Genomic DNA, 132,876 nt, shown 5'->3' with positions numbered 1-132,876 from the left:
AAGAATGGCCAATTGATCCGGACATATATTTGTTAACAAAGATAAAGATCTGTATATTGGTTGCATTTAAGTTTGAAATTTTAACATAATGGGCCATTTTTGAAAATTTTCTTCATATTAGTAAATGGTATAGCTAGAGAAGGATGGCAAACAAGACAGATCTAGCCCCTTCCTTCATCAGAAAAAATAATTTCGCGCTCTCGTATCCGCCCCTGTATAGTGAATGTATAGTTAACAGTGAAGATTATACGAGGTAGGTGAAACCTGCAAGAGGACGAAATTCTTCATGTCACTACTTTCCCTTCTTATTACTTTTTCTGGACATCTTGATGGTCTTTTTTTGCAATTACTTGACGCTTCTTTACATTTCTTGTCGAAAATTACTGAGACTAGTATAACTAAGTGTTCATACATCGGACTTTCAGGCTAAAGACAGTAAGGCATATCTTGATGGCATGCAGGAAACGAAAAAATATCTTGATGTTTTTTTTTTTTGTCATTACTTTATGCTTCTTTACACTTCTTGTCGAAAATTATTGAGACTAGTATAACTAAGTGTTCATACATCGGACTTTCAGGCTAAAGACAGTAAGGCATATCCTGATGGCATGCCGGAAACGAAAAAAATATATGATTTTAAATAAATATTGAAGATCATATGATAAACGCTTTTTAGTGAAGAAGATGCAAAAATATCGACCTTTGTATGGGAAGCTCCAACAGGCCAAAAGTACTACTCGCTACACTAAAAATATAACCTCAGACGCAGAACAGAGAATTTCTTCTTGAAAAATTTGCCGAATTGTAGTCATACGCGAATCAAAGTAGTTCTATCCACCAGATGGCGCTAAAAATTTTAAAGGACACCACTAGAAATAAAGATCAACAACTCTTCCAAGAATTTTGGCGCAAAGCCAGGAGCTAAGAAAAAAAGTAATGGTTCAAAAATTCAACCAGTTTAACTCTAATTTTAGAATCGGATCGGTCAAATTCCGGACCAATGCAGGCTAAAAACCACTAATGTCACTTCCTATAGGCTTCAATGCTAATTTCACTATGTTCAATGAGTTATGGAGCTTCTACCCTAAGTTTAACCTGAAGAAGACTATACATCAAATAAAAGCTGCATGTGTACACTAATAGCCCTGAAAATATAATGTGGGGTTTAATAACTTGCAGTGCGACACCGGCTTCTAGAAAACAATGAGCTAAAAATAGAATGGAAATTACCCTGCACTTCACAAAAAGGGTTCTTTATGCAGAACTCATAAAAAAATATTTAAATTCAGTAAGTTACAATGACCATTTTATGTAGAAATAAAGGAAATATAATTTCCTGCCAAACACAAGGTCACTTGTGCCAATTTGATGTGCACTTTTTCCACAGCAACATGACACAACTGGACTAGTACATGTTTAGGACTACTTTTGCGTACGTTCTTAAAAGCTCATTGGTTGAATTAATGGTATGTCATCTCCATCCGTCTAGTGCCTCCGAGGTGTTTCTTTTGTGTAACTAGAAAGGCTGAGGTGCTCCAATTGTCCAAAAGACGCGTCTTCTCGGTCAGACTAATGCTTCCAAGCCAAGTCAAACTAACTTGACCGGGTTAACACTAAACATGAAATTTATTACCATCCTAATTACTTCATAATATGTCCATATGTTTTCTTTCAAACAAATGTTTGGTTTTGTTTACATTTACAGGCCGTTTTATAGCAAGTGAAAGGTAATCAAATAAATTTCAAACTTCATCCAGTTAATTATCTGTGGAACTTTCCATCAGCTTTGAATTACTTTGCTTTTGCCTGGTTATACAAAGTTCATGGCATTTTCATGCAGTTTTAAAATATAATTACCTGTAAGATATTTATTTTCTGTTTTACGAAATAATGAATTAATCGAGTCTTCAATGGTGAAAAGAAATAGCAATGACCCCTTGAAACGGAATATGTATTACATATCACTTATCACGTACATTTGAATACCTCTCGTGTGGTAAATGAAATATTGGTACAGTCCAGTTGCGGATCCCTGGGGTTGGGGTCAGCGGTTGGTTCCTTTTTAATTTTTTATATGCAAAATTAGGGTAAAAATGAGCATATTAAAGCTTGGAATCCCCTATATAATTTTCTTCATTTGAACCTCCCTTTAATATCTGCCCTTGCAGACAAGGAAAAACACTATTTTTTAGTAGTTTCATAATGGATTGCGTACATGTATTCGTTGATTCAGCATGCAAAGAAAGGAAACTGACTAAAATTAAAGAGACCTTAAATTCCAAACCTTAAGCTCTTAACCTGGTTAGATAGAGCCGCACGTTGCTTTTTTATTTAGACAGAGATTTTTCCACATATCGACCGCATAAACTTATCACACACTTCAGTCTTGCTCGCTGATGAGGACAATAAAAAAAAATGGTGAGAGTCCGGCAACAATTTCGATTGGGTAGCATTAGCATACGAGGTCGCCATTGAATTTTTATCTGCAATTATCACTGAAAGAAGAAGATTTTGCGCCTAATTTGGGATTGTTTTAACTGGCCTCTTGAGCGAAATAGTGTTCGGTATCATGAGAAGGTAATACCTTGATCGTGGGACATGGTATTTAAATCTTGGGTTAAAGAGGATCGTTATCAGTATGTACTCTGAAAGATTAAATCATGCCTACAGCTGCACAATGCTTCTCTGTTATCAATCATCCTTATATGGATCAAATTGATATTACATTATATGTGCATGTTACAGGAGATAAAATCTGTCATCACGATTGAGATTAATTTTGGCGACTGGTTACTTCCTAATGTTTCTCATTTTGGTGTCAAAGAATTCAGACAACAATCTTGACAGCAAGTAAAAACTACTTTCTGCACTATGCGTTTTACAGATAGCGCCCAGCATAACATATTACTCTGATCCGATAAAATATTTTTTTAATAATGATAAAATACTATTGTAAAGTTTATTACAAGCTTTTGAGGAAAGGTGTCAATATCATTGCATGATAATAAAGTTCGTACGTCCTTTTATTTTCACACATCCGGTCTTCAGTCAAAATTTGGAAATCTACATTTCTTTATCAATATACAATAATATTTGTAGAGAAAAAGATATGCACACGATTTCTGAATCCCTTTAAGCTCACATAATGAAAGGTAAGAGACTGGTCGTTTTTAATCATAAAAGGAAACAGAACAGACGGACATCACTGAAGATCTATATATATATATATATATACTCGTCGCTCGTCGAGCGAAAGTATTTTAAACACGAATACAAACATTATGATTCACTATTTTCTTTTAATATCTCGAATCGAAATTTGAATATTTTTTAAATAAAGACCTAAAACTGATTCCTAAACCATTCAATTGATTCTCACGTTGTAGAGAATGAGAATCAGGAAAAGGGAAATTATTAACTAATTCTACTTAGCGTCAATTTTTTAGTTAACAGCGCTTAAACATGTACAACATACAATAAATGAAAAAATAGGAAGTCGAAACCACCAAATAAGTGTCAAGGGTTATACTATTCACACAGTAAATAGTTTTTCATATAGTAGTGTTCGCACATATAGTATGACCACAAAAACAGTAAAAATATATGGTAAATTAACTTACCTGTTTCCTGCATAAATTCCTCAAGTTGTTCGGCAGATGCGTAGTTCCATTTCCCAGCGAGAGCCATTTTTCCCTTTTAGTGCTTTGCTGTGCTGCAATTCGAATGCACTACCGGAATTCAAGTGACTAATGGGAAGGACCACGTGACCAGAGGTAATCTTGCACAGCCTTTGAACGTCGGTTTGTTGACTGATGATATTAAATTATCGAATAATCGCTAATAACTGATAGTTAATCACTTAATGACCATTTTCTCACAACTTACACCCGGACATGTTTGTTTTTGTAACCTTGAGTGCAAGATGTGTATAATTTAGCTATTACCTCGCAACATGCGAATATTGCCCTTGCACACCAAACATCTCGTGTACAGGGCTGAACTTGTGTTGGACAACTTCCTTCAGATGCACTTTTTGTTAATCTTATTGTCTGATTTGCGTAACTGGAAGCAGGTAAAATACTGTACATGATTATTAACTTCGTGTTTTTATTTGCAAGAGTAAGCAAAACAGATTTAGATTGTTTGAAAAGGATGAAAAGGTGCCTTGTTAAAACTTTTATTTGACATTGCGAAATATCTAGTATCGTGGAATAATAGTATTTGTTTGATTGGTAACTTATAGGCATATCAAGCCAATAACACAAAGAGCAAATCCAGTGGTCCTTCATCTTGCCACACTGAAATTATGGATCCGCCCCTAGGACACAACTAATTAATGGTCAAAATATCTAAAAAATAACAATTACAATTATGAATTGCAAATGTTCAAAAAATGTTTATTTACTGGAGTAAGTATTTTTTTTCTTGTTGGAGGTCTCCATATGGACTTGACCACATGCAGGTAATGAACAATATTTCTATCCTTGTATGAATAAGCTTTGACAAATGTGACATGTACTGACATTTCCCTGAGGTCATTGTGACACGTACTGACATTTCCCTGAAGACATTGACCAAATATATAATGTTTGCAAGTTTGACGGTCTCGACAAGTTTCCTGTTCTAATACTGTCTTTTTGTCCAATTCAGATTATCAGGCATTCGCGTTTTTAATAAATGTTTAAAAACTACGCCGAAACCGGAAGAAGTCTGGTGGCAAAACGCCAGACTGTATCAAAAATGTGGAGTATTGTACTTGAAGGCCTGCATTTTTTAATCAACAAAGGCATCAGTTCATTGGGCAATATCATCTTGTAGAAATAAAGCACAGGAGTTATTCATAAACTTGTTTTTCATACAGCGTTTTTTAAAAATTTTTTTGCAAGATTATTTCATATCAGAATTAAAAAAATGCTTTGCAGAGCGCAGTTTAATACAACTATATAGATACAGCGTTTACGCTCCATACAAGAATAATTCATTTACAGACGATGACGTAACTCCATAAATAAGTCCAAACCTGACATTTTGTGGTTCGCATGCGCTTATACTTACATCATATCGTTAAATGTAATAAAATTTGCACACTTTTAGCACATTTAAGGTTCCTAATACAGTACGACCTGCCTTAACCACTTATATCAATCCGGACGTTCAATTTGTGGTCTTGAACCTTTATTGTAGTATACAGTATCATATAGATATTAGAACACTTTTTCTAATTTTAGTCAGATAAATGGCCCTTTTTGTACCTATTTCCTATGCAGGTAAGGTCATACCACTAAAAATTCAATCCAATTTTAACCTCTGTGGTACGTAGCACTACCGAACTACAGTTTATATAAAGCATTTTTATACCAACGCAAACAGAGTTTGAGGAATATATAGGAATTACCCCGTCTGTCTGTCTGCCCGTCAGTTCGTTCGCATGACCACATTTCTAGTCGGCGCATTTCCTGCTGAACCGCTTTAGAGATTTGAAATGATTTTATAGGAAGTTTGGGCGTCATATGTAGGTGGGCATGAAGGAATTTGGTTGCTGTCGAAGGAATCTAAAGGTAGATAATCCAACTTTAGGTTTGTGTATATTAAAACCCCGTCAGCACCACTCCTTGAAAACCATTCAAGGGATTTAGAAGAAATTTAATTGGAAGGATGGGCATCACATGTACATGTGTATGAATGGTTAGAGCATGGAAGTATAATGTCTAGAAAATAAATTTAGGTATCGGCATTGGAAAGAAAAATAAGAAGAGACATCCATAAGAAAGACCTAATTTCCCGATCCAGGTGGTGTGTCAGTAGAGGAAGCAGCACTGTCGGCATTCGTTCTTTAAATGAAAACAAAAACATGTTATATGTTTCAACATTTGGCAACAATATTAACAGACAATATTTGAGTCATGTGCCCCATAACTTTTGTGATATAATGAAGTTTCCTAATAGATACAAGAAGAGTCTGTACAATAATAAGTTCTCAAGTAAGTACAATCTACTTCATCTGGAAATTGCTGGAATTGATTTGATGTATTTCCAAAGTGTGAACTACAGACGACGGTGTACAATAATATGCGAAAGGTCATAGGGGACCTAAAATATGTATATCGTTATCTTGATATATTCATTTCGTTATCTTAATATATTAATTTCATTATCTCGATATAATTTTATCATATCGTTAGCTCGATATAATATTATATAATGAAAATCAATACATAATAAAAAATATTTCATGTTGAGTAGCAGACAAATGTTTTTGATGAATCAGCACCTGCCTGATTTTTAGACAGATCCACACTTAACCACTGATTAATTTCAAATATACATTTAATTCCGATAAATAGTCTGCAATTTCCGATTACACATTATTGTACCTTAATTTTATAGACACAAAATCGGGGAGCAAGAATTGATAGAAATATTTAAAGCTGCATTAGCTGTTTAATTTGTTCAGTTTTGATTCTACTGAATTTTGCTGATTTAATGAAATACATTTGTAGCATTGCAATTGGAGCAGTCAATGTCGATAATACCTACAGAACATTGTGAAAATAACGTTTTTTTAATCAGAGAAGTTCGATAGCTATGATCTTATTATTTTTCGCCATTAATTCCGAAGATTGCCGACAGGACATACACGTGGGTTTAACAATAACGCGCGTTTTGTTTTCATTTCATTTCATCTATTTCTTGATTAGTTTTCAAATGAATAATAACCATATTTGAGCCACTTAATATCACAATAAGTAAATTTCAAAAGGACCCTTGCGTTATATTCGAACTTTTTTCTTTTACGGCTTGAGTCCGTCGGTCTTCCTTGCCGTTGAATAACCAATTTCGCTTTGCATTCGTTATCTTAGAAGCGACCCTTACAGCACATGCGCGCGTTGAGGTCACCAGAAGTCACATGTATACGAACTTTTCTAGGTCGAATTTGTTGTCTTGCAAGACAATAAATATATACACACCTATTTCATGTATTTAATGCATTTTAATTGTGGATATCAAATGGCATTATACAGGAAAAGTACAAATTAGTAGAAATAATTCAATGTTACGGTATATTTCAACAGAAAAAAAATTTACGCGTTTGACAGCTAATGCAGCTTTAATATATCGCACGATGTGGAATGTTATTGACTGATTTTTTTCTGTCTGAACTAAATATTCTATAACAACGAAGATTTTGGCAATATGTGCTAAGGGTTAGAGAAAAGTTTGTGAGGGTAGCAAGCTACCACACCTGTGATTATTTCAAATGTCTCAATGGTTATAGGTCCTAGTTAAATGGAAAAAAAAATGGAGACTTTATCAGAATTGTCTTAGGTCAGCATCGGATTGGTTTGTCGGGGTCTCAAAGAAACGGTACAAAAACTCTAAATCAAAACACATTGGAAGACTTAAACAATATTTTGTTATGTTATCAAACTAAACCCATGTAAACCCATGTCATTTTGACCTATATATATATATATATATATATCCTACGAGGAGGAATGACCCGGCCAGCGGAAGCTATATATGTATATAGCCTAGCTGGCCGAGTGGTCTAGGGGCGCTGGACTTTGTGCAGGCGGTGTTGCCATAGATGTCACAGCGGTACGAGTTCGAGTCCCGCGGAGGGAACGACCAAAAATTTGCATCGCAAATTTGACAGTTCTAACATCGTTGGGAATCTTTCAGACCCTTCTATACGTTTACATATCTTCCCTGTATCAATTTTATCCGATGGAGCAGTGTAGCGAATAGAGTCGTCACATTCTGAGACGTTGTGTAAATGTCTAACTTTAACATCACCAAATGATTTACCACCATTTGCTGATGTTAAATATATTTAGACGTTTCTTTCATTTATTGTTACCTTCTGCATCCTTTCTAACGATCCATCACCCTTAAGAGTAAATGTTGACTGTTATTTAGACGATTTTGCATCGCAAATTTGACAATTCTAACATCGTTGGGAACCCTTATACATACATATGTAAGACTCGGAAGTGCGATGGGGACGCCGAAGTGCGATGGTCGCGCTGATGTTCGATGGTCAACGCTGAAGTACGTTGGATGTCTAACGCAGAAGTGCGTTGGTATTCCCCATTCAACGTCGCCTCGAAATTTTACGTGCATAAGCTCGTAATAGAGTTATTATAAAGAAAACTAACAAACTGAAAGGAGAGTAACAAAGGTAGCTACTATATTTGGCCTGTATAAACAATCGCAGCATGCATCATTACTAATTTGAGTGTTAACAGTACATGTATTTAATGCAGTATCAAAAGTTAAAAGATACATAACGATACTCAAGGTCATTCGAGAAACATAAACTGTAGCTATGGTTTACAAAAGATAGCAGATACTGTAAGTCGCATTTCATGCATCATGAAAACTATAAAAGATATCATTAAAAGATTTACCGGGACAACTTTGCTATCGTTGTATTAAAAATATGAAAAATGTTGCTTTTTTACAACTTTGATATCATGGATTTTTACCTATAGAAAAAGCAAGACATGCTTTCATAACGATCATGGAGCGTATTCTATGGTTGAAAGGCGAAGTAGATATTGCAATATACGAGTATAAAGAGTATTAGAATGTCGAAATTCCGGTGGACCAGACTAGCAAGTTTCTCTTCATATTACGTACAGTCCGTTATAGGTACTGTTGATCAGTTTTTTATGTAGTATATGTAGTTTATACGCTAATACAGAAGTCTTAAAGCTATACACAACCATTTCATAGCTAAGCTAGTCAAGAAATATTTTCGTTTTAAAGAGTACTCGTCCTTCTAAGAAGCTGCCAGTTTTATTAATTTTCAACTAGGTGTAGGAAAAAATGGAGAAAAATTATTAATTTTGTTAATATAATATCCTCGATAGTTGGAAGTGTGACCGAAATGCTATTGGTGGTCAACAATCATGTCTAACCATCGCAATTAAATGCACTTCCGCGCGACCATCGTACCTCCGCGTGCCATCGCGGTCCCGAGTCTTACATATGTATAGAAAGGTCTGAAAAATTCCCAACAATGTTAGAACTGTCAAATTTGCGATGCAAATTTTTGGTCGTTCCCTCCGCGGGACTCGAACTCGAACCGCTGTGACATCTATGGCAACACCGCCTGTACAAAGTCCAGCGCCCTAGACCACTCGGCCAACTAAGCTATAAAAAAAATATAGCTTTCGCTGGCCGGGTCATTCCTCCTCGTAGGATTAATCTAGGGCTGTGACTTAGTACACGATGTATGGTAGTACGGGACAGTTCATCTAGGTGTTATTATGTAGGATAGAGGATCAAATTAATGATGCATGTCACAACAAATCAATATTGGACAAACGTCTCAGAATGTGACGACTCTATTCGCATTTTAGTGTGTTTCTTCCTGATTTTTTTCTTTGCTGTCATAAACTTTATTGCTGTATTTACTGCAGAAATTTTGGGCAAGGATCAAATTTACAAGGGATTTTTTTTTCATTCTTTAAATTTATTTGGAAGTTGTGATTTGGTCCTATGAAAAAATGTCAAAATTTAGTACATTTGGCAGTGGTGACATTTCATGTCTACGGGGTTTCCGAAGCAAAGTTGCTAAAAATAAAAAAAATGATGGTGAATTTTTCTGGCACTTTTATAGAAATCTTTTATACATATTTCCAAATTGGTGAAGTTTTAATGAGTTTGAAGCAGTGGATTTTTTTATATGTCAAGATGGGTCTGTTGAAATGCACTACGAAATTAATTGTGTCCTCGTACCTGTACATGTGTTACACCAGCATTGTACATTCATTATTTTGCTTAATCAAGGCGCACTGTTTCGCACACCAAGTTACCCCCGTTCAAATTTTGTAAAACTTAAAATTAAAACTTGAAATTTGGTGGATATGTTGTTTAAATGTAGATATTAAGTATTTTTACATAGACAGATGTAATATATGTTATGATAAACAGGTGTAATTTAAATGAAGAATGGTATCCGGAATGTTTCAGTGCCCTGTCGTATTAGGTTCTCTCCTCAGCATTTGATGGATGATTTTCAAATTATACCTTATTTCGCACGAATTGTTGGAAATAAGTTGTGAGAGAATGAATCGGAAAGGATCTTATTATTGTTTCCCTTTTCCACCTACTCCATGTATGCTTTCATCCTGTGGTAGTGTCTAAGTGCCTGGTATTTTATAAAAGACAGTATTTGGCTGTTATTTTTGGAAAGATACCCCTGATTTGTACTAAAACTCAGTAATATTTTTTTTTCAGTATGTTACCGTGCTACTTGATTTTATAACAATAACCACTAACTTACTGATAATTGACTTTAACCTCCACACACCAAGGATTTAAAAAATATGCACTATTTTATGACAAAATATTAGAAATTTCTGTGCGGACTGCCTCAAAACAGCTTTATTTCAACAAAATGAGACCAAATTTTCAGAAATGACCTAACTGCATTGTACTACCTAAACGACATCCACCATTTTTCTGAGGTGCAAAACTGATATTGAAACGCGTAGAACATGTCGAAATAAACCTTCCCCTTTCTATGTGTAAACATCTGCGCCCGAAGAACGAACCCCTCCCTCTTTTTACGTGTAAACTGATATGAATGGTCAGGGGCGGATTCAGGCGTGGGCGTGGTTGGTGTGCACCCCTCCTAAAATTTGCAAAGCATTGGTTGTCATGGATAGATATAGGCAGTTTTCGGTTGAAACTTTAATTTCTCGCTAATTTTACCACAAAAGATATCTACATTGCACCCACTTTAGAAGAATATTTCAATAATTTAACCTTAAAAAATGAAGGGTGCGCCCCTAACCTTAAGTCCCATGCTGGTCAATCCTCTACCCATTGTTTTTTTTTGGTAAAATATTGAATTATTTAAAAAAAATATTTAAAATTTAAGAAATTATTATGCACATTTTAATGGGTGGAGCAGAACTTTCAGAGAATTAAAAGGCGTTCAACCCACCCACAACACCCCCCCCAAAAAAAAAAAACCCCCAAAAACCAAAAAAAAAAAAACAACAACAACAACAGCAACAAAGCGACCGGATCATCAAGCACAAACAAACAGGAAATGATATTTTTACACATTAATTTAGAATGACATTAAAATATGTAGTACCAATTTAAGTATGAAAAGCTTATAATGTACACGTAGTTGTCTTTCTTTTATTACATTGTGTGATAAAGAGTTTGCACAGTTCGGATAAAGTTTGAATGAAATCAAAACTTCTTATTATGCATAAAAATTCAGTTGAGTGTCCGCCTGTCTGTGCGCTCGTCTCCCGGCGTTTTCCATTTGATAAACAAAAATTTGTACAGTTGTTAAGCACAAAAGTATATGCAAGTTCGATTTTGAGACAAATAAAAAAAAATTCGAGTTGGCAAGCGACCACTTTGATAACCTACTTGAAAGCATTATTGGGCGTAATTCTTTGATAAAAACAGGAAATTCCGCAGAATAATAGGACAAAATGCCAGAAAGTCCCCTTTCGACTTTTCTCGCCAATTCAACTTAAAAAAAATCACAATCGAACAATGTTGATCACATACATATAAAAGGTTGGTTATGAAGTGAATGTGCGTCTGAAAAAAAAAACAAAAAAACAAAAAAAACAAAAAACAAAAAAAAAAAAAGTCACACGATACATTGGAAATAAACCACATTAAGGAATAGGTCTTTAAAGCCTCTTCTGCGTCTTGTTGTATAAGGGTCTTCTGACTTGAAAAAAAAAACAATGAGAAAAACGTTATAACACCCTCAAACCAGCCCAAGAAGGCCTCCTATAACGTACACATTAGTAGAATTCTTGATAAAACAAATCAAGGTTACTCTCTTGTTGCCCACTGGCCATGGAGTGAAAACTTTGGCGAAGCCTCAGGATAACCAGCTAATAGCAGCAGGGTTACAGGTAGAGACTGCTAATCTTGAATTAATCAATATTTGCAAAAATACGTCATTGACGCAGCGCATGTCTGGAGCAGCCACATTGTTTATTCCAGGTGTATTTCAATGGAGTTGTTATTTTTTTCAAAGGGCCGTATCAATTTTTAAAGTCTTCTCTTTGCGTTTGTCTGTGTCGTCATCGTCATCGTAAAACATCAGCTCCTCCCATACCCCTGGGTCTAATAAAACCTGGGACCAATAAAACAGGTTTTTAGTCCCAGATCAACCATTTTTTCCACAGGAAAGTGCATTGGCACGAGGATATGAAACTTAGCTTTGGGACGCACCATCTACCTTCTGGGGGGTGGTCTTTTTCTTAATTTTGGTTGTTAATAATAAATATCGATCCTTTCGATCGACTTTGGAGAAAAATAATTCGGTACGGAATTGTTAAAAAATAAGTAATGTGAATAAAACAATTAATAAAACATTATTCTGAGTTAAAAGAAAACCGAGTTAACTGTTAACATTTTAAACCATTAAAGCAACTTGAACAAAACTGTACACCATTGATGTACGGTAGATGATCGTAGATTCTTTTTAACGATTATTCATTTTGTTTGGATTCGTCAAATTAGTACTGTGTCCACACTTTGCCATATCGACCGCGATTTCACGGCAATCCTCTCGTAAGTAATATAAACGAGGGCAGTATACGCTTCCGTACCTATATATGGGCTTCCGTAGGCTTACGTAATAACACGTCCCAGTCTATTAAGATAAAATATAGAGAAATAAAAAACTATACATTGTAAACATGAAATATAAGATCATAAAACATGAAACATAAAACAAAGATGAGAAAACAGTGTTGCAACCACGATAACAAATCACAGCATACACATTAAGTTGCTCTTCATAAGAATTTGACCCAAAAGCTACACAGGCAAAATTATTTCACGTGATTTTCGCACGAATTTCACAAGATTTTCACCCGAACTGAGCAAATAAAATTTGTGACAGTGTTTACGAGAATTGAGCCTTCACGTGAAATTTACACAAGTTGTTCGCATGCAGTTCATGTTAAGTGAATTTCACGTGAAAATCACCTTAATTTGATGTAAAGGTCGATTAACATGAATTTCACGTAAAAATATCTGCCTGTGTAGGGTACGTTGTACGTTCAAAAATATCACATTCGGTAATCAGTTAATTCAAGATCACTGTATTCTTTAAATAACCAACAACATCTGTTGGATGACACCTCATTTCCTTTGCAATAAAAAAAAAAACTTACATATACTGTTAAATACTGGATGGTCAAATTGATCGGTCTGAAGATATGGCTTCGAGATTTAGATACGTTCGATGTGGCTATAGGAGAATCATTCATGTTCCTTCATCTGGTTACTAAAGCGTACACATCCTGTCTTATTTTTCAGACGTTGTCGTTTTTTATTATGAGCTTTTCTTTACCTGCATGTATTTTTAATGATTTCCCTACTCCTAGTGAGTGTAGCACGTAAAGTAAATATAAAAAAGCACTTATATCACTCCTTAAAAATCGGACCGACTTTGGAAATATAAACATTCATGATTTGCTGAAAAAAATAACGTATCGATAAAGGAATCGGGTGTAAAACACACCTTTTTATGTTGAAGATTTACTTACAAAGATATTATTTAGTGGATGATCCAGAGGGATGCAGGAGTTGGCAACCCACTTTTTATAGGAAAAAACTCATTTTCATTTGTTAATAAAATGTCATGTTGACAAAAAGGGCAAATAAAATCCTAGCAACCCCTTTTTTCTCAGAAACCCTCCCTTTCAAAGTGTCTGAATCCGCCCCTGGCATTCACTTTTTATTTTGTACATCCCTGTTATAAACTGTAAATTTGGAACGACATATGAAAAAGCTGATTTTACAAAATCAGGCGATATTGGTCAGGATTGGCTAAATCTAAACGATAAACGGATTTTAACTTACATAGTTTTCCTATATTTCAAATTCAAATTATAAAATGTACCAATTATTCCAAAGCGTTCTTATTTTAATTATGTGGTCATGCAGATAATCTCATTGATTGTTTTAATTCATTATAAACTACGAAACTGCCAGAGATTCATCCATTGTCTTAATCGGCAAACACCACGGTACTGCCAGAAATGCATTCATTTTCTTAATTAGATCAAGTAAACATCTTTTCATCGTTGTTTTTTTAGTTCTTGCATATAATTACTTTTACCACATTGAGGTAGATCAAGTGATATAAGTTCACGGCAAAACAATGCATTAACATATCAAACATCAAATACACTATATCTAATAATCTAATAATTCCTGATAGTCTCGTACATGTATTCTTGATAAACTGGGTAAACAGGAGCGGATCCAGAATTCCAGGATTTCAGGTTAGGTGGGGTGTTTATAAACATAAGTACCGAGCGAAGCAAGGTAAAACAATTTTTGTGACAAATCAAGATTTTTTTGCCAAAAAAAAAAAAAAAAAAAAAAAAAAAAAAAAAAAAAAAGAAAAGAAGAAGAAATTTCGAAGTTTATTGGGGTGTACGCCTGACACGCTCTTCCTTGGATCTGCGTTTGGTTTAAATTGGAACAAATCTTAGCTTGGACCAACCCACCTCTTATTCATTTCTAAATCGTAACCCTCCCCCTTTTTTATTTTTTATTTGATCCGCAAATGACACATGCGCTTTCTTTCCATGATAAACCTGTCACTTACATTTAAGTGCGTGCCACTATTTAAACAAGACAGTTTTTTGTTGTTTTAAATTCAAGGTTCATACTTAACGTGTGAACAGTTTTTGTTTTAATGACAGCAGATCCACATGACCAGATACCTTTCCCGCACGTCGGTTATATCATGCCATTTAACTGTTAAACAAACTGCGTAGTTGTGAACTGTCATTCAAACCAGAATAAAGGTAAATTAAAAGCATGTTTTATTGGTTTTCAATATTAAGAGTTTTACATTTTTTGGTAATATAAATGTCCAAAATATTTTCGACGCATTCTTTTAATGATGTTTTCTTTTTTTACTTACAGTAGCTTAATGAAACTATTTATAGATTAGGGGTTTTCCGTTGGGAACAACGTCAATTTACAGCACTTGTACACTTTAAAAATGTTTATCATATCACTCCCCGAAGGAGGGGGTAAACTGTTTTACCCTTCGTCCGTCCGTTATACTTTTTTACTAACAATTAAAAAATAGTTCATTTTTCTAGCTCTATAACTACTTGCAGTTGTAGTTACTTGATATTTTGACACAATATTTATGCTAAAGAATCGAGGGATGGGATAAGTTTTGATATATATATACGGTGATTTAAAGGGAAAAAAAATCATATACCAGATATTTAAAATTCTATCCCATTTGTAATTTTTCGTATATAAACCATAAGACAGATTATTAGAAATATTATAGTAATTTCCCCTGATATTCCAATTCAATATAACTAATACCAACAAAACAGTTTAAATTTAGCAAAAAAAGTCAATGTATGCATGTAGGTTACATGTGTACTATGACAGAAAGCCACTTGATATTATCTTTATTAGGTTAACCGCACATTGATATTGAAAATAATACTTTATTTGCAAATTACACTCAAATCCCCAAAATCTGACCAGGACCTTTTTACATAGACCAATTCCATTAGGACGTTCGTGTATACTAGTATGTGTCTATATAGGCAGTTACCTCCAGGGGTCTTTTTTATAGGGGTGCTCTGTTTTGAGATTTGATTTCAGGGATGGGTAACAAGTTCTTTCTGTATGGTTTACAACTCGGTATATATTTGAATCATATGTTCTCTGCAACTACTCTGCTATTCGTGTCAATCTTAAAGTTTTTTTTCCCTATTAAATGCCACTTTTTCAAATCTAATAGAAAGAGATAGTGAACGTACGTATTGAAGTATTATTCTATAATTGTCATTCTACTGTTTTCAATTTTAAGTAGGATCCATCTAAGTAGGATCGTTTAAATAAATTTACACAATTATGAAATTCATTCTTTTTTTTTTATTTCAGGTAATAACAATGGAATCCCGTACGCTGATGTTGATTACCAGTATTCTTCTGGAAGGAAATTGTTTAACTGACCAAGGTAAAAAGTACGCTGTATATAAATAAAATTGAGAGATTTTATGTTACAGAGTCAAATAACCAGTTAATTGCCTTTATTTTTTCAGACCTGGAATGTTTTATTCGTACAGATCCAAGTATTTATGGACAGAATTTTGAAATAGGGTGTATGTTTACTAATTATTCTCTTTGTATGCGCCCGGAATACGACTAATGGGCGATAAACATCTCCTTCTTAATGGATTTGCTTTTGAAGGAAATAGAAAGTATTCCGAAAACTTCAACTCCTGCAACGAAACAGTGTTAGTTGTATCTAATTTCACCGAAAAAGATATCAATAAGATATTTCGCTGCTCAGTAATGGAGTACGATTGCAGAATCCTGACAACACCCAAAGCAATTCATTTAGAATGTAAGTTAATAAATCAATCACTACATAGGCAAAATATTTTTTACTAATTTTTACCAGAATTGAGCTTGTATTTTGCGACGGAATTCATGTAAATCGATCCTTCAAATTCACGTGAACTTTTCACATGAAATTCATGCAAAGTATAAATTTCGTGTTATATTCATATGAATTTTATGTAATGTGGACTATGTTTGCCCTCGTATATCACAATCATTGGACATGGTGATTGGACTACAGAGAAGACAATACCTTTAGCCACAGATTAAATTATTTTTAACTTAAACAGTTTGGAGGTTGGAGCTGAATTTTATGAGAATCGAGTCTTTCTGTTGATTTCTTGTAATTAAAAGTTCACGTCAATTTCAAGTAAACTTTAAGTAAGAATTCAAATGAATTCTAAATGAATATTTTTTTCTTGCATACAAATTAAGTTTATGCTTATCTTCGTAGACCCTGTTGATCATATGGGAATCACAAAACAAAGTACTATGACAAAGTCCTCTGTGACAACATCAATTACTTTCTGTATGGTCCATCCGGGACCTAATTGCCTTACTTTCCGTATGGTCCATCCGGAACCTAACTGCCTTACTTTCCGTATGGTCCATCCGGAACCTAACTGCAGCTTCTTTATTCACGTACTTTAAATGTAGATTTTGAAAAATAACGACCTCGCACAGGGTGTATTTAATATTGAAAACTTTTAAATACGTATATGCATCTGAAATATATATTAAGAAAAACAAAAACAACAAACAAACAAACAAACAAAAACAAAACAAAAAGCAACAACAACGACAAAAACAATATACAAACACACAAAAAAGCCAAAACAAAAAAAAAACAAAAACAAAAACGAAAAAAAAAAAACAAAACAAAAAACAAACGAAAAAAAAATTCAAAATATACCGATTAAAATGATTAGAAGTATTAATTGTGTTTTGCTTTCCACATTTAATATGTAACATGTTTTAGATTTATAAGAAAGTGTTTCCTGGTCGTGTATCCTGTCAATGCACTTGAGTTGTTTTTGTCGATTGCTTGGTTGCCATTGTTTTGTTAATTTGTCTCATTTGCTTTTTTATAGGGGAATGATATTACCAAGCAAGCAAAAATCCACCAGGAAAATCATGGGCATTATTACAGTGTAGAGTATATCTTACATCACGACATAGCAGACGACACTATATGCCCAATAGAAGCATTTAGCAAATGCAAGATTGGTAGCAAATTGATGACGGTTTTAGAGATGTTTCAAAACTGCACGAGTATGCTTTAATAGTCTTGCAATATAATTATCACTGTGGTGCATTGGCGGATCGATCCAAGATTTTGGGGAATGATAGTCTGGTGTCGCTTTTTTTTCTAGAATTCTATTCAAAATCTCTGGATCTGCACTGAATTGGTGTTATGAAATCAGTATTATGATAATTTTCGGTATTTTGAAGATTTCGACCTCTTAAAAAACCTCATGGTCATTGCCTCCTATGTTATTACAGTTAAAGGCCATCATCCATACAGAGTCGCCATTTGAGTACACATAGCCCAGTCCCTCATAGAAAAAGAATCAGAAGTCATTAATTTCATGCCAGTTTCACAAAATCATCAAATCGTTAACGAAGAACAGTGGACATTGATACAATAAGTGACGGGGGAACGGACGGATATAATTCGTCTGTGTACTCGGTTCATAGACAAGAAAACAAGTGAAATATGTAATTTCCCATCCTTAATAACCAATTCAATACCATTGTTCCGGTCGTTACCTTGCTTTTTATCCTAGCGACCTTTAAAAATAGAAATACAAAATTAATAATGCACATTCATTTTTATACTGAAAACACTGTATTAGATCAACCGTGTCAATGATCTGTTAACAAATTGTACATGCTTGATTAGTCGTTCTTCTGAGTTTCCGCAAAATTACACAAAATATACCCCGGTCAAGATTGATTTTTTACAAGCTGGAGATTGAGAAATTTGGCAAATTTGAGTCTTTTCAGCATGGTATATAAGGCTAAATGGTTCAAAACATTTATATTACGAGCGAATCCAGAAATTATGTAAACGGGGTTTCAGGATTTCATTTGCTAATTTTAATTTGCATTTTGAATAACATTAACATTTTTTTGTCGGTGAAAGATGTATTAACCCTTGAGCCCCACCGTGTCATTCATATAGACAACTCTTTTACATCCGTAAATAGTTATCGTTTGTACCGGCAATATGAGGCCAATATTACGGGTTCGACAGAATGAAGGTATTGTTATGAGTAAGTCAGGGTGGGGTAAACTTGCATGTTCGGCGGGATGGTCGGCTTTATTTGTTAAGAGTAACGAGGTCATCGTTATTGGTTTGGCGGGATTAGGTCACTGTTATTGTCTGCGGGATGAGGTCATTGTTATTGATTAAGCGGGTTGAGGTCATCGTTATTGGTTTGGCTTGAAGAGGTCAATGTTATTGGTTAAGCGGGTTGTGGTCATAGTTATTGGTTTGGCGGGATTAGGGCATTGTTAATGTCTTGGCGGAATGAGGTCATTGTTAATGGTTTGGCGGGATGACATCATTGTTATTGGTTTGGCGGGATGGGGTCATTATTATTAGTTTGGCGGATTGTGGTCGTTGTTTTTCGTTTGGCGGGATGACGACTACGTTATTGGTTTGAGAGAATGAGGCTATGTTAGTGTAGTTTTACTGAGACGATAGTTTTATAGGATGTTATGCTCAAATGAGTTATCGTTTTAGATTGATAATATTTTTATTGTAGATCCAGATACAAGTACAGACGAGTTATCTAAATTGTGGTCATGGCTTCAGTTAGTAGTTATAGTCATCGTTATCGCCCTTGTTGTCCAAAGTGTTATCAGAAACCAACAAAGCATCTGTGATTTGCGTGAGTATTTTTTTTTTATCAAGAAGAAGAGTCTAATAAACATAAAATTTTGTTTCTGTAATATAATAAAAACTGAGATAGATATTGATGAAGAATGAATGACCTTACTTTGAGAAAATCAATTTTATACCATCAATTGTTAGTATTTTGAAGTTCACACAAAAAAGCAAACACTTGATTATCTTGTTTAATAGTTTTTAAGTACTTCTCTGTTTAAGAATCAGGCAACATTTGTAAATGATGTGGCACATGAAGAAAAAAAAACCGCAGCTATTTTATTGCATTATCCAGATATTTATACCTCATAACCTCCAGTAATCACCGTCACTGTATTTGTTAGTTTGCCTTTTTAAAATTTTGATAGGCCAAAATTTAATTGAAATGTACTATGGAAAAATGGCGGGAAAATTTTCCTATATAAGCAGTTAATATATCTAAGTAACATATGCTTCAGGATAAATCTAAATTTCTTTTCAATTGTTTTCCAGATGTTTTGAATATGTTTGAGGTAAAAAACCAAATTGAGAAAAATGATGTGCCACTCATTGCCTGATTCTTACTTAAAATGTGCCATATCCTGCCATTATTGTTTATTTTGTTTGTGACACGAGGGAATCTACCAACATATAATAGTAAAAAGTAAACTGTTTATAAGGAAAAAGCAAAAAAAAAATAAAAATAAAAAAATTAAGTCGTATTTGAATTTATTTATTCCGAAATAAGAATATTAAATGTCATTTATGTTATACATTTTATTCTTTGAATCTTTCGCTATTTTTACCAGGAATGAATGAAATTTGGCAGTAAAGAAGTAAAGAAAAGTTAAGAAAATTACCGAGAAACCAAAGCTTTAAAATTCGTAAATAGAACAAACAAAAAGGTGTTTCTACCGAACCCTGTTGTTTCGAAAATTCATGATCTTCACCTATGACTCGGTATTTGGTCTATTCTTTTACAGTACAATCAGTGCGCGAAAGAACGGCAGTTGATCTGAGAAGACCCGCCATTGCCCTCGTGTTGTTTATTGTTTGTTTAAGTAGTGTAGCTACTACCGCAGTCCCCTCGCTGAAAACTCTTTCGTCAGGTAAGATCAGGATAATTATGTTTTTTTTTTAATTTTATGTTTTAATTTCTGATTCAAAGTTTAAGAGGGTGTAAATAAAAGACCCAGGAGGTGAGTGGCACATGTCAATTTTTTTTCCCAAAATTATTGCATCCATTTGAGATAATAAACTCACTTTTTCTAGTAAAAAAATTGGTTTGTAATTTATCAGTATGGTAAGAATGAAATATTTTACATTGAAAGCACTAGAAAATTTAAAACAAACAACTCTTTGATCTTTCCATATTAGCAAGTTGATTTGTTAGATTATTTTAAATATATTCCTACTCATGGACTTTTGATTTAGAAAAATGATACATGTTCTCTGCTATCATATTTAAGTAAGAAGTGTGATCAAATTTACTCCCCGTATCATATGATCTGACTGTTTTATATATGGACTAACTCTTAAATTGCTCTTTTTCTAAAGAAAATGATACTTTAACTTTTTACCATTCCGTGCGTTGAATAACAAAACCAGATTAAAGATACAAGAAATCAGTTCAGCATTAGTGACGCTTATTTAAAGATTTTTTTGAGAGAAGATCTTCTGTTAAGTCAATACTATACCTCGGGGTTAAAGTCTCCGGGCAAGAAACTTACTACTCACTTTTAGCCTAATAGTGGACACAGTCTGTGCTCAACATCAATGTGTGTGTGCATGAAAATAACAGTCTTGAGATGGCCGCAATTGATAATTATCAGCCGAACCGGATACGGTTCGGTAGTCAGCATAAGGTAGCACTATACAGATAGGATTGAGGTGCACTGTTGCGTACACAGAACTGACCCAGTCTAATTTTGTAAAACATAAAAATAAAAGGTGAAACTTGATGGAAATATAGATTGTGGGTAGTAGAACATTCGTACATAAATATATGCAATACTTGTGAAGGTAAAGAGGTGTAAAATGCATGTTTTAAGCTATCCGGAAAGATTCTGGACCTCACCGGACTGGGTTATCTTCCCTGCACCAATTGGCTTTTTTTCAAAAATGAAAAATTTCGCACGAACTTTATGAATTAAAATCTTAAAAATGGATAGAAAAAGGTACACTTTTTATGTGTTTTTTTTTTTACAATAATACCTTGCCCGCTTACTTTTTCTGGCAGTTTTAAAGTGCCTGATACTTTAGAAACCTGTTTTTTGACAATTAATTTTGGGAAGGCAAACTGATATATATTTTCATGACAAAATAGAATATAAAATCTATCCTTTTTTCATGGATCTCATGAAATGTTTTGAAAAATATATACTTTTTACGGGAAACAATGTTGGATTTGCTTGTTTAAGTGTCTCAATATGGCTTTATTTCCACAAAGTGTCATAAAGTTATCTGCAGTGACCTATCTATATAAACGAACCTAAACAACCGTAACAGAGAAACATAAGAAATTATTAGAATTAGAAATTGAAAAGAGATTAGCGTTATTTTTTGTCATTGAAACTATTCACCATCTTAAATACATTCCTTTCATTTTTTCCCTGCTACATAATACACTCAGACAATTTTCATCCCGGTGTGTATTGTTGTCTCTTGGACATATTCACCATTTCCAGGTATACTTTATATTATGGACCAAATATTTCTTTGTTCGAATACGAATATACAAATACGTCCTCTTAATTATGTTTCATTTGCTTATTTTTAATCTTTTTTTAGTTTTAACACTGCATGCATTTATCAAAGTAAAATTAAGTTTTCATTTAAAATTAATACATGCTTACAGAAGATTCTCGACCAATTGACAGCATTGGATCATGTATAACGTCTGTGTTTATGACGCCAATACTTTTGTGCTTCATCAGCAATCCAACTACTGTCAGTATAAGAAATGGATTCTTAACTGCTTGTGAGTCTACTTCAATTTTTTTATTTCAGTACCTTGACACAACCAAATAGAGTTATTGCACTTGAAAAACCAAGAAAATAATGATTTTTACATTACATATTGGAAAGCAAATAGATAGAAAAAAGGTCCAAAATTATGATTATGCCTACAAAAATAAAACCTCTAGTTAAATGTGTTTCTGTGATAAAATAACTAGGTTCATTAAGACTATTTGTGGTTTGTTGATGGGAAACAAAATAAATTATAGAAAATCAAATGTCTGAAAACCAAAACATAATGATAAAACAAAGCGAACAGAGAAATGACTTGCTTTTTTAATGTTTTACTTTAATGAAACTTTTTTCTGTTCTACATTTTCAATAACCTAGATAAAAAGAATATAGGTTTCGAGGTACGTTTACATGATTGTATATTTAGATAATACTATATTGTAGTTGTCAACGGCCTAACAAGAATGAGAAAATGTTTAGGATGGTCTGCAGTACCCACGCAACCTTCTGAACTCGGTAGTACACTTAATTAGATCTCCGTGAGATAAAGTGGTCTTTTTACCATCGCGCTAATTATACTCTAAATATGCCCAAGGATGGCCTCTTTTAACTGTAACGTCCGTCCGTTCGTCTATCATCATATTGTCATGTACCTGCACTCTTTCATGTTTTGCTTGTTTTCTTTAAAACAGTGTAGGGATCCATACAAGTTCTTAGTTCATTGAGAGAGAACACTTCTTTTGGTGGGAGACTTCGGTAAAAATCCTGGCATAACCATTCTACTTGCAAAATATGGGCTATATTGTGAAAGAGTAGTCAGTTCTTCATTTCTTACTTTTATGTTGTAGAGAGATACTCATCTTTTTTTCCATTACTTCTCCTACACAACTTCATATGATATGAATGGAATTTAATGAAATATTAACAAATTAGTTATAATATATTATCATCATGCACCTCCTATTTCAAGTCTTGTTACAAATCAATTTGGTGGCTTGACATTGCACAACATAGTCTTAGTCATTTCCATTGTATGTGAAAAACTTTGGTAAAGTTTGATGCCAACTTTATGTAACATATTTTGTTATTGTACTTTAACAAAACTGTAACGTATATTATATATATATATATGTCCGTTTACTTTACATTGACAACTATACCTATTCAACACAAACGCATATTTTTGACTTCTTTTTATTAGTGCACTTTGTTGATAATGATATATATCTTTTTGACTTGATGATTTTATTATAAGTGCAATTTGTTGATAATGCTTTGTTTTGTCGTATCTCCTTTTGTAGTTGTTATGTGTTATCACTTACGTATAACATTGAAACGATTAATGTCTGATAATAAATGGTTAGCTTTTTTTTGCCCGGTTAGTACAAAAAAAAAAGAATTATTTTTGTTAATTCAAAGATTTATCATTAATATGTTGAAATTCATGAACCCTGTATTTCTTAGACACATGTATATATATTACGTACCAGTCCATATAGACACTGCCAATGGTAGAGGTGATTCATGGTGTAGAAAGACCGTCAAACAAACGACGCTTTTACAGTCTACATATATTATATTTTTATGTCAAGAAAGCCCTTTCTGTATTCAGACCTGAATGTTTCAGAAAACTGTAACTTCATCTCCGAATAAAATCAACCCAATTATACCAAACCAAGAAAGATAACTCTTGCAAAGTGGCAATTTCATACACAATCTATATAATTATTGTAATAAAAACGTCCAACAACCAAATGACAAACTATATAAGGATGATAATGTGGCTTTAAATGTTTCTGAATTAGAAATAAAAGTGAATTCGTTGTTTTTTGACATGCATGAATCGAATCTCCTCCTGTCTGGTTGGTATTTTTATAAAGACTGATAGTTTTAAAGACATCGCAGGACACAAACACTAAAGGACTCATTATTGACGTCCTTATGAAGTTATTAAATTATTATTACTGAAATCTGCCCAATCATAAAGTCAGCGTCAAGGTAAACTAGATTCAATTTTAGTAACATTCTTGTATCTCGCAGTTATAAGCATGAAGTTTTCTATTTGTTTTTGTAATCAGATATGAAATGTAAAAGCGTTTCGTCTGTAGGTAAATGAACATAATGAATGTTTTTCGGAGCTCCATGATAACTCCGATATGATCTACATATATTAGGTACATGTATTTGGTATCGCTTTCCATGCTCTGTTATAATAATAATTAAAGAAACTGTTTAAACAAGGCACACAGATGTGCATACATTGTATGTTTTATTCGTGGTCATGAAATTTACAAGTTTTTTTGTATCCGATGCATCAGTGATTTTTCTACTTTTGAGCTATTGGAAACGATAAATAATAATAATAATAAAAACAAACAAAAAAACAAACAAAAAAACAAAACAAAACAAAACAAAACAAAACAAAAACCAATCCTTTCAGTTTTCAACTGAACAAAATGAAAATAGAAGATATTTTCAAGCAAATTTGATGGTTATATACAAAAATAATTACTCGCACGACCTTTACTGAAAAACTCATATTTCAATCTGTTATATGTGAAAATGCACATGCATGCATGGAATTGTCAACCAACTTTATTATGTTTCAAAAACATGTCCGTTTTCTTAAATGTGGATTGTTCATTAGTCCGACGTTACATAAGACTATATGAAGAAAAGCTTTCTATTCCAAAGACAAGCCTGTAGAACTTTTACACGTGGCCTTCTCTACCTTGAAGACATGTTTATTCAGCTCATTTCATTTCTTATTTAATTTAATGAATATGACATGGATGACTTTAAAATTGATAACACGAAGCGCTCTACATTTTTTTGTATCTGCTCTTTGGTATGGTTCAATATGTAGTACGGGCTGCATGTTTTCTTTAGTTACTTTTCCGGTATTTTTTGTTTTTTGTTATTGTTATCCCTTGAATATAGGCAAAACAATACCGAAGCGTCAGCAGTGGAATGATTACAATGCCCCAAAATCCAATACATGGCCTAAAGGTGAACACATGAAACGATCTACATACACAATAGCGAACCGAACAAAAAAAAAGGATACAAACTGAAGAAACAAAACGTCACACAAACTGATAATAAGGAAGACAAAACGTCACAAAAAAACAACAACAAAAGCATAATCATTACTAAAATGATGCATCGGCTTAAACACTAGAAATTCATAATATTGAATTGTAGATGATATTATAGTTATCGTTTGTTTTGATGCTTATAAATCCTTATTTAACTTCAACAAGACATTAAGAGTAACCATGATTTAAAATTGAAATTTTATTCGAAAACAAGCGAAACAAAAATATCCAACCATCAGAGATATGTGAGACTTCATTAAAAAAAACGAAAGGACTCGAGTATCAATATTGGTCATATTCGATAAGATGTCCCTATACACATACATACCAAATCCAATGGATTGGCGGCAGAGACAAAACAGCTGACAACCATCTCAAATCAAGGTCACTCAGATCATCAGGATAAATTAGTTTTGAGGATTTAAAATATGTTTCAAAGCTCTATCGTAGGTAAACCAACAAAAAACTATGGAGAACACAAAAACAGCCAAAGGCACACTATGGGGTTTTTACGGTTAGTAATTTATTACACCTGGCGTCTGCTTTCGACTTGTCCCTGAAACGACCAATACATGTTATACTATACTAATTTAGCAAATTAGCAAAAATAATGGGTTCCACATTCTACCCCTTACCAATAAAATACAAAATCCTTAACTTTTCATGATATTAAAAACAAGCAAGATGTCCCCGACTATATATTTTCAGGATCATTGAATACTAAAATTTATTAAAAGTATGAGGAATATTGTAAGGTGATATCTACATTTCATTTTGTAACCAATATAATTCTAAACTTAAAAAACAATTACGAATAAATTAGTCTTCATACAAAAAAATAGGACTGTAACCCCTATTATTGACTGTCGTAGAACTTCGAACAGCCTTATCAAAATTGATCGGTAGTTCATTATCAAGAGAACCCTTTCTTGTCATGTTCCTTTTTTTGACACAAATCACTATAATAACAACTATGATGAAAAGAAGACTGCTGGCAGATATTATAACAATGATAATCGTCTTTGAGAATCTGTATTGACTGTCCGCAATTTCATCTAAAAAGAAGGAATACATCAGATAACATGGAGTTTTATGAAAAGTGGTATTTATCATACGTTAAGCTCAACCTCATTATCTACTTTGAACATAAAAAAAGAGGAACTGGACTTCAGTTTCTTAATATTATTTGAGATGTCTTGAGACAGGCTGCGTTTTATTTTATTATTCCAACCAACGCTTTTCAAATTTTAGTGAGGTCACATACCCTAAATGCCCTTGTCTAAGTTCACCTCCGAGTCATGCCAAAATGTTGCTACTAAATTAATCTGTATTAAAAAAGTAAGTATAGAACTATTTAGGTAATGTTTTTGTTTGTTTGTAAGCTTTGATAGTTGTAGTTTCCTGATCATTAATAACATTACACATGTGCTATATCACATTACAGACCACATGTGCTATATCACATTACAGACCATATGTGCTATATCACATTACAGACCTATATCACATTACAGACCATATGTGCTATATCACATTACAGACCTATATCACATTACAGACCATATGTGCTATATCACATTACAGACCACATGTGCTATATCACATTACAGACCATATGTGCTATATCACATTACAGACCACATGTGCTATATCACATTACAGACCATATGTGCTATATCACATGTCTTATTTATGTCTTTGCCTGTCAGTACTAAAACTTCAAACCATACAATAAAGAAATAATTCAAGGGGGCTCCAATTTATCATTGTTTTACCACGGTTTGGCCTTTATATAGCCTTACTAAAGTAATGACATAAATGGTCAGCCCGTGGTAAAACAATGATAAAACCCTTTGTTTTGTATAATTGAAGACATTGGCCATTTGCCAATTTACATTGTGGAAAAACATGAACATTTTAAGTTTTGGTAAATATTGTTACAAATAAACCAACTTATCTTACAAGGTAAATTGGGCCACAAATATAACTTATGTACACTTTGTACTTGGACGTAATGATATTTAGTAGGTCAAAATTAATGTTAATATGTTTTGAATGAACGTCTTCTGAATCAATTTATCAGATCTAGCCTACGTCTTTGGAGACCGGTGAATCTAGTAAAGCAGATTTTGTTATGGAAGATTATTCATAGAAGAAAGTAAACGTTAAAACGATCTCATGTATTTGGTGTGGTATATAAAGAGTCAATGACAGGACCGCTCGTTTAAACCAACCACGAGATGTAAGAATATGCAATGTTGTTAGATGCCATATATAGAACCTTTTATAATGATTTGTCTATCACATAGACAGGTTATATTAAAATATCAACCGAAATACATGGCAAAATATGAATAAATTTTTCTGATTATTAAAATAAACGCAGGAGTCTTGGTGTCTGAGAGAGATTTGGAAACTAAGAAACTTTATACTGATTGATACTTGATCATGTTATGTGTCATATAATTTAAATTACTTATTAATTTATATCACTGTGTTTTGCGTCTGCTATGTTTTGATAATCGTCACGCTGTTTGCTAATTATATCATTTTGTTATATTTAAAGCATTGATATATTTTGCCATTTCTCTGATCTATCGTTAAAAAATACCCCGTGTGCATTTACAATAAATTTTACACTTCCGGGTCACAACGAATATAAAAAAAATGGGGAATTTTCAGAATTTAAATATTTCGGTCATTTTCACAGTGCTTTGCGTTTTGTTTTCTATTATCATCGTGAAAACAAAATTGGGTTTCAAATAACACATATGGTGAAGGACTGTTATATCTATACGTCAGATAGGTTCAGAAATGCTACTGTTACCCAATACGAACTATGCCTTTTCATTACAAATCTATTTTGTTTATTCAATAAATGAAAAAAAAAAGTTAAATGTAGAATACTAAGATTTCTTTTTCTTTTTTGGTTTTTCTTTTTAATGACAGTGGATAAGTCTTCAAGACACATTTGCTGTGTCTTAAAGACGTTGATCTTCAAGACATGCCATTGTCTAATACACAGACATTAGCTGCAAAAAAACTTTTTAAAGGCTTCTGGTAATTTTTTGACATCATGTCTTCAAAATAAGATTTTTGCAACTGTTTCAAGGCATTCCACTTATATATCTCAAGACATGGGTTCTTATGTCTCAAATCGCTGAAGTTTTGCTATGTGTATCAGCAATTTAAGTGTTAAAACAATTCGTAACATGACTTGTTGAATGTCAGAAAACATCATCATTACATTCTCATTTCTACCCACTTTGTGAAAATTATTACCAAACTAGTCCTCTTGATTTTTACTCACCTTTCGGAAAGTTAAAGGACAATGCCTTTATTGTCTTGTTACCAATGTTGATTGTCTGTCTTTCTTCTATTAAACTAGAAAGAGCCTCCGTTATTTTTTCTTTTTCATTTTCCCGCAAGACCACGTCATGAACGGCCACTATGCTTCCCTTCCTAAGCAAGTAAATACAAATATTGTACTGTTTTTTTCCATGGAAAAATGAACATAGATTAAAATAATAATGTCCCTTAAACTCATACGTAGACTTTTTTGTACCGCGCTGGACTTTTTAAAATTAGGCTTCTAGAATCGTGTTATGTTGCATCAAGATTGAAGAAATCAAAACAGAAGTTATATGGTCGTTATCATGAACTCATGGAACGTTAAGGTGTATCCACCTGCTCCATGAAAACTGATTTGTTCAACGTGTCATAATTTTTCTTTCCCTTTTCGTCTACCCCAGACTTGACTTCTTATGAGCAAATCGGTGGGTGTTTCAAGAAAAGGAGATGATACTTACCGTACGAATGCACCTTGTCCATGCTTACAGTTTTTAATGGAGTCCCAGTTGTTCATTAACTTTTGTTTCTTTGTACGTATTATTTGGCTATTAATGTTATTTGTTGTGTGTGTCTATTTTCCCTGTCGGGTCTTTGTCCCTGGAATTACATTCTTTTGATTTCCGCTGGAATCTTGGTTTCCTTGATTACTCTTTATAATGGATAATCATTCCTGCATTGCTAACAACATGGTCAATGTGTTTTGCTGGTCTTATCTTTTCGAAATATACGAAAGAATATATGAAAAAAATGATGTAACTTTTCTTATGAAGTACAAATTTATGTCGTCACCTGATTGATATAAGATGGACATCTGTCAGTATTTTTTCCGTTTGAGTTGATGTTGAATAAAAATCTTTCAGCTGAAAATTTCATTTCACAATAATATTAGTAAACAATGTATTTAATAAGTTGGGTACACCACTGTCAATAGCTACATGATTCAAGATTCTGCATTGTGTATTCGTTAAACATATTAGTGTATTGATACTCAAGTAAGAAATAAAAGGTTTCGTTTCATAAATATTTTATAAAGATGTTCCATAATTCATGGTCCTATCTTGCTTTCCTCTTACATAGTAACAGAAAATCTTTCTTATGCAAAATGTTCAATTCCTTATATCTGTCTTTATTTTTATAGAAAAAAAATCAGAAAAACAACACTTTTATTTAATGGCATATTTTGTTTTTGATTACGTAGTAGAAGTATTCCGATAATTAATTGAAACTTCGTTTCTACATCCAAGAACATAAACTTAATATTTTTTCATTATACAGATTTGCAAGTGATAAGATATTGCAAAATCGTGAAAAAAACGTGAATATTATATTACATACCGCTTTAAGAATGCTCTGGAATAATGTTGTGTATTCTGGCGTTTTGGTGTCTAGAAGATTTAATTCAATATCTAATTCTAAACGAAGTTCCACCCTGTAACTGAACATACTTTCATCTAGGGAATAAAACATTTCTAGTTTAGCAATTACAATTATATGACGTTTCTTTTTTTTTCTAGCGAATATTTTGTCCTTTTCTACTTTCGTTACAGGTGCGTCACTTCTCGATCATTACGGTTCTAAGCATCATGGGCATATTAATAGCTCTCTTTGTCAAAACAATCGTTAAAGTTACGAACAGAAGTGACAGAATTCTCATTTTTCAGACAAAAGTCATGTCTTTACTACAAAAGTACATGTATAAAACTATATAATATATATTGAGAAAAATAGTCACAAACAGTATAATTTTATATATTATAGTTTTTGTCTTCATAGAATGAGACGAACCACGTCTGGATGTGACGACATTGTGCTATCCATTTAAATATATGTTGTGTTTGTCTTTTGATCAAAACTATTAAGTACACAGTTAAATGTAACAAGATTAAGGTGAAACATGATATTAATGATAAATAAGATATCTAATATTTACAATAATATACCTGCACATTTGTGAACAGTAACGTTTGTTGTTTTAAATTTCTCGTCTTGTAGTCCATTTTCTGATGCTACTAGTTGTATTTCGATTTGTATTGTAGCTATGTCGAAATTTTTTTCTGATGTTATTTGGATAGATGATTTTGTATCATTTTCAGTAAGATAATAATATCCATTCCCATTTGAAATTCCCTTTTTCAAATGAAATTCACGAGGCACGTGTATTATTGCATTAATTTTCTCAGATTTATCAACATCGTTATGTGATAGCCGAATTAATAAATAGGCATAGTTCATTTTAGTATTGTAGCAGCTCGCTTCAATATCATATGTTACACCGTCAACGACTGGGACTATTTGTATATTTACATTTGAGCTCCGGGAGGAATTCACGTGACCCTTGGTAAGAACTGCTTCAATGTCAAGGGTAAAATTACCAGCAAAATCTTTCGGTGGAATGAGAAACATTTCTCCAAAATCTATTTTGGGTATTTCCCAGTCATTGCCGGAAGATTTTCCAGTCGTAAACGTAAGTCCTTCGGGGATATCTCTGATATAAATCGTTAACGAATCGTATTGTTCTCCGTTTACTGTGGTTGCAAATAACGATATGTTCACGTGGTTGTCCTCGCTTCCTTCAGCTGCTTTTATCATCAGTATTGGAGGTTCCAATGGTACATTTTCTAGTTAAAAAAAACAGCAATTAAGTTCTATTGGGGATACCTTTTGTTCATCTTTATGTGTTTAGTCATACCAGATATAAAGACGTTTTTTTATCATGTTTATTGAGTATTACTGCCAGATTCTCAATCTACATAGAAATTAAAAAAAAGTACTGATACCGCGTCTCCAAATTTGCATATAAATAAAAATCTCAAATGTCACTTAGATGAAAATGGAAAATAGAAGGACAACAATAGCATCATTTGATAAAGAACATGTGAAGGTATCATTGAATACTATTCCATGGTATCGGATGAGTTGCTGATGGAAAATGGTCCCTTCGTTTCCAATGAAAGGTAAATATAAAATATATCATCAAGAAACTCCAGTTTATTCAGAGGGAAATACAAAAAAGAGGTGCAGAATGAAACCACACGATACGGAATGCGCATTGAATTCCATTTTAGAGGAGATGCGGATGGGAAGATTTCCCACCATCTTCCTCCTTGGTCGATCAATAATTACAAAAGTCATTTGAAAGTATGTATGAAAGTTTAATCGAATTCAATTCCCTAGATTCTGATCAATTACGGATAAACACTGGAGACGGAGGGACGATCTGACGGACGCATGGCATGATCACTATATGCCTCCTGCATTTCAAAACAAAGGGTATTAAAACCGTCCAAAAGGTGAGCCAACATAATAACGTTTTGTTTCATTATGCCTTATTTCATAGTAACATTATATACTTCGATTGAAGTAACTATGTCGGTAAAAAGTTGTTATGAAATCCATGGCTGTTATAAAATTAATTATTTCAAACATGCTTACATGTTGTCACCCCTAATGGAACATATTATCTTACCTTGGTTGCATGCTGGTCCAAAATATCCAGGAAAACAAATACAGATGTTGTTTTTAGTACAATTTCCGTTTTCGCTGCAATTATTTAGGTTCTTACATGATCCTATATAAAATTAAAAAGTAATATATCAAACCAACTACACAGTGGTTCATAATAAAAAAAAAAGACATAAAGAAAAGAAGGACTATGCTTGATTTGTTTTCCTAATAATTTTGTGATTAGCCGTTACCATTAGTTTTTACATTACATCATTGGAATCATACATTACACGAGCAAGAACATGCAGTACCACACATTTTAGCCGAGATAAAATGGTTCAATAAACAAATACAATACATTATCGCGGTTTAGAACTTGGACGGATTCTGTCATAAAAACAAGACAGAAATACACACACACACAAAACAATAAAAGAAGTAATATAACCAAAGCAAATAGATAAAAAAGGAACAAAAATAAACATAACACAACAACAAAAAAAAAACAAAATAAAATAAAATTAAAAAAAAAAACAACATAAAACGACCAAAGGGATATAGTATAATTGGGTTAAACTGAAAAATATTTCAAAATTCATATTTATCTAGTAAATTAAAACTGACACAAAAACATTGTTTTCCTCGGTCAGGGGTGATGAAGATACTGATTTAACCTTAGACAAATACTACATATAAAAAATACTCGATTATCAGGTTGTTTTTCGAAAAAGGCGATATTTTCAGCACGAGCTTTAGCGAGTCATTTAATTGTATAGATTGGAAAAAAACTATTTATAAAGGAGTGATGATATGAGACGCTCTATTTACAACGTCTTTAAACCAGCAACATCCGATCAGCCTGATGGGGGAACATGCGCAATTAAGTTTTATTAGATAAGGACATATGGGCCTTTGGAACAGAAATCACATCTTTTGATGGCTCATACTTCAGTTCTGTTTTACATCTTGATAATTCACTGCAGTGTTCATGATTATTTTTATAATGTTCGACAATATTCAGTATACTTAATTTAAGTTTTGTAGGATCTTGATTACAATTTTTCATTGCCCAGTAAATGTGAGTCTTGATACTGGCACTTTTATCTGCTAACTCGGGATGCCAAGTTTGCCCATCTTTGTACCTTGGCCCTGTGCAAATTGATTTAATTTCCTTTGCAATGTTTTTTGTTGCATGCCAAGTATCATTTGTAGATATATTCATTCCATTGCTCCTTATGAATTTGTTCACACTTGTATTTCTGTCATGACAATGAACACGGATTTTTACTTCATACTCATCATGTATATTGTTAAAATACTCGTATATTCTTTCTGTTCCAATCAGTTCGTGTTTCTGTGCACTCGGACAATCAACTTTAGAAATAGTTTCGACATGTAACACTTTGTGAGTTCTAGAACCAAGACATACAACATCAGTAAACATGGAGTTCTTCCTAGTTCCATGCCTAGCATCAGTAACAATGTCAATGTCGTCTTGAAGTTCTTCATAGGAAGCAATTTCTTCGAGAAGTGCTGTTTTACATGACTCATTTACTAAACCTTCTACCACTGGTGAATATATTTGAAATACTCCATTTAGGGTAATTTCGCCAATACATCCAATATTTGAGGCCTGACAGAATCTTGAATACTGGTTTGGTAAAATACCAGAGACATAAAATCCATGAGCCATCCGAAGGTTACAAAGAAATTTGTCACCAAGGTAGGATGAAGAAGACCAAAGTAGATCATGTTGTTTGTCTTCACATCTAAGTTTACAAACTCCAACATGTCCTTTTATATCAGTTGATTTGACAAATAAATTGCTTTTGCAGATTTTCCCGTGTTACTCTCTGAATGAGGTTTTCTATAAACTTTTCATCAGTTATAAAAACCTATTGTTGGGATGCATCAATATCACAAGCTGTAAACGAACAGTCTAAAAATAGAACATCCTCCTCATCATCTTGGTTCTCAGGGTCCAACTTTTGTGTTAGTTTATTTCTCATATAAAATGAAAATACTTCCAAAAGCATGTCTTTCTTTGTTGTTCTATTAGGATTTCCACCACCCATGGCACACTTGATGTCATTGGCCATTTTATATATATGGTCTTTTTCATCAATGAATTCACATGTAAAATTAATTTTTCCATCAATTGGTTTTGCTTTATCTTTTCTGGCAATATTTCTCTTCTTGACAATTTCAAAATTATCTTTTGCGTATTTCCTTTATTCTGGTCGTTGATTATTTTCATTATTTATATTAATATTCTGAAGAGGTATTGCTTCCATGATGATACATTTATTTTCATTTATTAAAAATTTCCCTCCAAACTGTGACATTTACAAATTTCCCACTAAAACATGGGGCCATCAAGGAATTTATAGTAATGCATTTATATTAATTAATGTATTTTGTCAGGATCATCATTACCTTTTGAAACATTTTATTTTTGACAGGTATATCCTCCCATCTGATTGATTGTTGCAATGTTTTGAGGATTGGGATAATGATTAAAAATCTCTATCCTTCTATAACCTCGTTGTCAAAGGTCATGCATTTTTGTTTCATTAGAGGGAATGATAGGTTGTAATTAAATTGCCTAAGAATAAAAAAATAATCTGCCGACAAAATAAAGTTTTACGAACAATGATAAATAAATTGATATGTGGTAATCTTCGGTCAACAAGTGATTCATAGTAAATTTTACAGACACTTTTACCCACAGAATAACCCCAAAATGCCCATAAAGTTGATTCTGACCCACTTCAGTAAATGATGACAAATAAACTTTATAAAAGTCAGTGAAAATGGAAAATCTGCAGAATGCAAGTGTGCTTTCTTTGGCTGTTACTGAAGAACAAAGATAAGCTATACAAGCTTTTTTCAATCACAATGATTGGGATTTTAATGAAGTTAATCAGATGACAAATTGCTGAATCAAAGAACCAGCTGAAAACACCAACAGAAATTAGTCTGAAGAACAACAAGTTGACCTGCAAACTTTTGAAAGTGGGCCAAACCATCAGGAAGACATTTTGCATGAAGTAGATTGGGATATGTGTTTGGAATGTTTTTGTACTCCATGTGTAACTATAAACAGTACAAAGTTGGCTAGGTGAAGGGCAAAGGGCTCACATTAGAAATAGTGCTATTAGGAAAACCAAATACAAACTATTTTGGAGAATGATGCAGAATAGGGGAGCCTGGAGTCATGAGCAGTACCTCAGAAAAAAGTTGTCTTCTCAATAGAGATAGAGTAGATGACTCAGTAGTGGTTGTGAGGAGAGAGGTTATGCCTATCTGTGTTTTAAATCTTGTAAGAGAACTTTATCCAAATCCTAAGTCAAAGCCATACATGGGGCACAGATGGTATTGAAAATTGCTAAAGTGTTAAATATGAAACTCTGTTATTTAGATCGACTTTTCACTTGCAGTATATTAGAATAGATTGATTTTTACAACTTATTTGCTGACATATTCTATTCTTTGGATATGTGTTAATGGATTTTTATATTAGTATTAATTTATTAGAATAAGGCGAAAATTACATGTACTGCTAACAAGGTACGTGAAGCAAGCCTGTAACCACTAACTTGCATGTGCATGTGTTTACAAACAAAAACAGCTGATACCAAACTCCTCCCGCTAAATTCAAAATCTGTACAAAATTGTGTCCACTTCAGATTTTGCAAGTGTAATTTCTCTAGGAATATTGATCAAATAGGAAATATGTTTTCACAATTTGTTTATTGTTAAGGTAGAAACATTTGAGACAAAGATTGTCAATAAAATCTGCTTCTAGCTCATGATATTCTAAAATTATATTCTCTGATCTTAACCCTGCCAGTTACAATAAGATTTTTGAAAAGCAAGGGATGCAACCCTTATATACCCAGGCTGCTGCTTTAAACGAAGAAATTCAAAGTTGACGGTTAAATTCACCCATCCTTTGTGCGTAGTACCGTACAGCAAAACATGACTTTACGATTAAAATCAAGACAATTATCTATCGAGATCAAACAAGTCTCTAAAGAGGGGGATATTTCTTCCTCTCACCAGTCAGGGGATGTTTAATATGAGCAGACACGAAATTTATTTCCCACCTTTTGAAATATGAGATAACAGTTTGTTGCGACGGAAATTTGCTTATTGAAACGTCAAAAAAATCCTCAACCGCAAATTCTGCTATCTTAATAGAATCGATAAAAATTAAAACCGAAAAACAAAATACAAACAAGTACATTGTAAAATATCTTTGTTTAGTTATACCTGTCTTCTCTGGAATATAAACTACCAACAAATTAGATGAAACAGCGTTGTCAATGGAAGGCCGGTTTCCAGTGTAATCTGTAGGCAGGAACAATAACTCGTGTTTCATTCCGGATTCCAGATTTATCGAAAATACATTTTCGGTAATGCTGGAAATCAGTTGATCAAATCCAAAATCTACAATTTTTGCGAATTGAAAATAATATGGGGGCTGATTTCAAAATACACTTATCTTTTAAAAGTGTCTTAATGCATATTTTAGTTTTTTTAAAGGTATAAAATGACTTGTTTCGGTTGGTATGGCCAGCTATTCTAGGTCAAAAGGTGCATAGTAGTATAAAAGTTTATTAAACTGTTTGTTTGTATGGCTAATCCAATCAAGAATAGTTCGGAATAATATTTCATCTGATGAGAAAATGAGATGTTTCCAACCAAATTTGAAGTTGCTTAATTTATAGAATAATCTACACTTCACACAATTTCCAATACACCGTATCAAGAGCATTTGGTGGCAATTATTGTTTTTCAAAATTTATTTCACAAACCTTTCTTGATCATTACATCTGTTGACTGAAATCCTGACCCTACATCTCGAGATGTAACTGAAATACCCAAACTCCCCGAATCAAACGCTTCTTCTATAACAGTAAGGTTGATTTCAGGCGGGCTATCATCAACCTGATAAATCATAACACAAATGAACATTTATGATATCTCGGGTTATTTATCGAACGATCATTTTATTCGTTAATGGTAATAACCAAATCAACGATTTGATAACCTCATAAGGAACAGTCCAAAAAGGTAGTTCATAAAAGGTAAAACCGGAAAGGTTCTGACATAGTACAGGCATTACAGATCGATATTTCCCGCTTCCATTACGATTAATCATATCTGATATGTTACAATATAAGCAGTTAATGTTAATGTTTGGTAAAACAGTAGTCAAGACGGCACACACACACACACACACACACACACACACACACACACACACACACACACACACACATATATATATATGAATAGTAAATAAGTGGAAATAGCCACATTGAAAAGGTAACATGGAACTTATTAAAATTAAAATAAACTTCAACAAAGAAGACAAAGCATAAAACTAGAAACAACTGGAAAAGACTTTGTAAGGAGTTCAAAAGTTCAATAATTAGATAGATGGGAAAAAAGTACAAATACTAATTTTTTATCATCAATGAAGATCAATCGAAAGGCTTTCAAAATTGCATTTGAGATATGCCATCACTAAGATGTATGTTTTCTATCATATCCACTGTAAAGATATTTTTTTACTTAAACAAGCTGTCAAAACTGGCCAGTGACTGTCCTCTTTTAAAAGAGACAAACATATTGCCGATAGCATACATACCGTATTAAAGAAATCAGGTGTGTCTATTGGCTCATTTTCATCGAAATAAATCGATGCTTTAGCATTAACCTTTGACAATGTTTCGACCTCATCTTTGAGTGTAACAGAAAACGAAACAAAGCCCTGTCCGGTAGTTCCATTATTTGGAGGGAGAAATCCCCTTCGAGGATCCGTTGGTGATAGTCCTAAAAAATTTAAAGTAGTTAGTGAATAACGATTTTAGCAAATGCAAGGTTGTGATATTCACTCAAAGTTTATTTCATAAGTTCATTGAAATGAATTTTACCAGTCTTACAAAAAATGTTTATGATATAAATCTTATTTGATTTTAACTAATATACAGCATTTATATAACAAGCATGAAAAGGTAATAACATGACCACACCTGTTACAGATTCTACGGTTTGGAAATCTAATGTCATTTTATTGTTGACAATGTCAAGTCCACCACGGATGCGTACTTGTAAACCAGGATACATTTCTGTAATATCTACCATAATCTACAACAACGAAAAAATATATACGTTTTTCTGAAAGCGTATAAGAATATTCTCGAAGTTTGCGATAAAATTTGCAGTTCTTTAATTAATATAAAATATATAATACTTTATGACGTTGATTTTTCTAAAAATTAAATCAGTTTTATCAAAAATAGTAATATCTATTTTAGCCATATCTGCGTATTCGTATTGCTATTCCTACCTCGAATATAAAATTAAAAAGATTCTTTGAAAAGATATTTAAGAAAGATTCCTTACGTATTAAATTGAAAGAAAAAAGATTTAAAATTGATTTTACCTGGACGAAACTGGTTCCTAATAAGTCTTTAATATAAGTGTGAAAACCAATTTGCTGCATTTGGAATGCTCTGATATCGACATTCTTGTCAAAAACATGTTCTATCAAAACCTTTTGTGCTGGTGCCGATGCATTTGCATAGTTTTCGAATCTTATTTTATAAAACATGACTGTGTCTTTTGGAATAAACCTTGCTGCTCCATACCCAACAGGTCCTGTTATATCATTCTAAATATCAAATAAATATTAGCATCCGAAAGCTTCGTTTTTATTTTAATATAACTTTTAAGCATGATCATAGTACGTACACAAAACAAACAAACAAACAAACAAAAACACTTGAAAAATGTATGAATATTATATGATAATGACAACAGGGTAGATACGCCTAAAACAAAGATAGATTTTAAGGTTTAAGACGCAAATAATGTGCTGTTGACACTGGAGTTAGATTTGTTGAGGGAAAAAAATAAACGAAGTAGAACATATTAGATCTCCGGCAGTAGGGTTTAAACAATCCTAGTCTTGGGGATTTAATACATCGCCACCAAAGAACCTGAGATAAAGGATACTACAGACACTGTGAGTCAGCCTCATATCTTGACCTATACTTAAAAATCGATGGTAAAGGAAAACTATTGACCAAACTTTACGACAAACGTGATGACTTTTCATTCAGAATTGTCAATTTTCCTTTCATCTGTGGCAACATTCCTTCACCACCTGCGTATGGAGTATTCATATCACAACTTATACGCAATGTCAGAGCTTGCCGGAACTACGCAAACGTTTGGTATCGCGCTAGAATTCTAACAAATAGGCTTCTAAAACAAGGTTACGTTGCTACAAGATTGAAGTCATCACTACAGAAGTTTTATGGTCGTCACCATGAACTCGTGGATCGATATGGTGTATCCATCTTCGCCATGAAACACTGATTTGTTCAACATGTCATAGTTTTCCTTTCCTCTTTTGTCTACCTGGACTTGACTTTTTATGAGCAATGCGGCGGGTGTTTCTAGAAAAACAGAGGACGCTTACCCTACCGGTGCACCTGGTCCATGCTCCCAGTTAGTTGAGACCGAGTTGCTCATTTGCTTTTGTTAATTTGTATGTATAATTTTAGTTACTGTAGGTTATTTGTTGTGTATGTCTGTTTTCTATGTCTGGTCTTTGTCCCTGGATTACATTTTTATTTGTTACCGCTATAACCTTGGTTCCCTTGATTACTCTTTTGAACAATTGATGGTTAAATATTGTAAAGTGATCCTACTTACAGGATCATGTGAAGCTATCCATGCGATGACTGCTTCACGCGCGTTTTTGGCTAAATCTTTCATCTGTAAAAATGAAAACAAAATCTATAATTTTCAGTTGAAAACCTGCAGAAGTAAAAATCATCCTCAAAACTTTGTGATAAAGCTATGCTTCTTAATGAATAGATAACACTGTGTGTAAAAGAATTGAAATAATTTCAAAGAATTCTTTGCTCAGATAAGACTAAATATTTTTAGGTAGATTTTACATCTTACCAGATTGACAACCGAGCGTGATTTCACTCTCGGGTTCAAATTGCATAGGCTATACTTTTTGTGTTGTCTTGTTTTTCTGATCTTCAGTTATACTACATTATTATAGCAGTAGGCATAGTTTATGGAAACAAATTATATACTTCAAATGTACCTTTATTTGTGACATTTTATCACACTTTTTTTAACAACGGGGAGTATATATATGATTCACTTTCAATTTTTGTTACAAACATGAAAAAATGAAAATGCACAATGTGTTAGGATCACAAATATAAATACGGGCAAAGTAGAGATCTACATACCCAATCTTGTATAATTCCTTCTCCAATATTTCCTGTTAAATCTTCACCAGGTCGAAGTCCATGTTCATCTACAAAGTCTTTATATTGTTTTGAATATTTTCTATACTTTGGCTTGTTTATTTTTCTATAAAAGTTACCGAAGTTCTTACGTAATAAATCTGATAGTTTTGAACCAGTTTTTCTCATAAGTGGCTTTAATGGGCTGGTGAGTTTTGAAAGCAATTTTCCTTCTGCTGCACTTCTTACATTTTCTAAAGGTCTGAATGGTTTCCCATCAAAAGCATCATTCAAGGCATTTGCACCTACATCAACTATAAAACTAATGGCCTCCTTTGCATATTTAACTTTTGGCAAAAGCTTTGAAGCGATGGAAGAAATAGGTCCGCCAGATAAAGCTCCAACTGCCATCGCGGTTGCAGCTCCTGTAAAAAATGCAACAAGTTCACTGTGTACATATGTTTGTTTCATTTAAGATATTGTAAAATCGTTCATCGAAAAATGCTTACATTGTGTATTGAGTATTACTGCATAGTCGTATAGTGAAGTATACATATTTGTGAATGGTAAATGTTGTAATTATGCATTGAGATAAGACCTAAATATAGATGTATAAGAACAGATAATTATGAAAAATTGTTTTATGAGTTAAGCAATTCGCTTAAGCAATTCTTTGACAAAGTTATATCAAATGACAAGTAAAGTAAGTCGCAAACGAACCAAGGACAGAATGAACAATATATTATTTTCGTAGGCCCTTTTGTATCTAATTTTCAATATAACATGATCTAAAGGACAAATATCTTAAATTTAGTCTCCATTAATTGTTGCATATTTGATAATATCATTATTTTTGTTACCTCCTAGGGTTATTTCCTCCCCAGTTAAATAGTTGATTGCTGCATATGATGCTACATTAACGATCGCTCCGTATGCCATTGGTATCAAAAACACTGGAAAGTCCCCCTTTGGATCAATAAAATGCACGGGATTATTGTATGAGTATGCATAAAAGTTTTTCAGCTTTCCGTCCAATGTTGAACGATCCATACTTAAAAAACGTCCATGCTCAGAATCATAAACCCTAGCTCTCATTATATAAAATTCTCTGTTCGAATCCAAACAAACAACTCCCCACTGTCCAACAAATTTAAAAGTATTTGGAATATTTTCCATTCCCAAATCTGATTTACCAAACGGATCGTACGTATAGGAATTTGCTAGATTGCCTGCTTTGTCAAGTATGCTCACCACAGAACTGTAAAATTCAAATATAATCAATGAATGAACATCGTATAATTTTTATACATATTGTGAGATAAATAATCACTTTTTTAATTGATTTGTTAAAAAAGATACACAGTACATTTACAGACAATATTTCGGCTAAAACAAAATTTGATTAAACAATCTTTGTCATAATACATACCTTGATAATAATATATTTGTTCATAACATAACTTTTGATTCAAGTCTCAAGTGAAAGTTCATTGATGAAAAATTACATGTTTGCTACAACGAAATTTTGTATTGGCGTATCGGATAATGGAAACAAAAATGTAACTTACCCTATTGGATCAAATTGGTAGTAATAATAACCGTCAGAGTTTTGCTGGGCAATAAGTCCAAGTTGGTCACCACCATAAAAATAATAAACAGTCTGCGTGGACGTATCGTTATATGGAATCTACAATTTACAGTTACATGAACCGATGTACAACTACCTTGAATTTAAAGCCTGTCTTATCCGTTTCAAAGAAAACATTTTGTATCAACTGTTAAAGTGTATTTATAAGACAACGGCTGATAATACAGCCATGCATAATGATCACTTTTACCAGGATACACAATTTTGATATTTATAAAACATGTTTGTCTATAAGTCCTTACCGTCTCCTTGGAGTTTTTGTTTAATTTTACAATATAAATTTCGATTATTCTGACAAAACCTAATATGAATTAATCGGGAAGACTACAGGTTAGATCTTGAAAATGATTCTAAGGAAAGCAAAAAAAAAAAAGAAAAAAAAAACCCTAGTGCCAATGCAAGGGGGTATCAAAGAGAAGCAAAAACACCTACGTTCGAGAATACACTAAAACACTAAAGCACGATCAACTCTATTCCCTCACAATAAAGCTGTTGTGAACTTAGTTGTTTGATAATGATTAGCAGTTTTTCTTGCTTCTTGAAACTCACCGACTGTGCATCCTATTGAATGTCATGTCCGGAATAGACGACGAAACGCAAGAACAAATATAGTTTATTGGTCGTCACTGACACAGATACTCTAAGACAATCGAATATATCATAATGTCGACTGTAAAAGTTCAAAGAGACGACTTCTGTTTTTAGACAGAATATGTCTGCTTCATATTTTCTGAACCAGCCGCTTTAAAGCCGTTTCCTCTCCCGTTGACGCAATGTGTATGTGTTACTTAATCAAAGGTTGTCGAGCATGCTTATTCATAACAAATAAATCGAAACATCGAATAAATTAGCGACACATTACTCTTAGACGGAATTATAGTTGGGCATAACATCTTAATTATACGATTTTAGAACGATGGAGATTTAATATTGTAACATATCGTTTCGAGCCATCCTATTTGAAATTCGATGGAAGGAAAACAAAGAAGACAAATAAACTAGTAAACAAACCTCTGCTAATATATCGTATCCGTAGGGCCCATACATGTCTACGACGTATGTAACGTCTCTGTCACTGCATGACTTCCTTATGATATTCTTCAGACCATCATAGTAGTGTTTACATTTTTTATTAGGTGTCGTATATCCTATAAGCATATTTTCTGAGTTAAATTGAAATTCTGTTTTAGATTTACCGTTCTTTTTTTTCAAATTGCCATTCTTGTCATGTATAAATGTTTGTTCGTTATTGTTAAACACTGTATACTGATTCAGTGAGTCTACATTGTATTCTTTGCGTTCTCCGTCACGGATATTTACTTTCCTATTTTTTCTCTTGTCGTATTCGTAGATTTCTTCTGATCCGTTTGGTCTCTTGAAGTAAGTTAACTGGCCAGACAAATCATATCGGAATTTCCAATCACCTTCTAAAGTATGAAGAGTTATTTTTCTTTTTCTTCTATCATATTTGTATTCAAATTTAGAGTTTAATCTTTTGTCTGGATAATGGTTATATATACCTTTTAGAAGACCTGTACTATCATAATAGTCATACAAGGTGAATGCTCCATTTCCGAGAACTTTCCTCGTTAACTGATCTTTAGAATTGTATTCTGCTGTTAAAAGAACTTCATCATCATACCTATTAATTACCTTTGACAACAAGTTTCTCGAATTGTATTCATATGTAACATCGTAGCTCTCTTCTGAAAGCGAAATTCCAGTTTTTTGAAAATTATCGTTAAACGTATAGTTCAGTTGTCTCTCTTTTACAAAATGACCGAATTTAACGTAACTCGGTAATCCTCTCTCGTCATATTTAAATGATGTTCGTCCAGTATTTGACTCAACTTCTTCTAATTGCTGATTATGGTCATACGAAAACGAGACAATTGCGTCGCCGGTTGATTTCAGAACCGGGTTTTTATACTCATTTATTTGTGTTATAACTGTGTGTCCTGATCTTGTGGTAAACTCGTCAACAACCGAGCTATAGTTATGGATTTCTGATGAGTTGTCTGGATATGTTACCAATGAAATTCTGCCTTGTTCATTATACGTTAATGTGTATTCATAATTTTCAACATCTTTGATAAGATTTAAACGCCCCTTTGAATCATAGGACATAATTAAGAAATCTCCATTTGCATCTGTATATGTAACTGTTTTAGAGTTTGGATCATGTACCTCTTCTGAAATTTTCTGAAATATACATAGAGCATATAAGCAATAAACTGAGAGATAAACACACATACACACACACACACACACACACACACTAACAAACAACAAATAAAACAATGGAAATAGCAATCACGGCAAGTCCATTGGTCACATGGAAACTCCGCACATTTACATTCATGATAAAGTATATAAAACTTTCGATGGAATTACTATTGATAATAGTTACTTACGGTATCACCTTGGTACACAGTTTTCTTGTTGAATGTTCTGACAATTTTCTCCACCGGGAAATGTTTTCGTCTTCGTAAAGCGACGTCCCCATTTTCATCATAAATAATGGTTAAATTTATATCATCTGGGTATGTTGTTATTCTTACTTGAGGTTCTCCCGTAAATTTGAATTTTTTCCGTGCGATAATTGTTTCATTTCTTGTAAGTTTCCACGCTGAAAGCCACCCTTCATCTGAGAACGTAAAATGTATTTTCTCCTTACTGGGATATGTGACTTTAACTAGAGAATTGCTTTTATCGTATTCAAAATATGTGATACCAAACTTGTCCTGTGTTGATACAAGTAGATTTCGGGAGAGTTCGTAGTTAAATGTGCTACAAAGGAGAAGAAATTTTACTAATATTCAATTTGATATAAAACTATAATGTTCTTTATTCATTCTTATTGCATTTTTAATCAGCGTTTCAAATGAACACCTGCAAAATCCGATAAAAAATCTGTCTGAATATACTCTTACAGACTTTAATAAATAAGAGTGACAGCAAAATTACCCAACAATAATCCGATTCATAACCAAGTCAAGTCCAATATAAAGCTGGCAAAATATATATAGCACCACCGGAGCAGCTAGAGCCGCAACGTTCCTGACTTGGTACAGGCATTTCAAACAAATTGGTGGGATAAATCTAGATTTTACAGCGCGCTATACCTCCTTCTTCCGTTGCGGCATGAATATTCCAGTGGTGATGAAAAAGCATTTGCATACATTTGCGTCATAATCGTCTAAAACCATCTTAAACGGAACTAATTATTGCATACTTGTAACATCTGAACTCATAGATTTTACAGTGATAGAGACTTAATATTGTAAGAGTAATCAAGGGGACCAAGGTTATAGCGGTAATCAAAAGAATGTAATCCAGGGACAAAGACCAGACATGGAAAACAGACATACACAACAAAGAACATAAAGTAACTAAAATCACACATACAAAGTAACAAAAGCAAATGAGCAACTAGGACTCCACTAAAAACTGGGAGCATGGACCAGGTACACCGGTAGGGTAAGCGTCCTCTTCTTTTCTAGAAACACCCGCCGAGTTGCTCATAAAAAGTCAAGTCCGAGGTAGACAAACGAGGAAATGAAAACTATCCCGTTGAATAAATCAGTTTTCATGGTGTAGATGGATACACCATAACGATCCACGAGTTCATGATGACGACCATAAAACTTCTGTAGTGATGACTTCAATCTTGTAGCAACATTACCCCGTTCCAGAAGCCTATTTATTAGAGTTCTAGTGCGATACAATAAGTCTGCGTAGTTTCGGCAAGCTCTGGCATAACGTATAAGTTGTGATATGAACATTCCATACGCAGGTGGTGAAGGGATGTTGCCACAGATGAAAGGAAAGTTGACAATTCTGAATGAAAAGTCATCACATTTGTCGTAAAGTTTGGTCAATAGTTTTCCTTTACCATCGATTTCAAAATGTAGGTCTAGATATGAGGCTGACTTCACAGTGTCTGTAGTATCCTTTATTTCAAGTTTTTTTTTGGGTAGGTGCGATGTATCAAATCCCCGAAATTATGATTGTTTAAAGATAATACGTCATCTATGTAGCGGAAACTGAGATTGAAGGATCTAGCCAAACGATATGCTTTCTTTCTGATCAGAACAGCTATAAAGTCAGCCTCATAAGAGTGAAGGAATAGGTCAGCAAGTAAAGGAGCACAATTTGTTCCCATTGGAATGCCAAACGTTTGTTGAAAAACACGTCCACCACACACGTCCACCACAACATATTGTTTCGAGCCATCCTATTTCAATTTCGACAGAAGGGCGACAAAGAAGACAATAAACTTATAATTTTGGTTTCAAGAGTTCCGCTGTTTTCACATTTTCGTCGTTGTATAATTATACTTTGTCACCCTATCTTACTTTTGTAATGTTATTAATATGAGTATTTATGTGAATAAGCGAGTTAATTTTAGTTAGTTATAATACGGTAATACTGAAACCTAAATTTATATGACTGCACTTACACATCCTGGTCGCTTCCCGTGTCGTTCTGTAATTCAATTCTTTCTATAAGTCCTCTTGAGTTATAAGAAACATCTATGTATGGACCTTCAGAGTGATGAATTCGGGATATCTGTCGTTTGTTGTAGTAAATCCTAACGAAACTACTGTCCTGTAGGGATATTATACATAGAAGTTTTCCATCAGAAGCTGAGTATACGTATGAAAGAGCTTGCTGGTTATTATGATACACAAAAGTAAGATCTGAAATAAAACCATACCGCTACTCACTATACTCTGTCTGCTTTAAAATAGTATCAGAAACAATTGTACGTACTATTTTTTTGTTTTTCGTGAAGTATTCACCAACTAATCGTAGTTTAATCGTATATTGATGGATTCTGATTCACCTATCCTTCAAAATATCACTTTTCAGTGTTTAATTTTCTTTTCTTTCATTAGCTAGCCATCGGCATGGTCATTTTGGTCATGTCTTTTTGATTAACTAATAGCATTCTTACGTTTGTTTTGAAACTGTTCCTTTTAGCATTTTCGTTAAGTAAACTTACATAATTTTTTTCATAACATTCGTTAACATACTTACTGTACAATATGCAGTCAGTAGTGTATAATTGATGTATTTGACCAAGGTATTCATTTGAGTACAGTCCTTGTTCTGTGCCAGTAAAATCATATTTCCTTCCATCAAACTTGAAGATAATCTTCCTGTCTGTCTCCGTAGCTATTTCAGTTTCCCTAAATGATACATACATTTACAACTGTCAGAAATGACTTACTTCAGACAGGAACAAAGTCAGGTTTTTTGTGACATATGTACTTGTCTAAAAAAAAAACAAGAATATTTATTTTGTACAAAATTTCTCGTACTCGTTAAAAAACTATACGGTTTTGTTTTCTATCAAGTTAGAGCTATTTCATTTGCTGTAAATTTTCCACTTTAAAATTCTTCGATTATCAAATAATTTTAATGTCACTCTCGTAAATTGGATTCTGCAATGTTTTGGTGTTTGAATTTACACCCATCATTTGGTCATTGGTTAACTCAAAAGGTTTCTGGTTGTTAAATGTATTATAGCTTTCTTTTCTTTTCTTTTCTTAATATGTTTTTAAGTACAAAATCGTCTTCAGAATATACAACACAATTCCCGATGGGACATTCCAACTCTCAACTTATGTAATTTATTATTAAGAAAAATATGTACCATAAGGGTAGCAGCCATCCTATGCCCATTGCACTCTCACGAAACCTCGATGATATTTTGGATGTGTACAATCTTTTAAACTCAAGGACAACATGACTTTTACGACATTTATTTCCTATCAAGTCAGCTTCATCAACTAGCAATGTATTTTCATTATGACCTTCAGCAAGATCAAGTAGAAGAGATACAATCTTTTGCAATTCATGCACTTGTCTTTCTGCAGCACTCAGCTGGTTCATAATACTTGATACTCTCCAATACAGAGATTCCCAGCTAAGGCCAACAATACTTAAGAAATTTTCCCATATAAGATTCCAAGCTTCTATACCAACTCCTTTTGTTCTTAACTCATCTTTAAAAAACAAATAAAAGTGGGGTCTTTTGTCGGAGGGTATAAGAGAGACACGTATGTTGCTTTGTCCAGTTCTTAAACCATCAATCTGTTTCAATTCTAAGTCATATCGTTCAAATGTTCCTGGTGGTAAAATACCACCCAAAGTATTTTTTGAACTTCCAATAAGAATAGAACTATATGAATATGAATCGGTCTTTTCCGTGTCATCTTGTGGGTACTTCATTTCAGCAGGCCCGGATGTGTTGATAAATAATAGTGGAGCTACTAAATCAGTGAGTCCAGCGTTTTTTACGAAGATATTGATGCGTCCTGTTTGTCCTGGCAGTAGTGCCTCAGATGATTCGATTTTAGTTGATAATCGTCCTACTTCGCCAGATACTACCATAACAGCATTAAAGAAACGAGTATCATTACTTGATTCTTTGTCTTTCATGATAATTGAATATGTGTTTCCTTCGCTACAATTTCGAAAGTCAAAAGTAGCATATAGAACAGTTGAAGATAATATAATAATTTGCACAGGCCTAAATTCTGAATGCAAATCGTTATATAAATGTATATCGATTTCATCAGGATATTCTGTTCCTTCAATTCGTATTGAGGTGTTTCCTAATGTTGAAACAATGGTCGGAGCAACGTTGATTATTTCAAATTTAGCGATTCTAGCTGACACAGTTATATTTCGGACATCATTTGAAACATCTATCATAGACAATGCAATATAGTAAGAACCTGATTTTGTGTTTGGAATTGTAAGTGTCTTATTCATTTGAAAAGGGTTTGAGGACACGACATCAAAATCCGTATCTGTCGCTACGGAGCCATATTTCACCTTGATGAAATAATAACTTTTTGTTCCTGAAGATGTTCGAATAACCAACGTCTCATCGGAAGTTACGTTCGGAACCATTAAAAGTTCTGTTGAACGTGCGTTTTCAAACTGTACGGTAAACGAAGAATCTAAACGAAGAATGTCAATTGACACTTTAGTAATTTCATTACTTATTCCAATGTTATTTTCCAAGTTATAGTCAGGAACATTACAGCGTGATTTAACTATTGTAAAGTACGATGCATCATTTACTGTCGGTGTTACTTCAGTTTTCTGAAAGGATAAATCCGATTGTGTTCCATATGTGTGGTAAGGGTTAATTGAAACGAATCCACACGCTGGTGACCCAATCCACTGGTCATCGATGTCGAAATTGTTGTCAATCGACAGAAAAACAGAGTCGCATTTATAGCCCTCTATCTCGGTACTGCCGTTGTTACGTAGTTTCCAGCTGACGATAAAGTCATCTCCGTGTTTCACATTTTTTGTTGCTTCAACGTCAACAACTGCTACGTCATTTGAAAAAACCTCTTCAATGGATATTGGTAAAACGAATAAGTTATCAGATTCATCGTTTTCGACGATATCGTCGCCACTATCTACATTAATGATTACAAAATAGTTTTTACTCTTGAGATCAAATGGAATAAATACAAAAACTTGGTCATAAATAGACTGCCTTTGATGCAAAAATTCATGGTTATATTTTTCTTTTAATTTTATATCAAAGGGATCTAGATCGAAATCATCACTAAGATGGAAACTGCTTAGAAATTTGTTCGACGTTCGCATGCTTCCAACATTCGTGATATTTAAGAAAATTTTATATGGTTGACCACTTTTGATTATTTTACTTTCTACATTCGCTACAACATACAAATTTGGTAAATTTGTTGTATCAATTACTACCGGATCTTGATCTGGAAAACTAAACGAAGTTTGATAATCAGTATCAAAAATCGCTGTTTCTTGAACATTGCTTATGGATAGGAAGTAAAGATAAAACTCTCCTTTTATCCATGTTGGGAGATTAACTGTCTCGTTTGTGGCATACCAGTCTCGGGTATCTAATGCACTCGTATGGATTCTGGAAGATATTAGTATTCCAGTTTCAAACACGCTCTGTTTTGAAGCGTCATGAGTATTAAAAATATAAACTAGATCCTTCCATGATGATACATGCGTTCTTAAATCGCCCATATTTTTAACAATGTAGTGAATTCTTATCTTACCACCAGGCGGAATCACTTTTTCACTCACGCTTAGATGTGTTACATGTAAATCAAGTTTCGGAACCTTTTGTGGTGGAATGAAGATTGATCGGCTACTGTATAAAAAATTATTGTTTTCACTGTCGAATTCATCAATATCGTTTTCGTAGTCAGTTATAACGTATAAATAGTAGGTGCCAATTGATGTGTAAGGCATTACAACAGTTTCTGAAAATGTGTAGGAACCTCCAGTTTCTAGCCTATTAGTCACAGGAACAGATTTTATTATTGATAATTTGTCGAACAAGCTACCCCATTCAGAATGAAGTTCTGGAGACATACCTATTGCATCTGTCCACGTCTTAACTTCAGGCATGGAGTTACCTCTGTTAGTTACTGTCCAAGTAATAGACAATACAGCATAATCTTTTTCTTCTCTAACAAATAAAGATTTGACTGAAACAACTAATAAGTCAGGTGAAGGGGGTTTTAGGACAGAAATGCGTATTGACCTAACATTGTTCTGAAGCCGTAAATTTTCAGTTCCTTCAAAAAGGTAACCTTGGGTATCAGCGAAACAATGAAGAAAATAATCTCCATGTATAGTCCGTGGTACAACCATACTAAGTGTCACGGACATATTAGCTACATTTGTATCATTCCATGTCAAAACCACTGACTCGTTCACCATAGGTGATAGATTGGTTTTGGTTTCAGACAAAATCAAACTTTGAATCCATTGCTGGTTAGATTTCATGTTTGAACCTGCATTACCAACGTTACATTCAATGTCGATTTCATTACCACTATATACTACAGGTGTTTTCACGTAAAATTCTGATATAAACAAATCAGGAGCAAGCAAAGGGATACTTAAGTATTCAGATGACTTTAAATTGTTTATTCTATTTTTTTCCGCTGTTCTATGAAACGCATCCGTCAGCACTTTGAATGCAACAGTGCCATATACCTGCGGTGGCAGATTAATTTCTTGCCTAACTTTGTATGTCTCATTTGATCTCATTTGTTGATGTGAATGGTCGTATAACCAATCGGCCTCTAATTGAAAATTGTGTTTGTTCTGGTTGTACGAAATCGTTAGTTTATCAATCCAACTGTCTTCCAACGTTCGCCCTTGTCCTTCATTCTTTACATACCAACAAATATTAACAATGTTTTCCCAAGAGGTGCTATTTAAGGTTACTGTAATATTGTAGACTTCAAGGTCAGGTAAAAGTTGTTCAATTGTGATATTTTTTATCAAAATATTGTTTTCTGTGTTAAGGTACTCAAACACATCATTTCTGTAGTCTACCTGTACTTTGATGGTGTATAAACCTGTAGCAATATCGGAAGATAAACTTGTTGTTAATGTTCTACTGTAGGTTTCGCCTCTTTCAAAAATACCATAGAATGATTTCTGTCCTAACAAGATTGATGTGCTCGGCTGTTGTGTACTGACTAATTCCTGCAAGGATATAATATACACTCACAGACAAAAGTAAAACCAAACTGGTGTACATCCACAGTATTTTTGATACTGAATAATGTTTTTTTTTCTTTTGTGAACAATTTCTGTACTCTTATTGTATCTGCATGTCAGTTGATTGAAACAGGAATAAAATAAACATGATAAAGAGTTTTTGACTTTCACTATTATCACTATCGCTAAAATTACCATTTTAGATGCCTAAAATTACACCATTTTGTGTACAAGTTGGAAACATCACATGCGATTATTATTAAGTAAATTGTGATATACACGTGGAGTGATATTCTACAGTGATACATGACAATGGTGGAAATTCATCCGTATGAAATTAAGATTAAACGTAAAATTCAGATAGGAATTAAATTTGATCATCAAAGACTATAACTAATTTCATATAAACAGGTTACAAGAAATACACATTAAAATATACCTGTCATTACTGCTTACGTAAATGTAATCCTTTTTTCATATGAAAGAAGTCTACGTTTATTTCAGATGTACATTCTTAATTTTATGCAAAAAACAAACTGTTTTTCTTAGATAAACTTTTTTTAAAGCCAGTTAACTGACTAACCATACATTTTCTGTTACACATCTCACCCTTAGAGCATTACCAACGTACATAGATAGTGCCAATGTTTTGACTCAATGTTTTAAATCATTTTGACGACATATAATGCTTAATTTACATGTAGTCACTCCAATATATTAATGCTGTTTTAGAAGAATACTTTTCTAAAGTTAAGAAGTCTTAACGTCCTTTATCATAAACACGAAAGTACATGAAAGAAAGTACGAGTAGATGAACGTGTAGGCCTTTCCTGTGTAGCGTGTAGGCCTTTCCTGTGTAACTTGTAGGCCTTTCCTGTGTACGTAAAGAGTATTTTTCTCTGTATTTGAAGCTTTAATGGAATAATCTTTATAGGGAGACAATGCCAATCAAATATTCTTTAAACTTCATTGTTCTATAGAATAAGTGTAAACTTTTTTGAAAAAAAAAGGAATCTTTTAGATATTTGTTATTTCAATGTTATAAATAGTACACTCTGTAGCTCTACAGAAAATTATATATTTTTATATAAAGTCTTTAACAAAATGTCTCCAAACCGGACCCTCAGAAAACCGTGTTTCCCTTCAAACCGGCCGTTTTCAAAAGTCCTGGCCGATATACCTTAAAACCTGTGTGTTTTGTCTTCAATAGACCGGCCACCCCCTAAAACCGCACCTCGGCCGGTTTTTCACAGTTTTAGTTACATATTTCAAATAAAAACAACCTCTCCGGCTGCCCGGTTATTGTTCACCTGTAATAAATGTGTCAACAAAACTGTTAATGATTACGTAATTTTACGTAATTAATACTTCATTCACTGACCGGTTTGCATTTCATCAGTGGACAGATGATAATTGAGAGGGACAGTAGTTTAAACACCAAATTTACTCCAGACATTACATTTTGTCACTGTTTGGCTGTTAATTGGTGTGTACACAGGTCAGGCAACCGGGTCACTTAATAGTACGATCTTATAACTGTCAATTAATATGACCTGTGCCCAAGCCTAAACAACATAGGAGTGAAATTATAAGACTTTGTTGACCGGTTTTTAGAAGTTTCACATTTATTGTGCATATTATTAAAATACGCTAATCTAAAGGAATAATCGATTTTATATGTGATGTTTTACGAGTCGTTGAAATACATCTTCGAGTTATCTATATAGGCCCGCCCACAGTAAAGTGTTGATCACTGTGCATTGCATATTTTCAATGCATTTCTAAAACAAAACTCAAAATAAAATTGAAAAAAAAACATACGGAATACAATTATAAGGATTGAATGTTTCATTTTTGATGTTTTTAGGCGTGTAAAAGCGTTGACCATATCACTTGTCAGACATGACTCACAAGCGCGCTTTTAAAATTTGCTACGGTCAACGCTTTTATTATACAGATGAAACATCAAAAATGAAATATGCACTTCATAAATGATACCTATATTGTAACATAGGGTTAGGTTGCTATAAGATTGAAGTCATCACTACAGGTGTTTTGTTGTCGTCATCATGAACTATCCTTTTCCCTATACCTCGGACTTGACTGTTTATGAGAAACTCGGCAGGTGTTTCTAGGAAAGCAGAGGACGCTGACCCTACCGGTGCATCTGGTCCATGCTTCCACTTTTTCATGGAGTCCGAGTTGCTCATTAATACTTTTGTTAATTTGTATGAACTATTTTAGTTACTTTTTTGTTTTTGTCTGTTTTCCATGTCTGGTATTTGTCCCTGGATTACGTTCTTTTGATTCCCGCTAAAATGTTGGTTCCCTTGATTACTCTTGAAGACACTTATATTTTCTTACCACTTTATCGATCCAATATTTAACGTACGGTGCACGAAACCCGTCATTGGCTACTGTCCATCTTACAGTCATATCATCACCAGTCGATATATATCCTTCTGCCTGTATTGATGTCACCACCAAGTCTGGCGGAGGTGTAAGAACAATATCTAGGTTCTGTAAAATTAACCTATCTGAGTATATTGATTAAAAAATATTTTTTGTTATATCTTGTTTGCTGGTTAGCAAATTGCCGATGTAAAATTAAACAAAGGATTTTGGCCATTTTTCCAAAGATTTTGACCATGAGTAGAGCCAATTTGAAGAGCTGTCCACATGTCAGGGATTTTCATTGGAGTTCCAAAAAAAAAGCAAATGTGTGAAAATTTTGATAGATGAAAAATACAACAAGGACGAGGGTTCATAACACTCTGTAGTGCCTACTAAAAGAAACGAAATTATCTCCCTCTAGTAAAAAAAATTATAACAATTTGTTTTATCTTCCTTATAACAAAATTTAAAAAAAGTTACTTTCGTTTACAAACGAAATAAAGAAAGCTATATGCGTATTCAACCAGTATATGTTGAATAAAGTTACACCTTGGTGTTTTATTTTACACTATTTGTTTGATTTACATAGTAATTGTGTGTTAGATTTTAGACTGTAAAACCTAGTCAGAGACATTTTTCCCTTATGTTTAAAATTTGGGTATGTTGAGTTTTTTTGTAGTCGATATCAAGTTAATCTTCAGTGCCCTACGTAAGAGTCATGATTTTTACAATCACGTATGTTTCCTTGTAAAGAATCTTTACTTCAATCTACGCATAAAAAGCTATAAGCAACCAAACATTTCTGTCTCCCGTTCCGTAAAGTTGTTTTCTACAATGATTGACACAATTAAACATACGGTTATATAAAATTTGGTGATCAAAGAGAGTGTTCGGCTTCAAGCGGAATCAACAGAGAAGAGACAAAAAACCAAATCATATGTTACCATTGCCTCCTCAACTACTTGGTAGGACTGCATCAGAGAATCTGATATTTCTTATGCTTCTCTACAAACAGACAGACAGACGGACAGACAGACAGATAGACCGCTAGATAGACAGATTCCTGCTGCGCCGTGTTTCATATTTTCTTAATTAGCACAATAGGTAAAACACCAAAAAGCACGTATATGTATAATTCATTGTTGATACATTTGTCATTACTTTTAGCTAAAACCAATGAATTTAAAACTTCGTAAGTTTTAAGATATATAAACGAGAAAAAAAAAAAACAAAAACAAACAAAAACAAAAACAAAAAACAAATGACACTTTTTCAATAAGCTAACGATTGCGAATTGTACTAAATTGATATAGGAACGTTTGAAATAAATTCATCTGTATATAGGTGTTAATTTCTCCGCTTTCAACGGGAGATTCTTGGCATTTCAACATACATTCCGTTATCTCCAATTGTCTTGTTCGTCTCCCGGTATGTGCTTAAAACCTGTGGCTTTTGGAACTTTCGGTATTCACCAGTCACCAAAATGGGGAGAAAAAGGGAAGTCATGAAGCTCAGAAATGACATACTTTAATTTTGGAACACAATTGCAGTTTCATTTTTTTATAAATACCAATTAAGTGTTGTAATGTTTGAAATTAATCTATTATAAATTTTAGCGTAGTCAAAAACTACTTCTGTTTAATTGTCACGTGGATATTCTTAGCACAAAACCTCAAATGGTTCGCACCCAGGCCACGCTATATAACCTACACCGAACACGAAAGAAATGTTGATTTATTTCCAAATTATATTATGAGCAGGAATTTCAAGTGAGTGGATTTTATGCAACACCAAAATGCGTAAATAATTTAACAAACATCTTGTATATAAACTTTGCAATAGCGAATGAACTGTGTTGCTACATTTATTACAAACAAAATTATCTGTAGAGAGTGTGGTACTGGTTTCTATAGGCTAATGCTTATACATGTACCAGTTTATAAAAAAAAAAAACTCTCGGTAGACACAAAAGTAAATCATTATGAAGAACACAGAGACTTTTATAAGTATACTATAGCAAACAAGTATTGAAAACAAACGGTTTAATTAGGTACCACGTATGATCAGGCGTTTAATCATGTGACAGTTAGCTACGTCACATGATACATAGTTTAAGGTAAAGTTGGACACAGTCATTTTTGAAGCGATTTCTAGCTTGAATGTTGAAAGTTCTTTTTAATAAATGGACATAGAGATCCAGCGTTAACCAAAAAATCCTTTCTCCTGTGAATGAATAAATGCATACTTTTAGTTTCAATCTTGTTTGGTTAATGCTGGATATCACTATGAAATAAGTTGCAAAAGAGTAAACCATGCTATTGTATTTACTGAATTGCCTTCACGACGGTTTTTGCGCAATCGTTTCTCGATCGTTACTTTTTTTAAATTACTAACTTACAATACAAATTATATGATTATTTAGCTTTCTTCCGAATTTTTAACAATTTGTTTACCAATTATTTCAGTAGGCAGAATAAGGCCTTATTGGCCATCATCATCAACAAAAATCATTGAAATTGCATTTTCGATATTTGGTTTTTAAAGAACACTTTGAGTCGGGAATTCCGATAGAAATCACATCAGCAACTGTCACAGTGTATTATCTTTTGCCTGGTGTCCAAGATTTTATATTCTTTAAGCACAAGATGGTTGTTAATGTGCTTTTAGGTCAAAGGGGAACGTTTTCGTTAAAAAAAAATAAGATACTAAAACAGTTAATGTTATGTAGTTTATTACGACTGAATTATTATGTATTGTCCGTAGCCTAACTAGTTTGACAGTCATCCCCTGCATAAGTATAAATCCAAAGGTTTTTGGTTCGAGTCTGAAACGGGAATATTGTTTATGTTTTGAAGCTTTTGAGAAAAAAGTAATCATTTAAATGTAATGCTTACTTTCGATAATCGATCAGTCATATTTTATTACAGGAAAATTTGTTAATTTAAAAGTTTTTGTTGTTACATCTATTTTCTAGGTGTTTCCCAATCAACTAAATATAACATCGATTCGTGACGTATCTTGATGCATAAATATATCATTTACTTGTTAGTGAGTTTCAATGAATAAAATTCAGGGAAAGTAGGCCCAAACCCTTTGACAATTGTTACAATGATTACAAGTACCTATGCGCAACCATGGCAACCATGGCTAACAGTTTTAATTATCATATTATAGTATGGTTGATTTAATAAGAAATATGTATATGACGCACACACACATACACACACACACACACACTAGCAAAACAAAAAGAAAAAACACAAAACAAGAAGCGAAACACAGAGAACAAACACAATTCAAAACAAACAAAAAACCTTAACTGTGTCCTTTTAAATGATTTTAATCCTCCATTTTGTGCTCAATTACGTTCATTTGTCATATGAGAACTACAGAATTCCAAACTGTGATGTGTGTTTCATGTAATAAAATCATTGCATTCAGGTAGATGATACTTATTACATGATGCATTCTTTTCTGTCACCTTGCAAAATCATGCAAATATACTTATTTGCTGCTAACTAAAAGTATTTTAAATGATGTGAAAATAATATGTTTAAACTTTTTCAAATGATTTTTTACGTAAGAAATAGTACAAATAGTTAAATATAAAATACATTGATAAAAAACAATTTTCAAGGGTAGAATATGATTTGTGTACACCACTTTAAGGCTTAAGTATATACCTCTAAAGCTTTTCTATTGTTATCATCGTCGTAGTTTTCAAAGACGTGTGATGATCTATCTGTCCATACAATGATTGAAAAATTACCAAATATTTTTCGTGGAATATTAACAACTTTTTTTACATCGTAGGACTCGTCTGGAATCAGTCGGCCAAATCTGTAGTAGGAACCTAGTGTTCCCTGATCTAAAATATTCTAAATTCTATGAAATGATAGTTAACGCAATATGTTATAGGCAAAAACAAATGTGGATTGTCCAGGAAAGAAGATAATATTTCAATGATCAAGACTCATAAGTTGATCGGAGATCAGTACACAAGGTTGAAAATAGTTGATATTTAATGGTTGCTTCATTCTAATGTGTATCAAAACGCAACAACTTGATAACCAAAAGAACCTCTTTACGACCGTATAATATTTTAAGGTTGTTTATATAAGTAATCAAAATAGAAAACATCATTTAAAAAGAAATTTCAATTCAAGATGACGCTTATCTATCACCTATACTGTAAATTGTAAAACAATACTTAAAAAGACATTAAATGAGAGACAAATTGTTGTTGTTTTATTCGACAACTCGCTCGAAGGAAAGTTAAATCTACATACAAGTTAGTCCATCTTGTGACCAGTATATTTTGTCGATCCAGTAATTAGCCGTCGTTGGACCATCTCCATTATTTCGAACGGAATACAGCACTGTTATTTCTGATCCTAGATAACAGATGATAACAAATATCTATTACAAATTTCGATATTTATTATATCTACGTCAGCCCAAAATCATATCACAATAAAGGTAGTTCAAATTGGTAGAACGGAACTATTTCTCTAATAAAACAACCTGTAAGGAGTTATAGTATTTTTGTAATTTTCTATTTATTTATTGTGAAATATAAGGTAAACAAGAAGCTCCAGGTGGCCAAATTTACAGGAAAAACGTGGAACTAAGCATATTAAAAACTTATATCAGCCTTTCATGGTGATCCTTCTTAAAAGTTTGGAGATTTGGGGTAAAGTAGGCCTTAACTGAAATAATTCAAAGTTTTACCTCCATTTAAACCACTTTTATGAAAAAAAAAACAGAAGTCGTTTTATACTATCTGAATGTGTGACTGAGCAATCTAGGAAATATGTTTAAGTTCTATGAGAGTATTTCTATCTCTATATTTTATAGTTTTTTTAAAAGATATACTTTATTTTTCCTCTTTTAGTCATACTTAATTAGTTTAAAATGTAAATTCCGTCATCAAAACTAATTTCTGGTATTTTCTTGGTATGTACTAAAGTGTGGAATGGCGTTGGTGATGTGGTTTTAGAAAATGGTACTACTATGAATAAAAAGCATTTTTAGCCTCATTTAGATGAAAATATGCATACTTATGCAGTAATCTAAGTAAATTTATATTCAAAAAGTGTTCTGACAACAACTTATGATGATTCCAAAGCATACATCTGAAATATCATATATTGATACATTCATGTCAAAAATCATACTTAATGTAAGTGGGGTAGGTATAGAAATATGCTTTTGAGGATAAGACAAATGAAAGAAAATAACTGATTTCATTATAGAAAATCTCAATAATAATTTTCGACTTATAATATGACTTGAATTTAAATTGTTAGGTTTCAAGTTGTCGGTATAGGTAGAACAGTACTATTTCTCATTATTTTAGGTTGGCCTTTCGTGTACTCTATTTAGGAAAATACTTTCGGACACTGTGATTATACATATTGTGCCGATACCCAAAATGTTTTATTTATTTCAGGCTCTAACATTATTATACTTTTAAAAAATTGTATTATATTTTTTGAAAACCATTTTATATTGATATCATAATTTTTAAAAATTTATGTGCCATTCGCAGAAAAAGGGGGAAAGTTTGACCCCAAACATTATACGCTTAAAATACCAAAGAATCGAGACGTTTATGCTATGACTTTGAACACAGTTTTAGTTAGGGAAATGAAGATATTACTGGAAAAGTCAGATTATAGCTCCATTTTAAAGGGTGAATTTTTCAAAGGTTTAACTATATTATCGCCTATGGGAAATAAATAATACCGTTCTACCATTTCTCTGAACCTTGATTGTTTTTCCCGATGATACTTGAACAATAAAGGACATGTCATATAGACATGATATATATATATATATATATATATATATATATATATATATATATATATATATATATATATATATATATATATATATTATTGTATATATCGAAATTTTTAATATACAATGTATGTATCCATGTTGAAAAATTCTTTGGCTTTTGTTTGTATGTTAATATAGTATTTATCACGAACTTGGCATAAATAATATTGATTACCTGAAAAAAACGTTTGCCCTCCTAACACTCTAATATCATCAATCACTAAATCAGGAGGAGGAGTTAGATGAACGTCTATTCGACTGTCACTCATTTGGATATTATTTGAGGTATTGAAGTCTCTGTATGATGTTTCTACAAATATTCTTATGAATCCTATATCCTCCTCACGTAGAGATACCTGGCGAATGATTAAAAATATGTAATATTGGTAATAACTCAATCATAATTTTTCAATAACAAGCTTTAATGCCAGCTAAGATATCATATTCTGCATTTAAATAGCATCTATATTAAACATTGGGATATATATCGTACACGTTCATGAAACATTTATCACCGTCATATCACATAATTCAAGTTGTGCCCTTTATAAAAATACACACTAAACTAAGCGTGTTATAATAAAAATGTTAAAGTTGTTTGCTTTAATGCCATCTTTTAGTTTTCAGGTTGATTTTCTTCTTTTAACGACATCTTGCAGTGATTAAAATTGATTGTCCTGTTTTGGTTAGTAGACCACCGATAATTTCCCACATATCATTTCGGTCATGTTACAGTTAAACATGTTATAGCAATACTGTTTTGGACTTCTATATCATAGCTGTCAACTTCACTGGCGTCATAAACTGTTCATATCGTAGTCTATCACACTCTTATCACACTCTTATCACAATTGTATACCCTCGATACAAGCAAGTTGTTTGGAATGATATAAGAGTGTTGGGTCGATACCGTGAGAGTTAACACAAATATAAGAAAGATCGTTATTTATATGTCTTGGGTCTTGTAATATTATGTATTACATATTACAGGTCTGGTATTTTAAAAAGTTTAAGAAACAACTTCCAAGTGCAAGATTGTTATTTTGCTAGTAAAGTGTCGCTGTGATACTTTGAGTTATTTTTGACCAAATTTAAAATTTACAGAAGTTCATGCAACCAATTTGTTTTCTATTTCCGGAATAGCGATTATCCGTGTTTATTTATTTAGAACATCTTCCTCTGGGCAGATATGGCAATATTTAATTTTATTTTAATCTTTCATAACAGTTGATCTACCAGAAGGAATAAACGGAATTGAGCTACCTTTTCGTATGGAAATTTAGCGCCGTCTTTATTCGTAATTCGTATATGATAGTGATAACTAATATTTCAATGAGATAATACGTTCATCATAAATATAACCAGTTCATCAAAAGATTAAAAGTATACCATAGTTATCAAAGTGGTAATTAGTGTATCATAGTTATCAGAGTGGTGATCAGTATATCATAGTTATCAAAGTAGTGATTAGTGTATCATAGTTAACGAAATGGTTATAGATATATCATACTGACAACTGATACAAAATAATGAAAATAAGATAATTTTCCCATCAACTAAATACAAAATAAGAAATAATAAAGATAAATCAGGGCGTACAAGTATACACACTGTGCTACAAAAATTGAACGCATCGTGCTACAACCAATCGAACGCGCCGCACGACTAGTTATATACATTGAAGTATATTGGGACAAAACAGAGGTGAAAGAATATTTATTTGTTTACCGAAATTTTTTAAATCATTTTTAAAAACCATATCTGCCATGTTTTGTCGCTAACTATAACTATTTAAATACCTTTTTAGTTTAATTTTTGCATTTGTAAACTCTTCAATCATTCAGCTAAAAATATGTGTCATGACATTACTGTGAAAACGTTTAATGTTTTCATTATAACCTTACATATACAAATATATATTTGAATTTTTGCATTTGAACGTGTAGGCTGTTGTTATAAGAAACATTCATCATTAAAAGGAAACATTATTGAAAAAAATGAGTAATACTTGATAATTCGTTTGGTTATAATATCTATTATAAAATCTCATGAAGTCTTCATTGTGTATTTGCACCCAGTATGGCTATTTTATTGATTGGTTATCCAATACACGTGATGAATGTGTTTGGAGAAATGGAAAGAAAAATGACTGGTTATATAGTAACCCGTAAAGGAAATAAAAGACTAAGAGGAAATATATTAAAAGAAAATAATTTAAATGTTATAAATTTATACCTTATTATTTTCCTTACATTTTATTACAGTTCTTGCAAATGATAAAATTATTAATATATTGATAAATGTTGGATTAAAACCATTCGACTTTGCTCCTTTGTTTCCTTATTTTCATGGTTTTGTGATACCCTGTACTTAAACAGAGATTAAGCAAAACTTACAGATAATTCAGATGTGTATCCATCGTTTGGATACAAAATCTGCTGTTGTCTTTTAAAAAACCGTTTCCAGTCTCGATCCACCAAATTGTCTGAATAAGAGTAATAAATTTTGTCGTACCAACTCGTTCTTTGAGTTGTAGCACTTCCAATATTTCGAACGGACCATCTTACTACAAACTTCTGGCCAGAAAAGGCAACGTTTGGAATAAAAATGTCTTCAACAATTAGATCTACAACCTGTAATGTTTCAAAAGCCCATCTCGGACCGGGTATGCTTTTATTCGAGTTCATATGTATATCAAGTTGCCAATAGTATTTTGTGTTCGGTTTTAAGTTGTTCAAGTCATACGATGCTGAAATAATATTTGAAGCAAAATAATGTTCTGGCCTTTTATTACTAAAGAGCCACAAATAGAGACTATAAGTAGTGGCACCGGGATAAGGTATCCAACGGAGCGTCGGTGACAAGTTTACACGAGTTTGACTCTGTGTTGGAAACGTAGGAGACTCCAATTCTAAAACTTTTATCTGTTGAGTACCATTTATAGTCATACCACAGCCGTCAGACACAATCCATGTTCTTTCGAATGTAATATCACATTCACTAGGGTTTCTTGAATCTTCAAATGTGATATTTCTGAACTTCATACCACATGGGTGTTTCAATTGGTCATGAAAATAGTCTTCCATATCTAATGTAAATTGATCTATATCTCCACACGCGACCTCCCTCTCCTTGGTGAAGAGAAGTTTCGGATATTTCGGATATTGAAAATTAATTTTTTGGTACATTTTGACCTCATTTTCCGCATCATCAACAGCAATCCATGTCCGTTGAATTCCACAAAAATGTTTTGTATCGTCAACAAAATGTAGACTCACATCTCCACTAGTATCAGTAACGTTTGGGATCCCAGTGGCATTAACTGAAAAGTCATCTCCACAAATGACATTCTGATCAGGGAGTGGGAAAATGGTTGGTCTCGTGAAGTCTGAAAAAAGATCATAGCTTGCTTTTTTTTACCATACCCGGAAGAATGAAAATACAATAAATAAAATAACATTTTTACAAGAAAAAACATCACGAAAAGTAAAAAATTGTGCGAAATACAGATAAAGTTAAAATTGTCTTATCAACAAAGAAATTTTCATGTTCTCCTCGTCATCCAACATCCTTGTTTTTTAAAGACTTAAGATATATCAAGGATTCTTGTGAATGTAGTCATCAGTATTAAATATAATTAAGATGTCTCATTAAAGCGATATGTGAATATTGGTAATATTAACTTTTTCATGATAAACTAGACAAAATCCGTGGTATACGAAATAACTACCCATTTATCTTTTAATTGACTGGGTGCCGTATTTTGCATAAAAAGACCAGTGTCATAGTTATTTTAAGTACTTGAAACCGAGGCATGTTATTTTTACATTTTGCATTCATCATGTATTCTATTTAATACATAATTCTTCAAAAATACAGACTTTGTCTTTGTTAAATTCGTCGTAGCATTTCTTTAACATTACAATAAACAAAACAATAATAATATGATTGAAAGTAATGTCGTTTTTGTCACACGCCCAACTAAAACTATTATTTATAGTGTTTCAATCAGTATATAGAATCACGGAAAAACTGTTTTTCTTTTGTGTTTCTTATTTATCATGTAAGGTTTTAACCGTATGTGCCTGTATTTATTAAGAATGAACGTACAAAGAATGCAATAAAATTAACAATATACGATTGGTATGTACTTATTCACTGTTTTGTTTCAAATTTGAACAACTTATCGTAGCGTTACGTAAAAAAACTTGCAACATAAAACATTTTAATTTTTCTATTCTTAGGTTACCTGTGGTGAATACGTGAAGTGATACGTTGCATTCATTTCCAACACCATCTATTCCTTTCACAGCAAGTGTGTACGAAGTGTTATCCATCAAATCATATGGCTTGTAGGTTATTTCCAAACCTTCTCCACACTTATGAAATATAGAAGAATGACCAAGCTTCTCTAAGCTACAAAATGCTGTGCTGATCTCATTGAAACGGAACTCAAACTCCCGGCTATTATTAATTCGTTCAGGGATCGGCTCAACTGTCATTACTGGTGGAGTATGATCTACGAAAGGAATCATCTGATGCATGAGGTTTGAATTAATTTGAATCTAGTATTTTCGCATTTATTGTTGAAAGCAACATCTTTATTTCGTCATCATTCTTGTTCAAAGCAAAACATGGAAATACGGGGGAATAACCACACATAAAAGTACACGATAAAGACCTAACATGTAGAAATGTGAAACATGACTTCGAGAAATATACAATTTATTTCTTTTGAAATCTTCAAATAAAATTTTTACCTTATGTTAATTTTCATTGCCTGATTTATTGCTTTGTGAAATAAAGTTCAAATTCTGGCGGTTTAAAAACAAGAGGATCCTGAATTTCTCACCTGAACGAATTTTGCCTTTCAAGGGCAATAAATTTAACAAGAAGTTGTCAATTAATTTTGATTCAAAAAGACTTTGGTAGGACTCATTTCACTAATTGAAAGTTTCTTTCTACTTATCATAGTTTTCAAGATATTGGCTGAAAACTAAATAAAACCCTTCGCTTTTCAAGGGCAATTACTCTTACAAGGAGTTGTCTGACAACTTTTATCCATGAAGATTTTTGTAGGTCTTAAAATAAAGATCATTTCAACAATAAAACAAATTTGGGTAAATCTACAACTACTGTCTAACTCCTATGTTCTATTTTTAATAATAGCAGCTATGTTTTTCGACGGATCAAAACCCCCACATTAGTTTTATGCAGGATACCCCAAGGAACATTCATACCAAGTTTGGTTTTAACTGATCAAGTAGTGTCAGAGGAGAAGATCTTTGAAAGAAATAAACTTACAAATAGTGAAAAAAAAGTCGAAAAGGACAATAACCCCAACATGGCTTAATGGATTAAAACGAAATTTGAACACTTTTGCCGAGTGAGCTAAAATTGATAAAACGTTCGTTTTATGGTAATGTTTTGTTACCTTAATCTAATTTTGTTCTTTTCGGATGTGTTTCCAATACTTCAAAGTTATTCCCTAGATTTACATCATGAGACTTAGTTGAAGAGAATTATTTCGCCCTTGAGTGAATTTTGACGATGAGCTTTATTATTGTTGCTAGATTATTACCTGAGTATATTCAGTTACATTTTGACGGGTGCCTCTGTCGGAGCATGGCATGCTTACCCTTCCTGTGCACCTGATGTCACACCCGATTATTCGTGGGAGTTCATATTGCTAGTGCTTTAGTTTTTTCGTGTGATGTCTTTTTCCCTTTTATTTAGTTTCTATTTGTATTTTTTTATTCTGTTCGCTACATTGTGTATGTAGATCGTCTGTGTTTCTTGTGTACACGTTTAGACCATGTTTTGGGTTTTAACGGGGTTTAACATGTTTGAATCATCCCACTGCTGACACTTCGGTATTTTCTTGTCGATATTCGACCGACGAAATATAAACAAAACTACACAAAGAGAGTAGATATAATGCATCAGGATTAGCATTTGAATATGTTTTGATCAACATTGATAATTGATACCTGATTATAATCAATCTCATTCTTATTTTACACAGGCATGTTTTACCTATACGAAAGTTATGATGCCACGTATCTGCTTCATTTCCTTCTAAGTCTGTTGCATACACAAACATCGTGTACAAACCGTCTTTGAGATTTAAAACCGACATAGATCCATTACATAACACCTTAAGGGTTATATTTGGGCCGACAACCACGCATTTCGATATAACATCCTCATCATATCTCCATTCTACACTTATGTTACCACGTGATACCGAAGGGCTGGATAGAGGAGTAATGACAGGTGGCGTAATGTCCCCTTTAAAGTAAAGCAAGTGACATTTACAAAGGTATATGTGCTACTTGATGAATGCATTGTACAATTGTTCATTAGATCGTATCTTTTTCACAATGATAATGTACTGTATACTGAAAGTATTTGAATAATGTATTTTTGAATTATTCAACGTATAAATATGAATGTTTTAAAATTTCAAACCAAGCCATTCTTACTTTTTAGCTTTGACATATTTCATTCACAATTAACATGTAAATAGAACTTATCGGGTAACTTAAAATTACGTTCGACTTTGATTGTCTCATATTGCAGTTTCCCTTGTAATTTCAATTTTACTGTAAACACGAAATACAACATATATACATATATATGTATTACAATAAATTTGTATAATTAGTTATTAGATATTACTAACTTAGATTTCAGTAAATATTGATAATTACTAAACATCTTGGAAAATATATCGAATTCCTAATTTTACCAGTAGTCATGCATAATTAATGATTTTTCCCAAAAGTTTTAATTATTACAGAAACAAAAATAATTGCATTCTGAAGTATGCAAAGTATGAAAATTTTCCAGGACGTTTCAAATCATAATGTTTCGAAATATGAGCTATGTAAACATTTCTTTGTGTGTATATGTGCGTCCTAGATCTTTACTTGGGAAGAAACTTAGTGAAGTAGGGCAAACATTGTTTTCCAAATAATATGTTTAACAATATCGAATAAAGTAATAAAATAAGGGTCTGAAAAATTCCCAACGGTGTTAGAACTGTCAAATTTCCGTTGCAAATGTTTGGTGGTTCCCTCCGTGGGACTCGAACTCGTACCGCTGTGACATCTATGGCAACACCTCCTGCACAAAGTCCAGCGCCCCAGACCACACGGCCAGCTAGGCTAAATAGCAAATATAGCTTTCGCTGGCCGGGTCATTCCTCCTCGTCGGATTAATCTAGGGCTGTAACTTAGTACACGATGTGTGGTAGTACTGGACAGTTCTTCTAGGTGTTATTATGTAGGATAGAGGATCAAATTAATGATGCATGTCACAACAATCAATATTTGAGAAACGTCTAAGAATGTGACGACTCTATTCGCTACGCTACTCCATCGGAAGAAATTGATGCAGCGAAGATAATGTAGACGTATGGAAAGGTCTGAAAAATTCCCCAACGATGTTAGAATTGTCAAATTTGCGATACGAGTTTGCGTCCCGCGGAGGGAACATCATTGGAAATTTTTCAGACCCTTATATATATATATATATGTGTGTGTGTGTGTGTGTGTGTGTGTGTTCTAAGTTTCTGTTAATTAAAGCTGTATAATTATTTCCTTACTTATTCTAAAATTCCAAAAAGACTGGTCTCTTATAGCAACCGATTCAGCTCTGCAGACTTTTGTTTCAGCAAGTCCTGCTCCTACAAAACAAACGAAAATAGATGCAGTGCCATGCCGGACAATATATATTTAATTCAAATAATATTTTCGTAGACTGGCTTCTATATCGTACATGTATATGTAACATATTTGGTGAAAACTTAATGTAGAATAAATTATTTAAATACGTTTAATCTTAATCTCACAACTGGATAATTCCTTATTTTCATTAAAAGATCAACATCTGACCATAGTGTTTTGTGATGAATAATGAACTATATTGCGATACACATTTTACCTGAATCAACTGTTACATAATAGTACAGTTTCTCTAAAAGTGGAACTGTTATTGTTGTTGTTATATTTCTCTCGAGAATGCCTTGTGGATATGTTATATCTTTGTGTGTAGTAGAGAGATCAATTTGCTGTGCAATGCGACCTGTTAGGCTGTTAACAAACTTTATGTATGTGGTTCTTGTAGGTCGTACAACCTACAACATTGTTTTGTTTTAGTCAAAACATTTCAGATTAACTAATGCTCTATCATTTATATACCCTAAATGGACACATTATCACAAAAGAACTGTATTAATAAACAATGCACAATAAAGGCATGCTATTGGAATAACGTAAATCTGCCTAACGTTGAAGTTCATTCATATGAAGTCCAACTATATTGTAGAGTATCAATATTGCTGAAAATAGGCCAAAGAATAAAGTTTCTAAAGTGAAAACTATACTCATGATAATTGTAATAACTGTTTAATTCATGAGAATAGGAAGATGACATTAAACTTAAAATGTAGTGTTTATCACAACTGATTTTTTCCCTCTCTGGAACTCTACCCATCATTAAATCTACAGATGTAATACACTTACAAGACTGTTGAATGTGATTATCCAAGTATTGTGTTGAGGAAAGATATCGCCTCGTGGATAAACATGAATAATTTCTGGAGGTGAAGCTAATATAAACGTGAGAAAACAAAATATATCTTTAATACATATTAAAATATCAAGATACACTACATTTTTAAATCAAAGAAGTGGTGATATATTAAACTGTTTTTAAAAACTTTTTATTGACGAATTACATTTAACACATACATCCTCAGAACGAAAAAAAGAGTGCTAAGTGTGCATTGTTAATGATCTGATTTTTGGCAAATTACATAGGACTTAAAGGGTATGACTATAATGCAATAAATTTCAATCAACATATAAACGGCTTCTTCCCCTTTCGTACACTTTTAAGTATTTCTTTTTGAAAGAAAAATCAAGGGAAACAACATTCTAGTGGAAATAAAAAAAGAAATTCAGGGATAAAGACCTAACAGGGAAAATAGACACGCAAGATTAAATACCTAAAATAACAAAAGTAATACGCACAATGCAACAAAAGGAAACAAACAACTCGGACTCCACTAAGAACTTGGAGCATGAACCAGGTGCACCGATAGTGTGAATGTCCTCTACTTTTCTAGAAACATCCGCCAAGTTGCTTATAAAAAGTAAAGTCAAGGGTAGAAGAAAGAGGAGAGGTAAAAATCGGTGCAGATGGATACACAGTAACTATGACTCGCTGAACAAATCAGTTTTCATGATGCAAATCCATACATCTGCTGAAGGGATGTTTCCACAAATGAAAAGAAAGTTGACAATACGGAATGAAAGGTCGTCGCGTTTGATTGGTCAATACTTTTCCTTTACCATCGATCTATACGTGTTGATATGAGGCTGACTTCACACCGTCTGTAGTATCCTTTATCTCTACGTGTAGATATGAGGCTGACTTCACAGTGTCTGTAGTATCCTTTATCTCTACGTGTAGATACGAGGCTGACTTCACAGTGTCTGTAGTATCCTTTATCTCTACGTGTAGATATGAGGCTGACTTCACAATGTCTGTAGTATCCTTTATCTCTACGTGTAGCTATGAGGCTGACTTCACAGCGTCTGTAGTATCCTTTATCTCTACGTGTAGATATGAGGCTGACGTCTGTAGTATCCTTTATCTCTAGTTTGTTTTTCTTTTGGTGAGGGTAGATGCGATGAATGAAATCCCTCGAAATTTGATTGTTTAACAATAAACGCCATATTTATAGCGGAAACTGAGATTAGAAGATCTGGCTAACGATGTTCCTTTCTTTGGTTCGAATCAGCTATAGGTCCATCTCATAAGAATGAAGGAAAATGTTATCCAGTGAGCAGACCACAATTTGTTTCCATTTGAATAACGACCTTTTGTTGAAAATCGCGTCCACCACATTGGAGGAATATGTTGTTGATAAAAAAATTCCAGCATTTTGAAAACATCTTCTTCGGTATATTAGAAAGATACTTTGGAATAATTTTTACAAAGTATGAGGAATCTTTACCAAGTACTACATATCTGTACCTATGTGTACCGTCTTTTTTGGAGTGACAACGATTTATAATGCTTTGAGGCGGATTTAACTGAGTATGGGGAATAGAATCATAAAAGGATGAAAAATCATAGGTTTTAATGCTGTTATATTCTGATAATAATCTTGAATTGAGGGTTTCAAAAAAGATATTTCTATTTTTTCAGGATCCACATTGAATAAATACCACTATGGAAGAAACAATTCGTAGTAGGACTATAGACCCTATTTGACGACTATGAGTATAGAAGTTAAAAGTGGTGAGGTGCATTTAGTAGATTTCACCCATACATTTCACAAAATATTTACTTATCATCGTAGAGATTGTATAATCCTTGCATGGATCGGTACTTTAAAACCGAATTCTGTATAGTAATTATTGTGTATTACAAGTTGTAATCTAGAATTTTAACAATATTAAAATACAAAACTACCGATGAATACGCATATTTCTGTATGATGTTCACAAGTTATATATATGAAAAAAACAGCCATAGTTATATGCAGCATGAATTGATCGCAATATATTGGGTGCCCATGGCAAAACAGGATAAGTTACCCCTTCAAAGCACCTAAGGCTAAAAACCACTAATTCCACTTCCCATAGGCTTCTATGCTAATTTCACAATATTCAATGGCTTCTCTGGACTTTACCTTAACTTTAACCTGCAGATGACTATATATCAGCATGATTCTACATATGTCAGCTCACAATCCTCAGAATGGCATGTGGGGTTAGCAGACTTGCAGTGCAGTACTGGTCACCGGAAGTGAAGGGTCTATAAATAGCATGGGAAATCCCAGTGTTTTCACAAGATAGGGGTATATTTAAAAATCATTATGGAGATTAGGCTTCACATCACAAGAAGCAAAATGCACCTATAAAATGTACAGAAATGTTTTTCCTTTCAGAAACTCTTTAAATTTTTAAAATAAGATGAGAACTTTTTTCACAGCACTAAGAGGAACAGGGGTAATTTCTGCGTAGGACTATTTTTGCGTACGTTCCAAATGCTCATTGGTTGAATTGGTGGTCTGTAACCTAAAGAGTCACTTTTTGTCTTAGAAAAAATAAATAACTATACAGGTATCTTCCTACACACATACTGAATGCATTTGCAAAGTTTCAGTGAAATGTGACAAGCACTTTTTTAAATATTTGATTTTTAAATATAGGGTAACCAAGTTGTGCGAGCAAAAAAGTGAAAATATTCTACCATACTGAAATGCATTAAATATTTGCAAAGAACTTTTTCTGACTTTTCAAATAAAAAATATCAATCACAACTTGTTTTTTAACAATATTAATGAAGAAATAGTTTTAAAAGTAATCATTTTCTGAGAAATTGGTCTATTTTTAAAAATTTATTTCTGACATGCCTCCCCCTTTTTCTTGATCACATGTCAAAAATCCTAAATCTTTAAATTTTCACAAAAGGTGATATATTTGGCATTAAATTTGTAAATACAGTGTTTTCACATTAAAACATGACCAGTAAAGGGCACCTAAAGCAAAAAAAGTGCTCAATAATGGATTTTCCATGTTGCCATAGGGGAATGCTTATATGGCCTTAACCGCAGTAATGAAAGTGAGTTTTTCCTCATTTCTAACCTAATTTTTGCTCAAATCTACACAAAACTTGATTTCAAGTGCTTATTACTACCATATTTAGGTAAATATAGCCCTCAAAGTTTAATATTTGATATTTTTACTAAATTTTCTACACTTTTTACAAGATAGGACATAAAAATCAGCCAAAAAGACCAATTTTCCATAATTTGGACCTATAACTTAAAAAAATGCATATTTTGAAGGATTTTTGTAGTGTATTCCTCTCATGGCAAAGTTAACAAGATCTTCAAGTAGTTTAAAGCTATTTCAAGAAACTTTTCATTTTGCCATGGCTTCAGCTTAAGGCTAAAAACCACTAATTCCACTTCCCATAGGCTTCTATGCTAATTTCACAATATTCAATGGCTTCTCTGGACTTTACCTTAACTTTAACCTGCAGATGACTATATATCAGCATGATTCTACATATGTCAGCTCACAATCCTCAGAATGGCATGTGGGGTTAGCAGACTTGCAGTGCAGTACTGGTCACCGGAAGTGAAGGGTCTATAAATAGCATGGGAAATCCCAGTGTTTTCACAAGATAGGGGTATATTTAAAAATCATTATGGAGATTAGGCTTCACATCACAAGAAGCAAAATGCACCTATAAAATGTACAGAAATGTTTTTCCTTTCAGAAACTCTTTAAATTTTTAAAATAAGATGAGAACTTTTTTCACAGCACTAAGAGGAACAGGGGTAATTTCTGCGTAGGACTATTTTTGCGTACGTTCCAAATGCTCATTGGTTGAATTGGTGGTCTGTAACCCTAATGACACTCCTGTTTTTTTGTGGTGGCTCATATTGCTTTTGTTTTACTTACTCTATTACGTCTTGTATTCCTTATCTGCAATTTACATTCGTAATGTTTATTTATTCGGTTTCCTGCATTGTGTATGAATCAAGATTATTTTTGTTTCTTCTTTTCACGTTCTGGTCGTGTCTTTGAATGTTGACGTATTATAATTGTCATTTTTGACGCCTGGGTATTGTAAGCTTTTAAAAGAACCAATTTTTAGTGTTCTCTGCGATTATAAAAATATAAATTACCTCCAACCAAAAGTGTGATGCAGTTTTTATCAGACGTCATCCTATAAAGAAAACAAAAATGAATTAAGTGACATTCATTTCAAAGATATTCCGATTGAACAAAAAAGAATCTTATACCATTATCAGTGCAAGTCAGTGAAATCTCAGACACACGAGAGTTAGATTTAATCATTCTCTAACGAGACTATTTATCTTACCCGATGTTGTCTCAGATTTCCCAATCTTGCATTATAAAAACGAATGTTGATTTTTTTTCTCACTTTGAGTTTTGAATTAGCTGATCGTGACGTATCTGACCAGTGATACGTAGATCATGACTAGGTGCACAATTTTCTTTCACTTCAAAACAGTATTAATAAACTGCGAAAAATAATCAATCACCAGTTATTCTCGATAAAAATAATATTTTAAAAGAATTTTCAAACACACAGTCCATATTGGTATGATATGATCGTTCATTCACTCTTTATTCAATTGTGCCATTTTTTCCTAAAAGCGCAAATGTTCTGTCTTAACCCGTGGGTGAATTAAGACAATTTGGCGAAGCTAAAAATAGGAATTTTCTTTTCTCTTTAGTGGGAAAATCAATTCTACTCATAATTTAAGATATCTTACAGATAAGAATCGCCTAAAATAAAAGTAGACCCTTGTCTTGTTACAAACTTTAAAAAAAGATCGAATGCTTTTGATGCGTACTGTGTCCTCAGAAAACAGACATTTTACGCAAAATGATAAAATAATGTGTTTCTAATTACTTATCTATTTAAGAATCAGGCAAAATGTGTTTAAAGTGTGGCACACAAAACAAAAAATAAAATAAAATAAAATAAACCTCATAACCTCCACAATTAACCATCAATTATTTTGTAAAGTTTGATCTTGTAATGTCAAATTTATATGAAATGAACCATGGAAGAATGACGGAAAAATTCCGACAGTTTTTCCAATATAAACAATACAAAATATCGGTAAAATATATTTTAGGCCAAAAGGAGGGAATTGAGAAAAAATATGCGTCACCAATTTCATGATTTTAACACAGAACGATACTTAATTATCACTATAGTTAAATTAACTACGCTAAAAATAATAGATTTTTTTAGAATACAGTTCGAAAGATTTTCTTTCGTAAAAATAATGTATTACGCTTATCATAAAAAGGAGTGATGTACTATCTCAATAAATATCCTATTATAATAAGGACTTTAACAGGTTATGTTTGCATATGATTATAATGTCCCTAGCGTATTTTGATCAAAGCAAGTTCATATACTAAGTCCTTAGCTTGTTGTCCTTTGAGTACTTATTATTTTTAAATGACTAATTCAATGTCTTATTTGAAACATGTCATAAACATAAACCATATTTTTAAGATAATATCATTGATAAAACTGTAAGATGTATAAAAACATTTCTGCAAGTATTTCAGTAAATTGTAATCTTGGTATATCAAATATTGAAAATATATAATATAATTGACATTTTGATAAATCAGTATCTTACACAACTTTTAGACCCAAACCCTAGCGTTTGCATGAGTACCGGTGCAAATTGAGGGGCTGTCATAAAAGTAGAACAGTCATAAAAAATAGAACCAATAAGGGGATGGGCACCATTTGCCTAGTTGATGAAAAGAAGCATGTTAAGATTTTTAAGACATTGATTGTTAAGGTGTTGTGCCAATAAGCTGATTTACTTTGATTTAACACCTAAAGCTTTCAGGTGCTCTGTTAAGTTCCAAATATTGGAGACCTAGTGGCGACCATTTCTTGTAATACATGTTTTGTTTTGATATGTTGGTATTTTCATGCAATTTCAAAATTGCTGTATTTAAAGAAAAAAATTTACCATGAAAATGAAATGAAATTTATATATTTAGCCCAGAAAAATGTTTCCTTTTCTACATTATACCAGATTTGAAAATGTCACAGTATAGCTGAACAGATTTCGTTTAAAATAATTATGGACATATGTATGGAAGCCAAAGTGGACAAAAATGAGCATTTTCTAATATTAAAAAATGATTTTTTAATATTACTAATTCATTTTCTAATATAACGTATTAGATTTCTTTTATCACAAAACACATTTTCATATTAAAAAATCATTTTAATATCAAAAATTCAATTGAATTTCTAATATTAAAAAAACTATTTTTGAATATTTGAAATTGATTTTCTAATATTAGAAAATGGATTTGTCGTATTCAATGACGAATTTTTAATATTAGAAAATCATTTTGTAATATCAAAAAAATGTGACTGATTTTCTAATATAACAAATTCATTTTCTAACATTACAAATTCAATTTGTAATATAACAAAATGTGTGATATTTTATAATATTACTAAATCAGGAATTTGTAATATTAGAAAATGAATGTATAATATTAGAAAATGAATTTATAATATTAGAAAATGAATTTATAATATTAGAAAATGAATTTATAATAGTAGAAAATGAATTTGTAATATCAGAAAATGAATTTGTATTATTATAAAATAAGTGTTTTTTAATATTAAAAATGATTTTTTTGATATTACAAATTCATTTTCTAATATTACAAATTAAATTTCTAATATCACAAAACACTTTTTTTAATTAAAAAATTCAATTGAATTTCTAATATTTTAAAAACGATTTTTTAATATAAGAAATCGATTTTCTAATATTAGAAAATGGATTTGTCGGAATCAGTTGCGATTTTATAATATTAGAAAATCATTTTGTAATATTAAAAAATGTGACTGATTTTCTAATATTACAAATTCAATTTGTAATATTACAAAATGTGTGATATTTTATAATATTACTAAATCAGGAATTTGTAATATTAGAAATGAATTTTTAATACTACTAAATGAATTTCTAAAATTAAAAAATCTTCTAATATTAAAAACATTATTTTGTAATATTAAAAATTCATTTTCTAATATTACAAAATATTGTTTTTTGTCCACTTTGGCTTGCCATACATATGGATATCTTATTTGGGTAATTTTTCAACCTTTAATTGATGATTACCCTGTACTATCTAAAGCTGTGTAACAAAACAAGAAGGGACCTTCCATGTCTGCTGATGGAGTCCAAGTGACATTTGCATACCAATCTATGGTGTTCAACTGTAGTAAGTCTGATACAATTATACCGGGTGATGTTGCCTGAATTTCTGCAATACTGAAATAGAAGAAGTTATAGAATCTGTTTGATATCTGCATTTCAGAATTGATACCTGGTAAAGATGACGAACCCCTCTCTAATTGATTATTTTCAGTAGTATAACTAAGATCTAATTTATACTTAAAACTGCAGTTGTGTATTAAAGCGTTCACAGACATATCCTTGGAGCATAGCATGAAAAGAAGAAAAGAAAAGCAGAAAAGGGAAATAAAGCACGAAAAAAAGGATTTTGAATACTATCAAAGAGTAATCAAGGGAACTAAGGTTGTAGCGGTAATCAAAATAATGTAATCCAGGGACAAAGACAAGACATAGAAACAGACATACACAATAAAGCACATAAAGTAACTAAAATCATACATACAAAGTAACAAAAGCAAATGAGCAAGATATGAAATAAAAGAACCAATATGTATAACTTGAATTGGAATTAAATCATTTGTAAGAATGTTATACACAATACAAATAATCAACTGTCAATTACATAGATACATGACAATCATCAAATTACATTTGGATGATATCATATAATGCATTTTGGGAACAGAAGTTTAAAAGTTTGCTTAAGTCTTCAAATTAGCATTAAAATAAACAAAAATCAAATAATATATCTAAGTAGGTGGGAGGATGGGTGAATCAACATGTCCTTTGGCAAAAAAAAAACAAATGTAAAGAATATTATCCACTCTAATTAATATAGTCAAATCCAAGCAAAGAAATTTGCATAAGACCTATAGACATAAAATAACTAATCCATGAATAAGGTCCGTGTTTACCCCTTCTCAGATCAAACCGGGTCGGTCTAGTAAGCTCAATCGAGCGTAGAAAAAAGAAATTGCACAGCCTTTCTAGTTATATGGTTTTAGATAATATCAGCATAATCATCAAGTAATGAAATAGAAGAACCAATATGTAAACTTATATTGGCATTAAATCATATAAAAGTGTGTTATACATAATTCAAATAATCAAATTTCAATGGCATAAGTATATGACAATCATCAAATTACAATAAAATATGATATTATGCATTTTTGACAACAAAAGTTCGCCACACCCGACAAGGTGCAAAAAGCAAACAACGAAAGTTGGCAACGCCCAACAGGCCGCCCAAAAAGGCAACGAAAGTTGACAATGTCCAACAGACCGCCAGAAAGGCAAATAACCCACAACTACAATCAATATTTCTTTCTATGTTCGAATTTTAGATCAGTTAACTAAAAAAAACATTTGTGAGTGAAACTAATAGCTTTCATAAACGATTATAGTAAAGGACATTTTGTGAAACATCTTTGATAATATTTGCATCCTTACCTTACGTTTTTGTTTGAACTCCTCACGAAAATTTGATTGAAAAATGTGGAGTTGAAAGGTACAGCAATACACGACCCATCAACAAATGTTGGTTCAATGAACTTTGGTTTTTGTGAGCAAGGAGCGTCTGACATGAATACTTGAATCAAAAACTGCAGAGGCACACTGCTTAAAGCTTCAGTTGAAGCAGTGGTCGAAAAATCTTCAATCTGAACAGCTACTGCAAACCATCCTGTACCTTGCACCGCCAAATACTGTATTTCACATTCACGCTATTAAACATATTAAAAAAATTACATAAAATTTCATTGCTATCGTAATGTAGAGTGCAGTGAAAAATGTCTAAATTAAATACCTCACTTAAATATGTTAAATACTCGCAAAACTTTACTATTATATAAAATATCATATGCAATCAACACTTGAAATGAAATATTGAATCACGTTGAAAGTTGACAGATACCTGGTTTAAAGTTGCATTTTTAATTATCCCACAAATACCGCCACATTCTCTTCGTTTTCCTTCGGCCCATCGACATCGGACATGATCGCCATCAATATCAGTGACTACAAAAGAAAGACAATACTTAAAACATAATTTTTCAATTTAATGTTTTACTTCTACATCGAAATATATACGGACGTTGGCATGGGTAATATCATTTTTGAAGAGATTTTTACTTAAATGTTCATATACATTCAATACAAATCTTAACACCTGAAACAGATACTTGAAGAGAAAATATCTTTTCATAGACCGAACCAATCAGTGGAAAAGATGTTGTGGAACATATCATAAAAGTAAACATATACAAAAGGATTTATTTCAAATCATGATATTTCAGGATTATTTAAATGGAAATGAAATAGTATCACTTTTTGTATGTCAATGAAGGCTATAAATTATTTCAGTGTTTCGCCATATGAGTCCGACTTATATGTATCACCTTGGCCTGAATTCAATTACATTTGTATACTATTAATTCAAAAATTATTGTTCTATAAAACTGTGATTTCGGCATTTTGCGATTTTCAATGATTTTTAAGCTTCGTATCTAGTTTTATTTATTGAGATTTTAGCTTAGTTTTTGCAATAATAAACACAAGGCAATTATATCTGAAATCAAAATAGGTCTTAAATCATTTTGATGTACGTGTCCTCTGCCTTTCTTGTTGCAATATTTAGTAAAAGAGTCTGAGATTTAGAATGTCACTGAAACATCTTTTTATCCAGCAAATCCCTATGTGTTCAAAAAGTACTATTCTTGTCAAAGAACCAAGGTTTTGTTATTGTTATCAATGCAGCAAATAGTAAACGTCAAGTAATTGGCCGAATTATATATTTAAATATATGAGTTGATCAAATGCGCGCATGGAGTGAAGATGGTTGATTTCGCTTTTATACCTTTATACAAAAATATTCTCAACGATAGGTAAAAATCAAGTTTTGCAATCTTCAATGATGGCAATGACAATCATACTAATATTTTATCGACGTTATTTACTTCGTGAACTCATGAGGCAAAACAAAGTTCTCTCTGACATTACTGTGTATTATTTATTTGATTATGTATATTCTAATTTATATTTTGTCACAGGCTTGGTACAGGCGGGATCTGGCAACATGAAAACGGGAGTTAAGATCCTAAATTGTCTTCGCTAGATCATATGTATTACCTTCCATGATACCAAAAGATAGTGAGGTGGTTTGCTCTGTAAACCAGAGCGATCGATGCATTAGTGGTATCAATTTTGTCTTTATTGCCCTTCAAACGGGGTAAAATTGTGTAATTTGATATTTGAAGAATTTGGTCCTAGATCGCGCTGTTGGTTGTCGAAATTAAGCACCACTATTACCAGTTGAACACGAACTTGCAATTTATGAATCATGTTTTGTACAAATTTGTGTCATCTGTCAGAGATTCGTTTGAATTTTGTTCTGCTGCCGTATTACATCCAAACTTTAACTATCGTTTCCTTAGCATATGATCTTTTATTAATTTAAATTAAACATCGTTTTAGATTAAACTTATCAAATGCTACCAAGTATGACTGTAAATGATCACCAATATTTTAATTCACAAATTTATCGAAATATTTCTCCTCTATTCGTTAACAAACAGTGAAATATTAACAGAAATAGGTTTTCCTTTCATTTCAGTCATATAACAGTTTTAGTTGCAATAAAAGTTAACTACATGAAAGTATTGTACTCGGACGAGCTCTTTCAGTAATTAATAAAGATACTTATATGAGGAGTTGAAGAAGTTACATGTACATACATTTATCTTTTTTTATTATTTAAACGAGGTTTAACCTAAAAGTCTTCACTTTTACATATTTACATATTATTTTGAACTAATAGTAACTATTTTTTTCGTTTAGCGCACAAAGGTTGGCACTGTACATACCTTTCTAAAACATACATTTATACATGTAATGACTGATATACCTACCAGTTAATAGTATGAATAGAATCTGTTACAAAATGACTTAAATTGAATGTTTCTACACACGATTTGTCCTATACTAAACAAGGCTACAAATAAGCGAATTGTAGAACCATAAATGGTTTAAGTACTTCGAGGTCACATATTGTAACTAGGCAAACATTAAAAAAAAACATAATAGTTTGACATGTAGTGTATGAATATCATTAAGCTTTGCACTTTGATCCTTTATGAAAATATATTTAAGTGTTAAAGAAAATGAAATGAAAGATTTAATCAATCTCCAAGCTGGAACCTCAATACTAAACTACATTAGTTTTGCCATTCATATAGACTTAAGTGTACAAAAATCTTAATAAGGCTTAAGGCTTAATATTGAGTTCACTATCTAAAAATTTGTTCTTGATCAACATGCTGCATTTGTATATTATAGTCTTTTCATAGGTGAATCCATGATTTCATGGAACACGCGTCCTTTGATTTGCGCCTGCTTTTTTTGCGGGTAATTTTTCATAAATAGTTATTAAAAGGTAAAGTAGTAGAAGTTATGACCAAAAGAATAATGACAGGACAACAAAATTCTTCGTTGATTGTGTTTGAGAACAAGACAATAAAACTCTTCGATGATTGTGTTTGAGCGTTCTAATGTAAATATTTCATGCATATCGGATGATAACGTAGTCATATCGAACAAACCATGATTTGGCCAAGTCTGAAACAATGTGCTAGATCTGTGTTGTGCTGGCTGACAAGAATGCATGTTATCCAACTTGGACATATTATTTTTCTCAGAGCCATTAAGGCATCCCCTAAATGCCCATTATGCCATGTGCTTTAGATGGAGTAGTACATATACATACCAAATTGAAAGTGCGATCATCCCAAACTGGAATTTTCGTTTTAAGTGCGAAATAAATAGTATCTGTTAATATAAAAAGTTACTTTAACAATTGGTTTTGTGGGTCAAAAAATAATTTGGGATTGATGAAGAACTACATTTTGATGTATTTTTGAACTGGTTCAATATTTATGAAATTGTTGAAGATTGCCTCATATCCATCTAAGGTCAGTTAGATTTTTTTTTTTAGATTACTTTATGATAATTGATTGATTGATTGATTGTTGGGCTTTAACGCGAAATGTTTCAGCCATATACAGGCGATGAACATGAAATTGGGATGGGACACAAGGATAATGGGGTCGACAAATTTTGATTGCCACTGGATGCAGGGAGAGGTGGGTACTGTCGGGCAATTTAGCTTCCTGTGGCGGTGCCCTATGGTTTCTACTCCGGGAGAATACTTGGGTTCTTTAACGTGCGAGGAACGTGGCATCCTTCCTAAAAAGTTGCAGCACTATGGTTTGCGGTCAGTTTTTCCGTATTATAGCCTGACAACACAAACATGTAACACGCCAGGGGTACCCCATTCCACAATCTGCGGTACACAACCCAGTTGCTCTGCGGGCAGAGCGCCCTAGACCCCGGCTAGGGTTCTGAGCACTATATAGTCGCCTTTTACGGCAAGCTTAGCGTTGCTGCAGGCCTATTCTTTTGACACTCGGACCTGCACGGGGCACATTATGATAAAAAATTCATTCTATCCGTATTTGCAATTACTGTATCTACCAATGTAATATATAGTACCCGTAAGATAATTAAATATAATGAATGATAGGGACAATGATTACCAGCATAAAAGCAAATTCAACCCTATATTACAATATTAGAACAATGCTCAATCCCATTTTACCTGGTATGGATAAAATGTGGTGACAGCCATACTGCATACGTGTAATTGGCTGCATGGTAGTTCTTGGAGAAGAATTTATTTTTCCAGTGTCATTTCTCACATAAAGATGTGCTTCAGCACGAACTTCCCAGTTCCCACTGGATGCACCTCGGATACCAGCAATCCAGGCACTTCCAGCATACCTGTCAAAATAATTTTTTAGGTTTTTAAAAATAACATTTTGCTTAAAGATTTTTCTATTTTCATCAGATGATATTGTATGAATCTAGTGTAGAAATTTAATATAAGAAAAAAAACATGGGTTACTAAAGATAAATGTGGGAAGAGTGCAATAGAAAGAGGTAGTCTTATCGTAAAACTATCCAGGTATACAATATGTGCTTATGTTTACGCTTTAGTTTTACTTACGAAGTTCTACTCGGTTAATAAAAGCTATATATTTTATATAGCCTAGTTGGCCGATTAGTCGAGAGAGCTCCAACACCATTAAAAATTTTCAGACCCTTACATGCTTAGGTTGTCTTCCCTGTATCAATATGATCCGATAGAGCAATGTAGTGAATAGAGTCGTCACATTCTGAGACGTATGTATAATGTTGGTATGTATTGTTAATTTGATCCTCTATCCACCATAAATACACCTAGATAAGATGTCTTGTATTAACATACATCGTGTGCCGAGTTACAACCTTAGAGTAATCTTACTAGAAGGAATGACCCAGCAAACGAAAGCTATATTTTATATAGTCTAGCTGGCTGAGTGTTCTTGAGCGCTGGACTTAGCGAAGGTGGCGTTTCCAGATTTTACGAAGGTACGACTTCGAGTCTCGCGGAGAGAAAAACTTAATATTTTCTTTTCAAATTGGATAGTTTTATTATAGTTTGGAGTCTTTCAGACCCTTACATGCTTACGTTATATTCTCTGCACCAATATGATCCGATGGAGCAGCGTAATGAATAGTCATCACATTCTGAAAACGTGTGTGTGTGTGTCAAAAAACTTTTCTTTTAAATTAAATATAAATGTTAACATCTTAGTATGTTGGTTAATGAAAATAATCTTTTATATAAATAACCAAGATGACAAAAAAATCTGCTTGTAGAAGTTCATAGGTATAATCTAATTTAATGAATAGTAACATTATTTTAAATAAAAAAACATATTTAATAAAAATACCCGAATTGGTATAAATGGTCGTGTGCTCCAGTAAAATTGAAATACAACGTATTCACACCAGATGACCAATCTTCAATTGTACTGAAATCGGTACAAACGAATGTCATTTCTCCTATCTGTGAATGCTTGCAACCGGCAAAACATTCCATAGATTCAGTACCTTGACCCATCTTTGCTTTACTTAGTATGGCTTCATTTGTGCATCTTAGAGTAGAACCATAAGACCGACGCCAAGAAATTCTGAATGTTATCTCAACCTGAATATAAAATAAATATACTTTTCTAAATACTAACAAATTCTTATTTTTAAGTTCAATAAACTCATTTTTTATCTCTATTATATTCCAGGCTTTGCCTGAAAAAAATCATTAACATTAGACAGCAAGTAACTTTATATAAACATGCTATTTTTCTCTTAGCTGCTTAGAAGAATTTCTTAAAATCATTCATAAACATATGCACATGCACGAAGGAGAACACATATATATATGGTACATATGGTTTTTCGTTATGAGCGAAAACATGGAAACACTCCTTTTAAGATTTAATTTCTGTAAATCGAAACAGAAAGATTTGAATTTTCTCAAAACATTTTTGAGTTTACACTATGGGTATTTATATATTTCCAAATATTCGTTTCAATTGGTGTAGGCGCTTTGAATTATTTTGTACAATTTATAAATTAATAAATCACTATTGATACATGCAGTCCTATAACTTATGGGATTGACGGACGAACAGAGGTTAAGCAATACGCTCCAACATTTAGTTTTATGGGCATAAAAAAAAACAACACACAATTGAATCCAATACACAATGATTCTTTAATCAGTACATGCAGTAAACTTAGAGTACTATTTAACTATGAGCCTTCGAATAATATTTTCATATATTTATACGCGTTACAATTTGTCACATTTCTTTATGTTAGTTGTCGTTATATTTGAAAACTTTTAAATACTTTTAATAAACATTGAATTCACTGGAACTGACGAAACTAACAAATAAAAAAAGATATCAATGAAGCAAAGGTATATTGATATGAAAATTAAACTTTTTGAAAACTGTTTAGCCATATAATAGAATACACTTATTTAATTAGTTCTATAATGAAATGCTAATAAAAGAAACATTGTACCTCGTTTTGTGTCCGAGTTGGTTTCCACATTATACTGCCACCTCTGAAATGAGACGACTTCACATTAAAGATTAGAAACTGCATAAACACTATGTACAAAAGCAGTCTTAATATCTTAAAATACATCATCCACTATCCGTAGTTGTTAAAATGCACATATAGGAAGACGACAGCTACACCAATTTAACCAGATTACAGTTTTAGCATTTAAATAATACAAAATTCCGTAAACGTATATCTCTATCTGCGTGACTAATAAAATAAGGTGGTTAGAAAATATGATAGCCTTGATTTAATAGATAACCAAGGTATGATATCTGTGTTTATGGTAAAATGTGTTTGCAGTCCCTTCTTTATTTCATTTTAAACCTCGGACCTAATAAATTACTGGCCAGTATTTAATTCTTATGGGGTTTACTTCTAATAGGACGCTTACCCTACAGATGCACCTGGTCCATGCTCCCAGTTTTTAGTGGTGTCCGAGTTGCTTATTTACTTTTGTTACTTTGTATGTATTATTTTTGTTACTTAATGTTCTTTGTTGCGTATGGCTGTTTTCCATGTTTGGTCTTAGACCCTGAATTACATTCTTTTTATTTCCGCTAGAACCACTGTTACCTTGATTACTCTTTCAAGTAACATGAAAGGCGTAGCTTGCAATTACGTCTAATTTCATCGATGGGTAATAAAATATAGTTTAGGGGCGAGCATTTATTCGTATATAGATGATTTGTAAGCCAGTTGTCTTGACAAACTTACTCAAAAATACTGAACTAAATGTCATTTTTTATGAATCAACGCAGCAAAATGAAACTTTATGAAGTGAGCAACAAAGTCTCCACTGCCGACCATAAATGAGGATCTGCTGTGTAAGTAGTGTCTGTCTTTCTACAAAATACAAAAATCAATCGTTATGCAGATACTGCACCTACTTTTAGAAATTCAAAGTTACATTATGTTATGACCACTACAGTACAACTTTTGTCTTTTTTTTTGGTTCTCTCTGTCGTCAGACTGTCTGTGTCAACTATTACAGTTCTAATATATTCAGATTTATTTAATCTATAAAAATGTTGAATCACCCGAACTTTCCACATTTCTCTGTAGAGCCGAATTACTCTTTGATCTTTATACTTCTAGCAAAGTTGTCCTTGGTCAATTTCAAGGTAAAATTTTAAATTTAATTTTTAAATCTTTGATAAAAGAACTTATGTCCTGGTATAGAAAATTGATGACAATGACATGAAATGGACCCATGGCGAAGTAGAACATTATAATTTCATTGTAACCTTAAGTTCTAAGGCTAATGAGCATATGTTCACTCGAAGAATCTTTAGGGAAACGTTTATGTCAATAAATAATTTAAAAAGCATGGTGTGTAAATACAACAGTATCAAGGATGGTTTCCAAAAAATCATATTATTCCAAAGATAGCCTGTTACAGAGCAAGGCAAGGAAATAGAACTCCCTTACAGTTTTGTCATTTTATATCCCTTTGCCTAAAAACAGCCATATTACATTCGATAGCAGCCGTGAGCACTAGACCTCGGTCGAAATTAATTTATTGCTTTCTAACAGTCAGACAGTTTGCCTAATCTTTTGAACGGGCAGAAATATATATATCTAAGCCAGGCTTGACTCCCGGCGCGAGTCTTTCCTATGATGACAAACAGTGAAAATGCTGCAAACACATGCAGTCGACATTTATCAGTACGGTCACGGAAAGGAGTAATTAAGGGAACCTTAATTTTTGTAGGTATTGATTTGTGGTAATTAGGTATAAGATTTTGAAATCATTTATTTTCCCGCATATTTATTTTGAATCTTTAAATATATAAACAAGTTTAAATCGAAACTGAAAACCCGGTGCAGCTTGCAGTTATGAGTATTTTTTTATATGTTTCTCTGGATGCTGGTATATGCGTGCGTAATATGTGTGCTTACTATATTTGTACATGTTTACAAATACACAAATTAAGTGAAGACGACATTGTTGTATTTGCATAAGTTGTTAACGCTTATTTAATAAGAGATGTATACAAAAATGAAACTTTTACCGATGGAAAAGAAAAGATTGAAAGTATATGTAGGTCATCTTTGTAAATAAAAGGTAAATAAATTTATATTACAATACTGCCATATTTGTCTTCTAAATTATATGTTCAGCTCGTCATATTTTTAAATTATTTGTCTCCTCAGGTGAGTACGATTTTTTCACTAACATTTTTTAGAAGTTAGAAGTTAGAATTCAGTATATTACAGCTGCAAGAATAATCAAGGAAACTAAGGTTATAGCGGTAATCAAAAGATTGTAATCCTGGGACAAAGACCAGACATGGAAAACAGACATACACAACAAAGAACACAAAGTAACCAAAATCATACATACAACGTAACAAAAGTAAATGAGCAACTCGGACTCCACTAAAAACTCGGAGCATGGACTAGGTGCGCCGGTAGGGTACGCGTCCTCTGCCTTTCTAGAAACGCCCGCTGAGCAATTTGTTGGAACCGACTCAAATTCGTTCTATAAATATAGCTTTTGGAAAACATCTTCACGGATCATTATTTTTAAATAATACTCGTGTTATTGATGGTCTTTTTTAAGTGAATTGAATGACTTAATAAATACAAATAAGTCTACATTAAGTCTACCTTTAAATTTATTTTTCCAAAGACTTGTAATACCAAGGGTAGATTGAGGACGGATGATGACGGAAATGCGCGTATCTTAAATTAAAAACAAACGACAAGACTGGGAAATGCAATGCGGAAAAAGAAGATTAGTAACACTTGAAGTTAGCAAATCATTGCGTAGGGAAACGACTATTAATTAAATACTATACTTGAATTCTTAACTCTTTTCAATTATTTCAAATCAAATATATATGCACTATATTACAATCTAATTCACCCATATCTTTTCTTTAATTGTGCACTTCAAGACATTTTTTAAAACTTAATTATTGAAAGTTTCATAAATCTAACTTTCAATTATCTTAAAATTTCGCCAAAACACCTACCATTCTCTGACCCAATTTAAAATTAAACCTACCTTATTGAATGCTATCCATTACAGGGCATAATTAAAATATTGTTTTGGCTCTTTACTGCATCTTTTGATTTTACATTACATCATTACATTGGATGTAAGAGGTACGGCGAAAAATAATAACGTCAAATATTGAATTTCGTAATTCAGATCAATTAACATTATTTTAGTGACAGTGAGGTTAGAAAGTTATTTGTTTTTACGAAACAAAATATCGATTAAAGGCATTTGATACAACAATCGTTGACCTATCAAATTGATAATTTATTTTAGTTAAGTTATTTATTTATTATACTGATTTGCTTGTTTAGTTTTTAAACGTGGACATCATTACATTTTTTCAGGGACTTTATTGTAGCAGTGGAGAGGACGGTGGTGGAAATAACACTCAGTAAATTATATAGTATGTGTGTATGCGTGCTGACTACCGATTAAAGTCTCTCAATATTAAGTCTAGCATTGGCTACGAGAGAGAAGAATTCTGATAAGTTCAATTTATTAATTACCACCTTTCTTTGAACTACTAGTATCTACAGATTATAAATTATGTGACAAAATGACCTGGCTATATGAGATAAGAACTGAACTCTTTAAAATTAAGCGAGTTCTGAATCAAACGTAAGTCTATTTTGTCCCATAATTAAATATCCATATACCATAGTATGATCAATATCACGTAGAGCAAACGATAATGTGTATATAGTAAGGTATATCTGAGATTATCCTAAATGTTAATAAAAAATGACCAAAACCTAATTTCGAATTAGTTAAAAATGCAACACATAAGTATGAAGACACGCAAGTTAAGGAAATTAACAACACACAGTCATACTGATTACTTGTATTTAGTTTATTTGATTCCATTTTGAAATTCAAATTTTTATCGGAAATGTACAGGTTTCTCTCATTTCTAATAAATAAATGGACCGATAATCTGTGCAAAGATCACTTTTATGTAATATTTCAATGACTGTGAACCGCTAACCTCAGCCAAGATCACAGGCCCCTTAAAATTTTATGGAAATAGTGAACCGCTAATCTCTGCTAAGATCACTACATAATCTTTGCTTAATAGTTTTAATATACCTGTGAGCAGCTAACCTCCGTTAAGTTCACCGACCCCTTAAACTTTTATACAAATGTTGAACCGCTAATCTCTTCTTAGATCAAGTTAAAACTTTTATAGAAATAGTGAATCGCTAACCTCTGCTAAGATCACTATATAATATTTCAGTGAAATAATTTTTAATACAACTGTGAACCGTTAACCTCAGCTAAAATCACAGTCTCCTTAATTTCTCAGATATACCTTTACAAATAATAAAAAAAACAATAACACGATGATATTACGGTATGATATTTGAAAATGTTCAATATGAAACATGAAAATTTTCTGAATGATAACTCTTCTGATTATTCCTCAAAGTTTTACATCATCAATTTATTTTTTTAGCCATCTCAAATACTTCAAAATACTTCCAAAATTATAAATTTCATGTTAGAATTTATTTTTAAAATGATTAAATAATAAGAGTAAGAGTATCGGGTCAAACATCTCTTACTTTGTTAAGCTACAAGAGTGTGGTGACCTTTCAAGAAAAGTCCTGAAAGTAACGTCATTTCAACGTTGACGTTTGTTTTTATACTCGGACATCGCACAAATGCACAATTGCGCAGTTGGGCGGTACACAAGAAATGAACCAATCAGACCGTCGCCATAAAATGGAAAATCTCCGTTTTTGCAATGTAATGCTAATTCTAAAAATAAATATACATACATAGTTAAAATAAACATACATGATTACAAATAACAATTTGTAAATTCATCATATCATTTTGCTAGAAATATTGAACAATTCGACGAACAGTTTTACTAAAACTATCCGACAATAAACTTTTCCGCCGGAAATCATGTATCGCGCTAGAACTCTAACAATTAGGCTTCTGGAACAGGGTCTGGAACTTGTTGCTACAAGATTGAAGTCATCACTTAAGAAGTTTTGTGGTCATCATCATGAACTCGTGGATCGTTATGGTGTATCCATCGACACCATGAAAACGAGTTTTCCTTTCCTCGTTTGTCTACCCCGGACTTGACATTTTATGAGCAATACGGCGGGTGTTTCTAGAAAAGCAGAGGACGCTTACCCTACCGGTGCACCTGGTCTATGCTCCCAGTTTTTAGTGGAGTTAGAGTTGCTCATTTGCTCTTGTTACTTTGTATGTATGATTTTAGTTACTTTATGTTCTTTCTTGTGTATGTCTGTTTTCCATGTCTGGTCTTTGTCCCTTGGTTGCAATCTTTTTATTACCCTATAACTTTGGTTCCCTTGATTACTCTCTCTTACAAGATAGGGCGGCTAACGATAATCATCCGGTAGTATGGACAAGTCTATAATTGTGTTCTTGAAAATAATTAAAAAATGTAAACAATGAAAAGTTAATTCCTGGTATCTATTACATGTCAGATAGCTGTCTGTTCCACTTTAAAGCCGAAACTTATTGCGAATTACGATTTTCACCCAAAACATAGAAAAATGTCCAGAAAAATTATACTACCGATGATTTCTAAACATACACTACAATACTCAACAGAGGCATTCCCATTCAGTGAATGATAAAAACAGTGAGAACTAATGTAAATTTAGCCTCAACAACCTGGAAAAACTACATGTCATTCAGTGCTGGCAACAACATCAGAAATTTTTTAATCTAAAAAAAGTTAAAATAACTGGCTGATTCCCTACAACATATTGCCAAAGTATGGTTTTCACAAAGTTAATACTTTGCCAACCCTCTGCCAGAATGACCCCCTTGTTCTTGTATATAGACGACCCAAGGTCAAACAAACTACACTTGTTTTTTTGGGGTAGCTTACTTATTATCATTGTTGCTGTTGTTGTTGTTACTCTTGTTGTCTTCTGATTGTTTTCTTTTAACCTAATCATAGTATGAAAACTAAAGTACTATTTGTTTTTATATTCTTATTTTATTCGTTTAAAAAAATAAATATCATGATATGGCACTTAATGTTCTTTTTTTCTTCCTTAAATATCTATAATGTTAGATAGGTAAAATAATGTTTTCTACAGTTCCTTTATTGTGATTTCTTTGAAAAGTCGACCTTGTATAATTAATCATGAAATTATAAAGTGTTATTATTATCATATTGATTTCAAACAATACCTGCATTACTGGAGGAAGATGTCGTGTTTAAATAAATCATTCTAATATACTGATCATCACCTCACAGCAAGTCCTTTTGATGAATGGACGTCCACCATATAGAAGTGGGAAAATTTATGGATAAATGTGACTTTTAATGACGCATTATTGATTCTCTCAAATCTTAATGAAAATGATGTGGATTAGCACTCAACTTTGAATGTGAGATTTAGTATTATTTTTGTACATAATTAATCGAGGCGCACTTACACTCATTTCTTTAAAAACAACCAAAATGTAGCATGTTCTTATGAATTATGGTGTTTTGAAACCTTGAAATGTTTGCCACTAAAAAAAAATGGCTGACTTGCAGTATCTCTTTGTTAATTTCAGACAAGAAATTATTCTCAATTGTCTGTATATCTTTCAATATTTCATAATATTTAAATTTATAATTCATTTCATGATTTTACATTAACTGTGTAATTCTATAAGTGACTAGGTTTTTTTGTAAATTGGTTCTTTTTCTCCTTTTCGTATTTTGTCTTTAACTGTTTTTTTAGGTTTATTCATTTACATGTCATCCTTTTAGCGTAAATTCGATTTTGCTTTTAGATTACCCTCATGACGACGATATTGTTAAGAGGACCAAATCGACGCCATCTAAAAAAATACTACTTTGCATGATGAAATTTGTCTCAAAGCGTCTCTTTTCCAGTTATCAGTCTTTGTTTAAACAATACTCCGTTTCTTCTACAACAATGACTAACGAATGTTTTTTTTTTTTGGAAATTATTCTTCGTACTGATATGACCACTAATTTACCGATTATGATACTATCGCATGGACATGCTATTTAATCGCCACTGGTATATTCACCCCACAATTAAAGAGGGTGGTTTGGCATGCTGTAAAACCTAGATTTTACCCACTTTTGGTTTGAAATGCCTGTAACAATAGTGGATCATTGCGGTACCAGCTACTCCGGTGATTAAATATCTGCGTTAAGTTTTATGTTTGGTTACAGAAGATTTATGCATAATGAACATATAAAGAATTATACACAGATCCAAAGTCAAAAACATTAAAAACAAAAACATATAACAAATGACATCATGGAAAAGACCTATTTCTAAATTTAAACAAGAAAAATGTTTCCCAGGATGTAAAAAAGATTTAAAACATCATAACACTAGCTATGTAAAGATTTGAACATTCCCAGCAACTGTCTCCTCATGAGGACATGTAAAAAAATCAAACTATGAGTATGGCCTTTCAAGGTGAACTTTCGTTTAAGGTCTTGTCAGATTGATTTTCTAGCTTCACGTGTATTTAAAGTCGGTTGATGGTATCGATTTTCACCTTTCTCTTTCATCGACAGTGTTATCCTAAAAAGTGATTTATAGTAGTTGGGTTCGGTTTTGTCACAGTGTGCTTCCAGTGTCATATACTCGTGAGTTTTGGCTTCTGTTGAGGTATTTGACTCATCTGGTACAACGTCAAGGTAGACAGGAATTAGATTTACCTCGTCGTTTTTCTGTTCACTTGTGTTTTCTGTGAAACCACTCTCTATTTCATCGTAATTTGACTCGATTGGGACTTGTTCTTCTTGGTTGTCTCTACAGTAATAAATAGTTAAAGTACATTAAAATTCTATATAATCAAAATTTGCACTTTTGGGATTTCTTTTTAATAATATGTATATAACTTGCTTTTATATGTGAATGATTGGGCTAATTTATTTGTTCAATATATTTTGTTGGTGTCTTAAGACAAGATAATCAAGACATTTCAAATGGAACCTAAAATGCACTTTTTTGTGCCCTTCTATTATTGCAATTAATCGTAAAAACAAGAAACGTTTTTCGCTCCAATAGTTTAGTAATACATGTATATATTTCTGTATATATCAAAACAATTGTTTTCTTTCAATCGTGTTTTTGCGGAGTAATCAAGGAATCCAATATTCGAGCGGATATCAAAAGAAGGTATTACAAGGATCGAGACTAAGCAGGGTAAACAAACACACACAACAAAGAACAGGAAATAAAAAAAATAACACGTAAAAAGAACCAAAGGTAAATGAGCAACCCAGACTCCACTAAAACTGGGAGAATGGATTAGCTGCATCGCTAGAGTAAGCGTCTTCTGCTTTTTAGAAACGTGCGCCGAGTTGTTCACAAAATGTCAATTCCGAGAAAAGTTATACTAACATACAACTGTAAACAAAGTAATTGTTAACAGGGTGAGCATGGCAACTAAACAGACACTGACTAAATGAACAAACATAATTGACATTTCTTTTATTAAAAAAATACAGTAATAACAAACATATTTACTAACAGTCGCTTAGAAGTTACAAAAAATACAAAACATCTATATATTGCAAATTTCGATATACTGAGCACGTGTTTCTAGGAGTAACCTTCACTAACAATATCAAAATCAAATAATAGGAAAAAATCCAAAAATCAGTTGCACACGAGAAATACTCAAAGAAGAGAAACACTCAGAACCAAAACTATCGAAGTAGAAAGCCAAATCCATCATTTTAGATGTTATACCATGTGCAATGCAAGTATGAAATGTTTGTATCGTAGAAATTCACACTGTTTTACATAGCTGTCAAAGTAAAAATGTCAAATATAGAGTTTTGATTTGTTGAATTTCTTTTGATAAAGAATACTCAACGGTTTTACTTAGTAGTTGAAATGAAAATTAAAAAGCAACAAAAAAAATCCACAAAAGCAGGGGCTACGACACAAGATATGACTCAAGAAATAACATATTATGTAACAAGGAACCTTGCGATGTTCTACAAGGAATAAGAACTTTTCAGAAGTTCTCGGCATTTTAGTTCATCCTTGTCATCATAAATTCCTCTTAAAACATATGGAAACATATATCAAGAACCAGTTATGCAAAATAATGTTTTTATGCTTTTAAAAACACTTGAAATCATATGTTTTCGAAAAACCTATAGAAAACATACTCTTTCCGTATGTGAAATTTATCTAAAACGTATAAATACCATACGTCTTTTATTTCATTGTTTTTCATGAATAACTTTTTTAGTCAGAAACATATGTTGTTCGTGTTTTTTTCATGGTGGTCCTAAGCAATTTGAAAAAAAAATTCCTGTGTATTATATGTCCCATATTTATATACTTTTGAAATATTTTATGAAGAAAAGCTCTGATGAAGGGTCAAATTAACAACCCTAGGTAGTTTTTTTTCTGTATTTTCGTACGTCAGCTGTTGCGTGCACGGAAAAAATTGGGCTGTGAGATAATTTTAAAACCTTTGGTATATATATTAAAGTTAATGTTTTAAATATAAACGTATTTTATTCTATTTGCATAACTTTTGATTGCACAGGAGTTGCATAAGTTGTGCTTCATCTACCTGGTTTTGTTCATTATTGAGCAGCAATGTGGTAATACATATCAGTTTTTTTTTTTCAGAGAAGAGTGTCTTTTTGGAATTTATGTTTAATGTATATTACCTTTCATTTTCGAGTTGTCTTTCATCTCCTGTAAAATAAGATCAAACATTTAGGCACTTTAAAAGCTATATTCAGAACAAAAAAAAAACAAATAGAACCACACACTTCAATACATAAGATCACGAGCAAGATCATTTATTTTTGTTTCATTACATATCAAAATGAATTTATGGGATCACGTGATGGATGCGATCATATAACCTACAGGGATGTAGATAACTTTCATTAAGTGGATAGGCCTTCAATTTTACAACAAGTAAAAAAATATAAAAAATATGATACTTCAAAGGTTTTATTCTACTAGCCAGTCCCAATATGAGGAAATTATGATGCACATCTTTGGAAACATTATTAAGCGGTATTATTGTAATATGTAGATGCAATAATGAATATTTAGTATTTTGGAAGCAATGATGTTTGGTATAAAAAAAGGTCTCTAATGAGAGGATTATTCAGCTTGATATGAACAAAAATGCTACTTGTAATTAACAATTGTGGTTTTGTATGATGATTACATTTCTAAATATAAAATTATGATTAAATTGTATAAATTTATTTATTTGTGTTTCAAACCTGATGAGTTTCAACCACATTTCGTGTAGTTGCTCAGAATAATAGTGACCTTCCTTTCTTTCATATATCGTTTGGCTAGATCCTTTAATCTCAGTTTCCGCTATATAGATGACGTATTATCTTTCAACAATCCTAATTTCGGGGATTTGATACATCGCATCTACCCAAAAGAACTTGAGATAAAGGATACCACAGAAGTCAGCCTCATATCTTGACCTACACTTAGAAATCGATGGTAAAGAAAAACTATTGACCAACCTTTATGACAAACGTGATGACTTTTCATTCAGAATTCTCAACTTTCCTTTCATCTGTGGCAACATCCCTTCGGCTCCTGCGTATGGAGTGTTCATATCACAACTCATACGTTATGCCAGAGCTTGCCGAAACTACGCAGACTTATTGTATCGCTATAGAACTCTAACAAATAGGCTTCTGGAACAGGACTATGTTGCTACAAGATTGATGTCATCACTACAGAAAATTTATGGTCGTCATCATGAACTCGTGGATCGTTATGGTGTACACATATGCACCATGAAAACTGATTTATTCAACGGGTCATAGTTTTCCTTTCCTCGTTTGTCTATCCCGGACTTGACTTTTTATGAGCAATACAGCGGGTGTTTCTAGACAAGCAGAGGACGCTTACCCTACCGGTGCATCTGTTCCATGCTCCCAGTGTTTAGTGGAGTCTGAGTAGCTCATTTACTTTTGTTACTTTGTATGTATGATTTTAGTTACTTTATGTTCTTTGTTGTGTATATCTGCTTTCCATGTCTGGTCTTTGTCCCTGGATAACATTCTTGTGATTACCGCTATAACCTTGGTTCCCTTGATTACTCTTTCATCTAATACACTAATTTATATTGACCGCATGATTCACTTAATTAATAATGAATGTTTTTGTGGTGTATAGAAATCCTAATTTTACTTACGTTTTCGTCGTCGTTTAACAAAAACAAGCAGGGTCAGTGATGTAAAAGAAAGGAGAACGAAAAACGCTCCTGCGACAACCGAGGGAAACATATATCTGTCATGATTCTTCCATTTGTGTACTAAAATTAATCGTAAAAATTATGTTATATTTAAATCCTCAAAGTCTAGACTAAATCACCATAATATCGGAAAAAACGTGCCTTACTAATTTTCTACGATTAAAATGTAGATAAGAAAAAACATAAGTCAGCAAAAAAAAATACCAAAGTCAGAGGGACGGTAAATAAACATAAAAATCCCAAAACCTGGCCAGAACGTGAAAACTGAAAACAGAGACGATCTACAAAAACGATGTAGCGACCAAAATAATATACAGTCACATATAAAACTACAGATAGGAAACACAGACAAACAAACAATCAACCAAACAAAGTATAAACTCCTATTAAACACGGGAAAGACATGAGGAGCTCCGCTTAACCAAATTGGGTTTAGGAAAGTGAAATATTGATATTAAGATAAACAGTTAGCAATGAACATATTTTTTTCAGTCAATGAAGAAATTAATTTCAAACATCGAGTGCACACAAAATAACGTGCGAAGCAGTTTATTTTCAAGTTTGCTTCACGGGCACTGAATTTATTTCAAATCGACCGAAAAAATATAACTTTCGTTCCTTAAAATTTAATTTAAGTATCAAAATTCAATAAGTAAATCATTGAAAATGATTCATGACGACACAGCCATTATAAAATTTAGTTCAAGAGATGATGGACGATTTTTTTTATTCAATCAGAAACTGTGTTACATGTAAATAAAGTAGCACTCCAGGTAAGAATCATGCAAAATGTGATTCATGGTTTGAAAGCTTTCATATTTTTTATTTTGATATTTAGTTCAAAATGTCATAGTTAACAGAAATTAACATGTTTTTTTTTTCAGGAGATAAATATTTATAGAATGTACTGTACAATTCAGAATTATGGGAGCAGGTTGTGTAAATGACACTAAAATACGATAGAAACTATTGGATTTTGAATGTGAATTATCTCCTTTGAGTAGAAATATTTATTTATTTTGTTTGTTTTACTTGATCTTAATGTGACTGGCATTCTGTAAGAAGTGTTGAAATAAGTATTAGTACACATGTATATCAAATGTTGCTTTTTGATAAACGATAATAAGTTTCATCACATAGATCCGTTAAAAAACTTTATAAGAAAAATAAAAATGTTTTTTTTTATATGTATCACATATTACAGAATGTGCATGATTCTCATGATTCTTACAAAGACTGCTACTTTGAATTATCAAATAGTACCGCAGTAAATAATATTTTATTTTGTTTACCATTTTTATCGCCTACTTGAAGGCTATCATTAACACTATTCAGTATTGTCATATTCGCGGATCTCGACGATATCATATCAAGGGATATAAGAGTTTCTGTATTGCCATATGTGTTTCGAATACGACAATTTATAGCATTAGCTCCACTGACCATCTCAATTACATATTCAGCTTCATATCCAGTTTCAATAATACTCGATCCGCAACAGTTCAGTGTAACTTTTGCAATTCTGATTTGGAAGTCATTTTCTTTCCCAAGTCGTATATCGTTCATATACCACTCCACTTGTGACGGAGGGGTGCTTGAATAAAAATACACAAACAAAACATATCGGTTGTTGATAATTATCACCTTTTTGTCAGTTACAACAGGTAAGCCTAAAATAACATAAATGGAAAATAAAATCAATATTGTATATCATTTTTATTTAATAAAGGAAAATTAAAACAAAGCAATCGGCAACTTAATCAAGTTATGAAGATGCGTATTTTTATCAGCACAACAAAGTATATTCAAACAAGGTATACATCAAGTATAAAGCTTCTAGATATATACATAAATCCGTTTTCATTACTTTTTAGAATAGTCTAGTTACACAAATCGAGGTAATCAAACTTATATTTATTTCTTAAACATGCATGACACTCATTATTTAATGTATGTCTGGTTTAGCTATTCCGACAAAGGACTAACTACATGAAAATAATGAAAGTGTCACGTTCTTTCTAAAAAGCAATACTTGATTTGAACACTTACCAATAACTTGTAGCATCACAGTTGATGAAAACACGGTGTTGTTGTTTGTCCATAGGCATGTATATGTCCCTTCATCTCGATAATCACAGTACTTGATTTTCAGGAAGGCTTGGTTTGTACCGAGGGGTCCGGACAGTGTTCTGATCACATATCCGTTCCTTGAATGTTGCCATGTTTTATTCCATGTTCTGTTAAATTCATCCACGATTGCACATGCCAAAGTGACAACATTTGATGTATTGCATATTTGGATATTGATTCTGGAATTACCGACGGTTCTGTTCAAGAAAATTAAAACAATTATAACGAATTTTATTTGATTTTAGGCTTATTATATCTACTTTGAGGGTTGCTTCTGAAATATATTTACATTATATCTTATCTACGTTTTAATCGCAGAATAATATGACTGAAATACGTTCTTCTATGGCAATAATAATTTTGTTTCACTTACCATAACCATGGAGATAAAATTCCACCTCTACACTTCCTTCTTCATTTCGGATAACCACTGAATAATTTCCTAGGTGGCGTTCTTCCATGGGAAAGATTGTTGATGTCAATTCAAATGTTCTAGTTTCATTTCGACTCACATGCCACGAGCCTAACTTCCCTCCAGCATATTTTAACCAGGATACTGTTGGGTCAGGATTGGAGTCAATCTTGACACTAATGTTTGTAACTTTTCCTAATTCTGCTTGTATTCGTTTACTCGACAACACAATAGTTGGCTTTCCTGCAAGACGTATAGTTCACTTTTGGGATAATAAAGCATTAATTTTAGTTATTGGATATTTTTATGACATAAAGGAGTATAGGTACTATATGATATAAGCTCAACTAAAAAACAAATAAACGTAGAGCACAAAACAATCACTACAAGCTTATTTACAAGCTTAACATGTCTTTAAATAGTACTCCGGCTAAGAATCATTCAAAATGTGATTCATGTTTGAAAAGCCTACATATTTTTATTTTTGATATTTTGTTTGAAATACCATAGTAAACAGAAATTAACAGTCGGTTTTTCATATACCCCATGCACTTAGGAGATAAAAATTATATTGAATGCACCGTAGATTTTTAAAAAAAGGGAGATAACTCTGTAAATGACGCTCAAATACAATAGAATCTATTAGATTTTCAATGTTGATTATCTCCTAAGAGCAGACATATTCGAATTAATAATTACACATTTCATAATATAGACCCTTAAATCGACTTAATATCAAAAATAAAAATATGTAGCCTTTTTTTTAGGTATATCACATTTTACAGATTTTGCATGATTCTTACAAAGACTACTACTTAAATACTTGTTAATTTATTAGCGGCATAAAATGTTGATGTCAGTGTTGGACTTACAATAAGTAAGTAAAATACTTCTTATCATCTTAGTCATACAAAAATAAAACAATATTAACATACTCAATACACTTAGTTGAAAATTTGTCTCCTGTACAAAACCTTGTTCAATAACGACACATCGATAATGACCCTCATCAGCACGTGATAAATTTTTCACCAACAGCTGTCCATTTCCTGTTAATGCCAATCTACTATAATGCTGAAGCTTCTTGTTGATTCCAAGGCTGTTGGCATACGTAACCAATTTGGGTGGTCCATACCAGACTTTTGCGTTCTCTGACGGACACGGAATAGTCACTGTTTTATTTAACTTTCCTTCGATAGTAATTGTTTGACAAAATGAACCTGACAAAATAGAGATGTTTTGTTTAAAAATTTTCAATTTTTCTCGTTTTCATTGACATTCGGTTCGAAGCGAAAGTAATTACAGCATGACTAATGCTAATGCCAGTGATGCTCTATTGAACCAAATAATTTTCGTTACATTGCAAGTAAATATTTATCTTATTTTATTTTATTTGTATCCGTGATTTTTCATGGAAAGAATATAATTGGATTTGTAAGGAAAATGAAAAATTTGGAATACTAGGGTGTTTTACATATATAACTTAAAAAACACCTTGTCTTTTTCCATTACTATCTCGGGGGTAGTTAGATAGATAGTGACTATCTGTTGAATCGATTTAAAGGGAGAGAATATGTTCGTTTAGCAGTTAACTTTTTCATTTAATTTCAATTCATTTACTTATCCATGTAAACATCAAATTAATTCTACCATTATTCAGATTTTTGTTGTTTAATGTAAAGATTAAATTCACTTTTTATGATTGTTATGACATTCTTACCGTTATTTTTGACAACTTCCAAGAAAGTGCACGTTACAAGTAAGCAGCTAAGATTCTTCCGTCGATGTAGAATTCCCATTTTTATGCCTTTAATATATTAGGACAAATCTTCCATTAATTCTACAGAGCATCAACTTTACAGAAAGAATTAAAAGAAACAACATAGCTAAATTGCGTTTAATATAACTTAGTTAATAAGCATGATTTAGAAGTCAAGTTTTATTTGCGACAACATAAATAAGCTTGTTAATTCTAAATAAAATGTCTTTCTATGTAACTCAGGAACATGGCCCTTCAAAATATAATTTTCCGTCAGCCAAAATATTTTTTTGTGTTTTTTTCCATTTATCGTCTTGTAAAAACATGTGTGTAACAATATAAAACACATCATATAAAACAAAAACAAAGTAAACAGACAAACAAAAACAATCATTTGTGGTAAACGACATTTCATTTGATGTTTTATTAAACTAATTTATATGCAATGAATTTTCATTGAAAAAACAGATTCGAAAATGTTTTGCATCGATACATCGTCGTTTCCAACTAAGTAACAGTGGATTCTTCATCTTCGTGGAAACTTGATAAGAGCACAGGGTCGTGCTTTGTTACTGACACTAAGCTTTTAGGAAGGCAAATTTTGCATTTTAACATTTTACTTCATAATTGATGTGGACGATTTTGTCTTAATGATATATATAATGTTTACAGTTCATGAATTATTTTGTAATGCATTAGGATATGGAATTAGAGACTTGCCATACACTGTTACTTATCTATTGCAAACGTGAATACGTACATATGTTGCATTAGTGTTAAAGAATTTTTTTTACCAATGATATTTGATAAATTGTTACCTTTCATAATGAAATCCAACGTAAAATTATTATTTTAATTTCATGACGATCTAAATTGTTCTATCGGAAACCAGCTGTGAGAGGTTATACTTGTAAGTACTTGTCACAATAGAAATAAAGCTTTGTTAACAAAGGATTGGTATTTTGCAGGAAATATTCATTTAAAACTAATTCTAAATTGGGTCAATTTCCTTGTTCACTATTGTCGAAACTTAAAATAGAATGAAATTAGGAACCAGACTATACAAAGAATACAAATATATTTTAATAAACAGCGGAAGGCGAACAAGAAATAAAGGATGATTTTCCCTGATCGTAAAATGAGTAATTTTGTAATCAATTTCAGTACATTGAGTCATAATTCATACGTTTTGTTAGGATTTCTTTTACTGATTTTCTAGACAGGACACAACGTTTCAGATAAGGCTACATGTGCAATGTTATGTTGCCAATAGATTAAGGCCCCGGCACTCAAAAATGTATCCGATTTTCACAGCACATAGATAACGGGAAATTACTTATTGAAACTCATATTTTAGACAATATTGGAAAGGGTAGGGGTGACATCTTTGACCCGCGAAACAAATTTGCAACAAGTTGCAGCACAGTTTTAGACAAATATTTCCTTGTACTTTATGCAGGATTCGTCTACTAAGGACTGATCAGAGGCGTCCTAGCCGAACGTTTGAATGCTAATCAAAATTTTAATTTGAAGAACTAAGGGTCATTGAAGGAACCAAAATTCTAGCGAAAATCAAAAGGATAAAATCCAGGTAGAGAGACCAGACATGGAAAACAGATATACACAACAAAGAACATAAAATATCCAAAATAATACTTACAAACTATAAAAAGTAAATAATCAACTCAGGCTATAAACTGGAGCCTGGACTAGGTGCACCGGTAGGGTAAGCGTCCAAGTAACCAAAACAAATATCCACTTCCCTGTTTATAATGAGGACTTAGAGAATCGTTGAAATGGCAGAAAGAGTAACAATATCATAAAAATACTTCCCAATAAAAAAAAGTGTGTTATATGATGCAATATATAGTTTCAAAGAAGGTTTTGTATAATAGGCACAGAGTCACGTGCCTGAAGAAATATATTAAAAAGTTATGTTTTAACACCTGTTGAATCATATAGGAATGAATTCATTAAAAAACTTATATTGTTTTCAATGAAAACCCATTTTTAGAAATCAAGAAGTTATATTTTTTAATAAGCCGAGTTCACTACAGATTATTATGGTCGTCATCATGAACTCATGGATCGTTACGATGTTTCCATATGGACCATGAAAACTAATTTGTTCAACGTGTCTTAGTTTTCATTTCCTTTCTTTTGTCTACCCCGGAATTGACTTTTTATGACTCGGCGGGTATTTCTAGAAAAGCAGAGGACGCTTACCCTACCAGTGCACATGGATCATGCTCCCAGTTTTAGAGATGTCCGAGTTGCTCAATTGCTTTTGTTTCTTCGTATGTATCATTTTAGTTACTTTTTGTTGTGGTTCTGTTTTTGTCTTTGTCTTTGTCCCTGGATTACATTCTTTAGAATCTTTGTTCCCTTGATTACTCTTTGGCTTGGAAAAAACATTTAAGTGGTTCAAATGTTGCAGGATTTCGGCTTATTGAAAACCACTGCGCATGTAAGGTAAACATTTAATCTTATCATCATATTATCATAAGAGTCGGTGCATTCTTCATACTTGCTGTTTTCCAGTCGCAGGTATCCGGTAAGCACGATACAGTTTTATAACAGTCATTGTATTTTTTATTTCGTAATTAGTAAAACTCGTAGGCACATGTTTCTATTATTTTATAAGACGTCTTTGTACATAACAAGAAATTGAAAGAACAGATAGTAAAACAATACATTTAAACTATTACACCATGGTTTATTTCTTTTGTCATCAGAAAAACACTTAAGTACCATTCTGTGTAAGAATCAGACAACGGGTGACACATCATATTTCTCAATTTGGTCTTTTTTCCTCAAATACATTCAACACATCTAGAAATTAGCGGAACAGATATTTAAGCATCGATGATGTAGATATTTGTTGACTGCTTCTTTATGGAAAAAGTTCGGGAAAATTTTCCGCCATTTTTCCATAGTGCATTTCAACTAAATGTGTCCTATCAATATCAGTCAAACTTTTCAAACACATTGACAGTAATTTCTTGAGGTTATGAGGTATAAATACTTGGATTATACAATAAAATGTCCGTGTATTTTTTCTTCATGTGACACACCTTATAACATTTTGTCTGATTCTTAGACGGAGAATTACTTAATTACTCATTATTACATGAACTCGTTTGACTAAAAATATCGAAGAATTCGTATTTAAACTTTTTTGTCTCTGTTATTTAACAGTATAAGGTTGGTTGTCATGTTTGTAAACAAAGCTTTCAAGCCGTTTTGCTTGTCTGATCTATTATTAGTAAAAGTGGTTCCGAAAAAAAACAAATTACAGAAATAAAATATTTCGTTACTTGAAGGTAAGCCAAATATGGACGTTTTAATGCAAACCATATTTTTCTCTCAAAAATACATCATTAACATTTTTAGCATATTAAATACATATGCAGAATAATATGATCTATAATATGGTAACATTATATTGAACATGTCAAAATGCTTGGTACGGTGTGGTTGTTAGCTATTTTGTTTTTATTTATGTTGTTTTTTCAATGATTGGTCAATATAAATCAATTTAATTTTATCATATATACAAATGAATATATTTTATTTATATAACATACCGTCATTCACATGATATTGTATATTTTTCTATTATTTATAAATGTTATCAAATGCAGAACCATTTATGTTATTGATTTAAGGGAAAAAGAATTCATTGTTAAATTAATCTTTTACAGAACTGAAATATGTGTTTTAACTAAACCTGCGCTGCTGGGAAGATGTGTGAACATCTAATGCGTTTTGTTAAATGGAATGTTTTGTTTGAATGAGGCAGATGACAGACATTGGACTAGTGCAAATCCTAATGAAACGACCTATCAAATTCTTCTATCCGAAAGACCGTAGTGGAAAGTGTATAGAACGAAATGTGTCTTGTAATGCAACAGCATTTGTCTAAACAAAGAGGATGATATTAACAAAACGTTAATTAACAATGATATTAACAAAACGTACAAATTCTCTATGAACCATCATACCTTGGACTTATTTGCTGTCTTAAAAGAACTCAGCTTTGAATGTAAATTATTGTCATGTATAATTTAGCAAATAGATATACATGTAAATGTTTTATATTTCTTTTTTTATAAATATCATTCGTTTTGTTTTACCGTATTGTTCTGCTTTGATATATCATGTTACGAAAAAGAAATATTTTAGGCGTATTTTTGTTAAATCCATGGATAGTTCAAATACAGTCAGTTTGTCCCCTTTGTGACGTTTAAAACAATAAAAAGGTTAATAACCGCAAAAATTATTTACTGAATAATTTGTTAAAAGGCATTAGGCGAAAAATATTGTCCCGGGAATTTGATTCAACTTTGTTTTCTTATGTAAGTACTTCTTTGTTTAAGAATCAGGCAAAATGTGTATAAAATGTGGCACATGAAGAAAAAAAAAGGAAGAGAGATTTTATTGCAAAACACAAGTATTTATACCTCCAGAAATAACCATAAAAGTGGTGGTTAAGTTTACCTTTTTAAGATATTGACAGGTCAAATTCAGTTGAAATGCACTATTTTTTTGCACTTTTCCCTTCATAAGCAGTCAAAAATATCGATGTCAAAGATGCTTCAGGTCATATTTAAATATTTTCAGTTGTTTTTAAGGGGTACTGAATACATTTGAGGCAAAAAAGACCAAATTGACAATTGTACAATTGTGCTGTGTTATACATTATCTGATTCTTGCACAGAATGTTACTTCAATACTTTGCTAGTTATATATTACATATATATATATATATATATATATATATATATATATATATATATATATATATATATATATATATATATATATATATATATATTATATAGATTACAATTTTTCTATTATTTATACAAAAAAATGTCAATATTTGTAAGAAAATTGACATGCAAACTGTAGCCTCGTTCAATTTCCTATACTTGCATGATTTTACGTGGCCTGTATTTAGGATAATTTATTTAATGGAGCCTCTTCTTCGGTTTCGTCCAAATTTATATAGCTATATGAACCTTTAAGTATAAAATGGTGCTAATCATAATATAACTACTTTTTTTAATGAAATTTAGAAATTTAATTTAAAATGGAAAATGTAAAACATCTTTTTTGTCAAAAATCACAAAGAAAGACTAATATTTGGCGGGAGAATATGTCATCAGAATGTAATAGGAAGTTTTTGTTCAGAACCTGAAAATCATATTTTTTCACAAATTTATTTTTAATTATCAATTATCTTGAAATCAAATTCTTTGTCTTATGTTTTTACATTAGAATTTTAAGAAATTCTATAGACTCAAAATATTATTGTTACAATCATGATTATTTTTATACTTTAGTCTCTTTTCCAATCATTCCCTTGACGAAGAAGTTGAGCAACAGATTAATAAAACACCTTATTCAACTGCCGTCTCCGTTTATTTAAAAAAAAGGTTTCCTTAAAACCAAAACTGCACTTTATCTCTTGAGGTAATATGTTTTATTACACCTTTTTCGGTTAGTGGTACGTTAAATTGCAATGTAAAGTACTCAATGTTTTAAAATTATTTTCATGCATTATTCTAAAACTGTCCACGAAGAAATATATAATTTTTTTTTCAGGTACTAGGGGAACTTTATTTGCGACTTGTGTTTTTTCTGTTTTATTTTTTGTTTTTTTTTTATTTGTTTTGTTTTGTTTTGTTTTGTTTTTTGTTTTTGTTTTGTTTTGTTTTGTTTTTTTTTTTATTTGCTTTTTCTTTTTTGTCGGGAAGTCCTCCCATGGAACACAGAAAATTAACACCATTCTATTCGGTCAATATGAAGCAACATCGACTTTAAATGATCTATACAAAGCTTGTCCAGTAAGAACCATAGTGATGTGTCTTCTAGGTGTAACAACTGTTATTTTTAATGAGACAATAGAAATGCACAGGTATTATAGACAAGCAAAATCTTAAAGGGAATTCTCGGTTTTATTCGATGATTTAAACGACAAACTTTTTTTCTAAAATTGTTCTCTACATACGATATACTCATGACATAAAAATATTGGTTCGTACTGATGAACTTTAGGATTCCGTGTCATTGCTGCGATAGACAATTAACTTATAAAAAATAAGGGTTTTTTATTCATTTTTATTTACTGGAGATTAAATTGTCAATTTTCGTTTTTATTTTTTTTTCTTTATTTTTGTTTTTGTCAAGTAATGTCTACAGAATGTTGAATCTTGAAAAAAATAGAGAATTTATTCAATTTGTATTGTAAAAATTGTATTGAACATTGGATTCTTGAAGATTATTTCTTTCCCGCAAAAAAGATTCACTGTTTAGAGACCAGAATTTTCTTTTATGGAAAACCGCGCAACTCATATCTATGATGGTTTGTTTGATGTTCGTTGATTTAGAATATACCGGAATAAGAAAGACTGAATTGATCTGTGGCAGTAAAACAACGGACAAATTGTTGTATGAAAATAAGTACATATATAAAAAAAATTAATGAGGGCCGAAACTAAGAAAAAACGTTTCATACATAAAGAAATAAGATTGGATACATAAGTTTTTAAAATGATTAGATACTAAACGAGGTGTATGAAAGCAAACTAATCTGAGGATAAACTAAGGACGGTAAAAGTTCCTGTTTTCTGGAAAAATTTCAGTACCTAAAATCAATTTTATTTAATTAATCGGGGTATGTAAGTATGAACATCGTTGTGGTGGTATGTAAGTATTCATATAAAAATAGGTTACAAATTTCTTATATAAAATTGTTGATTACAGTAATCCATTTTTGACAATATGTGTCATTTTATGTATATATATAAGAATATAAGAATTTGTCAGGATGTTTTTCCGAAAATTTTACTTTTCTGTCCGTCTATATTGTTTGTGTCACAAAGGGGAAATGACGGATGATTTTCGATTATGATAAATATTGAACCAGAATTTATTTTAAAAATACCAAAACAAAAAAAAACTAAACAAAAATAGTAGTTTATTTGTTTTATTTTTGTTTATTTTTTGCATGTTTTTCGTTTTTGCTTTTTTCCGTTTTTTGCATGTAACAGAGCATTATTACTCAATACACCTTACACACAACACGTTGTTTAGATTGAAAAATCTAGGGACAGATCCAAGATATTTGGTTAGTTATGTGTTTTTTTAGAATAAAATAGAATTTTTTTAAAATGGAAGTAAAATTTGTGAAAAGTCATGATTTGTTATGCAAAAAACGAATCCCAAGTTTTTCCCGTAGGCCTGTCCTTCGATCCACGCCTGTGATCTGCATGCATAAGTATATTCAGATATAAAAATAATAACTTTCTTTTACACTTAGGTATCCAAAAGGTGATAATCATGTATGATTTAGTAATGCGTTTGTACGAACTTTTGGTTCAGAAAGAGGTTTAAATACAAGAATTTCGAGGCACTTCCGGACAAACATGAAGGCAGCTTCGCTAAGATACTAACAGACGTGAACATGTGTTTATAGGACAAAAAGCTCTTGTAAATGAAACAAGAGTCAATAGAGAAAATAATCTAAAAGCGTCATCAAATCGAAAGAAACAGAGCTTTTTTTTTCATTTGGAAACTTCATGGAACTTTCATTTGATTTTACGAGAGATAGTGTGTTACTTGTTTACTTGATCATACATAAATCATAAATTATGTGTTTTTTGTACAAGCAGAAAATGATCCATTATCCAATTGCAATGCTTTTTTTAGATATTTGATTTTTAGTAGCATCATAGATTATGCACATGGTCACTAAAAGGGACAAAATATCCCATGCTTCATATACAATTAATTACAGATCCCTTCAAAGTATGAAACCTATCCAACTTTTTCGATACTTAAAAGTTAAAAAAAAAACACTCTAAGTATATAAAACGCATACACGCTTGTATGCATGCGAACGACTTTCTGGTTTATCATAGATACCGCTCTAGAATATCACTACAAAACTTGACTTGTTATCTCTTCTTAAAGATGTATCTTTACTTACTATCGGATTGGCGGAGCCAGGGTTTGAAATCCCCTATTTTTGAAAAGTTGCTTATTTCATGCAAAATTGAGAAAACAACTGAACTAAAATAGTCTCCGGACTTGTTTTTTTCTCCTGTCCAACCTCCTTTTTGAATCCGGATATGACCTGCTTATCGGAAGTACTGCACAAAATATAATATTTGTATTTAATCTAGTACAGGTTAGACAATTTTTGTTAAAAATGCTGATCTCCAAACTAATTAGGATTGGTCATTATGAAAACTCTCGGTGGTATAAAATGAAAACGGGTATATTGTGTGAATTAGCAAAACTGGCTAAAGTTTACGGTTTTTATCCTGTTTTTCTGCGTTTTTATGCTTACGTTTATTTAAATTTGAAATGTCCAATGCTGCAAATAAATCATTAATCACAAAAATCTGAGACCCATTTTTGGGCAGAGAGATTTGTTCGGTTAAAGCAGATGTTTGCTTTACACGTGTTCAAATATTATTGAAATCGTCATGTAGAGACTTCTGAAGATATTTGGTTTCTACTTGTAACAGGTTTCGTCAAGATAACGTATATGTCTTTTTGTAAAATTTTCTGCTCAAACTGTATATAAATGAATAATAACCGCCAATGTGATCGTACTATATAAGTAAGATATATAAACATATCTAGTACTTTGTACATTACAGTCAAATCATAAAATTTGAAATTACCATTTTTTCAAATCCCTGGTAAAAGTTGACAGAAAAATATTTCCCTGCATTTTGTTCGTAGAAAAGTACTGACCTATTGAAACTATAATTATGATATTAAATACGTCACGTATTTATAATAAAGTTTGCAGATTAGGGAGCCCTGTAGCAATAGGTGTAACAGCATAAAGTTTAACAAAACAAGAACTGTCATTTACAAATATGACAAAACGGTTATTTAAACTTTGAGATTTTAAAGATGAAGTGTTATCTAAAACAGCAATATAAACCCCAAACAAATAAAATGAAATCCGTTTCGGCTTGCAGTCTACAATGACTATATCGTACAGCTTCCTTATTATTAGGGCTATGACGCCATATACTAATGTTATTGTATTAATCCGCAAAAGTCTTCTGAACGTTTCTATTTTTATTTGTTAATCCCATTTATGTGCAACTACACCGAAAAGCACCTTATCTACAATTTGCATTATAAAGCTGTGTGTTTTACTCTTACTTCACTTAACGACAAAAACATATTTTATGATGGCTGAAAAAGTACCGCTTCAAAACCATGAATACATTGTTATATAACTATTTCAATATCAGTTTTTAGTTATATGTGCAATTTTTTCGATTTAATGTACTGTTTTTATTTGAGTTTTCTTTTTGTTTGGTTTTCTTGGTTTTGTTTTTTTTTTTTTTTTTTTTTTTTTTTTTTGCTACTTTCAAGTGCTGTCAATTTATACCCTGTATTTAGCAGTAATGGTTGTTTGAAAACCCGATATCATTTTAAATCAATTTTAATCTCTTCAAAGAGGAACATCTCTAACCTAGGTATCTCTTGAACTGAAAGCCTCAGAGATAAGCGTACTATCAGATATTTTGTTTTATCTTTTACTGAAGGTAACTACATGTACCTGTGACTTTTCTCAAATAAAAGCTGGAAAATAATCACCTTTAAAAAGTGGTATAATATCATTATGGGAGACAAGATTATCCTATATTATACAACCTAACACATTTTTAAGAATATTCATCGTTCAGAGTTAAAAAAAAAAAAAACTTTTTACCATGGAATCATTGTATATGAAGAAAATGTTCATTAGCTTAGTTGTCATAATCTCCTCGTGTTTGCATAGTCATTTTGTCATTGTTTTATTGTCATTGTCTTCTTTTATTTTATTAATTGTTATGTTTAACGATTGATAGTTGCTATAAAATTGTTTTAAACCTAGTTATTTGTTTATCTTCGTGTTTCTCGACCAGGTTTCACCTTACTTTATAGCTGACCTGATCCGAAAGAAAGAATATCGTTCAGCTAGATCCTTTAATCTCAGTTTCAGCTTTATAGATGACGTATTATCTTTAAACAATCCTAATTTCGGGGATTTAATACGTCGCATCTACCCCAAAGAAATTGAGATAAAGGATACTACAGACACCGTGAAGTCACCCACATATCTTGACCTACACTTAGAAATCGATGGTAAAGAAAAACTGTTGACCAAACTTTACGACAAACGTGATTTTTCATTCAGAATTGTCAACTCTCCTTTCATTTGTGGCAACATCCCTTCAGCATCTGCGTATGGAGTGTTCATATCACAACTTATACGTTACGCCAGAGCTTGCCGAAACTACGCAGACTTTTTGTATCACGCTATAATTCTAACAAATAGGCTTCTGAAACAGGGTTATGTTGCTACAAGATTGGAGTCATCACTACAGAAGTTTTATGGTCGTCATCATGAACTCGTGGATCGTTATGGTGTTGACATCTGCGTCATTAAAACTGATTTGTTGAACGTGTCATAGTTTTTCTTTCCTCTTTCGTCTATTCGTCTATCCCGGACTTGACTTTTATGAACAACTCGGCGGGTGTTTCTAGAAAAGCAGAGGACGCTTACCCTATCGGTGCACCTGGTCATGCTCCCAGTTTTTAGTGGAGTCCGAGTTGCTCATTTGCTCTTGGTACTTTGTATGTATGATTTTAGTTACTATATGTTTTTTGTTGTGTATGTCTGTTTTCCATGTCTGGTCTTTGTACCTGGATCACATTCTTTTGATAACGGTTATAACCTTGGTTCCCTTGATTATTCTTTCACAAGATGAAAGATCTTTTAATGCGGAAACCTACCTTCTTGTGTTGGCTTTGTTCAAATTTATCCAAAATAATTGAAACAACAGTTTGATTATATAAATGATTTTATTCTCAAAAACCTGTCATGAAAAAAATACTAGAGAACAAAAAATCAAACCCATGCGTTCATTAGTTTACTATCATTAACGGCAGATGTACTCTCAGTTTTGATTATTATCGTAGCGACGTTTACAGTCACAACCAGCGAAACTATTTGCTTCATTTTCATTGACAACATTCTCATCCATGACCTAATACCACCTTACGTGATTAAAACATATATGAATTGCGTAATTTAGCAAGTGTTCTCTTCGATAACAGTGAAATATGTTGCGTCTTTTTTTCTCTTTTTTCTTTTGATGAACACAGGAATTGAGGGATTTATAAAATGTCTACAACATTTAAAAGACTTTAAAATATTTAGAAAATGAGTTTGACATATTCGGTTTTTTTTCAAAAGCTAACTTACTTGGTGCTTCACTTTTTATTGTACAAAAATGATATTTATGTTAAGCTGAAGTACATGTGAAGCAGTACGACCTATGACTAACAATGTCAGAAATGAATACCATACTGAAATAACAGTTAAATACGAAATAAAAAGTGCTAAATTATAAATAAGCTGAACATTTTTTATGTCAATGATATTATATACAGATTTTACATACACATCCTTTATATGTGAGATTGACAAGTGTAATAATGTTTATCTCTATTCCTGCCAAGGTCTTAATAAGGATCTTTCTGTTCCTCTGTATTCAAAAGTCTTCTAAGTTGAAAGAAACCACTTTCCTTGAAGCCAATTGTTTGTTCGTTTGCATTATTCTGTAAACTCTTACTATCAGCCGGTATTTCGTCATAGAAATGAGATTCGGTCGTAGAGAGAGTAGTTACCCTAAAAAGGACAGTAACTTCTGTAGAAACCATGGTTAAGAAATTAACCTTATCTAATACAAAGTAGTAGTAAAAGAAAAAAAATAGAAACTAGTTTTTGTTAATTAATTTGAAAACTAGTCGTTGCACAGTTATGTCAATTGATCTCCACGAATTCAATTGATGAAATCAACTTCTTTCAACAAACTCAAAAGCTAAGTTTTAGCAGTTTCATTTTTGTTAAATATTCTGACAGTTTTCGGTTATTATCATTATTATTATTTTTTTTGTTCAAATACAGCATCATATTCCGCAGAAAAAAAATAAACGAATAACATAATCGTAAGTGTTAGCCTAGGCTTTTACATCTTTTTCTGTTTATTAACTTTCGTCTATGAAGAAATGTCAACATAACTATTCGTCAAGTGATAATCTGCTTATTTTGAAATAACTTCATTTTTACAAATGCAGCATACAGATATTCATACAAAACATATAAATAAACAAATTTATACTTATTTTTTTTTTAATTTCGCAAAATAAACGTACCTTTTTCTGTTATTTGAAGGTGCTACTAAAATAGAAGTTTTCAATAAAGCTTATAGAATTAATTTGCGTTTTGAATAAATTGTGGCATCTTAAAATTTATTTTTATATAAAAAAAACTTTTAACTATGAACTTTTTTTCATATTTTAGGGTGGTTGTTGCTGTAGCGAAAATAATGTACATTTTGCGCTGCTTATCATTTTCATACAGATACATATCTACTCTAATTTTGGATATTGATGTAATTTCTTTATCGTTTAAATATTTTTTGTCATTACAAACACTGATTGTTATAGATTAATGATTACCTCTTCCGTTTTTGGTTCTTCTGTACTGCACGGTTAATATCAAACAAGTTATAATTGTTATCAGACAGACCAGTGGAATCAACCAATACAAAAACCGGAGTCCTGTAAGTGAAATTAGAGACAACTACTGTTTCTGTTGGATCATCGAGTAAGAGTCAATGGAGAAAAACACAGTATGCTAGGAAAAAGTGATAAAAACAAACATAAACAGAAAATATAAGAAAGCTCGAACCAAATTTAAAGTAATTGACCATATCAAATTTTAATAAAATAAGCAAAGATGGTCAATATTTAATTACATCAATCGATTTGCTCATACTCTTGTTTCTTGTGGTTTCATTATTATTTATTAGGCATAAAATTTCTTGGTTTTCGTGGAGAGTGTGGAAACACAAAATCAGAAAAGCAACGAACAGTCTTGTCCGTGGATGAAGGTTAACTGAGATGGAAAGAATTAGAAAGAAGCCATATCAATCTGTCGACGGCCAGTTCCCCTCAACAAATTACTAACCTTGAGGTAATGCGTGTGTAAGCCATAAATATACCCTTAGAGTGACGTAAGTATTATATTAGGTTTCATAAGGAAGCTTCACTGTGAATAACATTGTTTTCCTTCATATATTTTTTTTTATCCTTTTCGACCATTATTATATTAATTATATTTCTTGATGTTCTTCCAGCACTTTATGTTCAGATGACAATGAATCAAACAATAGTTTTCTTTAAGATTCGGAGATAGTTACCATAATTTCCTTTACTCTAATGCAGGTGACGAATAATATGTATTGTGTGTTGCAAAAAATAAACTGTTCATTCTAAAAATGTTCCATTTGTTAAATTCTATTCGGCATTATTTAAGTTAAAATAACTTACGTTCAAATGAGTTGGTCGTGATTGGAGTATTGTTGCTTCCAACCGTTGAGTCGTTTAGGGTGGTATTTGTTGCTGGTTTTAGCGTATTATATGCTTTTTTCAGCCTTTGTTCATCAAAGGTAACCTCTTTTCCGCCGAAGTCTCCAAATATTCGACTTGTGTAATCCTGCATTAAGGTCATATTCAAGTCAAGGATGCAAAGTCTTGTGATATATCCAATTGCATGTACTGTTTTATTTGAATACGTTAAGTCTATAGTCGAAACTGTTAGTGTAACAGCATACATTGAAGAATTTTGAATCATTGTGTCATCTGTGTACCAATTTGCTTCAGCTGGTTGATTATATGCATACAGTTGTATTTCCATGCAAATGTTAGATGATTTTAATCGTACCTTTGTTGCTGTAATGACCGGAGAACCTGCAAAAAACAAATGATTTGCATGCAAAATTTGCGTATACAAGTAACATCAATTGGTTATAAGTAACATCTCCAAATACAACAACATTGATTCACGATGTGAATAAAGTTATTTGCGTTATCATTATTTCTCAAAATTAAAACAAACGTCTCAGTCATTACGAATAACCAATTAATAAGTGTTGAAAACTTTAGAAAACTAATGAAACCAACGGAATCCTATGTCAATACACAAAATATCAATCATAAATTTGCAAATTTTGGTATATATGTTCACGTGTTCATATGAGTAAGCATTCTTAACCAATATTAGAACCAAATACTTAAGAATTTCAAGATTAAAAAAATACCAAAAATTTCCAAGAAGTACTAAAGACCAAAAATATCCAAATACGGATCCAAATCCAATACCAAAGAGTTCTTCCAACGTATTTCTAATCATTTACCCAATTTTGTGGCAAGTTAGCGATATTTGTTTTCCTTTTCACACTGTTTAAATGAACTAATTGTGAAAAGCACCTTTTTCATCATGCTTTGCCTTTAACTTACCAACGACATGAACGGAACTATTTCCTGATAGACGTGTGTTTTCCTTCTGCCAAATACATGTGTAACTTCCCTCCTCTTTGAAGTCACAAAATTTCAAAGTTATTGTAGACTCATTGCCGTTGATTTTACCATCCACTTGCTTAATCTGTTGGCCATTTCTACTGTGAATCCAAATATTCATCCATTTTGACGGGTTGTTGACATAGATAAGACAAGAGACAACAACTTCGATGGTTAAGTTGCAGTAGATTCTGGTCGGACTTACAACAACAAGCCAATCTTAATAGAAAAAAACACTAAATTTATTATAGTGAAATAAAAATGTCTGTAAACGATCGCGGCATTCAAAAATTTTATCAGAGTTAAAGAAAATTTGATTGCTTCAAAACTAGTCACATGCAGTTTGCATTTAAACCATGTCAGGTTTTTAGTCAACCCTTTCAATTTTTTTTCATTATGTAAAAAGTCAATGAAGTGGGTGGGTTGAATGTGAATTTCCGTTTCGATAATCATTTCATATTTTAATCTAACACCACTTAACATGATATTATACATCGATAAAATGATTGCAACTGAATAAAACAAACCGTCTTGAATTAGTTGAATGACAACTCTTGAGCTTCCGGCATCATTTCTAACTGTGATTCCGTATTGTCCGAAGTTGCTTTCTGATTTTGGTACGATAGTGGAACTAATTGTGTAGTTCTCAGTGTCGATTTTGGCAACATTCCAGATTCCGACTGTATCACCCGATGTTTCAGACCAAGATATTGTAGGAGTAAATAAACTTCTGACATCCAATGATATGGGTGTTAGTTTATTTACTTGTGTTTTGAATGTGAGATCAATGCCAGTTTGATATACCTCTGGTTTTTCTTTTAAAAGTATGAAAAAAATATAATCAGTTTAAAAATGCATCGTGGCTTTAGTTCTGCTATTGTTTTTTCTTCCTTATGAAAGAGATATATAGTTAGCATAGATTATATCCGTCAATTTAATTAGACAGTATCAGGATGAAACCAAACTTTGAATTCAAGCAAACAGAATGGATGAGTTGTTTTTGTACTAAACTTGTCGAAGGTCAATCATGACTGAATTCAATGATGTAACTTAAAATAGAAAAGCTCATGAGGAAAACTGTGATTACCTGTTACTAAGAGAAATTTGCAAAAAAAATTGAAAATAATGCAAACTGTAAACAGATTAATATTCGCGGATTCAGTCAAGTGGGTATATTCGCGATGTCAATATTCCCGGTTTTACAGAATGTTAAGCGTTTAAGGGTTGAAAATCTGTTTCGCTGGTACTATTAGTCCATTGCCAAAAAAAACGAAAATTTACATTTTTATACAATATGGGCTGTACAACAATTACCAACCGAGCAATTTAAGAAGGAACACGGACTCAGATGTTGAATTCTTTTCAATTTGTCGACATTTATACTTTCCTAATTTATCTTCGGTAACGTCTTTAATCTGTAGGGCGTAGTCATGTAATAACTTAAAGTTACTATTGTTTTCGAATTTTTTTTCTATATCTCGTCCAATATTATAGTGAACGAAGTTTTCCTCCTCCGGTAACAGCCAGAATACTGGAAGTGATGGAGACAACGGGCATTTGAGTGTCACAGCATCGTGTTTGCGTATCACTTTTTCGTTTGTTGAGGTAGCACTTATGCCTGATAAAAAAGACAATGTTCAATTTCTAAAAAAAAAGTACCCTATCAAAGGATTTGTTAGTCTTTTGTTTTTGTTTTGTTTTGGTTTAGTTTCATTTTTGTTTGTTTGTTTTTTTTTTGTTTTTTTGTTTGTTTTTTTGTTTGTTTTTTTGTTTTGTTTTGTTTCATTTTAATCCCTTATACAAGCGAAACTATTGAAAAATTGATATGTTTATTTACATTGTACTTTTTATTGTGACATATTCATAAATTATCGTATCATAGGTTTCTGTTCCTCTTTTGTCTACCCCGAACATGACATTTTATGAGCAAATCGGCGGATATCTCTGGAAAAGCAAAGAAAACACTATGTCGGTGCAACTGGTTCAAAAACCCAGTTTAAGTAGTGTACGGCTTGCTAATTTACTTTTGTTTCTTTATACGTGGTCTTTAAGTTATTTCATGTTCTTTGTAGTGTGTTTCTGTTTTCCCTGTATAGCCTTAATCTTTGTAGTTATGCTTTTGATTGCCACTCAGTCGAATATTGTTTCCTTCATTACTATTTATATTACATATAATGTGAGAAGTATTTCTCTCAATACAAAACAAACCTTGTAAGAAGAGAATAATAAAAACTATCCCATTCAGACCCATAATGTATCTGTATGACGATTGGGTAGTCTGAAACGATACAAAACATTTATGATGATCTTTACTATGTACTAAATGCTCTTATACCATGTCAAATGTTGTTCTATGGGAATCGTTCAGCACTCCTTTTACTGTCATTATCTTTAATTGTAATTCGTCGGAGAACTTAAATTCATCTCGAAAGTCCAAAATGTTTGTACAAATATTGAAAGTCTCAACAAAAGCCAAGATGTTTTTGTTTTTGTTTTTTGTTTGTTTTTGTTTTGTTTTTGTTTGTTTCTTTGTTATGTTTACTTATTATCAAATTGTTTCCATTTCGTTAGTTCGTAAAAAGCTCTCGCTCACAATTTTGCAAGAAAGTGTAAATTACATTTAGAATGATTACTGAGTATTCATTTTATAACTAGAGAACCGGAGATACCAGTGGACAGGCTTTCAGTATCTATTATGAAGTAGATTGCATCGATCACTGCATTAAACAAATCGAAACAATTTTTACCTATAGGAAGACAAGGTAATAACACAGAGATGCCTTATAAAAAAGTATGGCACTTTTATTGATTTGTTTTTTTTTGGGTTTTTTTTTTTTTTTTTTTTTTTTGGGGGGGGGGTATTCTATCACATTTATCGAAACGCGAAACAACTCTTCTGATGAGGTTCATATCACATGGTTCCCTTTTTAAAATGTTCATCGATTTCTTCCACTCTAGCTGTGGTTACCAGCCTAGAACGAAGGGTAAAGGTTTTTTTTCAAACTATTTCAAATTTCTGTTAAATTTAAAAAGCGAACTTCGTATTGATACCTTATAATGGGAACTATAACATGATTATTGTGATTTGAGGGTTTGCATTACATAGTAGAAGTAATACATTCTTGATATTTATTGATTTCATTCTAAGATTTTCCTTCGTTCGTAAGTTTAGATCCATCAATTTTCACATGCTCTGATATTTCAAGTTTATTTAAATTTGGGAGCACTATATCTACATATTTTAAACCATATTGACGTCATCACTTCAGACGTTTTATGGTCGTCATCAAGAACTCGCAGATCTCACAGTATATCCATCTGCACCACCAAAACTGATTTGCTCACGTGTCATAGTTTTCATTTCCACTTCCGTCACCCTGGACTTGACTTTTTTATGAGCAACTCATTGCGTGTTTCTAGAGAAGCTTAGGACGCTTACTCTACCGGTGCACCTGGTCCATGCTCCAAAGTTTACTTTTGTTACATTGTATGTATTATTTTGGTTATTTTGTGTTCATTGTGTGTGTCTATTTTTCCATGTCTTGTCTTAGTCCCTGGATTACATTCTTTTGATTTCCGAAAAAATCTTGGTTCCATCCCTTGATCTCTGTTAAGCATTTCCTCAAGCGTGTTAAGTGTGCATAGATACATAAGATATATAATGAAAATTTTATATACAAGAAGGGCTGTCTTGTCGTCAGCAACATATCTGGCTGTCAGTTAAAATACTTTTTATCACCCTCTGAGAAACACAAAACTATACAAATTAGCCTTCAAATATTTTTAAAATTGCCCTAAATTTTCATTAATTCGTTAACATGAATTGCATTTATTTTAGTCCATGTAATTTTCTTTTTAATTGCGTTTCCAAGTCTTTTACAGAAAATGCCTACATGAATGCTTACTTTAACACGTGGTTTCTTTTTAAAAAAAATATTAAATATTCCGCTTTTATTTTAATCAAAATATTATGTTGACTTTTTTATTCATGCATTTGTTCCTTTACTTAAGTACTCATAATGAATTAGTCCAGATCACCTGACGTTACGCACCTATTGCATCATATGCTATAACGTAAGAATTCGATGTTTGGCAACACTTTGTTTCTTGCTTATTGGGCTTTTGTCCTTGGGTGGGAGGGCTTTTATCCGGGGGCCTTTGTCCGGGGGCTTTTGTCTGTGGGGCTTTTGTCCTGATCCCACAATAATTTTATGATTAGTAGCAACTGAATCATCTTAAACATTTCTTACAAAACCGAAAAGAATAATTAAATTGATTATCAGTACTACCTATTTATCAAATTTGCACATACATTTGCACCGCTGCGTGGAATGCAACTGCAACATATATGCACACTCTGTCTGTCTAGAGAGGGAACATTGCAACTTTTACCTAAGATAAGTTAAAATGTACATTTTGATATACATGTCTGATTTTATCTTGCCTGTACCAATAGCAGAATATGGACCTTTCACAACTTAAAAATTGGCGAATTTCATACCTCGGGCTCTGCATGGGCGCAATTCACTTTTTCAGTTTTTTAGATCACAGTTTGTTACACCTAACAGGCGGAATTTTGACGTTTTTTAAAGGATTTTGACAAGTTTAATTAATTATAAAGAATTATGAGGACCATTTGTGACAAATATTCAGAACTAATAATTTGTCCTGAATCGATTACTAGAACTATTATTATAATTAGTTCTTGGTTATTTTCGGAATTTTAGTTCGTAAAAGAAAGCTGTCTATGTCCCGCTTTTGTTCTTCTGTCTTCATTCTAAATTCTTACTATCAAATAGTGATGGATCGAAACAAAATGGAGAGAACAAGAGAAAGAGGTAGATAAGCTGAAGTCATTAAACAACTGTTTATATCCAACTTTGCTGTAAAATTTATTTAGGAAAGAAATGGGTTACCAATAGTCTTAAACAGGAAAAGTTTGCCTATTTATTTTTTCTCATTAGAAAAAAGAAAGCAGCAGAACTAAATTAGTTGCTACATGAAGGCAGAAAAAAAGTAATCAGTAACGTAAAAAATATAATAAACATGATACAATTTCAAGAATGTTAATTTCAAAACATAAAACATACCTTTTTAATCCCCGGAACTTAAGCAATCGCACTGTTGACTTCAACATCTGCCATCTATATTTCCTTGTTGTTGTTTTTTTTACATATTTCGTTGAAAACCGGATGCATTATATACCGAAATTGAATAAGAATCCTTTGATTCTAAAATGTTTTTCCTATTTTAGGTTTATTTTATGAAAGTTCCAATTCAAATTTAAAAAAACCTTTGCGTTAATTACTGAATATATGCACGATACTAAATATTAAATACGCGACCAGAATTCTAACAAAAACTGGAGTATTGATCATGTGCACTGGTAGGGTGGTTTCCTCTACCTACCAAGTTGCTCATATCTATGATGTCAAATCCTAGTTAAAACGAAAGGGTGATACGACAATGTGAACAAAATGCTCATGAAAGAATGACTACACCAGAAAAATCAACCGAGTTCATGATATCGAGAGTAACTTTTGAAGTGATAACTTTAGATTGTGGAAATATAATTCTGTCTCACAAGATCGTACGTAAAAAGTTAAGTACGGTTCAAAAACTCTGTGTAGCTTTACCAAGTGCTTGCATTACGTATGAACTGTGATATAAAAACTCCATACGCATGGGCCTGAAGGAATGCTGCCACAGACGAATGTAAAATTTTCAATTTTCAATGAGAGAACTCATCTCGTTTGTCGTGTAGTTATGAGATTCTCCTTCTTAATACGGTGTATAATATCAGGTCAAGATAATTAGCTACGGAGTGTCTGTAGTGTCTTGTGTCTCAGCTTATTGTAAAAGGTACCATACTTTTTTTAAAAATCCGAACCATAAATTAATCAATGATGGAACATCATCTACTAGTATATGTAACGGAAACTGTGGATACAATCAGAGGTGCATAATTTGTTACTATTTGTTTATCAACTGTTTGTTAAGAAAATGTCTCCGCTACACTGAACAACTATCTTATCAAAGAATAATCAAGGGAACCAAGGTTATAGCGGTAATCAAAAGAATGTAATCCAGGGACAAAGACCAGACATGGAAAACAGACATACACAACAAAGAACATAAAGTAACTAAAATCATATATATACAAAGTAACAAAAGTAAATGAGCAACTCGGAATCCACTAAAAACTAGGAGCATGGACCAGGTGTACCGGTAGGGTAAGCGTCCTCTGCTTTTCTAGAAACACCCGCCGAGTTGCTCATAAAAAGTCAAGTCCGGGATAGACAAACGAGGGAAGGAAAACTAGGACCCGTTGAATAAATCAGTTTTCATGGTGTTGATGGATATACCATAACGATCCACGAGTTCATGATGACGACCATAAAACTTCTGTAGTGATGACTTCAATCTTGTAGCAACATAACCCTGTTCCAGAAGCCTATTTGTTAGAGTTCAAAAAAACATTTTGACGGCAAAACGATACATTCTTCATTTAGAAGCAGATAAACTACATTTTTTACAAAATAAGAAGAACTTCTGTAGTATTTTGCATATTGATGTTCTCTTCTTGTTTTATTGCTTTTTTGTTTTTGTTTTTTCGTTTTTGTATTTTTCCGTTTTTTTTAATAGCTTCGATGCATGATATGTCAGAGTTAGATTAAACTTATGAGTGCAATTACCTATTGAAAATTTAAAGGACTGACTGTAATTGACTTAGGTACTTAATTCCTTAAATCAGATGTTTTAGATTTTATTGATTTATTTTGATTATGACAGTTTTCAGTATTAACAATAAGTGTAGATCAAATCAATTTCTTGAAATAAAGGGAATACACGTTACCCATCCAACATCTGATTTAGCATTTATATTAAAGTGTTGGCCCACTATTAATTACTTTCAAATATCTTATCTGTTGTCCAGAGAGTATGTTTCTAGAAAGATTTTGATTATTGATTGATTTTAATTAACGAAAAGTGTTCTTTTTTCTAAAGTGCTTAATGTCCTTTGATGAAATAACACTCTCCATACGAACTCCGACTCTAAATTTATATTACACCGGAAGTTAAATTTCAGAAACGAAAGCCGCAAAATTTGATTTACTTTTAAAATGTGTTTTCCGTTGTTAGGGTGTCTGGTTGATGTATTACCGTATATTTGTGTAGTAACTGTTCCTGTATATGGCTCATTCTGTGGAATCGACCTCATTTTACGAGTGTCATTGTTGTTTTATGCTTATTCTTTCGTAACTCATTTCGGTCCGAACTTTTTGGTAAGGCTCATAAATTTGAATTTCTGGAATGCACTGGCCACTAGTGTCTTCAAAATACATCTATCATTATCTAACCAACATTCACCTTACAGTTTATGGTTCACAAAATGGTGTGTGACCCTAAGTCAATTCCAGATTGGAACACATTGTGAAAAAAGGGGTAGCTAGCTTAGTCCAGATAATTATGAGGTTCGCTGGGACATTTTTTAATCTGGCTTTTATGTCTCTGAAGTGACCAAGCAAAATCAAAATTAGCTTCCCATTACGGCATAAATATGTGGACCAGGGGTAGCTATTCACTCCGTGGTACCACTGAATCTCCCATTTTTTTTGTATGGCACATTGTTCTGACCCCCAACTCGACATACATGTACATGTATCAATATCCAAATAAAAAAGAGGAGTGTTACAGGGACAGTGGAATTTACACTAAAACGAGAAGTGATCATGTACATGAAGTTCAATCTTACTAGGTTTCGAGCAAAATCAACACTACATTCTAGTTAAATCAGCATGTACATGTACCTGAATCAGGATTTGGTGAATTTGGCAACTTTTTTATGAACTTATTGACAATGACATTGAATGTATACATTTTTCTATGACTGCTATGATTAGTTATACAATATACATGTATGTAGTTCATTATTTTCAAATGTTACAGAAATGGACAGGGTGTATTTGTTTTTCACACTAAACACAATAGTGATACAGTTAAAAGAGTTTATAATTAAAGATGCCAAAATTAAGTTGAGACATGGTACTTTCATTTGTTTAGTTCTGTAGATCTATGATACAGTGTTTGTATTTTATTGTATACTAAACCATTACCTTGTTTTGTCTGCTTGAGAAATATCATGTGATTCTGTGCATGCCCTAATAAATTGTGAATAAAGAAAGTATTTCAAAGGGACTTATCCCATGAACACACCTCAATCTTGTTGATAGTGTCATTGGGGAAGGGAAGCACAGTGAACATTTTTCTTAGAAACTAAACTTTTTACTGTACACTCTGATAAGTACTCTGGTAAGTAGCTCATTGGTTTGAAATAAATTATTAAAATGTATTTAAGTACTTACCGTGGCTGCAATAAGACATAAATATTTGAATTTGAAGTCTACCACTGTCCATTGCTCAATTCAGACAGTAAACTAGTCTGTCAGGTTGGAGAGTTACTTCCCTTTGCTCAAACTTTAAAAAACAAAGTCAGTTGGAAATATGAAAAAGGTCTAATAATTAATTTGTTTTTAATTGAAGATTAAAGTATTTGAGAAAGTTCACAATCACTATATACAAACAAATTTTTATCAATTAATTTATATGAAAATGTCTTCACCAGTTAATTTTTCTTTAGCATTTTAACAAATTTTCTAAAAGATTTGAGCCTTGTTCTATTTGCACAATGCAGTAGATGCAACGTTGTGTTAATGGTATGTCATATACCGGTAAGATTTTGTACTGTACATATCTAAGTAATTGTGTAATTAGCTAATAACATGATTTTTTTTCTTAAATATAGCAATATATCCTACCATACTTGAATCTGGGCTTGCTGCTTTTGACCTTGGTGTACTTACCCATTAACCTGGTACCCTATCCTCTTGTTTGGCTCTATGATAAGATACTATGGATAACAGAACCTGTCTTTATGTTGGTAGAGGTCATATTGGCCTTGAACTTTGTGATGCACTGTAGTCAGAGAGTCATAGAAAAAATGGAAGAAGAGGAGTCAAGCTTATGGAAGGTAACCATGGTTACAGTATAATTGAAACTTCCAACTTTTTACTGGATATTTGGACCTATGAAAGTTAAATTCTGACTGGGACAAATCAGGCTGGTCTGTATGTCATAGATATACAATGTATCAAAAATTCAAAAACTTTCCTAGAGATGTAGTCCTAGTCAATGAGGGTTATTTCCAGACCAATGTACTCATTACTGGAAATGACAGAATGTCTTATAAGCTTCACATTGACTACGATAAAAGTATCAGTGTTGCAGTTACAATATATGTACATGATTTTATTATAATCAAAATTGGTTAATATAAACAACTGTGAAAGTAACCTTTAAACCACACTTAATAAAGATAATTCAGCTATCACAAAAAATTTATGACATTTATTTTAAGGGAAACGCCAAAGAAATCACCTTGCAATTGTCCGATTGTCTTTTAATAACATATGGTAGACTGTTTAATTTCCTGACATTTCTTATTATTTAGTTGGGTTTTTTTTATTATGCAGTGAACCTGATTTTTTAAATAAACTAAACTCTGACAAGATACATGTGGATTCAGAATCAGTTTAATAACCCTTTCTTTTCCAGTGTTTGACAATATGCTTCTCATCCATGTGTTATGCCTTGACAGCTTCAGCAGCTTGGGATATATACCTTGAGGGCACTACAGTACAGGTACTGTAAGTATTTTTGATGAATACAATACAAATTTATGTAAGAATCAGGCTGATCCTATAGTAATGTTCATACACCAAAACATATAGCTGAAATTTACATCTCTGAAACATCTGGAACATTTATTATACACTTCTTAGTACAATAGTGAAAAAGGCTATGATTGATAGTATTACTCAAATAGTGACAATGCTCAGCAAAAACAAATTATTGTATTGTTATTGCTACAAAATGAGTCTTGCCTTTGACCAGCACAGCACTATTATTGATATGTTTTATAGCCATGTTTGCCAAACTTCAACAATAAAATGCTATTATCGTATTTTCTTAAAAAGCCCTATCAAGTCAATGGAATACCATTTATATCTGTTATTGGGTACTTGAATATATCTTTTAATTACACAAAATCTGTGAGTGCCTCTTATCCATATCCCACTTGGGAAGTGGGGATACATGTCACATGGGTGTCTGTCCTTCCTTCCTTCTGTTCTTCCTCCATTACACAGTAGGTACAAAGGGGTATCCATCTCTTATATGTTACTCCCTGCACCGCTGAATGAAATTAAATGAAGCTTTCGCCTTATCTTTATTACATATTGTGCACCTCTTATTTTAGTTTTATTTCTAATCCAATATTTGCTGTTACAGTAAGAACATTGCACTATTTTCTCATGCCATTAGCAGTGATTTTTCTATATATGAATTTGAGCTGAAATAAGGCTGTTTCCCTATGCCAAAAGTATGACTATTCTCCCAAATTTAACCCTGAATTTCCCAAATCCTCTTAAGGATTTTTTTCAATATGACGTATCAAAACAGGGCTCACCAAATACTGTAAGTTGGAAATTTTATCATGTTGGTGTTTGTAGAACTTATTCCCTGTCTATGTTTCAGGTTGCTGCTTTTAGAACTTATTTTCTGTCTATGTTTCAGGCTGCTGTTTGTGGTACTGTTTTTCTGTCTATGTATCAGGTTGCTGTTTATGGTACATATTCTTTGTCTATGTTTCAGGTTGCTGTTTGTGGTACTGATTTACTGTCAATGTTTCAGGTTGCCATTTGTTGTGCTAATTCTCTGTATGTTTCAGGCTGCTCTTTGTAGAACTTATTTTCTGTCTATGTATCAGGTTGCTGTTTGTGGTACTGATTCTCTGTCTGTGTTTCAGAATGCTATTTTTGGTACTGATTCTTTGTCTGCATTTCAGATTGCTGTTTGTGGTACATATTCTTTGTCTATGTTTCAGGTTGCTGTTTGTGGTACTTATTTACTGTCTATGTTTCAGGTTGCCATTTGTGGTGCTAATTATCTGTATGTTTTAGACTGCCCTTTGTGGTACTAATTCTCTGTCTGTGTTTCAGGTTGCTGTTTGTGGTACTGATTCTCTGTCTAACTATGCACAACATGATGTGGCTGTCACAGGAAGGTAAACTTAATAACAGGTTTGGAAATTTAGTTATTACACCCCACTTTTAGTTTCGAATATATTGTAATAGAAGTGTCTGTCAATCCTTCCATCTGTACCTCCTCCTTTTGTTAACCGAAGAGGTACCTACCTGTTATCTGAGATTCCTTTTACATCACTGATTGCAATTTGATGAAACTTTAACAGAACTTTTATAACATATTCCCTTTATGCACCATCTATTTTGATTTTGATTCAAATACATTTGAGATCAAAAGATAAATGATAACAATGAATGGAATGGGGATATCATGTTAATGATCATTGCTCACAGTTTTTATACATCTGTCTAAGACGGGACGTATTATGGTAAACCGTTGTCCTTCCGTCGTCCACATTAAGTCAATAACTCAAAAACATTTTCATCAACTTTAATGAAAATTTGGTGATTTGTTCATATCTATTAAGGTAAGCTCCCTTTAGATTTTTTTAAATTTTAGATTTTTCGTTTCCATGTTATGAATTTTTTTACTTAGAAAAGGGGGGATTTTCAAGTTTTCGGACAATAACTCAAAAACACTTGCACCTTCTTTTATGAAACTTTGTTGAATTGTTCATATCTAATGAAGTAAGCTCCCTTCTGATTTGTTTAAATGTCAAATTTTACGTTCCATGTTATGAAGTCTGGAAACAATATATAAAAATCAAACAAACAATTATGTCCCAGGATGAATGCTAATTCTGATGAAATAACTTGGATGCTGCATCCCAGTATTTTCAACTGCCAAGGGAAACCTTTTTGAGATCCTTGTATCCCTTTACTCTAAAAAAAAAATATCAGGGCTATGTCTGGGCTACCTTAGTCATGTTTATTCAAAAAAAGATCATAAATGTTATGTTCAGAAAAACTAGGATTTTGTAACATTTCATAATTCATGTAGTTATTCATGAAAGCATCGCTTGGCAGATTCTTGGTTTTCCACCATCTGTTATAAACAATAATTAAATAATGGTGCATTTTGAAAATAAAAAATTGAACTGTGAAAGTACTTTAATTTGTGGATACTAATTTTTGTGGATAAGGAAAGAAACACAAGTTCGTGGGTTCTTGAATTCATTTGTTTCAGGTTTTCACTGATACATGTCAATGGGAATCTCCTTTTTGTTGGGAACCAATTTTTTGGTTTGGCCTACCCATGAAAACCATGGAAATTGGTACCCCACGAACAATTGTACTTTCACAGTAATTAAAATTGCTTGTCTTGATGTAGGCCTTTCAGTGTTGTGAATAAATGTATCAGCAAATAAAGATATTAAATTTCATATTGGTTTAAAACCTACTTTAGAATAGCTTTTATATAATTGGAAATGCAGCTAAATCTGTTACTTTCTTTCCAAGATTCTAATAATTTCGTTATTCAAAGGTAAACAAATGAAATCACATTATATAACTAACTAAAACTACTTACTTCCTGTGTACCTATCCTTCTCTTCCTCACCATGAACACCTTCTTAAATGTAAATGTGCACCTCTTGAAATAAGACTATCCTCCATTTTATATACATCTCCTGGAAAAGCATTGGATTTGAAATGAAACATACATATAGGGAAGTGTATATGACATGGAGTTTAAATATCATAAACAACAGCAAAAAGTCAAGAAAGGTACCCACATTTATCTTGTAGGCCTAAAAAAGAATTCTGTGTATCTGGTAATCTGACCAACCCTATTTTTTCCCTGCCAACCCGAATTTGTGTAAAAAAAAAAATACAGATTTTCCGTGTTTTCGTCATTGATTTTCTACTAGGAATCACCTTGCTCTCTGATGTGGAGATTCAAAATTCATTAAAAACAGAAACAACATGGCCATGGCTACGACAAGTTCAGTATAGATAGAACAATACTATTTACTTCCCAAAGGCAACCATAGTGAAACCTTTGAAAATCAAAGTCATTGCAAAACCATCTTGTTTCTTTGGTATTTTAAGCAGATGATGTTTGGGGTCGAAGTTTCCCATTTTTCTGCAAATAGCACAAAAAATTTATAATATTTATATGAAAGGGTTTTAAAAAAATATAAGGCAATTTTTTAAAAGTATAATAATGTTAGAGCCTTGAATTAGTAAAACATTTTGGGTATCAGCGCAATTTGTCCTATCACAGTGTACAGAAGTACTTACTTAAGTAGGGTACACAAAAGGCCAACCTAAAATAATGAAAAATAGTACCATTCTACCTATAGGAGAGTTCTTCATGATGTTTTCACTTACCTGTGATTTGGTTTGGTTGGCGAAAATTCCATTGAGTGGCATGGGTCATCAACTTCAAATCATCATATCTTTTTTTGTTTTTTAAGATAATTGAAAAATTCTTTTGGTTCCCTACACTGCCAATAAAACTTTTTTTATCCATGGAATTTTAAAAAAAATATTTAGTAATTAGATCATATGAGCATAATATATTTTTAAACATGTATTTCTTTTATCTAAATGAAACATTTTACAGAACCAACATTAGATATAAAATAACAAAGCTATAAAGTTTTGAAAATTGGGATTCTAATTATGAAATTGTTATTTGTTTATTTAGTTGTTTATATGCCAACCAATTTGACACTTAATGATATGCAAATTAATGAATATGACTTCACTAATGAGATTGGCAAACTCTCCTATTCAGCAGTGTCATAATAGAGGCATCAAAACCAGTATTTTTGGATGTCCTGCAAATCTATAAATTAAAAAAAATCCTGCCTTCCAACCCTAATTTTGAAGGAGGTGTTACCAGAAGCACAGAATTTTTTTAGGCCATAATGAGGGAGCCATAATGTATCTTCATTTTAATTTTAACGTTCTTGTCACAACAACTTTGTTTACGATATGGAGATAAAGATTTGAATTAGAATTTGAATTTGAATGGTAGTGATTTTAAAGGTGTGCTACATTGACGAGTTATAAAGTTCTGTCTGCCAATATGTTTGATGTTCTACAGTTTGCTATCACAAATTATATCAGTATATGTACTGTTATCTAAGGTTTCCTGTGTAATATCGCCTTTTCTATATTGGTTTTAATCACTTATTTCAGGTTTCCTCTGTGATGTGGCTTTTTCTACACTGTGTTCTATGTCAACTTTGTATGCAATGAAAGAAGAGACATCATCTATAAATCACCCACTGAGAACTCCAGACTCATGGATTCAGTAAGTACATGCATTAGATATACCAATAAGTCTTAAAAATATTCTGTGACTTTTCTAATGCTCCTTTAGTCAGTAGAAATATGACCTGTTTATTAAGTAACTCTTGAATTGTAGGAAAGTAGATAGATTTTGATACATATCAGTCATTCTTAAGCATAAGCTTATTTGGTACCTGCAAGCCTTTTTACCACTGCCATACAAAAATGAGGAAGTGAATATTATGTTGACATTTCCTTAGCCTGATTATCATTTTTTTTTTTAAAGGGAAAATGAACAGAAAAGAAACCTTTTAATCAGGCATAGAATTGCTGACAAATTGATTTATCACTAAAAAATATTATCCCAATTTGAATTAAAGACATGAAAGTTTGACAGATATACTTCAATTAATGGTTAAAGGGATGTAACTCAGGCATTATATTGTCTTGATACTAAGGTACATGCTCTCTCTCATGGTTTTTTTTCAGCTATGATAGTAGAAGATCATTATATAGCATTGGTTTTTATATTCTGAGTAGTACTATGGGTATGTCATTTATTTACTTTCAATCTTCACAATTAAGAAAAAGACAGGGAAGCTACACTTTAATAACACATGATATGCTTATTTCCCTTTCAGGGCTTTCTTCAGTTTCCAAGTCCAATACAGTAACTCTGCAATAAAAAAATTTAGAAACGTGGAAATGCAAAAGAAAGCTTATTTCAATGCAGGGTCTGACATTAAGGGCTTTACTGTTGTCCCAGAGAAGCATAATTATCATTTGTGCAAGTAGAAGTTAAATTACACTTGTTTGAAGGACAACTAATTTTTTTGTATTTTTCAACATGCATTAACCCGAAAACAATAGAGTTTTTGACTTGGGCAAGTTGAATTTACATGAACTTGCTCAATAGGGCAAGTTCACAAAATGTGTCGACCTGCAATAAACCATTCTATTTCATAAAATTATTATATCAGTAAAAGTGTTTTTTAAGTTATTGCACAATATATGGATGGAAATAAGGAGAGACAAAAAGATGGACAGACAGTAGGATATGATGGTACACCTGTTTGATAAGTTTTCATGATTTAAGGCACTGCCTATGATGGACAGAGCTCAATGTGCACCCTCAAACTGCCTTCAAGCTGTACACATTTTATTTGGGTTGCTTTTCTGACTGTCAACATTATTGTTTTCAAATTGTTTGCTGTGAATTTTTAGTTTAAACATACTTTTTATTCAAAAATATATCCTGGAAAATTACATGTACCAAAACAGCCATGAAAAGTGCTTTGAATCATTAGCCTTTAAACATTTTTTTCTATTTTCTTGTTGTGGACAGCCTGTAAAAATATTTGTTTATGGTACACTGCCTTGTTGCTATTCAGTGAGGAGAATGTGTGTGGTTTTTCTTAGAAAGCTTAATACATTTCTACACAGCCAATAATTTCCAAATTAAATAAATAAATAAATAAAAAATCGTATCCATCGACGTTTAAAAAAAGGACATAATAGTGCCTCCTCACTTATGAAATTCTATCCATCGAAGTATTAAAAGACAAAACAGTGCCTCAGCACTTGTGCAATCGTCTACTTCAATGTTGAAAAATTTAATCACTTCCATCAGAATACTTTTTAGCCATTCATAGTTCTGGTTTTACATTCTACATACATGTATATAGAATATCCCTGACGATCTATATAAAAGAGAAATTAAACATCGGTGACAATTCTCCTGAGGGTAAGACACTGCTGAGAATTCTCCTGAGGGTAAGAACAAGACACTGCTGAGAATTCTCCTGAGGGTAAGAATAAGACACTGCTGAGAACATTGAAATCTGAGGGTGTCTAAGATTTCCTTGGCTTGTATTTTCTGGTGGTGTTTGATCTTTGTCTCATTTTTAAAATTAATTTTATAATTAGCACACAATCAGTTTAGATTGCCGTGCTTGCCCATATTCTTTTGTAGTTACATCATAAAATGTTTTATAGTGACCTCACATGACTAAAAGTTTGGATATTATTGTCTCAAAAGTAAAAAAAGAACATCTTCATTGTGTACTTGTTGGTAAAGGTGTTAAAACATTTCTGATGACATTTATCATGACAATAAATTGGAAATATATTATTATGCTTGGCAAACTGTTAATTGTTTAAATGTTGTAGTTTAGTTTGTATAAATAGTTTTGCTTTAATTTCATATTTCAATCTCTTGAATATAGCTGAAATGTTGCTGCGTTAAACCCCAACAATAAGTCATTTAATCAATCAATCAAATTTTCAGTTAGTTGTGACAGAAATATAACTTCACAATGGTTTCTATAAATTTTATCTAATTATTTCACATAAATAGGCAGTAAAAAAACTTAGAAAAGAGTGGTTCTTGACTTAAACTACGTCTCAGTGTTGTGTGCTTGCCTAGAGTGTGGTAGGTCATGAGTTTAATCCCCTACTTTTTCACACCAAGGACTTTCAAATTGGTTGTTACTGCTTCCTCGCCAAGCATGAAGTGACTACTGGTTTGCTGGGATCCAGAATACTGTGACCAAGTGGGATGGCATGTCTACTTGCAATGTGTTGCTTCTGTGAGCTAGCACAATAAAGATCAGGCTAAGCATGTTGAACTAGTACAAAGCAGGGTCTTTTTGATTTGTCAATCCTTCTCATCCTGAAAGGCCTGATTTATCTGCAATAGGATATTTAACCATGCTTAATCAATAAATCTACTTCCTGGTTAATAACATAGACTCTGGTGATAGAAACTTTTTTCTCTTTTCAGATAATGCTGGCTTAGCTTTAGAATTCCTGATGAAGTTTTTACGACCATTCTTCTTAGTGACTTTAGGTGTTCGTCTCTACAGTATATTGTATATTGAAGAAAAGATATACTCAGAATTCATAAAAGTAAGTTTAATTTGCGACTTTCTTAATTTTTACAGTGTTTTTATCACAGAAAAGGGTTCAAATTAGCAGTGGTCTGAGGTCTGGCCCTCAATGTCTGAACTCAGGTCCTTTGAATCTCTTTACTTATTCATCCATCTGTTACTTTCTTTAACAGATTTCTCAGCTCCTATTGGATGAAGTACTGTGTCTCCATTTTCCAGCTTCCCTTCTTACTTATTTCCTGTTTACTCTATGACTTTATTTGACAAAAAATGGATAAGTGGAGGTTTACTTTGCACTACATAGCATGCAACATCTTTTGTTTTTCAGGATGAAGATTATATAGGAGAATGGGATGAAGACGACATGCCACAGTTCTACAGATCTCCACTGACAATAAAACTTTCTGTTATTTTCATGTTTACTCAGATGACTGTCAATCTATTTTATGAAAGTCGAGGAATTTCCACAGTGACTTCCTGGCCATTTACATATATAAGTGACCTCTATCCCAGAGATATTATTTTCAGTAGGGTTGTGCAGATTTTTGTTGTGAATATTTTTTATATGTGGAGATTGTATTTTTCTGATGATTGGACATGGAGTGTGTGGTTTTCATCAACATGATAATGTAATAAAGATCTTATGTCATTGTATGAAATAGCTTTTCAAAAAGACGGGTTTGATATTTGATCCAAAGTATAGTACATAAATGTGTGGAATTAGAAATTCTGAAACTGGGGACCAGGTGATTGGCCATAAGAGGGGCCCAGTCCAATGATTATTCATTATTATTATTAATCCATCATAGTTAACAACATTTCCGAGCATTAGGGGGTGGGGCAAATCTCTCTTTGAATAGTACTACACGGTGCTACATCACCAAAAGAATGAGTGGACATTGAATTAAAATTCATTTATCCACACAAAAATATCTCAGAGACACAAATTCATCCGTGACTGTAAATTCAAGTAATGTCAAATGATCAAATAAAATATATTTTTAAAATTTTTCTTTACTTATTTTTAGCATAGTATTTTGTTTTATCTAAAACCATATTTTTAATGATTTAAAATTGATGAAGAATAATTCACTAGAGTCAGGGAATTATTATTACATTGTATAACACTCCCAGCAATTAGTTCTAATGCTGCAACTGCATGATAATGGTGTTCTATTGCCATGGAAAACAGACATACACAACAAAGAACATATAGTAACTAAAATCATACATACAAAAGCAAATGAGCAACTCAGACTCCACTAAAAACTGGGAGTATGGGACCAGGTGCACTCGAAGGGTAAGCGTTCTGAAGTTGGATACTGTTTAACTATTTATTAGTTTTAACTTCATAAATCTGTTGTATTGATTGGCATTATACATATGAGGAAAATAGTTCTGAATAATATAGGAAACATAAATGTTTGATTTTAGCATTGGAAGCAAGGATTATTATAGTATACATGTATCTAATAATCAAGTATAGAATCAATGGGATTAGAGGGGACTTATATGCCATTTATCATAGTTAAGCTGAAAGTGTTCCATTAAAATCAGAACTTGTTTACAATGCTAAGGAATGGCCAACTGTCATTGAAATTCTGAAGATCAGGAATGCAACATGTTTTCGAACTTCTTTTACACCAAAAATTGACGTTACTAATAGATTTTACAGTGCAGTTTTACCTAAATTACATCAGCAACTTTAGATAACTAATATTAACTAGTATTATATAGTCCCTGATTGCTAGTACTGGGTAATTACTATTATACAGTCCCCGATAACTAATATTATATAGTCCCTGATTGCTAGTACTGGGTAATTACTATTATACAGTCCCCGATAACTAATATTATATAGTCATTGATTGCTAGTACTGGGTAATTACTATTATACAGTCCCCGATAACTAATATTATATAGTCCCTGATTGCTAGTACTGGGTAATTACTATTATACAGTCCCCGATAACTAATATTATATAGTCCCTGATTGCTAGTACTGGGTAATTACTATTATATAGTCCCCGATAACTAATATTATATAGTCCCTAATTGCTAGTATTATGCTAGTACCA

At 32.3% G+C, this 132,876-nt stretch overlaps 5 protein-coding genes and 1 pseudogene across 18 annotated transcripts in view; 2 read left to right on the top strand and 4 right to left on the bottom strand.

Moving 5' to 3' along the window:
• The window catches only part of LOC148606797 (fatty acid-binding protein, liver-like), a 6,774-nt gene extending 2,992 nt beyond the window's left edge, over nucleotides 1-3,782 (bottom strand). The window contains exon 1 of the mRNA XM_088546646.1: nucleotides 3,621-3,782. Within this exon, the coding sequence (XP_088402772.1) occupies nucleotides 3,621-3,687 (67 nt within the window). The 5' untranslated portion in view covers nucleotides 3,688-3,782. The remainder of the gene's footprint in view (nucleotides 1-3,620) is intronic.
• A 10,711-nt stretch (nucleotides 3,783-14,493) lies between these two features.
• LOC148606796 (uncharacterized) lies at nucleotides 14,494-24,505 on the top strand. Of its 5 annotated transcripts, XM_088547237.1 has the most exons (8): nucleotides 14,743-14,825; nucleotides 15,937-16,012; nucleotides 16,098-16,402; nucleotides 17,490-17,670; nucleotides 19,170-19,295; nucleotides 20,254-20,379; nucleotides 22,128-22,250; nucleotides 22,685-24,505. In XM_088547237.1, the coding sequence occupies exons 4-8, from the start codon at nucleotides 17,637-17,639 to the stop codon at nucleotides 22,771-22,773; spliced, it is 498 nt and encodes a 165-aa protein (XP_088403363.1). In that variant the 5' UTR covers nucleotides 14,743-14,825; nucleotides 15,937-16,012; nucleotides 16,098-16,402; nucleotides 17,490-17,636; the 3' UTR covers nucleotides 22,774-24,505. The 5 variants fall into 5 exon arrangements, with proteins under 5 accessions (XP_088403362.1, XP_088403361.1, XP_088403363.1 ...); XM_088547238.1 differs by having other exon boundaries at nucleotides 14,753-14,825; nucleotides 15,937-16,402; XM_088547236.1 differs by lacking the exons at nucleotides 16,098-16,402; nucleotides 17,490-17,670 and having other exon boundaries at nucleotides 14,494-14,825; nucleotides 22,131-22,250.
• Nucleotides 24,506-25,519: 1,014 nt separating this feature from the next.
• Nucleotides 25,520-83,818, bottom strand: LOC148606795 (uncharacterized). Its single transcript, XM_088547234.1, has 37 exons — nucleotides 83,582-83,818; nucleotides 82,444-82,700; nucleotides 81,267-81,448; nucleotides 77,529-77,632; nucleotides 77,066-77,337; nucleotides 75,596-75,748; nucleotides 72,572-72,612; nucleotides 68,382-68,467; nucleotides 67,801-67,993; nucleotides 67,463-67,543; nucleotides 65,890-66,144; nucleotides 64,103-64,372; nucleotides 62,250-63,241; nucleotides 60,029-60,209; nucleotides 58,296-58,400; nucleotides 57,690-57,874; nucleotides 53,977-54,132; nucleotides 47,732-51,597; nucleotides 47,113-47,264; nucleotides 46,532-46,772; nucleotides 44,484-44,859; nucleotides 43,081-44,271; nucleotides 41,990-42,108; nucleotides 41,282-41,679; nucleotides 40,425-40,846; nucleotides 39,868-39,930; nucleotides 38,591-38,818; nucleotides 38,178-38,292; nucleotides 37,793-37,977; nucleotides 36,954-37,086; nucleotides 36,409-36,585; nucleotides 32,156-32,257; nucleotides 30,630-31,307; nucleotides 30,025-30,140; nucleotides 29,479-29,549; nucleotides 28,649-28,800; nucleotides 25,520-26,393 (listed from the first exon to the last, which is right to left on the bottom strand). The coding sequence occupies exons 1-37, from the start codon at nucleotides 83,708-83,710 to the stop codon at nucleotides 26,158-26,160; spliced, it is 12,663 nt and encodes a 4,220-aa protein (XP_088403360.1). The 5' UTR covers nucleotides 83,711-83,818; the 3' UTR covers nucleotides 25,520-26,157.
• A 5,840-nt stretch (nucleotides 83,819-89,658) lies between these two features.
• Nucleotides 89,659-100,102, bottom strand: LOC148606794 (hemicentin-1-like; annotated as a pseudogene). Its single transcript, XR_015915311.1, has 9 exons — nucleotides 99,994-100,102; nucleotides 99,137-99,223; nucleotides 98,352-98,636; nucleotides 97,378-97,659; nucleotides 96,924-97,201; nucleotides 96,167-96,544; nucleotides 94,815-94,934; nucleotides 93,304-93,331; nucleotides 89,659-91,417 (listed from the first exon to the last, which is right to left on the bottom strand). The product of XR_015915311.1 is annotated as a hemicentin-1-like (transcript).
• Nucleotides 100,103-110,043: 9,941 nt separating this feature from the next.
• LOC148606793 (uncharacterized) lies at nucleotides 110,044-122,630 on the bottom strand. 8 transcript variants are annotated; one of them, XM_088543787.1, is made up of 10 exons: nucleotides 122,491-122,630; nucleotides 121,993-122,104; nucleotides 115,835-115,904; nucleotides 114,945-115,244; nucleotides 114,154-114,441; nucleotides 113,567-113,845; nucleotides 112,598-113,017; nucleotides 111,725-111,826; nucleotides 111,419-111,443; nucleotides 110,044-110,891 (listed from the first exon to the last, which is right to left on the bottom strand). In XM_088543787.1, exons 3-10 carry the CDS (start codon nucleotides 115,875-115,877, stop codon nucleotides 110,726-110,728), a joined length of 1,623 nt encoding a protein of 540 aa, XP_088399913.1. In that variant the 5' UTR covers nucleotides 115,878-115,904; nucleotides 121,993-122,104; nucleotides 122,491-122,630; the 3' UTR covers nucleotides 110,044-110,725. The 8 variants fall into 8 exon arrangements, with proteins under 8 accessions (XP_088399913.1, XP_088399915.1, XP_088399918.1 ...); XM_088543789.1 differs by having other exon boundaries at nucleotides 111,419-111,440; XM_088543792.1 differs by lacking the exon at nucleotides 111,419-111,443 and having other exon boundaries at nucleotides 110,044-110,943; nucleotides 112,598-112,763; nucleotides 112,992-113,017.
• Nucleotides 119,021-131,809, top strand: LOC148606792 (uncharacterized). 2 transcript variants are annotated; one of them, XM_088543795.1, is made up of 8 exons: nucleotides 119,021-119,216; nucleotides 122,433-122,657; nucleotides 123,242-123,333; nucleotides 124,687-124,751; nucleotides 127,819-127,933; nucleotides 128,401-128,459; nucleotides 130,694-130,818; nucleotides 131,128-131,809. In XM_088543795.1, the coding sequence occupies exons 1-8, from the start codon at nucleotides 119,118-119,120 to the stop codon at nucleotides 131,422-131,424; spliced, it is 1,077 nt and encodes a 358-aa protein (XP_088399921.1). In that variant the 5' UTR covers nucleotides 119,021-119,117; the 3' UTR covers nucleotides 131,425-131,809. The 2 variants fall into 2 exon arrangements, with proteins under 2 accessions (XP_088399921.1, XP_088399920.1); XM_088543794.1 differs by lacking the exon at nucleotides 119,021-119,216 and adding an exon at nucleotides 120,684-120,912.
• Nucleotides 131,810-132,876: the final 1,067 nt, after the last annotated feature.

This window comes from Perna viridis, chromosome 9, assembly GCF_037379345.1.
Source record: "Perna viridis isolate PV_CMFRI_1.1 ecotype Kerala chromosome 9, ASM3737934v1, whole genome shotgun sequence".
Lineage (NCBI taxonomy): Eukaryota > Metazoa > Mollusca > Bivalvia > Mytilida > Mytilidae > Perna > Perna viridis.
The sequence above is the reverse complement of the archived record's forward strand: the minus strand, read 5'-3'. Positions and strand labels throughout refer to the sequence as shown.

Bases quoted from the DNA above. Each gene is read 5' to 3' on its own strand.
- LOC148606793 (XM_088543785.1), bottom strand. From the start codon at position 115,877: ATGGGTCTGAATGGGATAGTTTTTATTATTCTCTTCTTACAAG. The intron at 115,245-115,834 runs GTTTGTTTTGTA...CTTTTTTATCAG, and splicing joins TATTATTCTCTTCTTACAAG to GCATAAGTGCTACCTCAACA. The intron at 110,944-111,724 runs GTAATCATTAAT...ACTTTGTATTAG, and splicing joins AAGAACCAAAAACGGAAGAG to ATAAGGTTAATTTCTTAACC.
- LOC148606792 (XM_088543794.1), top strand. From the start codon at position 120,751: ATGTGTTTTCCGTTGTTAGGGTGTCTGGTTGATGTATTACCGTATATT. The intron at 124,752-127,818 runs GTAAACTTAATA...CACTTATTTCAG, and splicing joins GATGTGGCTGTCACAGGAAG to GTTTCCTCTGTGATGTGGCT. The intron at 127,934-128,400 runs GTAAGTACATGC...GTTTTTTTTCAG, and splicing joins ACTCCAGACTCATGGATTCA to CTATGATAGTAGAAGATCAT.
- LOC148606796 (XM_088547235.1), top strand. From the start codon at position 15,946: ATGGAATCCCGTACGCTGATGTTGATTACCAGTATTCTTCTGGAAGGA. The intron at 16,013-19,169 runs GTAAAAAGTACG...TTTTTATTGTAG, and splicing joins AAATTGTTTAACTGACCAAG to ATCCAGATACAAGTACAGAC. The intron at 22,251-22,684 runs GTGAGTCTACTT...ACTATATTGTAG, and splicing joins AAATGGATTCTTAACTGCTT to TTGTCAACGGCCTAACAAGA.
- LOC148606795 (XM_088547234.1), bottom strand. From the start codon at position 83,710: ATGATGTATTTTAAGATATTAAGACTGCTTTTGTACATAGTGTTTATG. The intron at 82,701-83,581 runs GTACAATGTTTC...TTTTATATTCAG, and splicing joins CAACTCGGACACAAAACGAG to GTTGAGATAACATTCAGAAT. The intron at 54,133-57,689 runs GTATATACTTAA...TTAATTTTACAG, and splicing joins ACAATAGAAAAGCTTTAGAG to AACCTAGATATTGTTCTTAC.